Source organism: Wyeomyia smithii, chromosome 2, assembly GCF_029784165.1.
Source record: "Wyeomyia smithii strain HCP4-BCI-WySm-NY-G18 chromosome 2, ASM2978416v1, whole genome shotgun sequence".
In the NCBI taxonomy this organism is placed as follows: domain Eukaryota; kingdom Metazoa; phylum Arthropoda; class Insecta; order Diptera; family Culicidae; genus Wyeomyia; species Wyeomyia smithii.
This window is the reverse complement of record NC_073695.1, coordinates 123,905,598-124,042,666: the sequence shown is the minus strand read 5'-3', so window position 1 is coordinate 124,042,666 and position 137,069 is coordinate 123,905,598. Positions and strand designations below refer to the sequence as shown.

Sequence of the window (137,069 nt, the reverse complement as noted above, 5' to 3'; positions counted from 1 at the left end):
ATATATATATATATATATATATATATATATATATATATATATATATATATTAGGGTGGGTCGATTTAAAAATCGCTTAGGCACATATGATTTTCGGATTTTAGGGATCAAAATAAGATACTTTTCTCAAGAAACCATACCTCTAAAATGAATTCTGATGTCCCTTGTTCTAACGTGTAGGTACCCGAAAGGTCAAATTTCAAAAAATCCTGTTTTGACCCATTTAGAGTGACCCAATCGAGTCCAAATGTATGACCGACCCGCACTAACTTTAGAGGGCTGACCCACCCATGCTAGTGTTACCTCCCTGGGACCCCGCTAGGGGGTCTCCCATACAAAAATATAAAAAAATATCGAAAAATCACCATTTTTGGCACTTTATATGACAAAAATCAGTGAAATGGCTATTATTTTTCCGCACAAATGAAGTTTCTAGGAAAAAAATGTTTATTTTTGTTTTTGGATTTTTGTTTTCTCTTTAAAAATTTATTCGATCAAAACATAGGAAAGAAACTAAAAAATTATTGTTTGAAGTCTTTTTTGGTTTCAACACTGGGCAATTTCGCACGGCTCTCTAATGTCGCCTCCATAACAGCCTCTATATATATATATATATATATATATATATATATATATATATATATATATATATATATATATATATATATATATATATATATATATATATATATATATATATATATATATATATATATATATATATATATATATATATATATATATATATATATAATGGTATATATATATATATATATATATATATATATATATATATATATATATATATATATATATATATATATATATATATATATATATATATATATATATATATATATATATATATATATATATATATATATATATATAGAATGGTGGTTATTTTAGGTGGTTTTTTCATTGTCACATATAATCGTAATAATCTAGCGGCCTTGGTGAGCCAGCGAGAATGTACAATTTTCCCTGGTTTTATGTTAGCCAGATCCACAGAAACCACGCCATTAGAAATTGCATGTGCCATGTCGTATAAGTACTGCGAATCGGTGGAATATTCGTGCTGTTCTGCTACAGGAGGCATATTTTCCAACGCAATTCTCTGAAAGTCGCTCACCACCTAAAAATATATAATAATTAAATAAATTTATTATGATTTCACCATTCAAAATGTTAGAAAATTGTAATAAATGAGTGATAGCAATGACTTACCGGAAGAGCTTCAGAATTTTCAATTTGCTTGCTTAGTTTCCCGGTTGTTGATGTTGGTCCAGTGGTGGATGATTTATCCAAAACCCCAAACAAATGTCGAAACGGAAGTTCGTTGAAGTGTAGAAGGCAAACAAACCAATGCAATGATCTTTTTAGCAGCAATTCGAATCTTCGTATAATTTCACCGTGTGTGCCAGTGTTTGTTGGCTCACCGTCAGTGCATATGCCAATCAATGCATCCAGAGATATGTTTTTATCGTTGAAAAATTCATTCAATTTTGTTGTTTTGTATTCAGCACTTTCCTCTACCAGTCTTGCGTAACCAATCAATCGAGAATTCGGTTCTCTCAAAACAACAAGGTGAGGTTCTTTTACCATCCTACTATGATACTTACCATCAATTTTCTCTCTCGTATAAGTATCATCTTTTCTGCCGTCGAATGAAAACGCTATTAAACTGGCATCATCAAACCTTTTGCGGAGCACTATTCGTTTGCATTTCTCTCTTTCTCTACGAACTTTCGATTTATCCATGATGAGAGGTTCGCCATGCTGATCTTTCATTTCAAAATCTTTGAAAAGACTGGTTGCCAATGCTGACGCTACTCTATCAGACACACCAAATCTGTCACACATCAAGGCAAAGTTAAAACAATCGTATCTTTCTGTGTATTGTGAACTTGTGCTTCTATTCATAACATCTTCATCAACCGTCATCGGTACGTTTACGTATGTTGTATCATCGGGATCTTCGTATGTTGGCATTGTTGGTATTGATGACGATGTCCCTTGCTCTTCAATTTCCATCAGAAATGCATCAATTATTAGTCTTCTCTGTTAATGTTGATCGTGCATAAACTCTTTGAGGCGTTCTGGAACCAAACCGCAGTTACATTGAGCTGCCGTCAAATCGCATTTACATGCTCCAATATAAAAAATTTCGTTCAGAGTACCGGTAAACACTAAAAGGTCTCTATTCGTCTTCTTAATTTCGGCTTGGTATTTGTCAACCAATCTATTCAATTTAACAGCAACATATTTTTTTGAAATAATTTCCATACCAAGATTTTCCCAAATTCCAACCAACCTATCTGTTACGTGATTAGAGAATTGTTTATAAGAAAACTTTTTTTGTTCTGTTTTTGCACGTTCGCTTAAGTGAAAATAATATCTCAAGATATCCAGATCGGTTGGTAAATTAATATCATTCAAATCAGAAGACACACCAAAAACAGCAACATCATGCTTGGGTATATGACTCATTCGGTTTTCGATAGCTGATGATGTTGTTGCTATTCCATCTTGCGGGTTCATTGTAAACTAAAAAAAATATATTTTGACTTTAACAATTTTCACTTTCACTTTCAGGTTTTTATTTTAGGTGTTGACTCTTTGGCGGACGATGTAGAATGATTTATGTTGACGTTTCTATCCTATACGAAACCTACACTAGTTCTACACAGAGTGAATAGATAGAGTGACGCAGAGAGAAATTCAGTCAAAACAGCAACACGGTTTTTTTATGTATCCACCAAAATATTTTTCTGGCAGCCCCTTTTTGCTAAAGTTCCAGTTGACTTCAACGGAGTGTTGTTGTTGTCAGAGTGAGAAGATAGTTATTGTATTTAAATTTAAAACAAGTTCGTTTGATAAAGTTTGATAGAGATAGATAAAATGAAGTGCGTTTTGTGTAATAACAAAAAAACAGTAAGGAATGTGAGTGTTTTTCGGTTCCCGAAGGATCCGATTGTGAGGAAACAGTGGATGGATTTTTGTTGCCTCCCAGCAGACTATTTCATTGACGAAAACACCCGACTTTGCAGTGTTCGTTTGGTTTTTCTGGTTTCAGACTCTGCGTCACTCTATTTATTCACTCTGGTTCTACAGTGTGCGTGGGAACAGTGGAAACGGAACGTCCGTGCGTGGTAGCCGTTGTGGTAGAATACCAGCGGTGCTCGCCTGACTGGTCGAAATAAAAATATTACATATGATGTAACAGAGTGATATACGATTTAATGTTCAAAAGGACGCCAACTGCAAACGCCATCTGCAATGAGAATGGCTCAGAAATATGTGTAATTGTGTATGTATGCGCTGAAGACTCAGGACCGAATCCCATGCGAAGCAGGAGAAAACAAAAATCCAAAAACAAAAAAAAAAACATTTTTTTCCTAGAAACTTCATTTGTGCGGAAAAATAATAGCCATTTCACTGATTTTTGTCATATAAAGTGCCAAAAATGGTGATTTTTTGATATTTAACACTAGTAACACTAGCATGGGTGGGTCGGCCCTCCAATGTTAGTGCAGGTCGGTCATACATTTGGACTCGATTGGGGCACTCTAAATGGGTCAAAACAGGATTTTTCGAAATTTGACCTTTTGGGTACCTACACGTTAGTACAAGGGACATCAGAATTCATTTTAGAGGTATGGTTTTTTGAGCAAAGTATCTTATTTTGATCCCTAGAATCCGAAAATCATATGTGCCTAAGCGATTTTTTGATCCCCTACAAATCGAACCGCCCTAATATATATATATATATATATATATATATATATATATATATATATATATATATATATATATATATATATATATATATATATATATATATATATATATATATATATGTATATTTGTATATATATATATATATATATATATATATATATATATATATATATATATATATATATATATATATATATATATATGTATATTTGTACGCTTTTTTCTATTTTATTTAATGTTATAAGCTTTCGCAGTTAAGTTATTGTAATTGTAGGAAAATTATTAAACCTACTTGTCAAGAGAAAAAAAAAAGGAATAAAACGAAACTTAAAATAAACTTAAAACTATCTTACTGACTATAGAGTGAGCTAATCGTTTCAATTGAGGATTGCAACGATTTTTGTCGGAATTTGTTGATAATTTGGCTTGACATATTTTCTAATGTTTCTACATTAGTGAACCTATGTAGCTCATTCGTGCTAAACCAAGGAGGACGCTTCAAAATCATTTTCAAAAGTTTATTCTGAATCCTTTGAAGTGTCTTTTTTCCTGGTTGCACAACAGCTTGTCCAGATGGGAACTGCATATAACATTGCTGGCCTAAAAATTTGTTTGTAAATTAACAGTTTATTCTTGAGACAAAGTCTAGAATTCCTGTTGATAGGAGGATATAAACATTTGATATACTTATTGCACTTTGACTGGATATTTTCAATGTGCTCCTTGAAAGTAAGATTCTTATCATAAATAAGCCCTAAATATTTAACTTGATCAGACCAATTTAAGACCACACCGTTCATCTTAATAACGTGGTTATTGGTGGGTTTGAGAAATGAAACTCTTGGCTTATGAGGAAAAATAATTAACTGTGTTTTAGAAGCATTAGGGGAAATCTTCCATTTCTGCAAGTATGAAGAAAATATATCTAAACTTTTTTGTAGCCGACTGCATATAACACGAAGGCTTTTTCCTTTTGCGGAAATGCTTGTATCGTCACAAAACAGAGATTTTTCACAACCTGGTGGTAAATCAGGAAGATCAGAAGTAAAAATGTTATATAAGATTGGGCCCAAGATACTCCTTCGAGGCACACCTGCTCTAACAGGCAATCTATTAGATTTACCATTTAGATAGTTAACCTGAAGAGTGCGGTCAGTTAAATAACTTTGTATCATTTTTGTGAGGTAAAGCGAAAAACTGAAATTTGCCATTTCAGCTATTAAACCTTCATGCCAAACACTGTCGAATGCCTTTTCTATGTCTAGAAAAGCAGCTCCAGTCGAATAGCCTTCAGATTTATTAGTTCGAATCATATTTGTTACTCTAAGTAACTGATGAGTAGTGGAATGCCCATGGCGAAAACCAAACTGTTCATTTGCAAAAATTGAGTTCTCATTAATATGTGTTATCATTCTATTAAGAATTATTCTTTCAAAAAGTTTGCTAATAGAGGAAAGTAAACTAATTGGTCGATAACTTGATGCCTCAGCTGGATTCTTTCCGGGTTTTAAAATTGGAGTGACTTTGGCATTTTTCCATTTCATAGGAAAATGTGCTAGTGCAAAGCATCTGTTAAAAATTTTTACCAAGAAATTTAAAGAGTTTTCGGGAAGTCTTTTGATGAGGATATAGAAAATCCCATCATCTCCTGGTGCTTTCATGTTTTTGAATTTTTTGAGAATAGTTCGCACCTCATTCAAGTTTGTTTCCAATACCTCTTCGGAAAGAAATTCTTGGGTGGTGATCTGATCATACTTTTGGTTTACTTCTTTTTTAATAGGACTTACTACGTTCAAATTGGAGTTATGAACACTCTCAAACTGCTGAGCAAGTTTTTGAGATTTTTGTTCATTCGTTAGAAAAATGCAATCACCATCTTTAAGGACTGGAATGGGCTTCGAAGGTTTCTTAAAAACCTTCGAAAGTTTCCAGAAAGGTTTTGAATAAGGTTTTAGTTGTTCAACTTCTCTCATGAAATTCTCATTTCGCAAGAGAGTGAATCTATGTTTAATTTCCTTTTGTAATTCTTGAAAAATAATTTTCAAAGCAGGATAACGAGATCTTTGGTATTGACGTCTCCGTATGTTCTTCAAACGTATAAGAAGTTGAAGTTCACTGTCAATAATTGATGCATTAAATTTCACTCGAGCCTTAGGAACTGATAATTCCGGGCATTGAGAATTAAGCTACTAAAGTTATCTAATGCTCTGTCAATGTCAGCACTATTTTGTGAAATAATATCATTATTCAAATTTTCTTCGATCGTAGAACGATATCTATCCCAATTAGTCTTGTGATAATTTAACACAGATCTGGTGGATTTTAAAATAGTTCCATGAGAAATAGAAAATGTTATGGGAAGATGATCAGAATCAAAGTCAGCATGAGTTAATAAATCACTGCATAAATGACTTTGGTTTGTTAGTACCAAATCAATTGTAGATGTATTCCTAATATAAGAATAACATGTAGGACCATTTGGAAATAAAACTGAATGAAATCCAGCCGAGCAATCATTAAACAATATTTTTCCATTGGAATTGCTTTGAGCATTATTCCAAGATCGATGTTTCGCATTAAAATCACCCATGATTAAAAATTTAGATTTATTTCTTGTGAGTTTTTGCAAATCTCCCTTGAAATAATTTTTTCGCTCACCAGTGCATTGAAAAGGCAAATACACTGCGGCTATAAATAAAATGCCAATACTTGTTTCAATTTCAATTCCCAAATTCTCGATAACTTTGGTTTCAAGATGGGGTAAAACACGATGTTTTATTCGACGGTGGATAACTATTGCAACTCCACCACCGGCAACATCGATTCTATCAAACCTATGAACTATATAATTTGGGTTCTTTTTTAGTTTAATATTTGGTTTTAAAAGCGTTTCAGTCACAACTGCAATATGCACATCGTGGACTGTTAAAAAATTGAAAAATTCATCCTCTTTCGCTTTTAAAGAGCGAGCATTCCAATTTAGAAAATTTACAGCATTACTTAAAATCATTGCCGAATTTCAATTTCATAACAATATTAGTTGTAAATTTTATATTTTCTTGAACAGCCTCGTACATCGAGTTACAGTTCAACAAAACGGACATTAGCTGCAGCATGGATTGTTGTAGGTATTCAATCTTTTGGAGTTGGACTACCTAAATCAATACTGGCTGACTTTTCAGCACCAAACACGAATGGTTTGTTACTGTTTGAATTCGAAATATTACCTGTAAGGACACTGGCATATGAACAGCCTGGTGTTGCCTGAACAGGATTTTTTGTCTGAAATTTGTTAGCTGAATTTAAATTATTACCTACAGACACACCTGCTAATGAAAGTGCTGGTGATGCCTGAACAGTATTGAATGTCTTTTGTATACCCACATTGACAATAGGTTGCTTAGAATTCCTACGTTGTCTGGAAGCAATAATTTTTGACCTTACAGGACAATTAAAGAAATTAGATTTGTGATTTCCCCCACAATTTACACATTTGAAAGTATAAGTGGTCTCTTTCACGGGGCAGATATCTTTCGTGTGACTAGTGTCACCACAAATCATACATTTTGCTGCCATACGGCAGTTTCGAGTTCCATGACCATAGGCTTGACAATTCCGACATTGCGTAAGATTATGGATTCCTCCATGTCTCTTGAATTTTCCCACTTTATTCGCACGTTGAATAAAACACGTGCTTTTTCCAAACATTTTAAATTATGTACTTTGGTACGTTCAAAATGTACTAAGTAATTTTCCTGGTGTGTTCCAGTTTGAAAAATTTTGGCATTTGCCTTTCGTTTCATCAAAATTACTTGGTTGGAGGCAAAACCAAGTGATTCTGACAAACATTCTTTAATTTCCTCAATAGTTTGGTCATTTGAAAAACCTTTCAAAACAGCCTTAAACGGTCTCTCGTTTTTGGCATCAAAAGAATGAAATTTATACATCTTTTCAGTCAAATACTGTAAAAGATGTTTATGGCCATCAAAAGATTCGGCCAAAACACGAATTTCGCCTTGGCGGCCAATTTGAAATTTAACTTTCACATCCGACAGAAATGATGAAAGTTCTGAACGAAATTTTAAATTTGCTACAAATACGACAATAGGTGGAACTTTAATCTTCTTCATAACGGCTTTATGCTCAGTATGAGAAGTTTGAACTTCTTGATCCCCAACGGAAGAAAGAATATCATACCTGTTAGTCGAAATTTCAGTGTCACTTGGAGGAGATGCCTCACGTTTCCTTGAAGCCGCATCAAAGCGGGCTTTTTTATTTTTTCCAGGCATAACTGGAAAACTTCACTACACTTTCACTTCACTATAGAATTTAATTAGAAATATCTCAAACCAAATTTACTCACTCATCACTCGTCAACGTTAAAAACAAATCTATTATTTTGCGTTTCAACAGGTAGTCTTTTAAAAAGATTGCCTGTTGGAAGCGAAAAACTAAATTTTAAAATCTCTCGGTAGTCTAAAGCCTGTAGTACACTCTTTGACCGAGCGTAAAATATTTGTCACTTTTTGACAGATAAAAATTTGGTCAAAGATAATTATTTGTCACTCTCCAATTTTTACATGGGGCAAACACGGGCAAACAACAACCATGATGTCAAATAAATTTGATCATTATGTCAGAAGGTCAAATATTTGACCATTAGACAAAGAGTGTACTACAGGCTTAAGACTTAGCCTCGAGCTGTTGGTAAAATGCGACCGTACTGTAGGACAGTTCAAGTCGATCTCGATTTTACTCGTCTTGATTTCTTTCGCCCTGAGTGGTTCCAAAGGGAACAAGAAAAGAATATTTACACCCCATACAAAAGCCTGTTTGCCCCACTGTGCGACGTCTTGATCGACATAGACCTGCGCGCCGACCATATCATCGGCGGCGGCGGCGTGGAAAACATTTTACCTCGGCGGCGATCGGTGCGCCGGCGTGACGCCGTTGGCTTTTATCGGCGGCGGCGGCGTGTATCGGCGTGACACTAATTACCGACCACTTATAAAATATTGCGCATAATGTGTGCTTTTTCACTCTCACGTTCGGATTTTTGTTTAATTCAACGTTCATAAATAAAAATGTATGCGTCAGGGTTGAAATAATGTCAAAAATAAAAATAAAAATGGTAAAATATCAAGTAAAGAAACAATTGGACAACCAGAAAATAATAAACCAACCAGATAAAATACAAACAAGTGTAAATCCCAAAATATCAACGAGCCCACAGTAAAAAATTACAAGGAACACTGTTCCCAGAGAAGTTTAGTTCAGGAAAAAAAGATAGTTTTTGATATGTTCATTTTGATTAACCGTAGACCTACTTTGGGAAAGTTTGGTAAATCTTACGTTAGAGAGTCGTTTTTAACTTTCATATATTTTGCCCATGGAAACCCATGGAAAAACTGGAAAAGGGGAAACTCTTTTCATTCGAATAGAGTTCTTCGTTAAACACCACAGATTCTTCATTTTCTATTGCGACTTTTGGAATAAAACTGACCAGAGGTGAAGCATTAAGTTCTCTTCAGGAAATTGTGATTGTGACGCGGTGTTGGTAGGATTAACGAGGTTTCGTTAAGACTTCTTCCTCTTGACAAAATAAGTCTTTCTTATAATGAAACTGATCTCAGGAATATTTATCCTCTCCAGGTAATTGTAATTGGCGATATTGGCACGGGGAGCGGGGTTTCAATAAGGCTCCTTCATCTTAACACAATAAGTCCCTCTTAGAATTAACCTGGCCAGAGAGGAACGTTAGGTGTAGACTCACTCTAGGGAAATCTCACTCTGCCAAATTACAGGCAATATTGGTAGGATAGAAAGAGGCTCGGTATAATAGGTAGAGCAGTAAGCTTGAAACAAAAGAGTAAACTCTAATAACCGTATCACTTACTTCAATAGTGATACCAATAATATGAAGTGCGGAGTACAAAAAACACTTGGGCAATATCAAAATAGATCAAATGTCTCTGGTCGCAGTGATGAGTCCGCATAGAGAAAAAAAAATAACGAGCAATCAGTCGTGTTTGAAAATGTTCTTTTTGATAATTTTGATTGGTATGAAATTCATCGTGAATTTTGGCAAAAAGTTTATAATCGATGTTGACAAAAAAAACTATCTACAAAAAATGTCTGTTTCAGAGCAACATGATCAACTATTTAATTTGCGCAAAATTTTCAGTGAATTCCCGCATATTTATCTTAAAAAAATTAGTAATCTAAAGAAAACTTGTCTTTACCAAAAGATTAAAAACCACTGGTCATTTTTCATACATTTTTTTAACATTTTCGGACTGCTCATACGTTTGCTTAAAAATAAAAAAATAAAGATAAACATATAAACTTATGTTATGATGACTGAAACAATATTCTCGAAGCAAACTGGCCTCGTACAAATCATTGATAATGGCATTGATATTTTTCATTTTATTCAATAAAATAGACTAAGTCAAAATATTTATTGTCAAATATTGAATGCAATTTCCACAAATTAAAATAATTTACACTTAGCGAACATTCGTAAATACTCGCTCAGGGGAGGGGAGGTACTTAACGAAGTGTTACACTGCGTGAGGCCACCATGCAAAATTGTGTTACGTAGGGGTGAAGTGGTATTGAGAATTTCCAAATTCCGCATTACTTAATATACGAGTGTTCCCTTATCGGCTGTGATTTGTGGTATTTCTATAACCAGGAATAAATACAGCGTACACAATCACTATCGGCGCCGTAAAAATTTTGTCGGCGACGCGCTAAAAGTTTCCCCGGCGGCGCGCCGAGTCCAAATCATCGGCGGCGGCGGCGGCGGCGTGCTTAAAAGTGTCGGTGGCGGCGGCACGGCGTGGCGGCGCATAGGACTAGATCGACAGGTAAAATATTGCGGAAGATTGTAATATAATAATTAATTAATTAATATTAATGAAACTCGTACATATTCAACCACTCAGAAGCTTCGAGTTTGATGTTTTTCAAGCCTGTACCCGATCCGAACCCGTTTTTTCGGTTAAAACCCGAACCCGATCAGAACCCGGAATTCTAAAACCCGAAACCGAGATTTTATAGTCAAACCTAAGCCATAGCTGAACTCGGCATTTTTAAACCGACACTTTCAGAAATTTTAAATCCCGAGCCCGACCTGAACCCGACGAGGTAAATTCAGACACAGTTCGATTTTGACAACACGCCAGAATATAAACGAGCTAACCAGTATATATGGCGATGTGTCGCTTGGTTTAGGCTTGATAATCTGGGAGTATCCGTGAGATAACGGAGACAGGTCCGCATGTGGCCTATAACGACCTAGTCACTTGATATCCCGAGTAATTAGAGGTACGGTTCTAAATATTGCTTTGATCATGACCATTATATTACCGGAACATGTTCCAGTCATATCTCCGGATACGTTTTACTGATTCCGTTCATCCGCTTCGGAAACTTAAAGACCCAGAATACATTTTCTTTGGCGTTCGTTTAGCTTGAATTGGTTAAAAGAAAGACAAGAAAAAATATGGCTAAACATAACTGTTCGTTTTTGAAATATGTGTGCCAAAGTCGAAACGTGCCAAAATTGAATTGTGCCCAAAGTGAAACGTACTCAAATCTAATTCAAAATGATATTTGAAACTATCGTTGTTCTACGTCAACCATGCGGTCGTGTCTTGCATACTACCTTCCTACTTTTTTATATCACGTTTTGTTTTTAGAATCAATTTTCTCCGGTGCAGGATTTAAATTTTTTTCCATATTTTCAAATAGACATTCAGACAATTCCTCAAAAAAGAAACGTGAAAAATACTGCACATGAAAAATGTTTTTTTAGATAAACTGATTTTCCTTCTAGAGTGCTCATTTTATAATGTTAAGAAGAGGTTTGGGTAACTCCATTGTCTATCTAAAAACTTTGATTTGAAAAAAAATTGAGAAGACCGTTTTATATATTACTGTTTCAGAATTTGTGCTGATTCGTCCAAGGGTCCGTTATTCAAAAACAATGTTCAAATAGACCACGAGTTGGTCTTTCCGAAGTTCAATTTATTGTTCAGTATGACTGACCACGATAAACGAAAGGCGAGATTTCGTAGTTGCAAAATGTATGTATTTTATCTTAGAGCGTTTAATTGCGACTGACTCTATACCCTACTCCTATAACTTCCTTCTACTCCATAGCTGCTGAACGTAGCGCAAGGAGAGATCTAGGAGGAGAAAGACAAAAATCGATGTTGAAAAAGTCAAGGTGCTCAACCCTAAATTGAAAGATAATTTTATTTATAGCATTTTTGTAGAACATTTCGACTTTCTAAAATATTGTTTTCAGGTTGCCCAAACGTGATTTATGAAAATACGACTTTTTTCAGCTACTAACTCACTCTTTTGTACATTTTTGTGATTCTGTTCGATTCCTATTTTTTTCCATATATTTTTTTATTTTTGTGGGGTTGTTTTTGAATATTTTGCATGGTTTGGTTCAGCATCGCATTCAATTATTTGAGTCACAGAGCCCATTGAACATCACAAAAAAGTGAATTTTGCTCATAATTTTCAAAACACATATAAAAAATTTTGTTGATCATGAACTGGAATTTTTACTGCAAAGCGGGATTCAAGACGAAAATTTACATGAAAAAAAGATCCTTGATATCTTATTGGCGTTTTTACATCGATAAACGCCGTTTGAAGTCCGAACATCAACCACTCTCACGTGGCCGTCTCGCCCACGAAATGTCTGATCGACGTGCGAGATTCCATCGCATAGGAGGAACGGAGTCCTTTTTCAGCAAGACGAGTGTTCCTACCTTGATGTCTGGTTGCACCATAGGCCAACGTTGTCTGTTTTGAAGCTGTCCAATGTAGTCACGAGACCAAACCTTCCAAAACTGTTGAACCTTTTGTTGCATCTTCTGGAAAGAATTTAAGCTATTAAGTGAAATGTCGCTCAAATCTGATCTTGGAGTTGAGTATAAGGGTTCTCCCACAATAAAGTGTCCTGGAGTCAATGCGACGACGTCAGCAGGATCCGAAGATAACGGTATGAGGGGCCGCGAATTCATCATTCCTTCGATTTGTGTCGTAAGGGTGTTGAAATCGTCGATGGTTAATTGCGTATCCCTCAAAATGCGGTACAAGTGATGTTTGTAGATTTTGATAGCCCCACAATCCCCCGAAGTGGGGCGATTGGGCTGGGTTGAAGTGAAATCATATGCCAGTCTCGCTGCAGAAGCTGGCCGTGGGATGTGAAGAATGCATTTCGTCAAATTGTTTTTTATGCTCCTGAAGAAGCCGGTTAGCTCCGACAAACGTGCGAGCATTATCGCAGTACAAATCTAGTACTCGCCGCTGTCCATTATGTAGTTTCAAGAAGCGGATTTCAGCGGCAAAACATTCCTCTTGCGCTTGCTTGACAAGTAAATTCAGAGAGTTATCCAACTCAGCTGCCGAAAGGGGACCTTGTGATGCGTTCTAATTTTGTATGTACCCGCGTAAAAAAACTTCTTTTTTGAGTTGCGAATATAATGAAGGAATTCGTCCTAAAATGTTTGAACCTCGTTTGAATATGATAGTAGTCAATCTAGAGATCAAAATGCAATATTTTAAATTTTGAGTATTTACACCAAACATTGTGATTTTTTCGAAAACTGATATATGGTCACTCGTGGCCTAAAACGGAAAACGTGATTGGAATGATATCGATATCTTGTACCGCTTTTGAGTAATGAAATAAAGCAATCCGGGTAGAAAAACGCGTATAAAATTACCTTACTGTACTTCAAAGTTTCAACCGGTGTTGGTAGAGTCATGATGATTTGTACTGGTATTGGTAATGCTCTTTAAAAGGCTGCTATCGTTGAAGCAGTGCAACCAACAACAAGTACTGATGATTTTGGTCATGAATGAATTGATGGAAATATCAACTGATCGTTTCACTTTCATGAGTCCGGTCATTTAAAAACATCATCGAATCAATCACAAACAAAAAGACATTGGGTTTGTTCGAAACATTTTGAATTTAACCATGACTCTGGTTTTAGTCATATGCCTTCGGTTCCACATTACTGGCACCAGCGTCAGTAAATATTGTTGCATGAAGGCTCGCTATTGGCTGTTTCGTTCGCTGACAGTAATTAGGAATGCACTAGCTTTTGATACGCACCGGCTCGCGAAAGTAAGCAACGGTTTTTTCAACCCGAAGCCGAAGTTTACCGAAACATCACGATTTTGTGTTTATGATACATATTCTGATTCCGATCTCTGTCCATGTACTCATTGTACAATAGCGTTATGCACACTTAAAATTGGATCTCGAGCTCGGCTGAAAAAAAATCCGAGTTCACTCGGCAACTTGGGATTCAACCGATATTTCAGTAAAAAGCCGGTAACCGAAAGTCGTCAGATTATTCTACCGAGACTTCGCCAAAAAAACTAAGCTTGACGAATCTCGTCTGAGCTTTTTGCCGAATTTATCGTTAAACACTGTTGATACCGAGGTCAGCAAAAACATTACTGATATCTCGGCATGAGTTTTGCTTGTTGCTGAGTTTCGGCAACACAGCTGTCATTCTCAAGAACGAGTTGGCCGCCATTTTTCTGTGTACAAATTAGTGCAATTGTGTTACGTACGAACACACAGGAAGCAGATAATAGTTTTGCTAAAATTTGTGCAAACAATAGACCTTTTTACGTACGAATGTATTAGTGCACCTAGTTAAGGAAAGTATTTACAAATCGCCTTTTTGTTTGCTATGGTATGTTTTTGGCAGCTGGACAAATTTTCAGTTGAATACTTATTATAAGCTCTAAACTCGTTTCTGAATGAATTTTCAATTCGTGATCATGAATCGGGGGAAGCTGCTAAACATTATCGACCAAAAATGGTAAAAAGTGATAAAAAGTCGGAGCAACGAGATGCGATGATTTACAGTTTGGAGGAAACAAAAGCAACTTAACATGAGTTTACTCGTTCATTAGTGTGCGTAGGTGAAAAGTCACTTATCTCTATAGATGATCACAAACTGGAAGTCGAAAAGAGTGTAGGACAGATTCGTGCGAACTGGCAGAAGTGTAACTGTCAAACTCGTGTAACGCCTCAGGTGCGAGAGCACCAAGCGAAAGAAAGCACCTCAAAATAAAATGGACGCAGTTCAACAGTAACTGCAAGGGGAGAACGTGAATATTCCGTAAACATTTAATCTTCAGAATGAATAAATTTACTTATTTACCAAAACTCATCTTATATTTTTATCTTTTGAAAGAAAACTACTGAATTCTCTCGAAATTATTCTCTGCGGTTGGATTCCGCTGGAAAATCGCCTCTATACTGTGCCGAAACATTCAGCTCATATAACCGAAAGGTCGTTAGACTAGTTTGCCGTCTCTTGGTTAGATTTCCCGAGAGCACAGTCAAATGCGTACCGAGACTCTCGGCATAAAATTACATCTGTCAAACTCTGGTTTCCCGAAATTCTCGGCAAAATAGATTCAGCCTAGATGGTTGCCGAACAATCGGCTGTCCGAATCTCGGCACAAATAATGCCGAGATTCGGCGATTTTTTTTAAGTTAGTGCATTTCACACATTTTTGTGCGAAATCAAAGCAATCATTGTGCGTTTTGAAAGGACACATTGGATGAATAAAGCTTGAACTTTTGCGCGCGTGGACTGTGCAGCTTCAAGAGACAATTTACGCCACGGTGACCTGTTTACCAGCTTTGTGCGACTGTGTATTTTATATTGTTTTTATAGATGACACTAAATACTTTAGAAGCATTATTTTCGGTTATTCTGTCCCAACCAGGAAGCTGCCCGCCGATTTCCATAGCTTCCGTTTTCCTCATGTTTAGCTTCCTTTCCATCAGCCGCCAAACCAAAGTCTTCAAAGTGTTGTAGAATTTGTGGTATATGCCACTACACATTCTCCAGGAGTATTGCATATTTCGTAACCCACACCGTTTTTTCGAGTACGTACGATCACACCACATCCATAAGACATACGTAACACTGGCATTTTTTTCTGGTTCCCGTTACCCCATAGTACTTCGTATCCCGTCCTGTCCAACTATTCGACAAATAATGAACAAAATGAATTTTCTTAGTCTCGGCTTTATCGAGCCCTAAGAAAAATCCCACAAGAAACTATCAGAAAGTTCTTAACAAAATAAATGCAATATTTTTCGAGTGGAAACGAGACAAATGCAGGGCTGCACAGCTACATTACCTTCATAAACTACTCAACCCAAATTATGTTTTCTCGACGCTGAAAATTTTCTAGCATGTAAAAATGAATTGTCTTACTTGTTACTTAGCCGTTTTTTAATATCTGAACTTTTCAACGTTTTATTTTTTAAATAGTGATTTGTTATGAAAAAAAAAACTAATATTTCACTAAAATGGCCGCCAGTTGGGCAATTTCTGGAATTTTCAAAAACGGCTATGTAACAAGTTAGATAACCTATTCTTACACGCTAGAAATAATTTTCAGCCGAATCGGTTCAGTGGATACCGTGTAAAACTTATCATCAGTTGGGTTCTGATTTAGTGAGAGCATTCACGTTCCCAGCTGCCAACAACGTAATACCGCAGAATAATACTCTCCATATGTGCATCCACGACATGCAAAATAAATCTTCAGATACACCTTAATCAATAGCTGTAATAACCGAAAACTTCACTTTACTCTAAACATCCGAAGAAAATCGCGGAAATTTATTATTTTCGACCTTCCAGAGTAGAGTCCCCCGTTAAATAAAACAAATACGATCCTTTCATGACCTTTTTTTAACATATATTTTTGTAAGCCATATTTAAATTTTGATAACTGAAAAGATGCTCCTCAAGTTGCTTGGCCCCGGGCCTCCACAACCGGTCCTACAAATTGTCTATCTCAAATCTTTGCATGGGCAAGAGGTATACTTACTTACTTTACTTTGTTGCTTAACCGACTATTCGCCGGTTTAGGGCCGAACGAATTAGAGATGTCCCGCTTCTTCTGTCTTGGGCAGCCGTTCTCCAGTCTCCTCATACACCAGCAGATCGTGCATCGTGCAAACGCATAACCTCAGCAAAGTTAGATCAATTTTTGAAATACTATTTTTTTACACTGAATATTTTGGATGCATTTGGATTACACAATTCCTAGGTGTAATAATTGGTTAATAAATAATACCATACCATCAAAAAATGAATAAATCACTCGTTCCTATTTTAGAATCCGCCCTTCCGTTTATCTGACATTGCTTGCGCAACCAACAGTTTATACAGGGCAATTGTGGGTTGCTGCTACGGCCCTACTGATTGCATTAGTTTTTCGCAGTCTAGTTTCCAAGATAATAATATTGTTTAGACAAGCATCAAGATTAACTTATATCGTGGAAGTTATTGTTGTTTTTTGTGGAAAAAAAACTGTATATACTATAATATATTGTAATATTTCTGTAGCATCCTAATTTCTTCTACCGGTGTCGATTGAAATCTGACAGTATGCAAGAAATATTTATATACCATTATGCAATTCTTGAGATGAAATTGAATTTTGCGTACTGCGCATATAAGAGAAGGAAAATGACGAATGTACTTTTTCAGCGTCGTCGAATGAAAATGAAATGTCAGGTATAATACTTTAACATTGATTGGAGAAAGCTCAGCGTGTTGAACTAGTCAGATAAATTTTAAAATATTCGATTCATCAAGTCATTATTACAAAGGGTTAAATAGTACGAATTGATTGCTAACTGGATTGATAACACATATATGATCGATTTGCTGTAACTTTAATAACCCGTAAGTGGCAATAGTAAATAAACAAAATATTGTGTTTATTTACCTTATCGTCACATATATATTCCGCATAGATATTTACTATCATTTTTCGTCTTGTGAATTTGATATGCTGGTGCTCAGTTTAGCTGAAATTCGCATTATAGCAACGGGGCGCGTAGAACACGAAGTTTTCCCCTGATTCACGAAAATTGCCGAAGTACAAGCGTCGCAACAGCGGAAAATGAAGCGTTACCATGACAGCACGACGCAGACACCATCGCTTGGAAAAAGATTCCCGGTAGTACAACATGGTAGCCTTCGTTGTAACTTTGTCTTGTTACGATAAATTCGGATTCGCGATTTGAACTTCCAAGAGGCAGCATCGTTCTCAACATATACCGTTGTCCTACTACAGTTTCTCGGTTTATTGTGTTTATGTCTATTAAAGTGCTATTAGCTTAGTAGTGAACTTTTACACTCTCCTGTCTATTCGAACTCTGGCATGCACCTCTTCCTTTTGTAATTTAAACATGTAAACGTAAGGTTAATTGATAGTGAACACCACCAGAACGGCATTTGATTTTGTTTGCAAGTGGATTGAAGTCGAGACAAGTGGCAATAAAAGTGAAGCCTTGGCAGAAAAGTAAGTTCTGGTATCAGATATCAGTAGCTTGACTCAAGTAGCACGTTTCCGCTGCTCTAGTAAAGATGATATCAACATAAGTTGCCAAAAAGGTATTTACGCACGCAAATCTTAATGGGAATATTCATTCTACTAAACGAAGTGTGTCAATTTTTTCATACATTGAAGTGAAAATAATTGGGGTTTATGCGTCTCAGCCATTATGTGAGTCAGAAGTGATAAAAATTATGATAGTGAAAATGCATTTTATTTCCTTAAAAAGATAATTCAGAATAAGAAAAGTATGAAATCTGTAATATAATTAAAAAATGCATGCTCTTTCTCTCTCATCGTCTATGTGCTTTATCCAATGGATGTATCGGCCCGTTTACATAACTGCAGATGAAAAAGGAGTATTGAACTTTATAAAGGGTTGCTCTCTGCAGTGCTTTGTACTTCCGCAGTGAATGAATTTTCTTTTGTTTTTCGAGGATCTAGAAGTGTTACTGTGAAATAACGTGATTTTGTGTTAATCAGTTTTCCTCTATGTTGAAAAATATAAAAATCGCTGAAAACTTGGGAAAATAAGTTTAAGTTGCCTTTAATAATGAGATTAGAACAACGAGCCGTAATTATTTAAAAATATTTTGAATTGACATGAGACAACTAAGCATTATCTTAGCCAAAGAAATCATATTGTTTTGATTTGTTTCAATGAAAGAATGAACTTAAGCTGAATAAGCTGTTACACAACAAAATTGTTTGTTGGGTTGTGCAGTTTATTTCATTGATGTCTACAGGTAAGTGTCTATAAATGTATGTTAAGTTCAGTTGCATTTAATATTATTTTTGGAATACATTAAAATTGATATTGGAAATCGGGCATTTAACAGAAAAGTCGTTTTTTACGCGGTCTGTTTTTAAAGGTCATTTTTAAATCGTTTATTTAGAGCAGCGGTTCTTAACCTTGGGTACGCATACCCCTGGGGGTACTCGAAAGCCTTCAGGGGTACGCGAAAGAAAAATCAGTAATGGCGGACAAAGTAATTTTTCTTTATAATTCTTTACTTTCTATTCAATGTTGCTCCTAAAACATGACTGTAGCAATCAAACAAACCAAGTTGATCTAGACCTTTACAACATGATCTACCACTACCACTCTCCCACTCTGCGAGAACATTCCAAGCCAGGGGGTACAATTGATATGAAAAATATCGCCAAGGGGTACGCCAAGTGACAAAGAAAGGTTGGGAACCGCTGATTTCGAGTGTTAGATGGGTTTACTTAATCCAATTACTGAATATTCACTGATTTGGCCTAACTCTGCGGCCTAACCTTTGTATATATTATCGTGATTTTCAACTTGATTTGCAGGCGGAAAAAACACTGCTATTAATTCTTTTCCGAAAGCATTCAGCAGAAATGATTAAAAACCTTCAGCAAATGAAGTTTTTTTACGCGGATTTCGGAATTTGAGCAGTTTTTTAAGTTGTACGCAAATATTTGCACGCGCTACGTATCCCTCGCGTGAAAAAGACTAGATGTATATAACATATTTTTTAAATCAGTCAAGAAAAAGAAAAGAAAAGAAGATGTTTAACCTGGCAATTTGCCATAAATCAGCCATAACAGAAAATTCCCAGCAAATCCGAAGTCATATAAGGATGTTAAATCTAAATCGCTCAAATGTGCATATCAAGTTGAAATAACATAAGATGCCACATTAAATTCGTTTAAATCGTATAAAGTTTAAATCCTTTAACGAAATAATAGGTTATAATTAAATCAATTTAACCCGTAATATAAAATTGTAAAATGCGCAATTTCTCTAAGTCGTATAGATCTTTTAATTCTTTTTTTTTGTAAGGACCGTGGACGCGTACCCCAGGTTTAGAACCACTGCAATAACCGATTCGCCATACATTTGTTTTGACTATAAACAAATAAAATTCTTTAAATTGAAAATGACTGGGACGATGCATAGTGCAGCGCCCCGTAGACAAAATAGAAAAATTATAGTTCTATATTTCACCAGTGCTTATTTACGCAGTGCTTTTCATTTATGTTTGAAATATACTACCTGTGTACAGGTAGCCTCGTGAGATCACTGATATTGTCAAAAGACGTTTGAGGGCAGATCTCTGAGATTTATTGTGATATGTACGAAAGAAACTTCATATCAGTAGGCGTTTTTAGTGTTTCATAAAAAGGTGTTCAAGATTCAATTGGACATTCCAAAAAAATATATCAAAATACCTCTCTGATTTTCTCACCACTCATCATATATATATATATATATATATATATATATATATATATATATATATATATATATATATATATATATATATATATATATATATATATATATATATATATATATATATATATATATATATATATATATATATATATATATATATATATATATATATATATATATATTGGGTGCAGCAGCGGAAACCGAAAGTCGCCATATTGGATTTCAAAATGGCATTTTGGAACAATTTCCGGCCTCCGTGCGTCAGTCTGGCTAAAGAAACGCTCATATTGAATGGTATTTGATCATTTTCGACTGTTTTCCAAACACCGGAAGTCGCCATATTACAATTCAAAATGTTGTCTGACGTCAATTTGTGGCTTCAGTGCGTCATAACAATTCCAGAAATACCCATATTGGGTGGTATTTGGTCATTTGCCGCTGTTTTTCAGAAACAGGAAGTCGCCATCTTGGAATTAAAAAAAAACATTTGTAAACAATTTCTGGCTTCTGAGAGTCAACCTGGTTAAAGAAACACCTATATTGGGTGGTATTTGGTCATTTTAGGCTGTTTTCCAGACACCGGAAGTCGCCATCTTACGATTCAAAATGTTGTCTGGGGTCGACTTGTGGCTTCAGTGCGTCATAACAATTCCGGAAATACCCATATTAGGTGGTATTTGGTCATTTACCGCTGTTTTTCGGAAACCGGAAGTCGCCATCTTGGATTTCAAAATGGCATTTGGGAACAATTTCTGGCCTCCACGCATCAATCTGAGTAAAGAAACGCCATCTTGGATTTCGAAATGGTATTTGGAGACATGCCAGAAGAAGAAAGGGTGTCGAAACATTATGGACATGTTTGTTACACCCAAAAACATTCACCTGCCAAATTTGGTTGTATTTGGTTGATTGGTTATCGAGCTGTGCGAAATTTGTGTTTCATTCGTATGGGACCCTCCCTTGTAGAAGAGGGAGGGGTGTCAAACCATTATGGATATATTTGTTACCTCTAAAAACAATCACCTGCCAAATTTGGTTCCATTTAGTTGGTTAGTTCTCGAGATAAGCAGAAATTTATGTTTCTTTTGTTATGAACCCCTCCCTCACAGAAGAGGGAGGGAATCGAACCACTATGGACATACTTGTTACCTCTTAAAACTTTCACATACCAAATTTGGTTGTATTTGGTTGATTGGCTCTCGAGCTGTGCAAAATTCGTATTTAATTTGTATGGGACCCCTCCCTTGTAGAAGAGGGAGGGGTGTCGAACCATTATGGATATATTTGTTACCCCTAAAAACGTCTACCTACCAAATTTGGTTCTATTTACTTGGTTAGTTCTCGAGATGTGCAGAAATTTGTGTCCCATTTGTATGGGACCCCTCCCTTCCAGAGGAGGGAAGGGTGTCGAGCTAACATGGACATATTTGTTACTCCTAAAAACATCCACTCGCCAAATTTGGTTCTATTTGCTTGGTCAGTTTTCGAGATGTGCAGAAAATTGTGCTTCATTTGTATGGGACCCCTCCCTTGCAGAAGAGGGAGGGGTCTCGAACTATCTTAGTCACCTTTCCCGGCCCCCAAAGCCCCTATATACAAAATTTCACGCCGATCGGTTCGGTAGTTTTCAAGCCTATATGAATCAGACAGACAGACAGACAGACAGAGCTGCATTTTTATATGTTTAGATTTCATTATAATGGCATTTTAGTCACTTTAGGAATTATGTAAAAGTGAATAATATATATAAACCTCAGAATTCATTACTATGGACAACTTTTACAGAAAAACGAACGGTTTCTGGTATTGGATTAGAAGTTGGCGTTGGCGTTTGGGACACTTTTGCCATTCAGTTCTTATAACACTTTTATGCAATTAGTAACTCGAAAGCTAGTGAACAACTTTCCCTATTACATCAATGTGATTATTCGACAGAATAATGTAGTTTTGATTATTGTCCCGTCTTACCATACACTCAACGCACTGTGCGATGTTTGCCAGGTCAGCTAGTAAATATGTAATTATTTATGTCTTATGTACTATGAATGCTTCAAAAATGGATTTGCAAGCCTACCAGCTGATCTCGAAGCACGATGTTGGCCTAGCAAGCTAATTGTCGTGTGTTCGAATACCGGCTCGGGAGAGACTGATAGTGTCACTAGGATCATAGCGCCACGAAAAAGCCTGTGTAAAAAACCATCTTAATAAAGAAATAAAAAAAGATACATATTATATTAATTAAATTAGTCAATTATTATATGAAGCGGATAAATATTAAAGCGTTTCATGGTAGTTGATTTTGCTTACGTTTTTTTGTTAGCAAAAATGATTGGGGTGTCGGTCTTGTGTCCCCTCCCCCCCTCTATCCTTACAGAACAATTTCGGGGCTGACGCTGCGATTTTACTGGCATACTAACTCTCCCGAGCCGAGATTCGTACATACGATGATTGGTTTGTTAGAATAATTCTGAAAATATGAATGTGAGACCGGAATTGTCCAATAAACTCAGACGACCATTTTTGGCATTTGAAAGCATTTCATACAGTCATGGAGAAAATAATAAATACACTTGCAGTTTTGGTTAATTTTCCATATTTGGGCACTGATTTTAGTTGTAATATGATGTTATGTTACGTCATTACGATCTGCAGACAATCTCTTTCAAAAAGGAACGGAGCAATAACTGGATTTTTTCTGTGTCGGTGATTCCGAAAGTTTTTTTGCGTGAGCGAGTGTTTTTAAGGTGGCGAAAAAAATAAATACACTATTGAAATATATATACAAAACATTCCATATAAGCTTTGTTTTTCTACATAACGTTTGCGGTACAAAAATGAACTTTTTTCAGATGGTGATGAAACAAAAACTAAAACAGATAAGTGAGTTGGATAAATTTCCCATTAATGGTAATTATATTATCTTATTTGCAAAATATTCTACGCCCTTGCGAGCGGCCTTCCGGCAGTTAACCGGAACATTCGCCATGGCGGACGAAAACATGCGTGTAGGCATGTTTTTAGGCTCTTTCTTCGTTTTTTTTTCATTAATTCCTCCTCCGTTTTCGCGACAAAATTGTTGGAATAGATCTTGCGCTTCTAGTTTGCCCAGAAATTCTCGATGGGACGCAACTGGGGGACGTTGGGCGGATTCGCCGACTTCGGTACCACATCGATATTCACCCAACCCATCTCCTCCAACGATCACTTCGAGCAGTGGGCCGACGCCAAATCTAGCCAGAACACCGTGTCTTCGCTTTTATGGTATTTTTGATGAACGACGCAACTTCTGGCAGGCACGTACTATAAATTTCCCCGTTCACGGCCAGCCCGTAGCGAAAGAAGAGCAACTTTGACATCCCTTTTTCGCTGATTGTCAGCCACAGCCGCACCTTCTTGGGGAATTTGGTCTGTGAAATAAACCTCACCTCGGTACTCACTTCCTTCGTGGAGTTGCCATCCAGGGTGAGATAGGTCTCGTCGTCCATCACCACTGCCACGTCGCGATTCGCCGGGAAAATTGACTTGACCATCTTATTCAACCTCTGTCGCTGCGTCATTGCTTGCAGCTCCGAGACCAGTGGACGGAATTGCCGCTTCCTGACATGTATGTCCATGTTCTCCAGATACTTTTTCACTGTTTTATCGCATGCACCAACCTCCGCCAAGTGCAGCAGCGATTTAGCCACTTTTCCCTCAGTCTTCCTCTTTAGCATCCTTTGAAGCTTCTTGTCGCTCAGGGTCGTTGGCCGTCCGGAACCGGGCTTTCTTTCGATGCTCTGATCGTTTCGATGCTTCGGCGCCCACAAAGTGCTGCACGATGTCCGTTTTTGACGCGGTGGGGTATCGTTCTATGAACGCGCACACTTCTGAGCGGAGTTGCTTAACTTTTTCCGCCATCACAGTTGACTGATAGAGCTGTCAATTTTTTTTGCTAACTGATGGGTTACTATGATTGATGATGCACGAGTAGTTTCGTCAGTGCGATTAAAGGTAAACCCATGAAAAATTGGCAATTTTTGTCCATTTTTTTACCGCAAACGTTATCGTTAGCAAAGTGACCTTTTACGTTACAAAACTCACTTTCAATATTTCGTGGGCTTTCTTTTGTTTTGTGAAACCATATTTATTCTTCGTGGTATGTTTACCACCAAGTTTTCACGAGTAGAAGCTGGGCTAGCATTTCACGCTGCATTTACGACGTTTCATAAGTCTGTTTCATTCTTTAGATGATGCTTTGCAACGTAGGACACAACAATCTTCCATAAATTTTTGATACGGTTTAAGTTAGGAGACTATGCTGGCCAATCCATCAATTTTATATTTTCCTCTGAAAATCATCTTCAAGTTTTCAATGCTGTATGTTTAGGATCGTTACCCTCCAACGACATGTTTTCTTTGGCATACGAAAGCATCACGCTACGTAAAATATCTACATAGTCGTTAGTATTCAAAGTCTATGTTATAAAATGAATGGATTCCACACCAGCATCAGAAAACAGCACCACCCCATTTTGTGGTAACTTCCAAATTTCACTATTTTCTTGGTTAATTGTGCGTTGAAGGCAGTATTTTTTACCACAATACATCTAACTAATGGTAGCAGTGGTCATAAGCTCCTACACGGGAATGCAGTATTCACCAGTCTTCTCATCAGTTGGTGACCGTTTGGACCAAGAAGGTTAAATTTCGACTCATCCGACCAAAACACGATGTGCCATTTTGCTGCACCCTAGAACTGGAACTTTTTAGAAAATTCAGTTCTTGTCAAAATGTGTCACTTTTTAAGTAGAATAAAGTTTCCTGTGTACCACACGAAGATGATTTTTAAACGAAAATATAAACTTATTAGTGTGGCTAGCGTAGTCTCCTAATTTAAATCCTCTAGAAATTTTATGGAAGATTGTGAGAGTTGCGAAGCATTATCCAAAGAATAAAACAGACTTATGTCTCGCCGTGCATGCAGCGTAAAATGCAAGTCCAGCTTCTACTCGTGAATACCTGGTACGACGAAGATTAAATATGGTTTTACAAAACAAAGGAGAAGCCACAAAATATTGAAGTGAGTTTCGTAACGTGAAGGTCATTTTGCTAACGGTATGTAGAGAAATAAAGCTTATTTGGAATGTTTTGTACATATATTTCAATAGTGTATATTTTTTTTTCGCCATCTTAAAAACACTAACTCACGAAAAAAACTTCCGGAATCACTGACACAGAAATATTCCAGTTATCTCTCCGTTTCTCTTTGAAGGAGAGTGTCTGCAGATCGTAATGACGTAACATAACACCATATAACAACTTAAATCAGTGCGCAAATATGGGAAATTAACCAAAACTGCAAGTGTATTTATTATTTTTTCCATGACTGCATGTACCGTAAAACGGGGTATCATTGACCAGCAGTAACATTGATCAGTTTTACCCTTCTCGTGAATAATTGAAATAAAACTGCTCCGTGATTACTTTTGCTAAACTTGAGTATAACATCTTAGTCTTATGTCATTCAAGGTCTGAACAATATTGCATTGGTTTAATTTTTTATTGTTTTAATGACCAAATTTTAAAACTAATTTGATTGTTTTATTTCTTACCTTCAGTAAGTGCCAAAAAAGCACTTTGTACTAGTCAAATATTGAACATTTCGTATTCATTGACATGTTTTCTAAATCCGTTATTTAATTTACAGTTAATTAATTTATATTCGGTAAGAAAGTCCAGTTTAATGCTCTAGCCAAGACAACATCCTGGCCTACGCCTACGGATGTTGTCTTGGCTAGAGCATAGAACGTAAGAGGCTAGAGCTGGCCTATTGATACTTCCGTTGTTGTAAAGGCCTCGCATATATAATCAACATACGTTTTCTGAACACAAACATTTTACAACGATTGCTGACTTACAAAATGCACATTTCACATTTCGCGACCAATGTTTACGTTTTAAAAATGACTCGCAGTACATACCGCGGCTAGGTGCAAGGTCCTCCGCAGTAAGAGCAGTCAAGGACAACGTGATGTCAATCCGGGAAGCGTCTATAAACATGTTATCAAAGCATTGTCTAACATTTTTAGTTCAAAAAGGTTTCAAAACTATTCAAAATTAAAACTGATCAAAGTTACCCCAAATAAGGAAAATTAAAACAACGACAAAAACAAATGTTTTTGATGTTTAAGATTTTCGAAGGGCTTTAAAAACTAAATTCTCAAGTTCTAAGGATGCCAGTACTGGTTCTAAAAATATGAATCCTGTAATTTCAGTTGTAAAATATATAAATACTCACGAAAAAGTGAAAAAAACAATCGATGTTACCCCGTTTTACGGTACCTAGGAGCAGCAAGCTATTCCTAAAAACTTAGCACTTAGCAGTCAAAACAATGCGCCATGTTTAAAAACCTTGGAACAGTTTTTTTATCCTATACCAGCATTTTTGTAGATACAGCTTGATATTCATTTATCGCATGGAATAAGTTCACCTGTTTTAATTTATCAGTTATGATATAGAGTTTTTTGACAGCTCAGTTACGCACACTAAATTCGGGTTGTTTACCTCATAAATGACTTTGCTTTACTCTACCGGGGTATAGCAAATCGAAAAATATATCCGTTAACAAATCACACAATCCGCGTAAGAAAAATTAACTTTCAAGTCAACGAAAGATTATGAAAATTTTGCGATTAATGCAGGCATTTTGGAAGTACTTTGTTTGCCTTATTTTCCATCCGACTTACATGGTGTAAAGTGCACCAACACATGCACTATTGGAGAGGTCTGTGGTTGCTTAGTTACAGGTCTTATCGATAAAGATTATTGCTACAGAATCATTGGGAAATTTTTCTCTTTTGACGCGGGACTACGTCTTTGTTTACTATTGTCGAAGCGCATTGTCCCGGCTTCGAGTGGGAATAGGAAAACGATCGCACAGTGACCATCTGAGCGTGGGAGAAAAACTTAACTCATTTCATGCCTTGAAAAAGGCGGATTGGATCCCTATCGTCCGGTCAACTGTGCCTTTCAAGTGGACTGTATAAACTTCAGCAGTTGCCCATCGGTGGCAATTCTCCTACTGGCTCTCCGTTGCTCGGCAAGAATGTTGAGAGAAAAAAAAAACTTTAGCTACAACTCTCCATAATTTAACTTTATTCACCGGATATCAAAATAAAACTGAATGCTTAAAGCTAGAATCGTACGCCTTATATAGAAAATTCAAACACATCCCTTCTACTGCTGCTATAAAGAATGGTTACGTGAGCATGCGCAAGGTGTTTTCTTCTTCCTGTTGGCTTCTGGTGCGCTGCTGGTAGGGTGGAAGGGTGTGCGTGCTCGATGCAGTATACTGTTGTGATTGAACGAAAAGTCCTGATGAATGGTGACCAATCCTGAACAAGGATGATGAAATTCCTTTGCGGTATGTCGTAACCTGAATATTGAATGCTAGGGACGCTTGCTGCTAGAATGTTCCGGACGCGTATTAGAAGCTAACGCGTGATGATGAAATGTCACTGCGCATTGCATTTTTCCGCTGTATGCGCAGACAACTGGGACGCATTCTGTAAAATTGGAAATGAAACTGGCAAATGTTGCGTCAGATTTCAAACGTTAATAACAGCATAACCTCATGATGGATAACAATAACCAATATGTTGTTGGATAGATAAAATGTAGAACAATTTTGTAATATGCTAGTTATCCTTATAATTTCATTGCTGAGCGGTAAAATTGATAAAAAAGTAGGAGGGTGGTATTCAAGACACGACCGCATGACGTTGGACTACGGTATTCTTATATTCCATTAAAACAAATAATAGAGAGAATTGCAACTCTAGTATTTGCTGCAATTTTATCTAACAGTGCATTTCTGGATGCTGAGACGTTAAAACGTTATAAATAATAATATATACTAAAAGAATGGATATCTTTTATTTAATCGCTGTCATTTCATACATATTCGAATCAACCCTTTGTTTGCTGCACTACCAAGACAATCATTTAATTGAGCGAATTGGTAAAATTTTCCTATCTAAGCAAAAAGCAAACTTTACGAAACTATCTGAAATTGGAGCCCAGAACGATTCAACCGAAAATTTTAAATTTGAAAATTGTTTGACATTTAATCGATAAAACTTATGCTAGGTTAGTTCCAGCCCAGCATATAACTTCATGTATTTGAAAAAAAAAAACGTTTGGTTCAATAACTCAATATAGCAAGAGCTCAATCACACGTTTTTCGGTAGTTGTTATCAAGGTTTGGGCGAGTGACAGGAAAATATCTTAACTTCTTCAGTTGTGATTTAGAGCATTTCTAATTGTTTTGTTATTTTTCACGATAGCGACAAGTTTGTTTCTTTCTCTGTGTGCGAGAAACAAAATCAAAACCGCGCACCGAGAAACAAAAACGAAAATTTAATGAATGCTCATTGAGAAAACTTGCAACTCTTTTTACCAATAATTTATGATACTCAAAAGAACCCGTTTTGATCTAAATCAAATTTCTAGTAAATAAGTGTTGATCATTCATAGGTAGTAATTTTTCCTCGATGAATAAAGACTGGCTGAAGAAGTTAAAATCGCTGCTGTAAAATCAAATTCACAACTGTGTTCGTTAAGACGTTTTAATATTTTCAATGATAATAATAATCTTCGATAAACTCCCGCTATAGTTATTCACACACATGCTATAACTATCTAAACACACGTTAAAACTATTCATACACACGCTGTAGCTATAGCTATCCATACACACGCTATTCCTTTCCATACATTCGATACAACTATCTATACACACGCATAAGCTATCCAACCATGTGCTATTACTATTCATACATACGCTATAACTAATCATTACACACGCAGCAGCTATCCACACAATCTATAACTATCCGTACACACGCTGAAGATATACACGCAATAGCCATAATATGCTACACATGCTGTGTCTTACACACGCTATAGCTAGCCATACACACGCAACAGCGCCATCCCTATCATCGCAAATGTCATAGCAATACAGATGCACATACGCTATATGTGCACACTGCACACACACTAAATGGCGGTAGCTTTCCTAGTGGCGGTGCTGGCTCGTGCAGTTTCTGGCTGTTTTCACCAACGATATCTGAATTGGATTACCGCTGGTGGGGTCCAACTCAGATCGAAGGAGAACCGAACTGAATGAAGAAATGCAGCTTCCCACTACCTCCGCCGCTGCTGCCTGATACCACCGCTCTGGTTCTGCTGCAGCTCAGTTTGGCCGCTGGAATCAGCCACCGCTGCTGATTATACAAGACCGGCCTGATGGCCTTTCACTTGTTAACTGACGACTGCTATGAGACGACACAGGCTATTATATAGCCCAAAGCAAAAATCCATCCGCGAGCAAACAAGAAGCGAGCTTGTGATTGGTTGAATGTGCACGACTTTTAACACAACTTTTAACTAGTTTAGTATCGAAAACATATTTAAATTATTATATGTCAATCTTGCGCAATATTTCCCCTATCAATCAAGCCATTGGGGTTTAGAATCTGTTCAGTGGTAATGATAAAAGAAGCATTTTAAAACGGTGTTGAAACACCTGTTGCAGCTACCGAAAGCGAGCTCGTTATTGGTTGAAAGCTGGGAGACTGTTTACAAAGTCAGATCGGTTGTATCCGTTTGTGTCGACTGTGCTTGTGAAGAGAGGTGGTGATTGGTTGCTCGGTATGATTTGGACAATCGATGTGATTTATCAATTTATCAATAGTGTATCTCGAACAATAGGTTATTTTTGTTACATAAATTCAACCGTAAAAGAATTTCTGATCGGTTGATGCCAAAACCTCGAAATTCTGAAAAGAAATGACTGATGTATAAGCGCTCAAAACCTGACCACTTTTCCCTGGTTTTCCCCGGTTGAATTACTAGATTTTCAAATTCAGGTGCCTAACTTCGATATAGACGTTAGTCCAACGTCAAAATTTCAATGACAAATTTACGCGAACAATGAACCAATTACATGCGAGCATTCCTAGCTTAGACGACGTGAATGGACACCATCCGTTCCCTGTGATATTCTCTGTATCAATACCGAAATTAAAAATTGACAGAGTCTCCCCGTCCCTATAAGTCATTTTATGTTTGCTTCCATGAGCATAGACTAATATGATGTCTCGAAGTTAAAAGTTTTCCGCATAGTTTGAAACAAACTTCATTCTTGAACAATTCCTAAACCTGCTTTCAGAACCTAATAAAAACTGATGTCTTGAAAGGAAACATGCAGGTTAAAGCAACAGTACCAGTGAAGTAAAGAACCGCAGGTCTCTTGTCGTCTATGATTGCAGCGGTACTCTTCTATTCGTACATTTCAGCGGTATACTACTATTCATACTGCAGCGGTACTATTCGTATTGCACTGGTACACTTTTGTTGTACATTTCTATTCGTGTGCAAGCGAGGTAAAACTGCAATGCTGTTGCTGATGGTGATTGAAACTTTATCTCATGATTACCATAAATTACTCAACAAGAATTGTAAATTTTTGCAACGGATATTTATTTAATTTTATCTTCAATATTCACTTAATAATCGTGACCGGATAGTATCGAAAGAGTGAATTCCCAAATATACACATTTATAGAAGACTCTTTTTACATTTCAAAATTGTTAGATGATATATTATTATTCTACGCTTTACCATAATAGACGTATATATGCTGTCTTCGTAATACAGCGAATGTAGTTGTAGGCAACTGAAAAAAATTGTCAAGCAAAAAACAAAAATGGAATTGTTGATTGCTACGATTTTTTGCTGGAACTTGTTATTAATTTTATTTAACATATCTTCTTATGTTTGCCAATTACTGAACCTTTGTGAGGGCTTCCATATTATTTTGAAAGTGAGATCCATAATAAAGATTTGATTTAATCAGAGTTAAATAAGACAAAACCATTCATTATGATAACATAAGTATTATTGGATTTGATTTTTGAGGATATAGTGTTAATTCTGATTTTGACGCATTACGAGAAATTCTTAGTGCTTCTTCAACAAGCACGATATGTTTGTGCCTTGTCAAATACATGTTGTTTGCACAAAAAAATACTACAGGCATAACATCGCCAAATATAAACGATATTCTCTCGAGTGTTGTTGAATATATTTCAAAAATTGATTTCCAGGGGAGGCTGAAAGTGAAAATTCGTACAGCCGCTGAGCAAACACATTCATTCTGTCTGCAGACTCTGTATATTTTGTAACAAAAAATCCCCTAATTACAGTGTTTAGTCCCACGTCACCATTTCATACAACCCTAAGGCTGTATACCTTGTAGTATTTTGCGAACGAAAAAAAACCGACTTTGTTTTCAGTTCAAAAGTTTAATGCACCGATTTTCGTTTGTTTTCAGTTCAAAAGTTTAATGCACCGATTTTTCGTATTGATAGTCAAGAATAGGTCGATGCAGAGCTGCCAGATTTTTATTTGAAAAACATGCACCCATTTTATTTGAAAAACATGCACCCGTGAAAAAATCTGTATTTTTCTGTATTTGGTTCGTGTGCCTACAAGTACTCGGGGCTGGGGTAACTGGGCTTGGAATCCTACTCTAAACCTCGCCTGAAACCGTAAAAAGGTTAGGTAAAACTCCTGACAGTAATAACTAACGTACGAGCAGTGAAACGTCACTCGTGTATTTCCTTATGCGAATCGGCCAGTTTGGCGGCCCTGTAGGAACCTGCATAGTCAATAAACATAAATCGTGCCTAGCAACTAGTTTGGGGTATAGTCCCGACTGTATGAAGTGTCGTGAAACCATATGGATTATCATCCGTTTATGGTTATTGATCATGCAAGAAACGCATTAGGAAAACTGAAAACTGATTACTGAAATTCTGTACATTCATTTATTTATTTATTTATTTATTTTCGTCAAACAAAAGTAGACTACATATGTTTAAAACTAACTTACATGCTATATGCTATTTATACTAGTGGAAGCAACAAAAAAAGAGTTTATACATAATTGAAAAATAATTTCTCTACTTGACGGATTATTACAATAAATGTTTTCTATCGATTTAAATTGCGCGTTGAATTGAAATATTGTTTTAATTTAGTTCTCGACATAGAAAAGTCAATTGCTTCACCGTGTTGGTTATACACTAACATCATTTGATTAATAGGCCCATATTTAGCATTCGTTGATGATATAAGAAAACAAATTCCGAGTTCGTAAATTTCTAGAAGGTACATAAAAATTGAGTTTTACTAATATTTCGGGTGAATCGACACGTTGAGATACGATATCGTTAACAAATGACATCATTGCGAATTCACGACGGGCTTTTAATGATTGGATGGTAGGGGAAATGACGTCCATCGTAGATTACGAAGTGCATATAATAGGAATTGTTTTTGCACTGATTCTATTCTGTTTACATGTGTTGCAGAAAACGGAGACCATACAATGCTACAGTATTCTAAAAGTGATCTGACATAGGAATTATAAAGTGTTTTTATTGTGTATGGATCTTGGAAATTATAGCAGAAACGTTTTATAAAACTGAGCATGTTACTAGCCTTATTAATAATTGTATTGTAGTGATCAGTGAATGTTAATTTTGAGTCGAGTATGACTCCTAAGTCCCTAACTCGTTCACATTTCTCTATTACCTGATCTCCTAAGGAAATAATATTGCTTGGCATGTTTCTTTTTCTGCCAAAAGCCATCGAACAACATTTTTTTACGTTTAGCTGAAGAAGGCTCTTTTTACACCAAATGTAAAAACATTTTATCTCGTTACGAAAAATGTTTACATCATCAGCGTTCTTAATTTCAATAAAAAGTTTTATATCGTCGGCATAAATAAGAGTTTTTACATGTTTTAGAATAAAGGAAATGTCGTTTACAAATAATAAAAATAGTAGAGGGCCCAGGTGAGATCCTTGAGGAACTCCTGAGGTTACGTGAAAAGGTTTCGATAGTCTACCTTTAAATTTGACTGTTTGTTGACGATCTGTCAAATACGATTCAATCCATTTGAGGAATTGTGGATGAATTCCAATTTTTCGTAACTTAAAGAGAAGCAGGGGTATATCAATGCGATCGAAAGCTTTACTGAAGTCAGTATATAAGGTTTCAACATAATTATCTTTATCCATTGCGTTCAAAGAGAAGTTAATAAACTCGAGTAAGTTAGTTGTTGTTGAGCGCCCTGTATTAAAAATAAAAATTCTGTATGAATTCTGTATCATCTCTGTATCGTGGTCAGAAAATTTGTATAATACAGAAAAATTTGTACACTTGGCAGCCCTGGGTCGATGATATGGAAAAACTCTTCTACGCAAATGCCCTACCGTTACTCTACTCAGAGTTAAGGCCCAAGCACAATGGATACGTTTGCGTTGCGTTGACGTTAATTTGACAGAAAATGTATGGGCTGACTGTCAAATTGCCGCAAACGCAGCCGCAACGTATCAATTGTGTTTAGACCTTTATTCAACCTTTAAGTTTCTTAAGGGGTAATATCCATCAACAAATTTTTTATTCTTGTCTTTTTTTTTATTGGCTTAAATCATGCTAAATCTACACCGCCTAAGTACTGATCTAAACTCAAAATTCGTTTAAACCAATTTTTATCGAACAACTTTTATGCTCCAAAATTACATTTTTCGTTTGTTTTGGTGATGCTCGTTTTTGTTTTTGATTTAGAGGCTTTGTACTCTAGTAGAAGTTACCTATGATCGATATCGTACAGCGTCTCTACACCACGTGTTTACTCACAATTTCGATTTGTTCAGTCGATCAGCCGTTCTCGTTGTGTACGTTCTTTGTTTGAGTTTTTCTATACTTTTTAACTGTGAGTTATATTCAAAAGTAATTAAATATGAGTGACAAGTTTGAGTTTTGCGTGGGATCGGACGCCAACCGCGTCAAAGTCGCTGAGCATCACATGTCTGATATCTTGAAAGATGGTAGGCGCAGCCTTACATCAGATTAAAAAAAAAAGAAAAAGAGTAAAATAAAGCCCAGGAAGGACAACTTTACGGCGCAGGGATAGCTGACCGAAGGTAAAAAATATATTAGGGGCTTTATTATTGCGATTGTTGAGATTTATAGCATTTTCAAACTTTAAACGCGGTTTTCTCAAAATCATGTTTTCAAAATCGGCGAGCAGTAGAACTGAAACAGTTTACATCCGATTGACTTGAAATTTTAACTGTAGCTTTTTCATTAGATTATCTAGTGAAGTATACACGATTTAAGCGATTGATTAATATAATGTACTTCACTAGCGATATTCATGTAGATAATGAAAAAATTTTTGTTTTGGTTATAGGTGGAGTTGGGCAAGACTTCTACTGCTCGCCGCGGAAGAACTTAACAAAAGGTTTACGGCAATCGCTGCACAGCCGCCATTTCGTAAAAAAGTAGCAATAATTTTTATTTTCTATTCTCCAAGAGTTGCTTAATCCAACGATATATTATTTATATACCTTACATCTCAAATGTCCTTCAGGAAAAATCATGAAAAAAGCCTTTACCCCTTAGATACTCTTCCGCGAAGTGACTATAACTTTAAATGTATACCACTTAAAGCTCTACTCTACCTACTTTACCGGCTTAGGCTGTGATACTCCATGTAACATAAATGAAGTTTTTATTTCCGTGAAAGAAATTAACCAATTTGTTACGATAGATATTTATTACAGTCTTTTTTATTTCTCGAATAAGAGGGGTTTTATAGCATTTTAGATAATAAAATCAAGAATACCGAAATGAGCTTAAACATCATTTTACTTCCTCAATTTCATCAATACAAACCCAAGCCAACAAACGAAAGCAAATATCAATGTCGAAAGCGAGATGCCAAATAAACGTACAGCCGATAAAAAGAATGATCTCAACAAAGTTTTTTTTTAAACAAAGGTAGGGTAGGAAACATATTCTAAGCGGCTTTAGGAGCCGCCTGTGTATTGAGACGAAGCAATTGAAATCTGTAAGGTGAAATACAAACATAAGTATATTAATTTGTTCTCTTTCTTTTTCTTTGTCAGCACTTGTTTTCAGATTTTAAAATCGATTTAGCAAACTTTAACAATAATCAATTAATGTTTTATATCGAGGGGTACTATTCCAATCACCCTGAACCTTTTAAACAGTTTGCATCTGTTTTGCAGGGGATTTTCTTCAGCACTCAAATAACGCTTGAATAGCTGCAACTTTTTTCGTTTGTTGTTTTTTCAAAGATTTTTCTGTGTTGAACGGAATTTTATGTATTCGTAAGCTAGTTAATCAAAGTTTTCGTTCTCATTATTGAAATTGTCGATATAGCATAGCATAGCATAGCAACTAGTTAATCAGAGTTTTCGTTCTCATTATTGAAATTGTCGATATAGCATAGCATAGCATAGCAAAAGGGATTGCACACATCGTAGGTGGCTATACAATGATCCGCTTAGGATAAATATAGTGATAATAATAATAACTTCACAAACACATCATCTGTTGTCACAGGAAAGAAACTTGGGACTAGTATTCTTCTTACAGATAAGATACCTGGCTACGTCCTTACAATCGCCGGGAAAAGGAAAAAAGAATGTAAGTTCAACGTCTACTTAACAAGGTGCAGGGAACGTTAGACGTTACAGGAATCAAGGTGTTGTGTTAGTAGGAAAGGTAATATGCCAAGGATCTCTATTTTGACAAGATAGAGTGATGTGAACATGTTTAAGAATATTTTGATATATGGAAACTACGGTAACTTACCGTCGTGATCACCTTCGTCTACTTTCACACATCCTTTCATACTCTCGATTGGCGCAATAAATGTATTCTCTCGTCTCACACACACTCATTATCACTCACTGTGACGATGACGATGTATGTGAGCGCGACGGGTATTCTTGTATTGGTGTTGTCGTACTCGCTTCAGTAAAATTTCTCTGTTGGCACTGGTCAAGTGGGGCGCCTCTCGTGCCCCTCTGTACGACACCACTCTCACTGCTGAGCAATTTACCGCACAGCCGTGTCTGCCGTACACAGCAATTGGGATGATAGAACATATAAGCGGAACTCCATGAAGCCGCTCACCATTTACGGAACCTTACATTCGTCATCAATCCTTCATTCCCCAGACAGCAGCAATCCAACGATGCACCGGAAGCAAACTCTCTCTACGACCTATTGAAATTGTCGACATTGATCAAACATCAGAAGATTGAGGCCCGTTTATTTTGACTGGTTCAAATAGGCGCCAATGCTAAAGCCGCTACTTACCCTATATGTCTGGAAAATCGTTAACAATCTTCAATGGGTTTTTATTTGTCCTTAATTACAACTAACAGCGGTGAAATATAGAGGCAAGACAATTTAATTTTAACAAAAATATTTATAATATTCGGCGTCGTACACAAACTACGTAACGCTAAAAATCTTGATTTCAGGCTCCCTCCTCCCTATGTAACAACTAGTAACGTTCGATTTGACTCTTCCCTCTCCTAAATTCACGTATCGCTGAACAACCTGACCCCCCTCCAAATTTACAATTTTGAGCAAACATCACAGTTATGTAACGGTCTCAACTATACCCCCTCCCCCCTATGTAACTATTAATAACGCACACTCAACCCCCTCACCCCCTTCATTCGTTACGTAATTTGTGTACGACTCCTTAGTAGTATTTTTAGATATTTATCGTTTATCTGTTGCTTTGTTATTACGTCCTTACGGTGTTATAAATGTCCTTGATACTTCTCAATGCCTTGGACCCGAGTTTGGAATCATTTTTATAGTGATTACTATGCCTTTTAGGGGAAAAAAGAAAACCCGCTTTAAAATGTATGTTGATCCATAGGCGTAGCCAGGGGACCTTTGCCGAAATCCGGAAACTATTAAATCTAAGACTACCCGCGTAATCAATAACCATAAACGGATGATAATCCATATGGTTCAACGATACCCCATACAGTCGGGACTATATCCCGAACTAGTTGTTAGGCACGTTTTATGGTTATTGATTATGCGGGTAGAAGAGTGCTAACAAGCGGAAACTGTATTATTTCTATCTAGAGACAAAAGAATTTGAGATTAGGAAAGCTTTCAAAAAATAATAAAAATCAAAGTGATATTTTTAATATCAAAATTCTGATGAAATTACAAAAACACTCAAAATAAAAAAATGCTTACGAAGACCTATACATAAAAACAGTTATTGTCTTTCAATCCTGATGAAGCTCAGCCGTTATTAATTGTAACAAGTTGCAATTGAACTTTTAGTTTTTCATAAACCTTTTATAAGAAAAATAAGTATTTTGTTAATATTTTGTATTTGAAATTTTCCTCCATTTTTAAAAAAAAGGTTGCATTTTGGATTTACGGCGTGCTTGCTAAAATACAAAAAGAATCAATATGACGTTTTCCAAGCACTTGTATCGATAATAGTATCTCACGATAAATCTTCATAAATAAATTAAGGTAGAAGCAGACAGACAAAAAAATCTGCAGAGAAATTCCAGAACTAATTCACCCAAGCTGTTTGATGATTTTTTCTTTTGATTACATTTTCATTCAGCATTTTAACACATGAATCCGAGTGGTCTTATTCCACGCCGTTATAAGTGTTGCTTGACAGGTTTTTGTACAATAATCCCGGAGTATCCGGGACATAACCGGAATATGTCCCCATATGGCTTATGACGACCTAGACACTTTATATGACCATCGAAATAATTAGTGGTATGGTACGGTTCTAAGCACTGCTTTGATCGTGGCCATTTTATTACCGTAACATGTTCCGGCTATATATACGGTTCGATTTCGGTCTCGGAATGAAAGACTATAATACCTTCCTTTTGGCGGTTATTGGACTTAAATTTGTTGAAGGAATACGAATAAAAAAAAGGTTTCGTTTTTTGGCATTTGTGCTTCGAACAGAGCTAAAATAGAACCGTACTAAAAGTGAAACGTGCCAAAATCGAACAGGGTCTGTATTTTTTCGAGTATACGCATTGCTCAGATTCGAGATCCTCAGAGAGAGAGAGAGAAGCGATCAGAGGTGCCAGATTTCTTCTCAAACGCATGGTTGACTAACTTTTTTAGACTCTTATTTTCAGTGGTGTCGATGGAAGTCCTGAGGAATAATAAAGTGCATCAGAAAAACCGTGAAGGTTATGTTTATGTTTAATATTATTCACTTTCACCATAATTGATTATTATTTTGTGAACCACACACAAGGTTTGTGAACCTCCGGTAAAAAATCACAGTAGTCTTGCTTAGTTACAATCACAAAGCAGACCTGTTTCGATGATTTACTTTCATAAATACAACCTTGTATCCCAAACGTTTTAATGCTTCTTTTGAAAGTAATTCAAAAAAACTGCACATAATCGACCTACATGGCTTTCTGAAATGCTTTCGCAAAATTCCAAAGTTGCCCTGAGAAGGCTATAGCTATTCAACTATTCCGGTGAATTTTGGCTCCTAGTAAATGTAGAAATACGTCAAAAAGCCGTAGAGTAATTGCTCGCCGGGTTCTCCTACGTTTGCTTACGGGAAAGCTCATTTAAGTCTCTGAAAAAGGTATATTTGGTAGGGGCACCAACATTTGCAGGCATTGTCGGAATGCGATAACTTTTAATTTTTTTCCAGTTAGAGCTCTAAACCAAACTTGTGTTTACCTAAGAGAAGAGTGGCCATGATGATACCTCGGCTTGCTCCAGGTTTTTTGCTCCAAACGTGATTGGCTGATTTTGACAGCACGCGTGTGTGACAATATTCAAAAGGGGTTCAGCTTGCCGTGTTGCTAAACAGCTGGTGTTCGACCCAATCATTGAGTATAAGTAAAAGTGAAATATTGTGGACACAATTTTGTTTTCGTTGCGACAAAAAAGCAAAAAAGAATTTGAATGAAGTGCCAAGAGTTTGGTCGTAAAATTTTATCGATTTCCCAAGGATGCAGAACCTTATCGACAGTGGCTAAAAATATGCGAAAAATCTGAAAATGATATTCCAAATTTTAAAATCTCACGCAATAGTCGAAAATGCAGTGAAGGTATTTCTTTTTATTATTATGTTGTTTATTCAGTTATTCGTGGTAACGTGAAATCAAGCTTTTCTTGAAAGCAAGCAATTTCCCCCTTGATTTGCAACAGGAATTAAGTGTTTTGCCGAATATTTTTCATTCTGCTCAGGCTTGTAAACGGTCACCATTTTCATTTGATCTCGCTTGCTTAGCGTGCGTCACAGTCGGCTTTCGTTCGTAAATGTAAAACAACCAAACCATCGCCGCTCAGCTCACAGAAAGAAAAGGATAGTCAAACGACACTCGCGCATCGAAGAGATGCACACTGTCAATCGTTTAGCGATGTTATTTTGGCCTTTTTCTGTCTACTTCGTTCATTTACGTTGAGAAATATTAATTCAAGATCAATGATATAAATAAATTCCTGAATACACGCACTCAACGTGCGTAATTCTCATTCCTAGAAAAAATGTCAAAATACGTTTGAGGAAAATAACGTCGTGATGGCGATACTCATTTGATATTTTTGTTTAAGAATGTATTCAGACAGCGAGCCTTGGTAGCGTCAGAGGAAGAAGAAGACGATTATCGCAGTGAAAAGTGGTTCTACCGTGACCATTTCGAAGCCTGATTCTGCTCTCTATAAAAAGTCCGGAGAAGTCAGAAAAACAAAAAAAAAAGTTTGGCAGTGGTAGTATGATGATATAAATATGGACGAAGTTTTGTTGTTTTGTTTTATATGTTGTTTGTAATCTAATTTTCATTGTTGTGTTTTTTGTTAAATAAACATATCAAATAAATAAATTTTTCTGGTTGCACTGGATTTTGCGTAAGGCAGACGAAAATAATGTTCAACCGGGGATAGGTTTCATAGCAAAGAAGAAGAGAAAGAAGCCACTTGGCCACTCTTCTCTTAGGTGTTTACCAGTGTAATCATTACCGCTGTTGTACTTCTCTTCTCGACTGTAGTGATATTTGCCATGTAAATATACTACTTATTGTAAAATTGTTTTAGGTAATTTTTGTAAACCACCACAGAAATTGACACGGATGAAACAGCATTCGAAAGGCGCGTGAAAAATATCCTTAGCGGTGCACCGACTCAAAATCATCGCCGGCGACGACGCACAACCAGTGCTTCTATAAAGACGCTTGAACGTTTTCTCGGTCAGTTACAAGCTTTCCTTTTTGTGCGATCCTTCGCTCAATTTCAACTTGTACCTGCAGCACGTTCAATTTCAACGAACGGTTGAAAGCAGAGCGAATAAGGCTAATGACATACTGAGGCGTCAAAGGAAGCGAAGCGTTGAGCGTTTGAGAAGCAGAATAAACAGAAGCGTTGGGTGAAGCTTCCTATGACATACTGGAGCGAGCGTCGCAAATGCGTTGTATTGTCATATTCCTAGATTTCAGTAGCGGTTTTGTTTGAAGGAAATATGAATTCGTCCAATGGAGATTTTTTTGCTTCTTCAAGCACGGTAAATTACGTTTTTAGTAAACACAGAGATTTTTTTATGAAATAAAATAATATTACTGAAGTAAGTTGCGCTACAGACGTAGTAAAAAATATAAGATATTATTCTGAATTTTAAACCCGTTGACCCCGAGCAACATTCAACTAGTTTACAATATCTATTAGGATTTAAAAAACCCATGTGAGCACAGCTAGTTACTCAGCGGCTTGCATTTTCGCGACCAAAGAAGTTCAGCATGCTAGATTCCTGACCATTCGAATCAATACTCAACATCAATCAAAAATACCAGTGTTGTTTTTCCGACGGCCTGAAAACTTTTCTCGGTAGTATTTCCTATCCTACTTTTTTTCTTTTTTAAGATTTAATACCGAAATAAAGCAAATATAAAGCACCTGGCGATATCAGGTTTAGTCTGAACATGGTATTACTACACTAACATTTTCTAAACATTTTGTAAACGAAAATGTATTTTATTTGCTTTTTTTCAATTACCAAACCAAAACAAAGCAAATATTAAGCACCTGGCGATGAAAAATTTAGTCTGAATATGGTAGTACCGCGTACGTATACGCGCGTCAAAACACTACTCGTTCTGTTTCGCCGCCTCTACCGACGCGTCTTTGCCGCTCCAGTATGACCGGTTTGAGCGTTTCATATAGACGTTCGAAGAAGTAGCTCAGACGCCTTTACGACGCTTTTTGCTTCGCTTCGTTTGACGCCTCAGTATGTCAGTAGCCTAAGAAACGAGCTGCGTGCAACGTTGCTTTCCGCAAGAGGACCGCCGCTTCGGCGTTCAAGTCCGCCGTACAATCTTCTGTCGGCAGTCACGTACCATTTTTCGTTTGCGTTCATGATCGACCGAAAAAACAGTCAATCAGTTTGAAGCATTCTTACGTTTGAGGCTCATGTGCTGGTGGTATACTGTTGCACCTACAGTGCCAATTTTTACTAACCGGGACCTCATTCGTAATGAATTAACCAACGCTTACTTCAATCAACTGCGTCGAATATCGCTTAGCAGTAGAGTTTGTGAGTGATATTCAATATAGTCATCATTCAAGCCACGTGGTAATGGCTTTATGAGTAAGATAGTTTTTCTCACAACATCGGCGGGGAAGAAGATAGGGTAGAACAGGGCTAGTTGGTTACGGGGTTAGTTGGTCAATGAGGATTACATCAAACCAACGCATCGAAAAAACTGTGTTTTATTTTCACATATCATTTATATAAAAAAATTGTGTTACATATATGGGTGATATAATCAGATAAGCAAAGGAACTAAATGACAAAACAAAGTCGGTTTATAAATAAAGAATAATAAACACCCGTTTTCAAATGACAATTCGCTCATTAACAGATGAGCAAGAATTCAATTAAAAATACGAAGGACAACGATAAAAATTTCTCAAAAACCACGTTTTGCTCAGAAAATTACTCTCTTTCAGCTGATCTATAACAATCAGAAAACCATAAAAACTTTAGAATTGCGGAATTCGGTTCGAGTTTTCAATTTAACACGTGTTTTCTTTGATCAAGTGTCCATTCAAACCATCAATGTAATTTCAACGTATACACCAAAGTCGTTTTTTACGCGGGGGATACGTGCCGCGTAAAAGGAAACCGCGTAAAAAATAATCGCGTAAATTCCTGAATCTACGTGAAAAAACGCGTAAATTCCGGATTCCGAAATGAAAAAATACGGAATCCGCGTAAGAAAAAAACACCGCGTAAATTCCGGAATCTTCGTAAAAAACCGCGTAATTTCCGGAATCCGCGTAAAAATGACCACATAAAAAAACCTGCGTAAAAAATTGTAAAAAAGGCGACCTTAGTGAACTTTTCGTCAAGCAAGGGAGAGTAACACTTTTTCATCCAATAATGAGTAGCTTTTGCGAACGTCTAAGCGAAAAACTGAAAACGATTTGACTTCCGCCTAAATGCTACAGACTGCCGTTAATGCATTGATGGAGGAAAACTGAATTGTCCTTTCGAAATAAAAGTTGTCACTTTACCCCACTCGCTGATCAACTTCTACCCTACCTGAGGAGCTAATTGGCCAATCTGTCAACCGCTCAAAAAAGATAAAATACACTGAAGCCTTTTAACGCGTATTACGGAATTTTTCGCAGATTTCAGAACTTACGCTGTTTTTTATGCACATTTCAGAATTTACGCGTTTTTAACGCGGATTTCGGAATTTACACGTTTTTTTTACCCCAGTTTACGATTTCAGAGTTTTCACGGTTCTTTTACCCGAATTTCGGTATTAATCCACGCGGTTTTTTACTCGGATTTTGGAATTTACGCAGTTTTCAGAAATTTCTCGTTTTTTACGCGAATTTTGGAAATCACCAGTTTATTTACTCAGACTTCGGAATTCACGTGAAGTCTTACGCAGATCTTACAATTAACGCCATTTTTTACCCGGATTTTGGAACTTACGCGTTTTTCAAGCGGATTTTTTTCCGCGCTACGTGTCTCCTCGTAAAAAAAAAACTTTAGTGTATCCGCAAAATTGCGAACTGTTTAATTTAGTTCATATTTTCGCATAATACAGCCATACCTCGGTAGAAGGCAACCTCGATTCAACGTAACTCGGTATAACGTAACTTTTACCTCGATATAACGTAACTTTTTAAGATGTATTGATATTGAATATAAATGATATAGCAACTGATTTTGGGGTATAAATTGCTTCGAAAATATGTAGTAAGTTTTGAAACCAATGCGAAAGTCCCAAATGGGCATAAGAAAGGTTTTGAAATACTAATGGGTGATGGGATTAGGTTTCCACGCATCCTTCAGTAACAATTCACAGTCTTGCATCAACTATTTTTTTTTGTTGAAACTTTCTCTAAAGAAAAGCATATGCAAATTTGCGTAACTTTGCAGAAAAATGGCTCATTCATCATTCGAAAGCTGTTCGACTGCAGATAGTATACCTAACTTAAAAGGGTTGTCCCAAACTTTACTCAGACTGAAACTTTGAAAATGTGGTAAAATTCAAATAATTTCTGATTGAGTTGTTGATGAAATACGCATATACAGAGTAATTAGGGGTAAAAGTTCGCACCTAATAGTTTTCGCAACAAAACTCTTCTGCCGCGCATAACAAATTTATATCTTCTATTTCGTAGATAAGTGTGTCTTGAACTGTCCTACAGATCAGACGTGTTTTCGGTTGCTTGTGGACTAATCTTTGACTGCCTATAGCTTCAAAGTTTGTGTTTTGTCAGTGCGTCTTTTAAAGACTGCCTGAAACTTATTTCAAATCAGTCTTTATCAAGACTATACATACTTTTAAATTTAACTTTTTTGGGGGGGACAGGGGGGAAAAGAAACCGCGCATCACTACGAGGAGAAAGAGAGAGCATTCTCTCTCGGACAATTCGAGTGTCTGCAGGGAAAATCCCTTTGATATTTTGCCTGAGCATGAAGCTGGTGAAATGGAAGTTGTTACTAATGAAACTATACAAAATGTAAATTCTTTTAAAAAGGAGAAAGTTCCACCTATTGTGGTAACTATTTCTTCTGAATTCATTATTTTCAAAAAGGAACTTTCATTGTTTGTTTCTGACATTCAAGTTACCTATCAAATTGGTCGTAGAGGCGAATGCCGCTTATTAGCCAACTCTATTAAGGGTCGTAATCGTCTTATTCAGCATTTAACTGAAAAGATGCATAAATTTTTTACATATGATACGAAGAGCGCCAAGCCGTTCAAGGTCGCATTGAAAGGTCTCACCAACGATCAAACCGTTGATGAGATCAAACTTACTTTAACAGAATTACTTGGCATAGCCCCTACCCAAGTAATTCTAATGAAACAAAAATCACGAGGCAAAAACAGTCAGCGAACTGGAATTTCCCTTGTTAATTATTTAATTCATTTTAACCGCAGTGAGGTTAATAACTTAATTTTTTTTGAAAAAGCACATTAACGTGCGTGTAAAGTGGGAAGATTATAGGAAGTTTGGCGGAGGTGAAAAGCATATCTCCCAATGCCGTATTTGCCAACGTTATGGCCATGGTTCAAAGTTCTGTAATATGGACCAAAAATGCCTCATTTGTGGAGACTCTTTTCACAAAAAGGACACATGTCCTGTTGTAACGGCCCCCACGCGTCCCGTATATGCCTACAGGGTTCCGTCACATTAGGTGACATACTTAGAACCCCGAAAAGAGGCCGGTTTCGTACCGCATTCTTTTCGACGTTGGCGCAGCCTTCAGCTGTGCGCGAAAGTAGGTCAGAGCTTGCTTACTGTTGAAGCCAAGTCCGCTTGACTTGGGTGACGAAAACCGACACCCGTAAGCAAATTATATTAAAACAAACCAAAGTCCGAGGTTGGTTACTTGATGGGTCGGTAACTCATCGTCGCGCGAGAAGTGAGTTACCGAAAATGTTTGTAAACAAGGTAGAGTGACGAGCGCACGGCGCCCCACTCTCAGTAGAATTGAAATTAAGTGTTCTAAAATAGAGACAGGCCGAGAAAAGGCCATTAGGGTAATAAGGATAGGTAGTGATTTCGCGAGGGGAAATTGTCTCTCGCGAAATACACTCTAGGGTTAGCTGTAAGTTCTCATGTAAGCCACAAATCAATCGTTAAGTATAAGAGATTCCGCACGGTCGTGTGACCGTGCGTACAGGAATTGCGCGTCGGTTTATCTTGTAAAGATATCACAATTCCTGGTAGGGTAACCCGGGGGTTGCCCTACACTGTGAAAGAGAGTAAAAATTTTCGCTGTGCGAATTGTAACGGCAACCATATGTCAAATTTTTACCAATGCCCAGTCCGTTTAGCAATTGTTAAGGCAAGGCAAGGTAAACAAATACACGCGAATTGTTTTGATTCGCTTTTTTTTTTTTGAACGGGATATTTTTACAATAACGCGGATTATTTTTACTCGATTCGGAAGGTTACGTGTAGGCGATATCAAATAACTTTAGTATAAATATATCTAATCTAATCTTGTAAATACGGTTAAACCAACCGCGTAAAAAGCGACCCCAGTGTATCAATTTCCCAATCAAAACAAACTTCACAACAAAATTCTCCAAGCGTACCAATACCACCCACTTCTTCTACTCCTTTGCATACTCGTTCAACATATGCACAGGTTACAGGTAGTTCGAACATTCTACCGCCTAATGTTGGTTGTTCGAAAATGACCGTTAATATGGGAGGTAAGCAAAACACGTTGGAAAACAAATGTACACCTATTACCCCAGCTAATATTGCTACCGAAAATATTTTTTCTAATGTCAACTGCCTGGGGCCTATTGCGGCAAGTAAACTTTCTTTCCTTCAACAGGCAATGTTCGATCTCATGAACGCCATGTTGCAGGCAAAATCAATGTTTGAAGCCATTCAAATAGGTACAAATTCTACAATTAAAATTGTTTCTAATTTAAAATTTAGCAATGATTTTAAATAAACCGATCAAAATTATAAATTGGAATGCTCGCTCATTGAAGGCCAATGAGAATGAACTTTTTAATTTTTCAACAGTAAATAATGTGCATATTGCAATTATTACTGAAACATTTTTGAAACCAAACATCAAATTAAAATATGATCCCAATCACGTGGTTCATAGATATGATAGGATTCAGGGTTCCGGCGGTGGAGTTGCAATTGTTTTTCATCGCCGAATCAAATATCGTTCTCTTCCCCATCTTGAGACGAAAGTTATTGAAACTTTGGAAATTGAAGTTCAAACTGAACTTGGGATTTCATTTATTGCCGCAGCATATTTACCATTCCAATGTACACGCGAGCATAAAAATTATTTCAAAGGTGATTTACAAAAACTCACCAGAAATCGTTCGAAATTTTTTGTAATCGGCGATTTTAATGCTAAACATCGATCATAAAATAATTCTCAAAGTAATTCCAATGGCAAAATTTTATCCAATGATTGTTCTTCAGGATACTATTCTATTTTGTCTCCGAATAGTCCTACATGCTTTTCTTCTGTAAGAAACCCATCAACAATTGATTCAACAGATCAAAGTCATGTATGTCAAAGATCAAAGAGCTAACAGATCAAAGTCATGTATGTAGTGATTTGATCACACATGCTGACTTTGATTCTGACCATCTTACAATAACTTTTTCTTTATCACATGAATCAGTTTTAAACCGAAGGGGGAGCTGGCTGCACTGCCCACAACAAGCACGCTGTTCATTCTTGCTCTACGTTTATTTTCATTTATTTAGTGGTATTATTAAAGCATAAACCATACAAGTTCTTAGAAAAAGTAAATTTGTGCGTGTTGTACACGTAAGTGATAAAAGCAAGTCAGTTAAAGTGCATCTTTTAGTGAAAAATCAATAAAAACGCATATTGAGAATGTTCATACAAATTGTGTCTAAAGTGTTAGTGTGAGCAGGATAACACAATTCCGTTCGTAGTAAAAGCATGCGAAGAGCGCTTTATTCTGGCTCGACACGAACGACGTTGCTAGCGAGAGGAAGAAGGAAACGCGAAAGAGACAACACAAGCTAAGTATCTCTGCTCTTTTTCGCATTAAATGTATTACATGCTGTCGTACACTTGCGAGAGCGCAAGCATAGAGCTTTCTGATAAATCAGTCACGCACACTTAATGCAGTTTTTACTTCTGCTGCTTTATCGGTAGACAAGTGATGGAATCTGCTTATGTTGCACCGTAATGTGAATCATATATACCTACTTGTGTTCGGATTCATAAACATAATCCGTGGAGAGGCCTACAAATTCAGTCCAGTCCAGTCTATTTTCAATTCAATTCAAAATTATGTAACATAACAAGTACAATTTGAGGGCTTTTTGACCTTCATGGACGCAAATTTATAACCTGAGCTTTACGTCGATGAAAGCTTCGTTTAAATGACTGATTTCATTATTTCCAATAGGAATTTAGAAACTTGTTGCCATGGTCACGTGTGCAGCACCACTAATACTGTGGCGGGATTCGTGTGAGGGGTATTGCATAGGTTTATATGTTTCTTTTATAAAAATTACCAGCTGACAGTGTTCTATTGAGCATTTGCTCTAGACATTCCTATGCATTTAACTGTGTTCAAGGGCGCGAGATTGAGAACTTTTCACATGTGTTGTTGCAAACAGCAACCGCTTACTGGATGTGTGGACTGTGGTTACGTCTGCAATACGCAAACTACACAAGTGCGTGTAGAGATTTCTGTCAGGTTTTGGGCATTTTGTTTTCATTTCATTTTATGATTTTCCTAGCTTTTGAAAAATAAACTTGAAAAATTATGGAATTGGGCAAATATTGTAATATATTAACATTTTTCAATTGATATTGTTTAAATCTTGGAAGTAGACATAGCACGAGCTCATGTCTTTTATATTCAGATTTTGATTGGTTTGGCCTTTTGTAAGTAAATTCTGTTTGTACTTTGTTTAATATGCATATTTGCATTTTCTTCAAATTTTATGCTTTGAACGCATGGAACTCTGCCAGTTTTTATATTCAATAGGTGTATTAGGTTACTCCCAACCCCCCTACTATTAGGTGGACCCAACAGTACCTTTACTGTTGGTTTAAATCGGTTTCAAATCGTTGAGTTTTACACACTTTTGAAAATTACTTGGCAAACCATACATTCGTGCGCGGCTCCAACATTATTTGTTGGTTTAACTCGGTTCCATTTTTTAAAGTATAATAACTTTTGTATTTCTTTCAAGCAAACCACAGACTCTTTTATGGGTGGTTATTGTTAATGTGTGGGTTAAATCGAATACGCGTCTTGTGGTATAATATGTTGCATTACACTGGGTTATACCCCACATAGTGCCTGGCTCCCATAGCATTTTATATTTAGTTTAAATCGGTCTCAAATCAGATAGTCTTTTAACAACATACAACCAGTATACGGGAAACATCGTTAGTAGATCTGCTAGGCATAGAATCAAATGTCCCGGTGACATAATATTTGGAGACTCCGCGTTGACACCATCGCATTTCCTACAGATAGATTATCAAGGCGTCATAGGTTTCGGTGTCAGGTTACTTTACGAGAAAGCGATATGAGTGGCGAAGCGTTAAATATCAATACAATCTTCGTAGCTTTCGTAACAGTTGTTTAAAATAAATCAATGGGAGCTACGCTTCGACTTCATAAGGCAGTATCCGGGGTTTTGAATATGCTCAAATTTAGTTATAGGTCCGATTTGGATCACGTTATGATTTTCGCCGTGAATATAATGAACTCGTAGGCGCGATATTTGTTATGATAAACCCGCACACCGAGCTAAGCGCATCGTTTACCAAAATGAAACCTGCTGCAAACCCTGCCCTTTTCTCCAACATCCCAGTAATTTCTCGTGGAAGTGCAGAGGTGTTCTAGGCTTCCAATAAAGCGAGTATCACGTCAACATATTCCTATACATACTCCTTCTTTGACCTGCATTCGGATGCGGCCGGCGCTGGTATTGCCTTATATAAAGATTAAGGTCACCAGTTTTTACACATTGAGGATGCATGTTAGTCCCAAGCATCATCCGTTGGTTCTCTGTGTAATTACAGCTGATCTGGCAATAACGGAGTAGCAACCGCGGGCGGTCAATCATGCTCATGCTCATGCTCATCACATGAATCAGTTTTAAACCCTATGAGCTCTGTTTTTAATTATAACAAGGCTAATCGGGGAAGATACAAAATTCATATTGAGAGAAATTGCAATAATGAGCTTGATTTGCAAAACAAAGTAAATATTGATTCCGCTTTGGAAGCATTAAAATGTGCAATTATTGATGCCAGGGGTTATTCTGTTCCAAAGGCTCAAGTGAAATTTGATTCACCATCAATTGACGAAAATATTCAACTTCTAATTCGTTTGAAAAATGTCCGCAAACGTCAATATTAACGTTCTCGTGACCCTGTTATTAAAACTATTTATAAAAATTTGCAGAAAGAGATTAAACATAGATTTACTTTTCTGAGAAAACAAAATTTTGAGACTAAAGTTGAAAAATTGAAACCATATTCTAAACCCTTTTTGAAGCTGTCGAAGATTCTTAAGAAACCTTCAAAGCCTATTCCATTTTCAAAAGATGGTGAACGTCTTCTTGTATCCAATGAACAAAAGGCTTAAAGACTTGCTCAGCAGCTTGAAAGCGTTCATAATTCAAATTTGAGTTTTGTGAGTCCAATTGAAAATGAAGTCACACGTCAATTTGATTTAATTTCTTCCCAAAATTTTTTTACCTGCAGAAATAATGGAAACTAACTTGAATGAGATTAAATCAGTTATGAAAAATTCCAAAATATGAAAGCACCTGGTGACGATGGAATCTTCAACATATTAATCAAACATCTTCTTGAGAGCACAATAGAAATCAACAAAAATTGACAACGGGGAGAAAGTAATCTCCAGCTCACTCTCTTCGACGCGTGCGATATAACGTACGAGAATTTTAACCAGTTGGACATGGGATCTCGTCCTGTCGATGGGCAATATGTAGCCCGAAACCGGTAGACGAAAGGTAATTATTATATTATCCTTTTATAACTGTAAGAGCAATAAGTTTCCATCGCTTTTCAAAATTGCATATTTGCCCAAATTATGGAAAAATGCAAAAATTACTCCAATTTTTAAGCCGGATAAGAATCCAGCTGAGGTTTCAAGTTATCGACCAATCAGTATGCTTTCTTCAATAAGTAAACTGTTTGAGAGAATTATTCTTAACAGGATGATGTCACACATCAATAAAAATTCAATTTTTGCAGATAAACAGTTTGGTTTTCGCCATGAGCATTCCACTACTTATCAATTGCTCAGAGTTACTAATATGATACAGGCTAACAAATCTGAAGGTAATTCCACTGGAGCTGCCCTTTTAGGCATACAAAAAGCATTCGACAGTGTTTGGAATAAAGGTTTGGTTGCGAAATTGCAAACTTTTAATTTTTCAATTTTCCTAATCAAAATTTAAAAAAATTATCTTGCTGATCGAACTCTGCAGGTCTTCAAAATCTGATAGATTTCCTGTCAGAGCAGGTGTGCCTCAAGGTTAAAGTCTTGGGTCCAGTCCTATACAACATTTTTACTTCAGATCTTCCTGATTTGCCTCCAGGAAAAAGTCTGTTTCATGTGCAGTCGATTGCAGAAGAGTTTAGATAATTTTTCTTCCCACTTGCGAAAGTGGAAAATTTCTCCGAATGCTTCTAAAACTCAAATGATAATTTTTTTCCCATAAGACTAGGGCTTCTTTCCTCAAACTAAGCAATAATCACGTTGTCAAGATGAATGGGGTTATTTTAAGTTGGTCTGACAAGGTTAAGTACTTGGGACTAATTAACGATAAAAAAACTTATTTTCAAAGAGCACTCTCAATACAAGCAAAGTGCATAAAATATACGAGATGTTTATATCCTCTCATCAATCGAAATTCCAAACTTTGCTTAAAGAGTAAACTTTTGATTTACAAACAAATTTTTAGACCAACAATGCTTTATGCTGTACCGATCTGGTAAAGTTGTTGTTTCACAATGAAGAAAACGCTCAAAGGATTCAGAAGAAAATTCTGAAAATTATTTTTAAACGTCCTCCTTGATTTGGTACACTCGAATTACATAGACTTACTGGTGTTGAAACATTAGAAGCTATGTCAAATACAATTATTAAAAATTTTTCGACAAAAATCGTTGCAATCCTCAATTGCTACGATAAGCTCTCTTTATAGCCAATAAGTTAGCAATTAAGTTAGTTGTAAGTTTACTTCCCCTTTTTTGACAAACAGGTTTAAATCCCTACGAATGATAAGTCCTAACTGCGAAAGCAAACAAATCTTAACAATTAAAATTACAAATTTCTCACAGTGTTGTGAAGTCACTATTTGTAATTGAACACACATACTCATTATTCTACGAATATTTATCATGAATACTTGAGCTACTAACAACCCCCCACCCTCCTTTAAAAGAAAATCTCTGTTTCGTATTGTTTTATATTAATAACCATTAGGACTAGTTATTTTATGTCTGTTGGTAGTTGCAAATAAATACAAACAAGTACGTCCCATAGAGCGGGGGCCTAGTGTGGTTGGTAACGTCTCCGCCAACCACGCTCGAAGCCTGGGTTCGAATCCCACCGCCGACATAGGTGTCGATGGTTGTGAGGTGGCGTGATCCACTCACAACCAACCCAACTGGTCTAGATTCAATCCTAGCCGACACCGGGAGATTTTCTGAGGCGAAAAATCTCTGGGATCACGCCTTCCATCGCATGAGGAAGTAAAGCCGTTGGCGCCGGTCCGTTAATAAACGGGTCGTGAGTTAGGGTCCTGGGTGTGGAGTCGCCTCCCTGGGCGTCGGTGATTGGCCACAACAGTGACGGAACAAGACCGACGGAAAATAAGCGAGAATAAAAAAAAAAAAAGTACGTCCCATTTGCGTTTAGCAAAATTAGTTTCTAAGCAGAAATAGTAGCTAAACATGTAGGTATGGCAATGAAAATCCATTTCGCGCATTTCGGTTAGAAGTAGGGCACGAAAGTTTCGTCTTCTCGAAAAAAATCTCCATGCAAAATTTCGGCTCCATCGGACTACGAGAACACGTACCTCAAAGCGGTTAAAGTTTCACTTTTTCAACTAATAAAGAAAAGCACAGGAGTAATTCGTAAAATCGTCGATATCGAAATTTGTTTTTGATGTCTACTGTCATAGAATATCATAGAAATCCATGAAACGTCGAGATCTGATCTAATTTTTCTGGTGTTTTTATAATCTTTGGGTTTTTCAGTCCCGATGTTTGGACCACTTTGGTGAACTTTTTCAAGGAAAGCTGTTTGTACAGCTTTCCTTGTTAATTAATAATAATAATAGTAGAATATTTAATAGAGTAATGATTTTGATCAAGAAAAGCCACCTACATGTATATTTATATATTTTATTATCATATCCACTTTTTTACATGTAAAACATTTTGTTATGGTTAATGAAGATTAATATGAAGTTTTTTCTCTATCAAAATCAAACAATTTTGCAATGTTGCAATCAAATCGGATCAATGCGTGAAGTTGCCTCATGTATAAAAACCATATGTTGAAAATGTTATATGTTATGTGTCAAATTCATACGTTTACATCAAATTTTCATCGTGTACGTACCCCTGATCGTTATACAAGCAAAGTAAAACTCGGAACATGGGATGTGTGATATCGATACTTTGACCACAGCTGTTGTGGCATGGCCTGCTTATGGGAATATTTTATCAGACTGTGCAGAAAGCGTGAATGGTAAACCAGGTTTATATATTCTTCCTATGCTACCTTCAGTCTGCTTATCAGTAATGAGTGCAGTGCAATGAGCTTTGCACACTAGCCATTTAGTATTAAACAGCAAAGGTACAAGCTACAGGTACAGGGTTTTATCGTTCATTATAACCTGTGGGTGAGGAAACATGTCTGGTTCTGCCTGTATTGCTCACGCGTCTTAATTTGTACGACTCTACGAGTCGAGGCGAGAGAACAGCGAAAGGTTCTATTTGCGTGACCCGTTGAAGCTCTGTTTCTATATGGGTCACGGAGCCGGTTGTAATATCGTATATTCGTGTTTTACCTCACACAAATACGAATCAACGATTTTTTCTTCATCCATATGAATCAACGATTGACTGAACAATTTTCCAGTCGCACGCTTGTTAAGAATTGTGGTAGTCAATGTTGGCGTTAATATTGGGCCTGGAATGCAGTCAAACGATAAAGTTAAAGAAATGAAAATTATCGCTGGTATACCATATTTAAAGTGACCAGATAGTTAGAGCTCCAACGTGGGACACCTAATAAATTGTTTGGTGTGGAGAAAGTGAGGGAGGGTGAAGAAAAGTTTAAAAAGCCGATTCGAATTTACTTGTTTCTTCAAAATAATGATTCCATATGTTAAAAATAATTTAAGCAATGTATACTTTGTGTAGACAAAGTTCGTGTTTGTAAAACACTTCAATTTTTTAAAATAGCTTTTTATTCAAATTGAAAATTTTGAAATTTTTGCAATGATTTATTATCTGCTTATTAAAACTTTTGCATGAAAAATTGATAAAAAATTTACTTTTCACACATAAACCTATATGTGGTTTCTCTGTCGAGTGGTCGTTTTCCCACTGGATGGTTTTCTTACGCACTTACGTCCCTTTGGTTTGTCTGTTATAGACGTAAAGAGGCTCATTAATGAGTAGAATGATATGTGTCAGAGAGACACGATGTCCCAGTGACAAAATGCGACATCCGTTGGTTCAATTTTATTCAACCAACGAGACATTTCAAAGGCGTGAGGTATACTTTTGATGAACGCGGGACGTTTTTCTAAGCGAGACATTTTGTTGGAACGCAGGACTATCCCGTGAAACGCGGGGCGTCTGGTCACTTTACCCATATCATAAATGTTAGTAATAGCAATACATACATTTTTTTTCATTTATTGTATTTCAAAGAGGTAGTTACAGAATATCTATCCCGCTGTCCCGCCTTTTTTGTCATCATGTTTAGTTTAAACACGCAAATCGTTATGAGTTGTGATAACTACACCTCTTTAGTTCGTAGATTCAATGTTGAGTTGAAACATTTTAGTTATTTTTACAGTTTTAGAATGTTAAGTTTGTATTGTGGAAAAAATTGTCGTATTTAAATAATTTCGTCATTTTTTAAGAATTGGAAATTCTTCTATTGACCTGCATCACTTGTTGCTGAAACAGATTTTGTGTCAATTGGGTCTTAAAGTTTTACACGGTTTTCTGATCTTTATCAGTTGAAAGAGTGTAATTTTCTGAGCATAACGAGATTTTCAAAAAATGTTCAGTCAGTTGTCCTTCGATTTTTAAATGAAGAATAAAAAACTGCTAGAGATGCACTTTACACTTTTTATTCACTTTCACTATTTAATTCTATCACTTTTCACTTGCATATACGTATTTCAACACTTACATAGTGCCTTCGTCAGTGCTTATTTGGACTGTGGAGAAAATAGCGAAACCTCAAGAATTTTATACCTAAGTAGGTAAACGAATGGGGCAAATTTTAACTCAGAGAACGTAAACAACTGCTAGAGATTCTTAAATGACAGTTCGTCCATATACCGTGAATGGGCAAACTGTGATTTAAGGTATTTCGAGCAGTTTTTTACTCTTTGTTAAATAGTAGGAGGGTGGTATCCAAGACACGACCGCATAGTTGACTAGGACTACAATAGTTTTATATTTCCCTTTGAGGCTCTGTTTGATTTGGGCTCGGTTTACTTTTGGCAAGGTTCGATTTTGGCACACAAGTGCCAAAAACGAGCGATTATGTCTAATCACATTTCTTAGTTTTCTTGTTTATTTCAACCAATTTAAGCTTAACATCCTCCAAAAGAAGGGTATTTTGGTTCTTTATGTTGCCAAAGCGGATGATTGGAATCGGTAAAACGGTTCCTGGAATATGAGTGGAATAATACCGGCACATAGGTAATATAATGATCATGATCTAAGCAGTACTAAGCCTCTAATTACTCGGGTAGTAATATCAAGTATCTAGGTCGTCAGCCTCAATTCATCAAGCGACACCTCAAACGACTTGGAACTAAAACTAGTTCATTGGTGGAAATATCTACGAAAAAAAGTCATGAAAAGAGAACCGTTCATTTTTGGCATGGTTCAATCTTGGCAACAAGAGAATTCTGCCGTGTCGTGTTTGGCAAAATCGAACGGGGTCTGTATTTGATTATTTATTTGCAGCACTCTATTTTAGAAGAAAATATATTCTCTTTAACATTGATTAATATCTTTCATTCTAATACAGCCATTTTTTTTCCATACGCGAAAACGTAAGCATCTATACAGACCTAAATTGAGTACGATTTAGTAGAAATTAAACAATATTTATTTGTCTTGTGAACGATGGCTCACTCTCCGATCACCAAGCGACAAAGATGTCACATAATAAAATTTTCCTGCAGTTACAAGTTCGTGGAAAAAATAGCGATAAAGAATTACAGTTTTTAAACAAAAAAGTATATTCACAGAAAATTTAAAAAGGACATGAGAGTGAAGAGCTCAAAAATAAACAACGCATTTTATCTGTACAATGAACCTAATTTATGTACCCTGCTATCTGCCTCTACCGACACGTACAGAATTTTGTTGTCCCCGGTGGCGCAGTGTATGTGATTGGTACATTGTTCGTGAAAATTCGACCTTGAAAGTTTTATGAAATTTATACTGTTTAGCAATCAAATGATAATGATAACTGAGGAATCACAAAATTGTCCATCATTTTATCAATCCAACGACATTTCGATTATTGTAATCCATCATGTGGTTACATCAGTATTACCGTTTGAAACTTATAACTTAAACATTAAAACTTATGTTGTATCGAAAAATGAATCTGTTTGTTGATATTATTATCTCACAATTGGAGAATGGAAGAAAACATGATCGCTGGTGATCATGAGTATGGAAAAATCAAAAAAATGTTACGCGAACGCAAAAATATAAAAAAACGGCTTTTTTGAGTTGAAAATAATTTCTTTTCGTGGATTCTTTAATATACTAGCATTTCGGAAATATTTGTGAGTTCAGTTTAAACATGAATGTTGCGCTAAATTTCTGTTGATATCACTTAACTTGTGCAATATTTTTCAACGTTTCCTATAGACCATTTTACTGACTGACAGGTGTCACGGATCCTGCTGATATTGATGTTGCTTTTACGTGCGTTATGTCCACGGTTTCAAGCTTTTTATCAAAATTTTATTCATGAATTAAAAATACCAAATTCCGCGTTACGTAATATACGGAGTAATTTTAAGCTTGACGGACCGCACATTCGTAGTTGCCTCAACGAGAGGGATCTAAGCTGGTGCCAGAAAACCGCCGTAAGATGGCTAATTTGGGATTATTTTCCATCTTCAATTCAGTAACTTCTGTTTTGTATAGATCGATTACGTCAGGTTGGGGAAGGAAACAGGAATTATAATAATCGTCGTTGCCAAAGACTAAGGCCGATGACATATGAAGGCAGAGCTGAATGCCACCACGGGTCGGTAATTGGCGATTACCGAAGGCCACGGAAGTGCTCACTGCTAGCAAGCAGTCCCGGACCATCAGCGGGAGCTAGCCTAGGTCGTGGCGAGATTCAGGCACTGGGCCGCTGAATTCTCGCAAAAGCCACACTGGCCGGGAGCAGCTCCGACGGAGCGAGTAGTGCCGTTCCCACCACCCAAATGCACTATACCGCCCATTGGGACTGATGCCAGTAATGTTCCCAATTACGGCAACTGGTCGCATCACTATAGGATAAGAGTCGGATCTCGTTTTCGTACCATGATTTTGGGCTGGCACCTGCGCCGAGCTCCCTTAGTAATGTCGTGTGATAACGGCTTGAAACGGCGAGATTACAACCGGTGCAGGGGTCTCCGTCCCGTAAAACCTGGCAGGCCTTCCAGTACGTTCCGAGTCCATTGCCGGGTGGGAACCCGGCAGGAGTAGGATCAGATGTCTTTTCCTGACTTGCGCCGGTCGGGGGTGTCATAGTTGCCCATAAGGCGCTATGGCAGCCGCCCCTAGCCATGGCCTCACTGCTCCGGCATAGACTACCTTGGGACCATTTGGGCGACTACTCCATTATGGATAAGGATAGCGGCTGGTAGGGGGACCCAATAAACAAAAATGTTGAGCTCAAAAACAAAAGAGACGGGTGCGGAGGGGTTACCAAATCCCTTCGCACGAGGTGGCATCCAGCGGTCTCCGCAGAAGAAGGCGGAGACGGATGCGGCGAAGTCTGGAGGAGGAAAAATGGCGAATCCGTCGGTGTCAACACCAGACATCTCGGTAGACGGTCCCTTGCTAGTCAAGGCCGTCGAAAGGTGTATGGACACGCGGCCAAGAGTGGCGGCGCTGTCTGAACAACTCGATGCCATAATCGAGTTCTTGGCGAACAGGCGAAACATCGCTGGCGACCTGAAGCAGAGCCTCCTCCTGCTTCGGAGCACCATTGATGAAGCCAGAAAGGAGCACGAAGAACTCGTAGCTCGGGTGAAGGCGGCCGAGAAAGCGGCCAGGACCGGGAGGGCGACTGCATCTAAAGAGGTGCAGACAGACGCCCCCTCGTTCGCGTCGGTCTGCTCCACGGGGCAGGTCGTTAAGCGAACGAGGCAGTCCCCGGGGGAAACGGCCCCCGGGAACACCAAGAAACGATTGGTCGTGCTACTCCCACGGGAACACACGCCAACCGGTTCAAGGTCCACCGCGGAAAAGGCACAGGTGGAGGCTACGGGCAACATTTGGACTACCGTAGAGGGTAGGAAGCGTCGGGAAGGTGCGACGCGACATGATGGCGGAGCGGCCAGAGGACCAAAAAAGGTCAAAAAGGCGCGGAGTAGGGGTGATGCCCTCATACTCAAGACGGATGGGTCGAAGTACTCAGAAGTCTTGAAGAAGATGAGGAGGGAAACCCAGCTCAAGGATCTGGGAGCGGATGTGCGGAGTATCCGCCGATCTCGCACTGGCGAGATGATACTTGAGCTCCGGAAGGACGCCAAGAACAAGGGGGCTACCTACAAAACGGTAGCTGAAAAGGTCCTAGGGAAGGAGGTGCAAGTGCGGGCACTCACCTCAGAAGTGACTCTCCAGCTTAAAAACCTGGACGAAATCACTGAGGGGTGCGACATTGCACAAGCCCTAAAAGCGAAGTGCGGGGTGGAGGTGGCTAAGGAGTCAATCCGCCTCCGCAAAGGTCCGGCGGGGACCCAGATAGCTACCTTCCGACTACCGTCGGCGGACGCTAACCTGGCCCTGAAAGAGGGCAAGTTGAAGGTCGGCTGGACTGTATGTCCTCTGGGCATACTACAGCAACCAGACATTTGCTTCCGGTGCTTTGAGGGCGGACATAAGTCCTGGACCTGCAAGGGGCCCGATAGGAGCCAGCTGTGCAGGCGATGTGGAGGTGCAGGCCATAAAGCAAAGGACTGTGTGGAGTCTCCCAAGTGCATGGTATGTTCCGGGAAACGGGACGCCAAACACTTTATGGGAGGCCCCAGGTGCCCAGCCGGTAAGCCGGCTGCGAAACCACGGGCGTAAGGGTGACGCAACTGAACCTGAACCATTGCTTCGCGGCTCAGCAGCTGCTACACCAAGCAGCCACTGAGTCGTTGTCGGACATCGCCGTCATATCGGATCCCTACCGCATCCCTCCCGGAAACGGTAACTGGGTTGCGGATAAGTCCAGTTTGGCGGCCATATGTACGACGAGCAAGTTCCCGGTTCAGGAGGTTGTATCAACCTCAAAAGAAGGGTACGTAGTTGCTAAGGTAAACGGAGTGTTCTACTGCAGTTGCTATGCTCCGCCACGTTGGTCTACCGAAAGGTTCACCCAGATGGTCGACCTCCTATCCATGGAGCTAACGGGCCTAACGCCGTTGGTGGTGGCGGGCGACTTCAACGCTTGGGCTGTTGTGTGGGGAAGTCGCTTCACGAACCAGAGGGGCCAGATCCTGTTGGGGGCTTTTGCAAAGCTCAACCTAGATCTGGCCAACGTTGGGAACAAAAGTACATTTAGCAGAAATGGTGCGGAGTCGATCATCGACGTGACGTTCTCCAGCCCAGGACTGATCAAGAACTGGAGGGTAGACGATGGCTACACTAATAGCGACCACCAGGCGGTCTGTTATAGTGTAGACAACAACGAGAGGCGGCAAGCGACGGGTAGAGCCAACACTCCGACCGTTCGCGGGTGGAAGACATCGCACTTTGATGCCGAGGTATTCGAAGAGGCAATGAGAAGGGAGCGCGAGGGGGGCAGTTGGCTCCGCCCGACTGCTGACCAACTAGTTGCTATGCTATCGCGGGCGTGCGACGCTACCATGCCTAGGACTCGCCAACCTAGGAATGGAAAGCCACCGGTTTCCTGGTGGACGGACGCGATAGCCGACCTTCGCAGTGCGTGCCTCCGTGCAAGACGGAGGATGCAGCGTGCGCGAAACGAAGAAGAGAGGACAGAGCGCCGTGCAGCATTCAGTTCGGCAAGATCGATGCTAAAGAGTGCGATAAAGGCCAGCAAGAGGGCCTGCTTCGATAGGCTATGTGCGAGTGCCAATACGAATCCGTGGGGTGACGCCTACAGGATCGTAATGGCCAAGACTAAAGGCGCGCTGGCGCCTGCAGAGCGATCACCAGCGATGCTGGAGCGTATCATCGAGGGACTCTTTTCACGCCACGAGCCAAGTCCTTGGCCTCCGGCAGTCGAGTCTCACGTCCGACGTTCCAGTATCTCAGACATAGACCAGAGATGGTCGGCCAACCTGCCGAGCATCCAATCCGTGAGCGACGACAGCCGTGTCGAGGCAGGGGAGGAGGCAAGGGTTACGAATGAGGAACTCATCGTGATCGCCAAATCCCTAAAGGTGAGCAAGGCACCGGGACCGGATGGTATCCCTAACCTGGCGATCAGGCTGGCGATAAAAACGGCCCCCGGGCTGTTCAGGGCAGTCATGCAGAGGTGCCTGGATGACTGTCTCTTTCCGGACAGGTGGAAGCGGCAGAGACTGGTCTTATTGCCGAAGGCTGGGAAACCGCCAGGGGACCCATCGGCATATAGGCCTATCTGCCTGCTGGACACCGCGGGCAAGGTGCCTGAGAGGATCATCCTCAACAGACTGGTGAGGTACACGGAGGGTGTACACGGTCTGGCAAGTAACCAGTTCGGCTTCCGGAAGGGCAGGTCCACGCTGGACGCAATCTCTTCCGTCATCAAGACGGCGGAGGTAGCAATCCAGCGCAAGAGAAGGGGAATACGCTACTGCGCAATCGTCACGCTCGACGTGAAGAATGCGTTCAATAGTGCCAGTTGGGACTCCATAGCGCTCGCGCTCAGGAGCATCCATGTACCGGTGTCGCTGTACAAGATTCTGGAAAATTATTTCCAGAATCGAGTACTTGTTTACGACACGGAGGAGGGTCAGAAGTGCGTCCCAATTACCGCAGGAGTTCCGCAAGGTTCTATCCTGGGCCCGGTGTTGTGGAATGTCATGTATGACGGAGTGTTGAAACTCAAGTTCCCTGTAGGGGTTGTGATCGTCGGCTTTGCAGACGACATAACGCTGGAGGTTTACGGCGAGTCCATCGAGGAGGTCGAGTTGACGGCCGCGCACTGTATACGCAAGGTCGAGGACTGGATGCGCTCCAGGAAACTGGAGCTCGCGCATCATAAGACGGAGGTCACGGTTGTGAACAACCGTAAATCGGAGCAACAGGCGGTGGTCAGAGTCGGAGACGGCACCATCACCTCGAAGCGATCCCTGAAGCTCTTGGGGGTTATGGTGGACGACAAACTCACGTTCGGGAGTCACGTCGACTATGCCTGTAAGAGGGCCTCATCGGCTATTGCAGCACTATCTCGTATGATGTCCAATAGCTCAGCGGTTTATGGCAGCAAGCGAAGACTTCTTGCCAGCGTGGTTTCGTCCATACTTAGGTATGGTGGGCCAGTGTGGTCCAGAGCGCTAGGTACTAACAGTTACCGTGGTAAACTGGAAAGTACCTACAGGCTCATGTGCTGAGAGTTGCGAGTGCGTATCGTACGGTGTCATACGATGCAATCTGTGTCTTGTCCGGCATGATGCCTATCAGCATCGCCATCAAGGAGGACAGAGAGTGTTTCGACCAACGTGACACAAGGGGCATACGAGGTACCAGAAGGTCATTCTCGATGCTCCGCTGGCAGCGGGAATGGTCCAACTCCACAAAGGGCAGATGGACGCACCGACTCATACCGGAGATATCCGGCTGGGTCGGGAGACGACATGGTGAAGTGAACTTCCACCTGACACAAATCCTGTCAGGCCATGGTTGTTTCAGGCAATATCTGCACAGGTGCGGACACGCGGTGTCCCCCATGTGTCCCGAGTGCGTGGAGAAGGAGGAGACTGCTGAGCATGTCTTCTTCGTATGCCCCCGTTTCGCAAGAGCGAGGAGCAACATGATGGCTGTGAGCGGGCCTGGCACTACTCCGGACAATCTAGTCCGGAGGATGTGCGACGACCCGGACATCTGGAACGCGGTCTGTGCGGCCGCCTCTCAGATTGTTCTGGAGCTGCAACGTGTGTGGCGGGTCAACCACCAACACGCCAGTGGTAGCTAATTACCGGTCTCCAGGTAGTTAGCTAGGAGGTTATAAGAGTAAAGAGGGTGCATCACGCACAAAAGCCACTCCCCGACGTAATACTTAACCGTCGTTCCGGGAAGACCAGGGCTGGAGACTGGAGGGGTTTTAGTGGGTCGGGACAGGGATCAGTAGGTGTCTGGGCGAGTGTAACTACCCCAGCATCTCTCCCCTAGTCTCATCCCCACACCCTGAGTTCTCTTCTCAGGTGTCTGTTTGCAGATTTCCCCGCCACCTTTAAAAAAAAAAAAAAAGGCCGATGACATACAGTGCCTCCACAGTTATGGGTCAGCTACAATTGTAGACTGTTCCGAAAGTTATAAATACATCTTATTTCTTGAATAAAACAAAAAATACAGGATTTTTCGGGTCATTTTATTCTGAAATATAGATAATAAGTGTTTTCTTTCCAGTTTCAATTCAAGTTGGGATTATTTTTCGTAGGATACGCGAGTTCTCTAACTTTTCTCTTAACACTACTCATAAGCTTTTGCACAGTGTGTTCTCCGACCATTTTTACCACTTTAAGCCAAATTTTTTAAATTTTTCAACATTGTCCGCTGGTTTGACATATTTCCTCAGCTTTGCCTTGGTCAAAGCCCAAAAAAATTCAATAGGGCGAATTTCAGGGCAGTTTGGAAGATTCATCTCCTTCGGGACACATGTGACATTATTTGTTTTATACCACCCTAGTGCATCCTTAGAGTAATGGCAGGAAGCAAGATCGGGCCAAAAGATTGGAGGATTGTTATGCTGCTTAACCATGGGTAACAACCTTTTCTGCAAACACTCTTTCACGTAAATTTTACCATTCATTGTGTCATTCGTAATGAATGGACGAGATATTTTCCCACATTCACAAATGGCCTGCCAAACCATTACTTCTTGCCGAATTTTTCGGTGTAAATGGCTTTCAATGGTCCAGGGACATCCTTTCCCTTCGGTGATGTATGAAATTGCGGTCCTGGCAGAGTCTTATAGTCCAGTTGTATGTAGGTTTCGTCATTCATGATAACACACCCCATTTTTCTGGTCAGAAGATTGTCATAAAGTTTCCGAGCTCTCGCTTTCACAGATTCAGCTTGTTTTGGATTTCGTTTTGGCTGCTTCTGCTTCCGACGGGTCTGCAGACCCATTCTTCCCTTGGCACGCATAACGTTACTCGCCGAGGTTCCAAGCTTTCTCGCCAAATCTCGTACTGATACTGAAGGATGCCGCTTGTAGTATTCCTTAACCTTTTTGTCCATTGTGGGATCAACAGGCCCGGGTTTTCTACCACGTCTTGGGGCATCAGTAAATGTGCACTCTTTACAATACTTCCGCAATGCGGTTTGAACTGCTCCGACACTTATCCCTTCTTCTCTGGCTAATTTTCTTATAGAAAGACCACTCACGGTGCGCCATTTGTGCACAATTCGCTTTCTTTGCTCGGGAAAAAGGCCACGCATTTTCAAAATTTCGCACTAAATGTTAGAAAAAATGACAGCATCTGTTTCTTTTGGATGTAAACAACAGGACGCAGCCAACGTTTGGTTGAATACTGCACGTTATTTGAAATGACGGATGATCGTAAGTGTATTTATAATTATCGGAACGGTCTATATGGGTCACTTTTACGCAAATACGTCTGTTCTCACGAAACAGAACAATTTTCATCAGCAGTGGTATTTTTTTGTAATTCACTTGTAACCTCATTTATACGATTAAAATGATTTAAAGTTAAAAATGTCACTAAAAACATAAGATGCTGCTCAGTGCAATAATTGAAGTGACCCATAATTGTAGTAATGTTACCTTTTGCGGTGCACAATTGTGGATCAGTCCATATTTTGGCTATTTTTATTAGGTTTACATGATAATGCATCAAGACTGAATGAAATAACTTAATATCGAGCTTTTACAACATTGAGATAACTTGCGTTATGTATTTTGACAATTTTATTGACTAAATGATTTTGAATGCCGAAAGTTACCCACAATTGTGTCTTTTGCTATGTAAGTGATATTTGTCTTCCCAACCGATTTACACGCATCAACTGCAGTGAAACTAATTGTTGATCGAAGTACAAATCAGAACACAGAGATTTTCGTAGTTGAATTTTTTTCCGATTTTATATCCATTTTTGGACATTCCGACAACACGTTGACTGACCCATAATTGTAGAACGATTGTAGTAAACGAGAAAAAATCCTATCAGCTCTATTTCCGGCTGTACATTTAACCACGGCAACAAGAATCGCTTCGCGACGCTAATCGCGCTTACTATGTCATCATCCTGATTTCAAATCTTCATCTCTAATGACTATTACGGAAAAGAAAAGAACTTCTTTGTCACCGTGGTAAGTGCCGGGTTTTTATGCTTCTACCCTTTCCCTGACGCTTATATAAATCTACTGCTCTTCTTGATCGAGCCTGGTTTGTTACTCTGCCATGTATCGGCGATTACTTTATTCATGTGTCTGACTTTTTTTAACTAAGCAAGAGGGAGGATTGAAAGGGGGGGGGGGGGTATACGGAGAGCCTGAGAATAAACCCATGCGTAAAAGTCTCTCTGATACCAAAGATGACTAGTACAAGATACCTGACTCTTGCAGTATGCAGTGGAAACGAATGTCGCTGTGCGTGAACAAAAGTCGAACCAGTTTGAATACTGCTAATTTGATGATGACAGAGATGGTAAAAGGGTAAAGTAATTTTTTTCAATATCATTGTATGGTCCCGCCATCTTATTTTCAATATCCTTGCACGGTGCGGCCGTCTAATCTTAAATATCCTTAAACGGTGCTGCCATCTAGTTTTCTTTTTCATCTGGCGGATTATGTTAGATAAATTGATTTTGCTAATAACCACAGTTTTATGTACATTTAAGTCATTAGATGGTGTAGCGGTGTTGTGGGCAAAATGTATGAAGAAACTGAATGTCAGGTGTCTTGTTCTAGTTATCTTGGCTGACACCGAACTGTTCACATTACTGGGAAGTGTAGAAGAATGTTTAATATAAAGCGGCTGGCGGTATTACCGATAAATATCGATAACTTTCCCATCACTTATGAACACCCGACGTCACTTTGCCCAAGCAAAAAATCACCTGAATCAACTAAATCCAACGTATAAAATCATAGGAACCATTTGAAACCGACCAAAGATAACTAGAACAAGATACCTAACTTCCAGATTTTACATACATTTTGAACACGACCACTTTCCAATGGTTAGTGCTGCCATCTGATGACTTAAATTCTTATAAAATTGACACTATGAGCAAAACCGATTTACCATGCATAGTCCGTCATCGATTGTTGAGCTGTTAAAGATTGTATATGAAAAAGGTGTAGCAGTTTGGTCAGCTCGTCAGAATGGGGTTTATATTGAGGGGTTATATTTATTTTCAGGTCTCGTTTATAATTCTCGAGTGTCTTCATATATCACAGAAAATGCCCTTGGGAAATTGTAATTTAAAGCAGTGTAGATGATACTTACGAAAGTAGCGAGGACATAAATTATGTACAACACTCTCGTCAACCTTATTTTGTCATATATAAACATATCATTTTCTCACATTTTCGGTTGTTGTTAAAAAGAACAGAATATACAAACCCGGTAAATATTCATATAAATATGAAGCAAATGTTATGGTTTGTGTAAAGTAGCACAATAAACTTCAGCTAATCTGGTTGCTGTAAAGCAATGATAAATTAAATTGAATTTATTGTTTCTAGTAGCAGAGCGCAATGACTTGATGTCGCTCTTAAAGAAGTAATGTCATCTGCCAATAGAATATGAGACGATTTCCAAGTGCTTCTATAGCGGTTTTATTGTTATTATTATGATTTCCATATCAGCCTAGAAAACTCGCGTTTGGTTTTTGGGGGAAATATTTGTAGAAGCTTTATCGTTAATTATTAACTTTATTAACCTCGGCAAGAGTGGAAAACTTGGCTGTAGAGTGTGCTGACAGCGGTTATCAGGAACTTCCGATAGTACGCTTAATTTTAAATGATGCGCCGATACTTGATTCTGCTGGAAAGTTTCATGTTTGGGAACTAAACATTCGTACACATTATTATCATTTTTAAATGGAAGCACCGTATAGTCGCCCACATGGATACCAAAAAAAATATTTCACCTTTCAGCAGTCATGTCTTGGCCTTGTCGTCAGTTGATTTTGACGTCAAGTCTACATCAAATTAACAGTGTATAAATTAGTTCGACTTTTGCTCTCGCGCAACGACAATCATGTCCGATGAATTCTGCAAGAGTCAGGTATCTTGTTCTAGTCATCTTTGAACCGACTCAATGGGACACCCGAAACAATGTTAAATTCTAAGAGATGGCGTTCTAGTAGTAGTGGTAGTAAAATCGAAATTTCTACGAGCATTTTCCTCATTGACCGAAAAAACTGCTATAAGTTACCTTGTTTTTATATTTTTCTAGCTTTCTAGTAGTTAATTTTACTATATGCAATCTATTTTTATCAAAAAACTTGATTTTCCGTTGACTCAATATAGCAAAATCAAGTTTTTTGATAAAAATAGATTGAATATAGTAAAAGCACAGACTAACAGACATAACACGTCGAACAAATTTTCAAGAAAATCATCTTTTGGATGATTCCAGTATTTTACGTTAGTAACACTAGCACCATCTGCTGTCGTGTTCGCGCTGCGTCATGTATTTCGACATCAGCGCCAGCGTTACTGCATGTGTCAAATGGGGAACTACAAAATATGTATGAGATTGCATGACAGCGCCCCAGACGACGATTTCGCGCGATGACTGTTATTCGATTGAAAATTTGAAATGAACGTTTTTTGTGGCAATGGAGCTAGGTTCCAGTGTTACGTCTGTTAGTCTGTGGTAAAAGTAAGTACTAGAAAGTTAGAATAATATAAAAACAGAGTAACTAATAGCAGTTTTTCTGGTCATTAAGCAAAATGCTCGTTGAAATTTCGATTTTACTACCACTACCACTGCAGCGCCATCTCTTAGAATTGAACATTGTTTCGGGTGTCCCATTTTTTTGATTTTTTTTCTTAAATTATAAGTAAGTTAGGTATTGAAAACTATCGTTATAATACGTACCGAAAGTGACAACTCTCCTCGAAAACAATCCAACCGCAACCAGAAAAACTTAATTTTATATAGCTTTTGGAGTACCTATAATTTGAATATCTACCCGATTCTGACCTTTACGGTATCTTCACAGAAACAGTAGTACAAGCTTGAGGTGTTGCCGAATGTATTTCTCAGACCTCTGAAATGAATTTGACCGAATCGAACCTGGCTTCGAGGTGTTTTTTTCACCTCCGTACATTCCTCAGCGGTTACAAATTGAACATTTTTTCTACGATTCTAAGACAATGTTCATCGATTTTCTGAAGCATCAACTTTTAAAGTTGAATAAAATCATTTTCGTTTCACGCTATAAGAATCGACTTAATAAGATTAACTTTGGTGTATCACCATAACGATTTTTAAATTTCTACTGAATGGGTTCTGTGTCATGGCCCGCGGTAAAAGTCTAAGTGAGGCATTCATATTTTTTTGAAACGTTTAACTTTGTGTATCAAAAAACGATCGTTCAACGACCGGGGAATTTGATAACGAACATTGAAAATAGGGTGAAGAAAATCCGCTCAGTAGTTTTACGGCAATTGTAAACACGGCAAAGTCGTTTTCTGAGAAACACCATTCCGAGATAAACTCGTGAATAGTTTCAAGTTTTATCTGGCCGTGCGTGCTTCAAATCGCTCTTACTTTCTCCCTATTGCTCAGATCTTTATGAAAATTTGGGAAAATGTTTTCAAGAAGTTGTACTTAAAGTTAATGCAATTTTTTTCGATTTTTCGTAAACTTAAAAGGTATATAACCCCTTGAGCCCAAGTTTCTCCAAAAGAAAGGTATTTTGGTTCCTTATGTTGCCGAAGCGGATAACCGAAATCGGAGAAACGTTCCGGAGATATGACCGGAACATGTTCCGGTAATGTAATGATCATGATCAAAGCAGTACTAAGAACCGTACGACCGTACGTTACTTCTCATTACTCGGGTGGTCATATCAAGTATTTAGGTCGTCATACACAGGACATGCGGACCAGTCCCCGTTGAGTTTTGGATACTCCCTCATTATTGAGTCTAAATTCATCAAACGACACCTCTAAATGATAGTATTACCATTTTTTTTGCAGTTTTGACACTTTTTCGATATACTTGGTCGCGTAGCGTGTCTGTTTCTGTGACACAATACATTATAATTGACTGCCTCGTGTTAAAGTGATTTCGATCATCATTTATAACGCTGTTTTTTTTTATTTTCATCTACTTCTAGCTCAACGTTTTGGAAACAAGGATTGAATATGGTGCCCATTGAGACTGGAGCCTTAAATTAGATAGTATTTAATACAGCTCTTTGCATATGATCAGTCTGAACTCTACGCGAAGTACTCTAAGTCTTCTAGATCAGCTATTTCTGATTACTAGTTTGCTGAAACTGCAATAATAATGTCTGACTTCGAACGCATACGACTTGTTATTCTTGGAGGAGCTGGTGTTGGGAAAAGCTGCATTATTAAACGATTTCTTTTTAAAACTTATTCAGACAAGTATAGGCCAACTGTAGAAGATCTGTATAATCGCGAATATGACCTGGGTGCTGTCACGCTTAAGGTAGGCAAATTACAGTCAGGTTTTTTACACGAAGGTTACGTTCCAAATTTGTAAGAACCGCGTCAACCGGACTTAATTGATTTGAAAGAATAATGTAGAAAATTTTCCCAAAATGTTCGTCCTTATGATAGTGGTCAGCTAAAGGCCAAAATGCCAGATGTTCAAATTTTCAGTATTTACACAAAAAATGGTATTTTTTTGGAAACTGATGTATAAATACTTTTGTCTTTAAACGGAAAAGGTGATTGAAATGAGATCGATATCTTGTACCGTTTAAAAAAAAAACAACCCGCGTAAAAAAAACCTGGCGGTATATCTACAGTGTAAACACAATATCTGGAAAAATGACTGCTGGATCGAGATAGCTCATGTACTAACATATTTTTTTATGTTCGTATATCATACTAAAAGACCGGGCTTCTTATAATATTTTGTCATATTACAGTATTTCCTCTTTTTGCACAAGAGAAAATACTGTAATATGACAAAATATTATTTTTCTCATAATATTTTGTCATATTATAGCATTTCCTCTTTTTTGCACATTAAAGGTTGACATTCTCGACACATCTGGTGAAATGCAATTTCCGGCAATGCGACGATTATCCATTGCCACCGCCCATGCCTTTTTACTAGTTTACGCATCGACATCCGGACCAAGCCTTGGCTGTATTAAGCAATGCTTCGAAGAGATACGTGAGCAACGAGCCGATTTTCAGGATATTCCGATGGTGATTGTTGGCAACAAAAGTGATGTAAGTGGTACGCATCGAGAAGTTCTCATCGAAGATGTTTCGGAGTGGGTGTTCTGTGAGCTGCCCAAGCTAAAGTAAGTATGATTCATACTTTTAAACGCATAAAAATATTCCAGTGTCTTATTTATAAACATTTAGTTTTATGCTTTGGTTTATGCAAAGGTTGTTTGAAGAGTGCTTTATGACTGTTGGTTGATTAGTGCGTACGTACTCAACGTATAAAAATGCCAAATATTATTTGAATTTCGAATTGTTTACAAAAGCTGAGTGACGTTTTAGCTCAACTTGTTGATTCGAAATGAAAAGCTTCAAGTGCATGAAATAGAAACATTAAACTTATCATACAAGAGAGCAACCAATTGTCAATAGACAAGGTTTCAAATTCTATCTCTACATGTTGAGAACTTTCACGAGTTAAGAACACATATTTATGTATTAAGGCTCTAGTGTGATGATGATTCCACTTTAGTATGGAAGTTTCAACTTCTATTTTAATATTGAAAACGGAACTTCCATTGAGGTTGTTATGAGAAAGAAAACTCGATAGATCATACCATATTTAGATGTTCAGATGTATGTGCAATCGTTTCAATCAACTCGGTAATAGTATTGAACATTAAAACTAAATAGAATGGAATGCTGCGTACAGTATTGATGCTTTGTAGTTGATTTCAATAAGTGGTTTCCTTTTTCAGCTGTAGCGACCACTTTATAGAATCACATAACGAGCGCCCGTTAGGCATTATTAATTAAATCGAAATTTAATTAGGACTCCCGTTAGACGCTTTGATGCCGTTTAAATTTCTTATGACAACATCCGTGCCGTGCTACCTCGGTATGATCCGAATATGCAATTATATTTTGTTTATTGTGTATGCAACATATTGATTTTTCGGGCTATTGTGTGAAATTATCGTTTTATTCAATGCAAGACATTCAGTCATATTTTCAATCTGATAAAGGATGGAAAAAGATAAGAAAATAAATATCAAAACGATACTCGTTGTTTTGTATCGCGGTTTCAGTATTTCAGCTCTCAGAAAGTTTGCTGTTATACCGTATACCATTATTTGACCGTGAATTCTATCTATCTTCTATATCTATAAATGTGAATGTCTGTTAGTTTGTCTGTGTGACTCAAAAACCACAAAAAATCAAACTGATTATTGCGAAAATTTGTTAAACAAGGTTTTCGAGTAGGGGGCTGTCAAAGACTTTTTACTTATGCTATATCTTATATGCGTGGGTTTGTGATTTTTATATTTTATTATTATACCAAAATGATTTGTTGCTGAGATTTCGACTGTTGGAATGTTATATGTGTTGGGTGTATTTTTTACACTGTCTGAGAGCGTGTCGAAGCAGGTGTATAGTAAACAGGGACATATTACAAAAGTTCACATCGTTGGACAACGTAATAACAAAAAAAAACAGTTTTAAGAAGTTGATCAGTCACGAACTGTCGGACAATAAAAAACAAAGTTTTTCTCTTTGATTGAGACAGCTAAAAAACAATATACACCATTACCAACAAAACTTACCTCCAATAGAATGTATGAATTTCAAGGGTGATCAATTCCACTCCGATTTTTCTCATAGTACCTTATAGAATTATCAAATTTATTTCATAAAGTGTACGATAGAAATTTCACCAAGAGCCATAGGGTTTCAAATATATTTTTTTATGCCTGAAGGGCATTGGGCAAAAATGCTACTGCGAGAGAAATGTTTGTCTTTGAGGGCTTAATTCAAATATATACTTTTTCGGGAGCAATCTACATGGAGCGAGTTAATTGAAAAATGTTAATAAATTTGATCATTTTCATTCCGTTACATGGTATTTGCAAAAATTGAGGATTGATGAAAGTTTTTTCGAAATAATAATTATCGTGACATTTTTCTTGGCAGTTTGTTCGAGTACTCATTAATTGGTTTTGATTATAAAAAGTCACCATCTTAAAAGATTTTAATTACTAGTTTCTCAGCTAAAAATTGGTAAATTTTTTACTGGTCGTTGAGCTCAAGCTGTAGCTCAAACTCAAATTGATAATAAAGTAGTTAGTAATAAAGCGACGAGGAGTCGTGAAACGCAGTTGAAACATTCCTAGCTCTTCTACGCTAACGCCAAGACATCAAAATTTCAAACTGCATATTTAATCCAGAACTGTTGTATGTGTGAAAAAGGATATACTACATTCTGTGCCGAACACGCATCAGTACTGGACGTGTTTGGTGATCGGTCCGATAGAGTATAAAACAAAAGACGTGTGAACAAGTGTTGGCATTGTTTGCCTGGTCGAGTGAAATAAATCCGGGTTCAAGGTCGTTCCTTTGTGCAACTGTTTCGCATCGTGACTGCCAGCTGGTGCGTAAGCCGATTTGGCTGCTGGCTGGATTGTGCTACAGCAGTGGACGAGACACAAACGAGGAAAAAGAAGAAGCCATCAGTGTCAGCGAGTCGTATCGCTGTGTGGAGTGATCTCACACCTGGCTCGCTGCTGGTGGCTGTTTGGTGCTGCTGTATTGGTGCTGCGGGCTGTAACGGCTGCTACTTCGAACGATCGGACAACCAACCTTACTGGAAGGGAGAAATAAAAAGGTACGTGTTCTTGTCAGCGCTAGTGCGCTAAACATAGCGCGATGGATGTAGATCCCTCGCCTCCCGCGCCACCATCCCCGAACCCCTCTGACCCTGACCCTTCTGTTACCCCCTCCCCTGTTCATTCTTCAGTCCCCCCTCGCCCCAGGCTTTACCCAGACGGAGCCCAGGGCAGCTATACTGTTTATTTTCGGCCAAAGGCAGGACCGAAATCGAAAAAGTTGAACCTCTTGCAGATTTCTAAAGACCTGACGAAGGAGTACAAGGGCGTGACCGAAATTTCCAAGGTCCGGCCTAACAAGCTCCGTGTCGTGGTCGGTAACCTGAAAGAGGCCAACGATATAGCTTGCTCTGAGCTCTTCACACGCGAGTATCGCGTTTACATACCCGCACGAGACGTGGAGATCGACGGTGTCATAACCGATTCGAGTCTGTCCGTCGAGTGTATACTGCAAAGTGCCAAAGGGTGCTTTAAGAACAAAACGTGTCCCGAAGTAAAGGTGCTCGACTGCAAGCAATTGCGGTCAGCATCGATCATCGGTGGCAAAACAGTATACACTCCGTCAGACTCGTTTCGAGTTACGTTCGCCGGGTCTGCACTACCAAGCCACGTCTCGATCCACCGGGTTCGTCTCCCTGTGAGGCTCTACGTGCCCCGCGTCATGAACTGCCTGAATTGCAAGCAGTTAGGCCATACAGCCGCCTACTGCTGCAATAAGGCACGTTGTGGCAAGTGTGGGGAGTCTCATGCGGAAGATTCTTGCAGTGTTAACGCTGAAAAGTGTATTCACTGCGGAGAAAATCTGCATGAGCTCTCGACATGTGCGGTGTACATGCAGCGCAGGGATAAAATAAAACGGTCTCTCAAAGAGCGTTCAAAGCGTTCCTACGCTGACATGCTGAAGAAGACCGTTACCACTTCTCCCGTTACTTCGAACCCCTTCGATCTGTTGCCCTCTGAGGAAACCGATTCTGACGATTCACCAGCGGGAGCATCTTACGCCAATCCTGGGGAGTCTAGAAAGAGGAAAAGTGTTTCCTCTCCTAAACTTCCCAGAAAAGGTCCTAAGATTTCTCAAAGTGAAATGAAGGTTACAAACAAACCAAACAGTGCTGCGGAAAAACCGAAGCAAACTCCTCCTGGGCTGGCAAATTTAAAGTCCCAGAAGGAGTTCCCAGCACTGCCAGGAACATCTAAAACCCCAGTTGCTCCTTTTACACTCCCAGTTGATGAAACAAACTCTGGATTAGTGAAATTTTCTGACATTGTGGACTGGATTTTTGAAACTTTCAATGTACCCGATCCAATTAAAATTTTTCTTACAGCATTCCTCCCAACAGTTAGATCATTTTTGAAGCAGTTGACTGCCCAATGGCCTCTCCTTGCAGCGATTGTATCCTTCGATGCCTAGTTCAACTGCGTATATGAAGGATTCTATCTCTGTCTTACAGTGGAATTGTAGAAGTATTTTACCAAAAATTGATTCGTTTAAAGTTTTGATAAATAAAAACAAATGCGATGCATTTTCCCTTTGTGAAACTTGGCTTACTTCAAATATTGATCTCAACTTCCATGATTTTAATATTATTCGCCTTGATCGAGACACCCCATATGGAGGAGTACTTTTAGGGATTAAAAAGTGCTATTCTTTCTATCGTATTAACCTCCCCTCGATTCCAGGCATCGAAGTTGTCGCATGTCAAATGACAATACAAGGTAAAGAGCTTTGTATTGCCTCAATATATATTCCCCCCAGAGCACAGGTTGGGCAACGGCTGCTCTTTGATTTAATAGAACTTCTTCCCTCGCCACGTTTGATTTTGGGAGACTTCAACTCTCATGGCGTGGCTTGGGGTTCCCCATACAATGATAACCGCTCCTCTTTAATCTATAACCTTTGCGATGACTTCGACATGACTATTTTAAACAACGGTGAAATGACACGTATCCCGAAACCTCCAGCGCGCCCAAGCGCTTTGGATCTATCCTTATGTTCGACGTCGCTACGGTTGGATTGCACATGGAAGGTAATCCTCGATCCTCACGGTAGCGACCATCTGCCTATTCTTATTTCAATTACTAACGGATCAACTCGCATGCGACCAATTGACATTCCGTATGACCTCACACGAAATGTCGATTGGAAGTTATACGAGGAAATGATTTCAAAAGCGGTCGAGTCGATTCAACATCATTCACCACTTGAAGAATACAACCTCCTCGCGGGCTTGATTCTCGACGCCGCGTTGCAAGCCCAAACGAAGAAATATCCCGGCGTAACGATCAAAGAACGGCCTCCCACTCCGTGGTGGGACCAAGAGTGCTCCGATGTCTACACGCAAAGATCCGACGCGTTTAAGGCCTACCAGACGGGAGGTATACCTGGCGACTATTTACGGTATTCGGAGCTTGATACCAAGCTTAAAAGCTTGGCTAAAGCAAAGAAACGTGGATATTGGCGTCGGTTCGTGAACGAGACGTCGAGGGAGACATCGATGAGCACTCTTTGGAACACAGCCCGAAGAATGCGGAATCGCGTAACGGTCAACGAAAGCGAGGAGTCTTCAAGTAGGTGGATATTTGATTTTGCCAGGAAAGTATGTCCGGACTCTGTTCCTGAGCAAAATATTGTTCGCGATGCGTCTCCGGGCCACGACGCGATAGAATCACCTTTTACGATGGCAGAACTTTCAGTTGCCCTCCTGTCCTGTAACAATAACGCGCCTGGATTAGATAGAATCAAATTCAACTTGTTGAAGAATCTACCCGGCAATGCCAAGAGGCGCTTGTTGAACTTGTTCAATAAGTTCCTGGAGCAAAACATTGTACCGCAGGATTGGAGGCAAGTGAAGGTGATCGCCATCCAAAAACCAGGGAAACCAGCTTCTAATCACAACTCTTATAGGCCGATTGCAATGCTATCCTGTATCCGGAAATTGATGGAAAAAATGATACTCCGTCGTTTAGACCACTGGGTCGAATCAAATGGTCTACTATCAGAAACTCAATTTGGCTTCCGCCGTGCCAAAGGGACGAATGATTGTCTTGCGTTGCTTTCAACAGATATTCAGCTGGCGTATGCTCGTAAAGAACAAATGGCGTCTGCGTTCTTGGACATTAAGGGGGCTTTTGATTCCGTTTCTATTGACATTCTTTCGGGTAAACTTCACCGACAAGGATTTTCTCCAATTTTGAACAATTTTTTGCACAATTTGTTGTCCGAAAAGCACATGCATTTTACGCATGGCGATTTGGCAACTTTTCGCATTAGCTACATGGGTCTTCCCCAGGGCTCATGTTTAAGCCCCCTTCTTTACAACTTTTATGTAAATGACATCGACGAATGTCTGGCAAATTCATGCACGATAAGACAACTTGCAGACGACAGTGTAATCTCTGTTACAGGAGCCAAAGCTGCCGATTTGCAAGGACCATTGCAAGATACCTTGGACAATTTGTCTGCTTGGGCTTTACAGCTAGGTATCGAATTCTCTCCGGAGAAGACTGAGATAGTAGTTTTTTCTAGGAAGCATGAACCTGCTCAGCTTCAAACACAATTATTGGGTAAAACGATTTCTCAGGTTTTGGTACACAAATATCTTGGTGTCTGGTTCGACTCTAAAGGCACCTGGGGTTGTCACGTGAGGTATCTGATGAAAAAATGTCAACAAAGAGTGAATTTTCTTCGTACAATAACCGGACAATGGTGGGGAGCCCATCCAGGAGACCTTATAAGGCTTTACCAAACAACGATATTGTCTGTTATTGAATACGGGTGTTTCTGCTTCCGCTCCGCAGCAAACACACATTTGATCAAACTGGAGCGAATACAATATCGTTGTTTGCGTATCGCCTTAGGTTGCATGCAGTCGACCCATACGATGAGTTTGGAGGTTTTAGCTGGAGTACTACCATTGAAAAACCGCTTCTGGAGCCTGTCTTCTCGTATTCTAATCAAATGTGAGGTCTTGAACCGTCCCGTGATTGAAAATTTTGAAAGGTTAATCGAACTTAATTCTCAAACCCGTTTTATGACATTGTATTTCAATCACATGTCCCAAAATATTAACCCTTCTTCGAATATTCCAAATCGTGTCGACTTATCAAATACTTCTGATTCTTCTGTGTTTTTCGATACATCCATGATAGAAGAAACTCGTGGAATCCCGGATCATTTACGCGTGCAGCAGATCCCTAAAATTTTTTCCAATAAATATCGAAACATCAACTGCGACAATATGTACTACACTGACGGATCACTTCTTGATGGGTCCACTGGCTTCGGTATCTTCAATAACAATTTAACCGTCTCCCATAAGCTCGATAATCCTGCTTCTGTTTACGTCGCAGAATTAGCTGCAATTCAGTACACCCTAGGGATTATCGAAAAAATGCCCACGGACCATTATTTCATCTTTACGGACAGTCTCAGTTCCATTGAGGCTCTCCGATCGATGAAAGATGTTAAGCACTCTCCGTATTTCCTGGGGAAAATACGGGAACATCTGAGTGCTTTATCCGAAAAATCTACTCAGATTACCTTAGCGTGGGTCCCTTCTCACTGCTCGATACCGGGTAATGAGAAAGCGGACTCTTTGGCTAAGGTGGGCGCAACAAACGGTGATATTTATGAAAGACCAATTGCCTTTAATGAATTTTTCGCACTTGTACGTCAGAATACGATCATCAGTTGGCAAAATGCTTGGACCAGAGGGGAATTGGGAAGGTGGTTACATTCCATAATCCCCAAAGTATCGACGAACCCGTGGTTCAAGGGGTTGGATGTAGGTCGGGATTTCATTTGCGTGATGTCCCGGCTTATGTCCAATCACTATAGATTTGACGCGCTCCTCCGTCGTGTTGGGCTCGGGGAAAGTGGTATCTGTGCCTGTGGTGAAGGTTATCACGACATAGAGCATGTGGTTTGGTCATGCCCTGTACACCGTGACGCCAGGTCTAAATTAATAGCTTCCCTGCAGGCCGAGGGTAGACAGCCGGCTGTTCCTGTTCGTGATGTCTTGGCGAGCCGTGACCTATCCTACATGTCCCTTATATACGTTTTCCTGAAATCCATCCACGCCCCAGTCTAGTCCCGTTCCCCTCCGTCTACACCCAACAAAACGACAAGAACACGTTTGAACCTTAAGCACAAAACCAGCAACCAGACCCCGCACAACAGAACCAGGACCCAAGGACTACGAGCCTCTGTCCCAACTCACGACATCGTGGCTCAGCAGAACGAATCCATACATGCCATTCGACGATTATCAGACGACCATTGAACAACAAAACACTGATTGGAAATCCCATGCTAGTTTTAAGTTAGACTTAATTTCAGCTCGTAGTCGGCAGCGAGGATAAAAAATTTGCTTTAGTTTTTAAGTCATCAGATATAATTGGCGCCGTTAAACATTAAATTGTATTTGTGCCGTGTCAAATAAATGTTATGTGAAGAAAAAAAAAAGGATATACTGAACTTCACGGAAAATGTTTGTTTTATTTGAATTTATATGCAACACTTGATTAAATTATTGAATAAAAACACTTATAAGGCATTGATACATCTATATTTCGACACTATGTTCAAAAACTATGCTTAGTACCATTTATTTTGAAGCTATGGGCAAGTGATACTTCAGAAAGTAAAGGGTTTTTATGCACATCATGGCCATAAATAGCCCAAACGCAGTTATTACTGCTGTTTAGTAGATTTAATTGGTAGGTCATTGAAAAGCAGTCTTGATTGTTTTTTTCGTTTTGTGCAAATGTTACACACTGTAGAAAAGTAGTAGTCAGGATTTTTTTAATCTTCTATAAGACCTTTCTTAGCATATGTTGGTATGTGAAATTGGTGCATTCTAGTCAAAATCATGGTGTCGCGTTACAAAAAATTTTCGTGTTTTTACAAAGTTACCGAAAATAGGCGGCGGCCTAGCTTAGTTGGTAACGTCTCCGCCAACCCTGATGGTTGCCTGGGTTAGAATCTCAATGCCGACAGGTGACGATGGTTGTGGGGTGGCGTGATCCACTCACAACTAGCAATACTCAGAGGGAGAGATATGCGAAGAAAATGTTGTGAGCCAAACGAACAAGAAAGCTAACACATTGAGAGGTATTGTTTTTTTAACCCTAATATTTATTTAGCCTCAACCGCTAAGCATAATGGGGCCGAATGTCTTTTGGAGTAGGGAAAAGCCAGCTTGAGTCTGCTCCTCATCGAACTGGTATAAAAACTCTCTTATCTTTTCTTTTTAAAAATACAATCCAAAAATACAAAATTAATGTGACTTAAAACTAATATGTACATCTTTCTATATGACTAATAACATTGAGGGATGATGAATCCTTGTCTCTTGGAAATCAAAACCTGGGATGAAAAATAGAGAATAGAGAGTTTCTGGAAAACAATGATAAGTATTGTTCATGAAGATCTTGATAGGAAGAAAGCGACATAGAGAAAGATAGAGAGTTCAGATATGATAATTTATTTCTTCAATGAATTCGTATATAGGGATAAGGAAATTGGCATTATGGCTAGCAAGTGCATCACGGACTTGCAGCGATGCCAACCTTTTTTCAAGAAAAACTGAAAGAATTCAAAATAAAAAACTGGAGAAAACTGGATATAAAAATTTGAAGCTTCTGCAGAAATTTGTTTGATTTTCGATTCAAAAATGTTGCGTAAATAACAATCATATACATATATTGCACCGTATTGTTTCATGAAAACAAAAAAGAATAAAAAGACAATGCATTACCATTTTGATTTTTTACCGATGAAGATTATAGTCACTAGGTATAAAGTCTCGCGTACTCGAAATTTTAAAGATGCGACTGGAATTCGATATAAACCAGAAAACTGAAGGGTATGAATGCACGAAATATTGAAAAGACCATACATTTAAGGGTAATGTATTTAATAAATCAGGTAAACGAATAGAAAACTGGGTAAAACTGGAACAATTTTTTAAAAACTGGAGATATTCAACCTTTAGCTGTTTCGCTGGCGTGCCCAAAAAAAACTGGAGATATCCAGGGAAAACTGGAGGGTTGGTAACGCTGCGGACTTGCCTTGTAGGTGGTGCATTCCGTTTCTGGAGGGAATCCAACAGTTTTTTATTTGCTCTGTTGTAGGGCATACGAAGACAATGTGTTCGATATCCTCGTATCCTCCACATTCGCAAAGATTGCTATCGATCAATCCAATTCGATATAGGTGGGTGTTCAGAGTATTCATTAGCCTCATTGTTGTCAGACCTATTGCGCATTTTTCGAGCTGTATTCCAGAGATCATAGAGTTCATAGAAGCATCTCTGGGTAACGTGCCTATAAAATTTTGCTAGTATGATCTTTTTTTCAGTTTGTGCAATTTAGACTGTTTTAGTTCCAGCTCTCTAAACTTCTCAGCAAACAAATTGGTTCATATAACTTGCACTCAACTCTGTTAAGTGAATTCTTATTTGGTAAAAATGGCCATATAAGATGCATGAAATGCGCCTATGTGTACAAATCTGGAGGCCATATACGTGCATTGTAAAAACAAAAGTCTTACGATTTTGTATAACTTCGCAGGCTATTTGAAATGGCCTCATTTGAAATTTCAAATTGCATTCTATACGACTTAGAGGAATGACGCGTTTTACAATTTTATATGACACGATAAATTGCTTCATATATAACCTGAAATTGCGTCTTATAGGTTTTAAATTTTATACGATATAAACAAATTTTATGCTGCATCTTAAGTAATTTTAAACTTGGCATGCACATTTGAGCGACTTAGAATTAACATCCTTATACGAATTCTGGTTTGCTGGGTCATCATAAAGCTCAATGGAACCACTATTCCTGAATGGTAAGCATGATGCTTTTAGAGCTTTTTTCATCTCGGTGCAATCTTTGACCCACTATTGTTTGTTGGGACGAATTTTTAACTTGTTCTCAGGGGCGGGCCTCGTCTGAGATTGCAACGCATTATCTAGCTCTAATGCTGCAAGGAAGTTGTATTCGTCAGATGGGGAAAGCTCTTCGGTTGTTTCGAGACCATTGGATATTATGTTCGAGAATTTTTCCAATCAATATTTCGGGTAAGATAATATAATCTACAAAAATGCGAGGTTTAGCAGAACGAACAAAATCTTAGAACATCTTGAATTGTATCGACGATTACAGGAAAACTTATGGACAAAAAACTCATTTTGAGAGGTGTTTTCCTTTCATTCAGTACTCGGTTGGATACAACTTGAAACAGCTGAACTCTTTTGAGTAATGCAGTTCTTTTGACAAACTTTCAAATGCATACAGTCTGGTTTGCTACTATCTGCAACCTTCAGAGAAATATGGACTCAAAATATGGCTATTTTCAGGAAAAAACTAGAAATATCTTTAGAACAAATGAAAATATCAAACCAATATATTCCACAAAAATGCGAGGTTTAGCATAATGAACGAAATCTTAGAACATCTTGAACTGTTTTGACGTTTACAGAAAAAGTTATGGACAAAAAAATAATTTTGAGGACTGTTCCTCGTAAAACTCTATTTCGTCATATCAGTCGTACAGATAGAAGATTACAGTGTTCAGCAATTCTTTTTCTTATAGATTTTCCTACAACTTTGCTGAAGAAAGCAATCGGGTATTTTGAAAATTAGAAAAAATAATTTTTTTATCTAACTACTAGGGGGATTGATCAAAAAACCGAAAACGCCAAAAGAAAGGCCTTGTTACATAGAATAAACTTGCTGAAGACACTGGGTACATGAAATCAATATTTCACAGTCAAATCTAAAACGATCACCATTTTTCGAGTTTAGACCACTGTGCTGTGGTAGAAAAATGGAGCCTGCTCATAATCGAAACATTTATTGGCAAATGGTCACTACCGTGGGGATCTTGAATAATTTCCCATTTGCAGTCCAAAGCTATTGAGGAGGAGCACATTGACAATCGTATTGGAGGCCTTGCTATTCTCGTATGTTCAATATGGTCATATCGAAGTCGTCTAATAGACTTTCAATGAGAAGAGCACGGCTGTCATCCCCGAATGCTCCTCACGCCATACCATGAGCGTTGAAATCTCCCAGGATAAGGCGTGGAGTCGAAAGCAGTTCAGTTATTTGTGTCAGCTGCAACCGGTTAATAGTAGCTCTAGGCGGAATGAAGACTGATGCAAGAGGAATTGGTATCAGGTACTATAAGAGATATATTTATTTTCACATGTTTTTCATGTTCTTTTGCTAAACAATGAATTGAGAATGCTCCAATAATGCTTCATCACAGCGATTTTCAACTGGTGGTTCACTAACCTTTTATTTTTGGCCATACAATAACGATTAATAATGGTAAAAAATAAAAAGTAAAACATTAACATGAAATTTAACACCTATACGATTATTGTGATGCACTTTCTTATTCCCGAGTCGAATGAAAAAGTTAGTCAACATTGTGCTTTGAGAAAAGATCTGGCACCTCTGACATGTAAAACCTAGTTGCCAAATTGGCGGTTTTTCTATCGCTCATCTCTCTCTCTGAGTATCTCACAACCAACCCAACTGGTCTAGATATTAGACTGTGTTATAATTTCAAAGGTAATGTAAAACAATGCATTTGACTATTTTTAACTCACACTCGATTAATGAAATCTTGTTGACATTTTCGACGATTCTTCACACAACATCTAGGTACAGTATAAACTAATAATATTCCTTACGAACTCACTCAATACCTGACGGTTACGACACACCGACATCTAATATTCCAACCCATGAAAACCCCAAAAACGGATTTATTCATGTTTTTATCACATCTATTCTTACTTCATGTAGGGTAGCGAACGGCTTCGGCAGTGGTTTTCTTCAGCATGTTTTCTGCAGCAATCTTATGCAGAAACTTACCGAAGAACACCACCGCTGAAGCCCTTTGCTACCCTACATTTTGATATTTTTCTTGAAAGCCTCAACAAATACCTGCATTTTTTGCTTAAAGATTTGAAATCGGTGTTAAATTTTTTTAAATATTCATTTTGGTAAAAAAGTTGATTTTTTTGCGCTACGTCAATTTAGGAATGGCATTTGGGTGGTCATACAACAAACAATATGGGTCTAATTTTTCTGGACCGAGACCAATTCGTGCAATTTTGTGTAGGGTTGTAGCGAAAAAACCCATGTATTTCAAACGAGAGGAGTTGCTAGTCGAGGCTTCTGTAAAAAGGCCCAATATTTCATATAGATACAGCTATTTTTGTTTACCAGTAGAAAAGTGGATACGGGTTAAAGTAATATAAACTCATTGGTATTAGCCTAAACAACACCTTTGTCAAAGATAGTATGACTAAAAACTAATCAGGATACCCACATTTACAAAGTTCGCATTTTTGTAACACGACACCATTTGCAAGAGACTGTTTTGCGTCATGCGACACCATCGACATAACGAAATGTTTTTGGGAGCATTTCGCTAAAAATTTAGTATTTTCTATGTTGTAATATGTCATTTTGTTGAATTTGGTCTACGGAACAAATGCACAGAAGAAACCAGGGTCCGGAAACTTACGGCAGAGCTGATATTTGAACGTATGTCATCAAAGGTTGAAAAAGCGAAATTCAGCGATGGAGTCGCGTTACAAAATGTATCGGGTTTCAACACATGATACAACTATATAAATTGCCATACCAACCCGTCATTTAGGACCTGTTGAATCATATGCTCTTTAAGCCAATTTTCAATATCCAGGCGAAAATGTACGCCAAAGTCGGTTCCTCATGGTGTCGCGTTATACTGGAATGTGTCAGTTTAGTGTGCAACGTTATAATAAGTGTGGAGGTAATGTAGCAGTTTATTTGCCGGACCCTGTATAGTTTTTAGTTGCATACAAAAGAAAGATATAATATAAACATAATCATAGAATGCAGAACTAAATATGAACGTAACATTAATAGCCATCATTGTTTTTCATTTTTGTTTTTGGATATGAAAATTCGATGCAATGGTAATAAATAATGCATGTCATTATCATATCTTTGTTGAAGTATCCAAATACAGCAAACAGGAATAATATTTTACAGCTTTTTATTTTTAAAAGAATTGTGCGTGTGCTCGCATTCTGTACTTATACTGTTTCAAAGCATTGGTTAGCTGCTGATTACGTTGTTTTTTTTCCAATGTAGGGTAAAAGTAATGGAATGCTCTGCCAAGGATGACGTGAATATAATTGATATATTCAAAACCTTCGTAACATTATCCCGTATAATTCCTGCCAACGGTAACAGTGATTCATCGTCAGGACTAAAAAGACGATCATCTGCTTATGTTAGTGCTAGTAGTAAAGGTAAGGCAGCTGGTTTTTATTTTTAATCTTAAAATACATAAACTGATTTCTTAACAGCAAAATCAAGAATTGGAAGTCCGTCCATTGGTTGTGAAAAGTTGAAGGAAACGGCATACCTGGCTGCCGGGAGTAGTGAACCTTCAACTAGTGATTCAAAGTCTAAACCACGCTCCAGGTATGCATGATGATATGGAAATAGTTTCGATTCACTCTTATTTTCAAATCATTGCAGATCCTTGATCAGGAGATCATCCAGAAAAACCAAACAGCAGATACAGAATGCATCCGGCACCGACGACTGTAACATACAGTAATCTGTTATGCATGACAAAATGCTGTTCAGTTATATACCCCTGCAATTGGAAATAGTTACATTATGGTTTGTTTGGAATTCTTACATTTTCAGTATTAATATAACATAAACAATAATAGTATAGCATGAAGATTACTGATTTCGTCAGTAATCGTTTCAAAGTGAATTGTGATCCTTATGATAAATTATATTAATTACGAATAACAAATCCGGAAAAGGATTGGCCAACCAACTAACTTATGAATACAAAAAGTTAAGAGCATAAATACAAAATAGCTTCAAATGACATGAAGAAATATAAATGAAATAGAAAACAGTTAATGTAACGGTTGTTTTCAGCCAACATATTACAAATCAAAATAACGAAACAATTTTTACTCGTTAGGAGTCCATCAGTATTACATTACCGCAGTGCGTAAAATTGTGTTTGTGAAATGTTATTGGAGACCAAGTATTAAATTGAATGTTTGGTAAATCCATGCAAAGAGTAGAACAAGTTGTTCCCAAATTGACTGCTTTTGGAATAATTAAGATGGAAGATAATTACTTTTGAATACGTCAGTGAATGAAAGCAATTGTCTTGATTAGTTCTGATTGAAGAGAAAACACGATTCGAAGATTTCTATCATAAGGTTTTGAAATATTAAGTTTCGTGGACTTGATGAACCAACTATAAGAAATAAGCATGTTCTGGAGGACAGACGAAAGCAAAATGGAACAATTTTAGATAGGAATTTGTTGTTAAAAGTAGTAGTTGTTGGTTAGCAGTTAATGTACATGGCTCAAACTTCGAATTGGGTATTACTATATACACTGTTTTAATAATTCAAATATTCCTAGTGGAATTGATGAATGGATTGTGTAATTTTTAAGAAGATAAATGGCTTTCCCACTACTTCCTGAATGACATCTATGTATCTTAAGCTTCACGCTATGGGACTTATTTATATTATCATGAGAGGCATCTTCAGCGGTGGTCCAAATCGTTGTTTGGTTCTATTTCATGAAATAAACACAAATTCATTGCTGCACAGGTTTTTGTAAATTTCATTTGATACCAAATCTGAACTGTAGAATTTTATAACTGATATACGTTTTGATTCATTTATGGCCCCTATTACAGAAGACGAGGCGAGCAATTCGCTCCGCCTACAGTCAATGACAGGGTGAGCGAAATGTTGTATTAGGGAACGCGAGTGTAACTTGGCTGGTAACAGCTAAGTCACGAACTAGTCGAGCATATTTGCAGACGAGCTACTCGTCCAAAATTCAGCCGACTCGCCATCTGTTATACCAAAACTGGTCAGGCAAGTAACTCGTCGCTCGTCTCGTCTTCTGTAATAGGCCTCACTTTTTAGAACTGGAAAAATATCGTTCAAAAACCATTTGCACGCCATATTTACACCAGTGTGGTATTTTACAAATGAATTGTACCCCTCATTCTTTTAGTTACGTGATTTCCCATATAATGATTTGTGTAAAAAATTAAAGTAATCTGTTATAGAATAGTTTTAACATAAAATATGTTTTCGAACATTTTTATTTCGAACATTGTGTAAAAACATAACAAAACAAAATGTTATAGTTTTCTTGGTGTTTGTGTGATTCTTGAGCTTGTTTTTGCGGAACTAGTTCTTGAAAACAGGTTCAAAAAGTTAAAATAAATTCGCAAATCATGGGTAGTATTGAGTTTCGATACAACTTTTTGATATCTGTGTATGAAGAAAATAATTTTTATACCTGCTCAGTACTGGTAAAAGGTAGAAGGTATTTGATTGCTCTTCGAGATAAATTCGCAAACTCGTTTTTGTGATCCAAAACGTAGTTAACGATTTTTCCTTAAATTCTTATTTTAGTTATTTTAGTGGATCATGTTGTGGTAGTCTTATTCAGGTTTAAAGTTCAGGTTCGGGTTTTAAACTATGGTTTGATTAATTGTTACAGTCATCTTTTAAAGCAAGATTGAAAACACAGAATTGAAGTATCATAAAAACACGAGGTTAAAAACCGCTAAAATAAAACATAAAAAACAATCATTTTATAAACAACAAGCAATACCATATCAGTGCGAAGATTGCAACGTTGGTCTATATTAGACGGCTCTATCCAGGTTTTGTTGGGGTAAATATAGTTTAAAGCTGTCTCAAAAACTGACCACCGCTGAAGATGCCATCAGCGATAAAAATCTCATTGAAAATAATACCAAATGGTTGATATGTAAAGTAACTTAAGAAGTTTGTATTTAATTAAGATAAAGATGACACACAAAAAAATGTTCAGTGGATTTTTTTATCAATAACATAATTTTCATGTTTATTTACTGCAACACCAATAGTTGTGAATTATTACTATCCACTGGTCGACAAAAGCGAAAATTAGTTGTTCTGAAAACATTATAGCTTTTTAACCATTCTTGTGACTTTGTGAACTCATTTAAGTCTCTGAAAAAGCTATCTTTGCTAGGGGCACCAAAGTTCACAGGAATGGTTAAAAAGTTGTAATTTTTCCCAGTTTGAGCTTTAAGGTAAAATCTGTGTTTAGCAGTGTAATTTGCAAAATACAAGGTGCCGCCGAAAACCTATTTTAACTGTCAAATTCCTTTTAGTAGGCAAGTTCCATTATATAGCTTCGAGTGTAGTAAATTGAGTTACTTATCGTTGTGAAAATGATTTTTAAATCAGTTCTGCACGTGAAACGTATTATACTTTAGAAAGTTTTTGCTCCAAACGACGAATGTGTGGAAATATTCCGATACATCCTGTTGCGGAATAGTTAGTGTTTTATCTAACCAAGTGAATCAAAGCAAGTAATAATTAAAAAGTAAAACAATATTGACACCATTTTTGCACAAACAAGAAATTAACTTTTGATTTTTGAACAGGTTTAGATTTGTGCCGAATATTTTTCGTTGCGTTTCTCATCATAAGATTGTTTTGTTTCCATCATGGTTTAAAGAAGCACGAACAATAAGAAAAAGAAGTACGACATTATAAGTATAATGATATAGCAATTGTATAGTTGTTCGAGTTGTTGTTATATTTCCCGCTGAACACCTTTTACTGTTTTATTGTTATATTGAATGAAAAAATAATTCAAAAAATTAAGTTAAGTCGGCACGGTACTGTGCCTGTGGATTCAATTTTTTCCACTAGACGCTTAATTGTTGATCTGGCAGAATGATTATGACGACCATAAATTGCACGTAGTGCTATTAAAGTTTAGGCCACTAACTCCGAATTCCAGTAGTAAATTTTGATAATATGAAAAGCTATGAACCACTAAAAAATAAAAAAACGTAGAACGCATATTTTATCTCACCGTTCTACAAGCGAACCTTCTGCGCTTGACACTTTCCTCCCATTTTTATATAACATGTACCATGGAACGGGGTGAAATTGATCAATTTTTATAATATTTTTCAATTAACTAGATTCATGAACATTTTTCCCAAAAAAGTATATATTTGAAACAAGTACTGGTATGTGCTCTAGAAAACCACTATGGCTCTTGGTGAAATTTCTATCGTCTACTTCATGAAATAAATTCGAGAATTCTATAAGGTACTATGAGTTAAATCGGGGTGAAATTGATCAACCTTGAAATCCATACACTCTGTAGGAAATGTACTTTTTTTCGATAATTTCATGATAAATGATGATTTCTGAACTGAAAAATATCAATCACAGCTAGTTTGAAAACAAAAATATCGATATCTCTGGTTAAAATCTATTCATTTTGGTTCACGAGCTGCAGTTTGCTAAATTTGCTCTCATTTAATCATCGTTAGATCGATTTCAATTCGATTGGTTGCAAAAGCTCAAAAACTAGCTCTGAAATTGGAATCTTTGTGGTTTCCTGCGAATTCATCAGTAATTCTTTGATGGTATGGAATAATCATTGTTGAAAATTATATTTTTTAAGCTTTTATCAAACTTCACTCACTTCTCCAAATTTAACGCAATTAACCCCTAATCAAGATTACTTTAAGTAAACTCAATACTTTTTTTTGTTATTTGGAAACTTGTTTGATCAAATTTGACTGAGTTTTGACTGAGTTAGAAGAATTTTTCGAAAATATGTAAAATTGCACCGGGCATGCAATGGTTAACTTTGACAAGTACGTGAATCTTGCAAAAGTTGCCTTTTAGGACACGTTAACTTTTCCTAGTGTTGTAAGATCGATATCTTTTGATAAGTATTTTTTATCACGAATTTTGAAGTGATCAATTTCACCTCACTGATTAATTCCACCCCATTCCACGGTAGCTATTTTCGCTTCTATTCGTTCTAACGACTGTTCTATGCCACTAAGCCCATCGCATCCACATGCTTTTGTTATGCGAAAATGCACGATAGTTAAACAAATTCAAATACTTTTAGGAAAAAATAGAAGACTGTGTCTGAAATACAGACGCACTATTGCCACAGGACAGCACCAATTGTTATTCATCGAACTCTTCAGTGTTTTTGGTGGTGGTTTCGAAAAGGATAACCACAGTCAATGACAAATACTGTACATTCCACAAAAGCTTGTTTGGGATTCACAAAAACGCCAGTTGCAAAAACACCGCAGCTCTTTCCAACAAATTCCTTAAATGGGTTCTAAACTCAACTTGTTAACAACTTGGTTTCTTCAACGCTTATTTTCACCTACTTTCTCCTGAATTGTTTATTTTTCATTTTTGTTAGTGTTAAACAAAATCTACGATATCCAGCTTTCCACGAGCAGTAATGGCGGATAGATCCGATATTTTATGGAGGTTGTAAAACTTCTAGTTCAATGGAAATATCCGGTGTATCTATAGACACTATTTGCAGCTCTTTCCAACAAATTCCTTAAATGGGTTCTAAACTCAACTTGTTAACAACTTGGTTTCTTCAACGCTTATTTTCACCTACTTTCTCCTGAATTGTTTATTTTTCATTTTTGTTAGTGTTAAACGAAATCTACGATATCCAGCTTTCCACGAGCAGTAATGGCGGATAGATCCGATATTTTATGGAGGTTGTAAAACTTCTAGTTCAATGGAAATATCCGGTGTATCTATAGACACTAAAGTTGTATCATAGATCATTGCAAATAAAGAAAAACCTTATTTTTTTACAGTTCGGGGAGGTTCACAAGGTGTGAGATTTTTTCTTCGGTTTATCGTTTAATGGGTTATGTGTTGAGAATAATAACAGTTAATATGAAAACGAAGCAGAGCGGAGAACTCTCCACCTACGCGAATTATTTATCACTAAAATCTTCTTCTTCTTCTCTTTTGTTTTGCTGAACAGGCTATATCAACCATACGTCTATCGAATATCACTAAAATCAATAAGAAGCGTTATAATGAAAAAATCCGAACTCTTTTTTTTGTGGAAAATTTGGACCACTGCGACTATCTCTTGTGGTAATCTGAAAACTTTACATGTTCCTACGAACAAACCTTCCAGAACTGTCAAATATTTTTTTGTGACGTCATCGTGCAATGATCTATCCAGCTTTCCACGAGCGGTCATGGCGGACATAGCACGCAGCCCATTTTGACCTTTTCTGTAGTTCGGGTAGTTTTCAATCGCAGTAACGGAGTGAAAACATCAAAATTTTGCAACGCATAGCAACTTCAATAAACAGTTTTGTTTATTTTGATCCGCGCATGCGCACGACGAAGTTTAAATAAAAAAGTCCATTGTTTGTTGAAGTTGCTATGCTACGTTACGACGTTATTAAATTTTCTACTCCGTTACCTCCGTTCCCTGATCTACATAAAACCTCAAAATGGGCTGCGTGCACTGCCCGTCATTACCGCTCGTGAAACACTGGATAGAGGAGGCATTCCATGGAAAATAGGTAAAACAAATTATTTCTTAGCATGTCATTTCCGATTCCGCTGAAACTTTTCACAGTTGTTCCTTTTTGATAACACAGTGCAACAAAAATTGACTTTTTTTCTGCCTTGGCTTCTATATATATATTTTTTTGTGTATTTTTATGCAAAACTAAATTTCCTTGAGTTTGAACATATTTCAACTTAAGGGGCAACAATGGCGCCATTTTGAATTTATGAGTAACCGGTAATTTTTGTGGTTTTTTCAACGCCATTTTGTTTTGAGGCCAAATATCAAAATTCTAAGAGTTTGTCCACATATTAGCATCTTTTTACCCATCTTTTGAGAAAAAAAAACAGATTTTAAATCGGACAAAAACTGAGCTCAAAACGGTGATTCTACGAAACCGGGTTTGGCATAGTTTTAGTCAGTGCAGTGAAATTCCCAGTCACTCATTTGAAAATGATAAACATAAACGCATCGATAAAACCTAGCAACCATCCTTTCAGCGTGATGTTTGCTTATAGAAGACTTGATTTGACAGGCTAAATTAATTCACTCGCAACCCGGCAACATACCTTCACCTGCTCACTCATTTGAGTGACCACATATTCTTTCGAGACATGGCACAATCTCAGTAACAATGCAGTTACCTGTAGATTGAAACAAGCATCATTTCATTTGAGTCAGTCATTTGTGTTTCAACTGGTTCTCGCGAGTGAAATACGCTGGACTAAATTTATTCCAGAATGGACCTAAGCTATTTTAAACGGAGAACTGACAAAACTGATATCGTTTGTTTGCTGCCGTATGCAATATACAGCTCGCCGTTTGAAATAGGTTGGACAATAAAAAACACCGCGAAGCTTTCTTATTCCATTTACTATTTTGCAATGCGTGATTCTTTCATGCCATTTTTCTCGCTGGGTCTTTCGAAGGCTCTTGCTGGGCTTTCCGAAGGCTCCTCTACCATCCAGATAATATTCTGATGAATTCTCTTTCTGGTGCACAGGAACTGGCAAATATTTTGTCCTATAATGAAGATACCATATCTTTTCCTACAGAACCACTAGTGATATATTACTTACTGAATCAGAACTGCAAAATGGTGATAGGAATATGAAAGCTTCAGGGTTATTCGACGCGATTTGTTAAATAGATGTTTCAAATAACTACTGTGAACAGTCTTGTCAGTTAAATTTTTCTTGCGGTTATATTTATTTAATTTCAAGTTGAACATTCACGCGACAGAAATCGTGATCAAAGAACAAACTAACTAAAATATAAGACCTAAATAAAAAACTACAGGCACATAGTATCTTCCTCTGATGACACTGCGCTGCTATTCCCATCCAGATAATATTCTGATGAATCTCTCTCTGATGCAAAGGAACTGGCAAATATTTTGTCTTATAATAAAGATACCATACCTTTTCCTACAGAACCACTAGGTTTGTAGGAAAAGGTATGGTTTTAATTTAATTTGAACGTGCTCAGGAGTCGCATGTTTAAATTTCTAGCGCATTTATCAATCTGCAATCTCCCTCGCCTTTAAATAACCGCCAGATCCACCAGTCTTCACAATGGTCAACGGCAGAACGTATAAACTGCACTGGTGACTACTTTTTGAAATGTTCGACGTTTCTCATTTCGTCGCGCATAACGAGAGAGACTAAAATGTCACAACAACAATATCGCACGCAAGCCTGGGGGGCTTATGCGGTCTCGATCAACTAGATTAGTTGAGAGAATTCGTTATCGATATTGTTTTTTGGCACATTTTGCATGTGTAGGGTAAGTATAACGATACACCGTGCCCCAGTGCTGAGTCGAGAAAATTTCCAGCTCGAAAAGATCCTCGACCTGATCGGGAATCGAACCCGATGTCACAACCGTGTGGGAGAGCTAGCCGACGTTACGTTGATCAGACACCTACCATTCGATTTCTGAGACTTTTTTTTACTCAAAATAAGATATAATTTGACTACCACTTTAAGATCTTAGCGTATTACCATTGATACTCAGAAATAATCGATATTATTTTGCTTTGTGAAATATACTAAAACTATGCCAAAACCGGTTGCGTAGAATCACCGTTTTGAGCTCAGTTTTTGTCCGATTTAAGATTTGTTTTTTCTCAAAAGATGGGTAAAAGGATGCTAATATGTGAACAAACTCTTAGAATTTTGATATTTGGTCTTAAAACAAAATGGCGTCGAAAAAACCTAAAAAATTTCCAGTTCCTCAAAAATTCAAAATGGCGCCATTGTTGCTACTTAAGATGAAATATGTTCAATCTCAGGGAAATTTATTTTCGCATCAAACTTCATCAAAAAATCATACATAGGAGCCAAAGCAAAAAAATTGTTGCACTGTGTAATAAGGTCATTTTATGATATCAGTTCTTCATGTAGACTCGCGACTGCTGTACCAAAAAAGCTTATCCAAACTGGTGACTGATGGATAAATATTCTATGTCAGAATAACGGCTTAACTGATTGAAATTGTGTCTTTAGAAAAGTTGTAGGTAATAAAATTGCGGTTGTTAAAACAATTTCCAAATTATCACAAACTATTGAATATCTCAAAAAAACTCCTTTTTCAAAAATGTTATTTTTTTACACATTGAGGATGACAACATGTACTACGATCTGTCAAAATTAGTGATGATAGAATGAAAAACAACAAGTTATGAACGTTTGAGTATTTAAACATTTTTATTCTGAAACCTTTTTTGAGTGATTTTTTTTTCTAGCTACACTTTACAATGTTATCAGAAGGCTGTGAAAATAAGACGAACACACAAACTAACCAATTTAAGTACGTGTTTATATCAAGTAAATCCAGATGTAGATAACCGGGAGCTGAGAGGTTGAGCAGAGACAGGTTTCGCTATTAAGCATGCTCCTGATGCACAGAGGTTCTGTTTCCTGAGAAGGGCGGTCATAAATAATTTTTTTCTATGTCTTGAGTTCAAAATGTCAATCTAAGTGTACTTTTCGATGCTGAATTCAAAAATCACATCTATTTTGATGTATTTTCTATAGGTTCGTGGTCAAGGGTCATCTGAAAGTACTAGTAAATTTTACCAACTTTTTCTTTACTACTTTTTTCAACTATGCAATTTCTCAATCTTCCATTGTTCGTTGCCAGAAATTTCATAAGAAATGTGTTACTCGAAGAGTATTTGAAAATTATGGAAATGTTTTATTCACAACTTGTATTTTGTATGGCACAATACATATTAAGGAAATTACAATAAACACAATTATATAATTCACAAAATATCATAAAAATTGATGGAATCAAAATCTTTCTGCGTCCTTCTTATACATACCACGAAAAGAAACTGTTCTCTCCTTGGTGGTGTTATCATAGTTCGATAATAAAATATCGATCTGCTCTACCTCATTCAACCATGTGACATATCTTTTTATTCTTTTTATTCTTCACTGCGAACTGATAATCGGGTGCAAATGTAATGTATTGGAGCTCACTATTCATCTAGTTTCAAGCTATAATAATCCTAAAGCGATGAGTGTATGGATTCTAAAACATTTTGTATCTTCTCATGAAAACTACCAAATTTTCGAGCCGAAATTTTAAAGATATTCATTTTGGGAAAGGTACATCTAAGCAATGAACCTAGGAAAATGTTGACGTCAAACGGTATTCGTCGAAAAGGGGTTGCAAAACATTATCGCAGAAGAAAACACCCATAAACAAAACAAAAACGAAGAAGACATCCCAAAAATGACCAATTTGTATTCACTTCTGAGTAAAATCATTTCAAATGACCTGGTAATACGCGAAAATTTAATCGACCATTTTTGATTTGAATGAAACTTTGCACACGTATTTGGCTTAGCAAACTGAATATTTTCCACAGATGGAAAGATTTTTTACACCCATGAGTTATATTCTAAAAGGGCGTAGGATTTTTGGCATAGGTTTTATTCGAAGCATTGTAGTGATGAACCGTTGGTTGTATAGACAGTTAGTACAGTTCTTGATGTAGACTCACAATAACTGCTGTTTCAAAAGGGCCTATCCAAAAATGTGACTGATGAGTATAATATTTATTTCTGCGCCGAACGTCTAATGATGATTAATCGGTCTAATGTCTTCGGAAAAATTGTAGATAATAATTTTATCCCTGCAAAAAAAAAACATAAATTGTAAAACCAATTCGAGAAAAAAAATCAAAAAAAGACCGGTCGATTAGCATTAATTTCGGAAGTAGCGTAGATTTCCTCAGGCGCAAAACTAATAGCGAAACCTGCCTCTGCTCAATCTATCAGCTTCCAGTTCTCTAAATCTGGATTTACTTGATATAAACACGTACTGTATAATTTGTGTGTTTATCTTATTTCTACAACCTTCTGATAACAGGGTTCACCGGTGAGTTACGCATATTCAATTTCAATAGGGCCAGTATAAAAAAGAACGATTATGAGCTTGAGCTTGATTGAGCCTGATTGATCACCACCGGTTGCCACTTCGTTACAGAGCAGGATCGACAGGAATTGCACATCGAGTTTATCAATTAATGCTTGGGATTTAGCTTTTCGATGTGCATCTCCAATGATCCCTGCATGCTGATCAGTACCGACGCCTGCTGGTCCAGAACGTAGATCAAAGGAAGGAAGGAAAGGAAAGTTAGTCCGATACTAGTTGCTTCTAGAGAGCCGGATATACTCCTGCACACTCCACAAGCACCACGGGTATGGAGGAGATTTGTGTTAGTGTGTTTGTCGCATTCCTTTTCGAAATTTCACCGTATGTAGTACCGCGATTCTAATTCTATCGATTGCGAGAGTGCGACGACCCAACCCAACCCCAGAGACGAACTAATGTTATTTCATTACGAAAACCGGGGCATGTGTGTATCGCGGTTCTATCGATGCAAGAGCAATGTTTTTCAGAAGCATATAAATGTTCTCTACCTCTAGGTCATTTGGACCAAGTGAGGGGGTGATGGTGGTGATGATGAGGAGCCTGATGGCCTGCTTCTAACAAGATTCGAACTCACGACCATCTGCTTATCAAGGCGGACTCTGTAACCTTGTGGCTACCAGCTTTCCTAGTATAAATAAGAACGTTTATGTCACAACAACAGCGCGTTGGATTCGTATCACGCTCTTAGGCGTCGTACACAAACTACATAACACTAAAAATCAAGATTTCAGACCCCCTCCCCGCCCCCCCCTTTGTAACGATAAATAACGTTCGACATGACTCCCCCTCTAAAATTACGTAACGCTGATCAGCCTGACTGCCCTCCGAAATTTTCAATTTCGAGCAAACATCACAGTTACGTAACTCTCTACTACACCCCCTCTCCCCTACGTAACAATAAGTAACGCAGACTAAAACCCCCTCCCTCCTTCATGCGTAACGTAATTTGTGTACGACGCCTTTGTGAAAAGTTTTTAACACTGTAATGTGTTGATAGAAATATACACTCAAAAAAAGTTCAGAGTGAAAATGTCAATATACTCAAACGTTCATAACTTTTCTGTTTTTCATTTTACCATCACCAAATTTTGATAGAGAGTAGTGCATATTGTCATCTTCGATGTGTAAATCATTTTACATCATTTTTCGAAATTGACATCATTTTTTATAAGCACTCCAAATTTTATTTCATTGAATATTAAGCAAATTGAACATATTTTCAACTCCTCACACGTTTTAAGCTAAAAATTTTGTTTACGTACCATAAAAACTTAAAGAATACAATGTTCTTTATGTTTAAACAATACAGATTTTTTTTACAGATATTTTTGTTCCAGATACAGATGCTCAGATTTTTTCAAGGGAAAATACAGATTTAAATGTGGCAACCCTGGTTGTGAGTCAACATGAACACCGGATATCATAAAATGGCCTTATTATCAAAAAGGAAAAATAGAGGTTTCCCGTCAAAAAATTTTATTCGCCCGAACGATATCTTTTAATTTTTTCAACCGATCCTCATTCAAATTTTTTTTCTCTGGTGCTTGTAACTATTGAAAAAAATTAAAAAACCAAAAATACACATTTTACCCCATTTTGCCGAATGGTTTTTTTGCGTTTTACCCTTTTTTCTCTTAGACCATCACCATTTTTGAAACTGGGAGTGGTGGGTTTAGTCCAACGACCCAAATTCAGGTGATGAGGTAACGTGAGATGAGTCTAAGGATGCGAGTATTCGAAAGTAGTGTTTATACAGACAATAATAAGCCAAACAGAATCAAGCGTGATCTCACACTCGAAAAACGAACAGTGTTGTTCGATCCACGTTATTTTGAGCTTGACCTTGATGAGGATTTGCTGTCTTATACTGACGAACTTTTCACTTTTCCGTACCTTCATATGTTTTGTTGCGCTTTTTTGCTATCGCTTTTCTGATTTGGTTTTGGTGTCAAATCTCGACCAGCTTCAGAAAAAAATAAAAACGAAATCTTTGAAGAAACCTGAAAAACCTATAAAGAATGCCTCGAATGCGTTTAATTCAACCGGCGGCAAAGAATGTAACCGCAAAAATATTCGAAGTGGAAAATATTGTAAGTGTTTAATGACTTCGCATAAAACATTCTCTTAAAGTTTTGGTTTTATTCTCTTTCATTTAGAAAATTGGACGTCTTGTTTTCAAAACAAAATAGCAGTGCAAAGTGTATGGAAAGAATGAAAAGGTAGCAGTGTACAGTGGAAGTTACCATGTTCAGTAACATATAAATAACGGCCGATGACGAAACTTCGGTCGGCTTTTCAACTCCATCTGACACCAGAGAAGCACTCAAAATGAGAGGAGTTGGCCTGCAAGTCTCCGACGGATCCCGGTTGTAGTAAATAGGTTGGATGGTCACGCATTCTGCTGGGATCGTATGTGGGGACCTGCAATTCTTGCGAAACCTTCTTTTCCTATGTATACTTATGTTTATGTTCTTTATATGTATTATATTTTTGGTGGTCCCCGTGGTTCTGTGGTTAGCGATGTCGGTCGGCTAGCTCTCCCACACGGTTGTGATATCGGGTTCCATTCCCGATCAGGTCGAGGATCTTTTCGAGCTGGAAGTTTTCTCGACTCAGCACTGGGGCACGGTGTATCGTTGTACTTATCCTACACATGCAAAATGTGCCAAAAACAATATCGATAACGAATTCTCTCAACTAATCTAGTTGATCGAGACCACATAAGCCCCCCAGGCTTGCGTGCGATATTGTTTTTTTATGTATTATATTTTAGTGAGCTAAAAATACAACTGCTACGAATAGTAATGTGCTGTGTATGACTGTTTTTATCAGAAGTTATGTTTCCCGTTGCATGCTTTGTAAATGTTGTTTTTTTTTTCCACTTGCACTACTCAACGACAATTTTTTGAAATGCGAACCGAAAGGAGCATGTATGAATAGGATGATTAAAGGACAAGAGCAGTCGTTTATAAATACATCCGACTTCAGCAGAACAATGAACACAAAGGTAACAATGAAGTATGAAAAATTCTCAGGACATGCAGGCTTTCGGTTATTACAAACTTGAGTGAAAACATTTTTTAACAAATTGTTATTATCAACCGAATCGTGTTCTATTAACCACAGTTATTCTTCTCGCGGTGGCACCTCCCATGGTTGGTTTTTTGAGTTTTTTTCTGTCGCACATCAGTACCGACTCACCTAGTATGTCACATTCCTGGTTTTTTGGATGTTGCAAATTGCCTCATCAAAACTATGAATCCTCCGGGTGCTGTATGATTATCAAAAAATCCGTCAATACGGATCCCCGTCGAGGAAATGATTTCCTGAAGAAAAAAAAAAGGATAAAAAATAGTTGTTTTGTAAGAATGCAATAAATTTACTTGAAGGTAGAACATCTACTCCCGAGCCACTTCCAGTAAGGGTAATATGGCTGCTTTGGTCCCACGCTTTACAACGGTTTTGGACACTTGAAACTCGCTGAAGATCGTTTGACCGCCGGAAGTAGGCGCGCTGTTTACCAGATTGACCGATTCCAGAATTACTGTTGCACTTGTAGGACAATTCGTTCGCCACTGGAACATATTCGTAACCCTGCTCCGGGCTTAGGCTTACCTATAGGCATCTGGCGGAGATTTTTCGATTTATCTAATGACGGCAGTGCCGCGAAACCAGGTTATTCGAATAGATTTTGGAGCAGAAAAGCTGCCTTTGAGAGCTTATTAACACTTTACTTAGATATCAACTCAATCATTGATCCACAGTTTTTGTTTAACTCTATTATACCATCACAACCAATATCAGTTTAAAACAGTTCTCGGATATATAGCTGCATCCTATTGAGTCTGATTTATTTCGACGAAGGACTTTTCCGGACCGCGAACGCAACTACCTGCTGATAACATTCAGCCGTTACCGGACACTTTTGTGGCGTGATTCGCCTGCTCCAGCTCCAGTAGACATGTTTTATTTTTTCCAAGAATTTATAGTCTCAAATATGTCAAAAAAGACAAAGTTGCCAAAAATTTGGGGTGAATTATGTTTCGCAGTGCTGCAAGACCGTTATTCTGGAAATTCAACATTCATGCAAGGTGAAAAAAATATTCAACATGCATTTTTCAAATTTTCCAAAATAATAGTAAATTTAATATCCAAAGAAAAAATCCGATTTAAACACTATTAATCTTTGAATACAAAGTACTTTCAAGAAAAAATATAAAAATAGGGGGTATGGTCCGACGGGTAACCTCTATTGTGAAAAATTTCAGCGAAATCGGAAATGGGCGATCAGGATCAATTAGCGAAGTACCTTGGAATGACTCAGATGTAAGTGACTTTTCACCTACACACACTAGTAAACGTGTAAAGCTGTGTAAAGTTGCTTTTGCCTCCTCTAAATTGTGAATCATCGCATCTGTTGTTTCGACTTGTCGTGAATATTTGTCCAGCTGCTGAAAACGTAGCATAGGTCTATTCGCGTTGACGGTGTTGCTGATATTTGTTTGGTTTAGTTTTAAATGAGACATTGATTTTAGGCACACTCTCATCATTAAGTAAATAAAATGTGTAATAACATAGTACATAGAATACTATTACGTTCGCCACGAAACTAGTAGAATGAGAAAATTACATTACAAAGATCACGTATATTTAGAAGGTTTTAGTGAATATAGTTTGAACGAATCGATCCTGTGGCTTTGAAACCACTATGCGTATGTGCGCAGTAATGCTGTAGCAAGTGCATAAAACCGTAGCAATATACGAAAATTACGAAATTCAAATCTGATGACTATCGAGATAACCGATATTCTGCGGAAAATGTCGAATGGTGAGACTTGTTTTAGCAGACTCCAAAACCATGTCATTACGGGCTCTTCAATCTGACGGCTACACCTCATCACGGTGCTCCCACAGACCGTTATTAGCAAACTAAAAATACCATAAAAACGGTGAACGCCAGTTTGTTCGTTATAACATTCTTTATCTTTGGGTAAAATTTAAAAAAAAATGTTGGTAGCATTTTTGAGTTATGTCCATTTTATGTTGAAATGGCCGATATTCTTGGGAAATTCATACATACTGGACCAGTAATTGGTTTCAGTCTCTCTGATTTCAATGGTACTTTGTAGGCATAGATATTTTGCCTACCTATAAATAATTTGCATAACAAAGAAACAAGCCTAAGCTTTGAAAAGGGCGTACCTATTCATCTTAAAAAAACTTAGGGGCCATCCACATACCACGTGGACAGATTTTTAACGATTTTGACCCCCCCTCCCCCTCCGTGGACAACTGTCCATATAAATTCTAAAAAAGTTGTATGGACCGTGGACATTACCCAACCCCCCCCCCCCCCCCCAAAGCTGTCCACGTGGTATGTGGATGGCTCCTTATATAATCAAGCAATCAAAAGTTAACTTTAAGTTATGTTGTGATTACTGAAGAAAGCCCTTAAACCTAGGCACTGAAAATTGACAGAAATGTCAAAAATTTACGTTGAAAAAATTGAATCATAGAAGGCACCGTTGTTTGTCTGTCTATCTCTCTGCCTGGACTCAGAAACTACTGAATCGATTACTGTGAAAATTTGCACTCAGGGGTTACCAAGTATACAAAGTACAACAAATGTATTAGTTTTGCACTATTTCATTAGCGTGGGTAAAGGGGGGGGGGGCATTTATACTCTGTAAACTTGAAAACGTCCTTCACGATAGCTAGGCAAATTTTGTATGCGACATTACTGTGTCATCTGGCACGTTGCTTTATCTCAGTGGCGTAGTAAAGTGGAAGAAAGAGAGGAGTATTAGTGATGTCATCATTTATTAATTAATAATTTGATAATTTTATTCGGTACATAGAGATTCTAAAGCAGCAGATTTTGTCTATCTTATTAGCGTGGGCAGGCAGGGGGTGCAGCAAGGGTGAATTTGTTCTTTGTGAACTTGGATAACACCGAACTCGATCATGATGCCAATTTGTAAACGTTGATTCTTAAATTCGAGGTATATTTCCGTAAAATAATTTACCTGTATCCCAGTGGCGTAGGTGAAGGTTACATTTTTTGTTGATGGCTTTATTTCAACTTTATCTTCGGTACAAGTAGTCGAGTCCTGCAACCGTAAAACTGAGTTGAAAAGGATTTTTCTATCTATCGTTTATTGTTTATGTGTTTCTTGAGTTTAATTTGGTTGAGCGACCAATATAATTTATATTGAAATGAAGAAGTTACGCCCTATTCAAAGCTTAGGCTTGTTTCTTGGTTTTGTAAACTATTTATAGGTAGGCAGATACCTGTACCTACAAAGTACCATTGAAATCTGAGTGACTAAATCCAATGACTGATCCAGTGTGCATGAATATACCAAGAATATCGGCCATTTTAAGCATAAAATGGACATAACTCAAAAATGCTACCAACGATTTTTTAAAAAATGTACCCAGGGATGAAGAACATCGTCACAAACAAACTGGCATTCACCGTTTCGGTGGTATTTTTTGTTTGATAATAACGGTCTGTGGGAGCACCGTGCTCATGGCTATCAACATGAAATGATTTCTCGCCAAACATGTGAAAAGGGCCCATGTGCCATATGTAAACAAGCCAAATTTTCTCGTTTTTTGATTAATACAAGCGAAATCTGCGCTTACCAATAAGCTTTATTGATAAAAGAATTTACTCTTAATCAAACAATCTTATTTGTACGGGTAGATTAAACTTGTATTTATTGATAAACGTGAAATTGTGGCTTGTTTACATATGGCACATGGGCCCTTTTCACATGTTTGGCGAGATTTTAGTTCTTCTTACAATAGCATTAGTGTTGCATTACGAAGTAGTAGCGATTTTTAGTGCCGCGTTTCTTAGAGCGCTCCGGGTCTGTCCTTTCGTACCGGCTGCCAACCGCATGCTGCCGAAAGTGAGTCAGAGAATGCAAGATCGTGAATGGTTGAACCACAGACAAACGGACCTGCTTCTTCGAACAAAAGACCAGAAAAATTTTCGTAAGCGGCATTAATGATGGTTTTTGTCTTTGATAATGTGCACGCTTGCTTATAGCGACACTAGCGGCATTATTGCCCACTAAGCAAAATTTCCAGATTATCGTCTGTTTGTCTGTGGTTAAACTATACTAAACTTTTTGAATTTTAGCTCGTGAATGTTGAATTTCATCTCATGAAATGATCGGTTCTCCTTCACGTAAGATGTAACCCTTCGTCAACGGGAACGACCTTGGATGAGAATGAATACATGGCTGAATGGTTCTTTGAATACTGTTTACTGAACGACTGATGTTGCAGATTGATGCATTACAAAATTCATGTTTTACTAACATTATTGTTTTTTATTGTTTATTCCACTATTGAAAACTCAAATTCACGCATATAATCGCGCAGATTAACAGATACGAGCAATAATGAGAAATACTAATGTGGATTAGATACACCTTTTTGGTATCATATTCTCGGTAAGAAAACAAACTCAATGATACTTTATCGGCTATATTTGATATATTCTGATTCTATTCTCTAGGCGGCGTAGTTTTGATCTGTAAAAGTGATGAATAGGCTTCATTTATGACTCAATTCTAAGAGTAACTATGTATGCACAACTATATGTATAACTACACTGTAACACGTTAATACTGCTGTATCAATTTTCACAGTAATACACTCATACATGTATATGATCTATCTCACAAAACAAACACAAAACAATGAGCAAACATCGTCAAAATTAATATAATTATTATAAACCTAAATATCATTGAAATTTACAAGTTTGAATCAGATATGCATGTTGGTTTATTACATGTATAATTTGATATTATTGATTCCACATTTTTTCACCTTTTACCTCTTCATCTTGAAACTGACAAAATGTCTACTGCAAAAGTTTACATTTAAGCTAGTCGATTGTTGACACAAGCATTCCGATTTAACCGCCAACTTATCTATAAGCTAAATTCACAACAAGCGTCCTTAGCCCTAAATAAAACCAAAATGATCACCCTCAAATATGACCAACCAAAAGATGACGAAAATAATGAGACTCTGCTGAAAGTAATAAGACATATGATATTGATAATACATTGAACTTTAAAAATAAACTTTCGAGAATCTTCGTAGTAATATTCCTGATATTTTCTAAAGAAATATTTTGTGCGTTATATTAATGTACGAGTGCGAAGGAAAGATACCCAATTTGGATGGTTATACAACGTAACAACCTGAGAGTATTATTGAGCTGTATGATTAAGAACCTATTATCATGATCATCAATTAAAAATATACTTGAGAATTGTTGAAACTCCTAACTAAGCAAAAATTATTAACACGAATCTTCGAAAACTCTCTTGTAGTGTTAAGAATCAGAGCCTTGATATTGAACATAGAAATTGTTGTTTGTATATAAACTTGTTTCCTCCAGACTGTGAATCGTCGCATCTCGTTGTTCCGAGTTTTCATCATATTTGACATTTTTTGCCGATTACGTTCAGCTGCTTCTCACAACTAGTTCACAAGCTTGCATTAAAAATAAATACTTTTAGGAATGTTTTCATAAAAATTCAATTATTATCGAAAAAGTAGAACCAAAGTTGTTATAATTTCAAGCGTATTGCAGTTTACAAAAGTTCTTGGTGTGCCGAAAATTCAATCTAGACCTTGAGCTTGTTCTTCAAAATACTCATGTAGCTTGTACGATAACTGGGACTCCATTCTAGGGTAAAAAGACTGACTTTCACTTGTGTCGTAAAGAGAGGAACTCTAGACAATTAAGACAATTGAACATTGTTTGAATGAAACATACGTTACAAACGTAACTTTCGTAGTAAAGTATGTTCATCTTCGAAGCAATTTACGTACGCCATCAGTAATTCACATTTTTGAAGTAGAATACTTCTCTCAGGAAGTTCGGCTACATAGGGATGTGAAATGAAAATCTAAAACCGAAAAAAGTGAAAAATATGTCCAATTTCAAATGCTAATAAATCGGTTAGTATTCGATGGATTTCCTTCGTTCTTTGGCAATAGATTGGAAAATCTTCTAAGATTCTTCCCAAAAGAAGATAATTGTAATTTTAATATTCACACTATTATACTTTTGAAAATAGTCAAGCCTAGTCAAAACGAAAAATTCGACCTCTGATTGGTCGTTTTATGATTGCTTCCCAAGCACGGTCAACAGTATCATATACCTTGCAATTGAAAACATGCTATTTGGCCTATATAAGAGCCTGTTTCAGCCGAAGCCGCTCATAATAGTTATAGACAGCGACAACAGCAGTCGTCCTTTCTTAGCAGCAGCACTAGCCCTGTGGTTGGTCACCACGTCTCAGGAGTAGCGCGGTTCTTCTCAGCGTGTGTCGCCAGAGTGCCATTATTCCTCCCGTGTTGGGGCAGCATGAAGATTGCCATCAGGAAATCCAATTTTGAAAATCAAAATGCCTTTTTCAAGGCAAATAAACAAGTCAACAAGTCAAGAAAGTTAATAATTTTTGACAACGCAAGCAAGCATTCTGTGTTGGATCCTAGCAATTTAAATCTGTCGCACCCGTCTAATTTACTGAATGCGAAAAAGCTTCCACAGTGCATGTTGTCCGTGTATCTTAATTCCCCCACTGTTAGGGCAGCTCATTTTGAACCGCAAAATGCCTTTTTTCAAAGCAAATAAACAAATAATTGAAGGGTAATAATTTTCTGGCATCAACACAAGCAGACATTCTGTGCGGGATGCAATCAAATTCTGTTGTAGTTGTCTAATTTTTATCTTATTTAGTAAACCCCCCACTGTAGGGGCAGCGCAAAGGCTGCGATCAGCATAACCGACTTTGAATAACAAACTGCCTTGTTAGAACGCATTCACAAAGACAGTTAGTTCGACTATGCAGAGCTAATATGAAGTCAATTCAATCAATCAGCATGAACAGAATATCGTCGTCTCCCAGCTGCCATGTTGCAACACGATGCAACACGCAACAGCGAGCAAACGAAATCGCTTGATGTTACAAACCGCAATAACATACGGGTTAGAACCGTTGCCTGTGTGAGAGCACCATCGGTGTTTATTCGCTGTTTCATTCAAATGCGAATTGTGGAATAATTCGTCTAAAGAACATTAGAAAATGGTAAAACTGAACAGAAAGGCGTGGCCTATTACGTAGCACCCTTCGGCTATAAAAGAGTGTTTCTGGGAAAACTAGCTACATTCATTAGTCGGAAGGTGAGCTGGATGGACCGTCCACAACGTTGACAGCAGTAGCAGCAGATATCAGCACTCAGCAGTAACAGAATATAGCAGCGGGTTGCGCCTGTGGCTGCCTTCAAATTAAACAAATCACTTGCCCTGCGGTTGGTCACCACGTCTCAGGCCTCTGCCAGGCTGAACGCCAACGCGAGCGATCGGGCGAGATTTTGCCGTACATCAGCCGGCACTTCCTCTAATGGAAAAGTTGGATCATTTTGTTCAGAAGAATATTACTGTCGGTAATATTACAGAGATGCGATTGCATCATATCCGATATGGAATTGAACAATTGTTCTTTTGAGGACAAATAAAACACTTAATTTGAAGAAATAATATTTTTGGGTACCAGTTGCAGTATGGTAACAGCCTCAGCGGTAGATGCAGCCGGTGCTTCCCTGAGGCCGATGTTATAAGGAAGTAAATGGAAGCGACACGGCGAAACAGTTCGGGTGTGCTTAGACGTGCGTCATTTTTCGTTGTTGATATTATTCCCCACATGAAACGACGCGCTTTCGTACGATAGCGGCGGTATTAGCGATAGATGCATTTGCCAACACTTACTCCAGTAAAGCCGTGTCTAATTTTCAATGTGAAAACACCTTTCTATTGTGTTGGCCGTGCGCATTAGGCCTCTGCCAGGCGCCCGGCCGTAGGTTAATGTACAGCCGTAAGTAGAGCTGTGTAAAAGTTTTTTTTTTTGTTAGGGAATTAGGATTACGTTGTCCACTGATGTGAACTTTTGTAATATATCCCAGTCAATTGCTATACGTGTCCCTTTGCAAAATTCAATGACCACTATTGTTGTGAGTGATCAGGTACCTGCACCGACACGCTCCCAGTCAGGTAAAATATGGTTTATGAAGCCAATCACCTTTCCAGGATTCAAAGACCAGATCTCTTTGGGCTGTAAGAAGCCACTGCCAAGAAGCCTTGATCTGCGTTTAAATAATGCACCACAACTGCAAAGCAGATGTTCCGAAGTCTCGCGTTCCGTATTACAAAAGCGACAGATATCATCCTGAACCCGGCCAATGTTCTTTAAATGATATCTAGTCGGACAGTGCCCCGTTATTAGGCCGACATATGTACAAAGAGCTCTTTTGTTGAGCTCTAGGAGCTTTCTTGAATGGTTTTCGTTTGGTGTTATAAATCTTTTAGATTGGGAACACTTTTTGACATCCAACCAATTGGCTGTCACTTTTTGTTTCTCCCAGCGTTTAAGCTCCATTTTCACTGCACAGTTTGATATACCACAGAAAGGTTCTGGGCCGATAAACTGTGAGTTAGATCCTTGTTCTGCAAGTTCGTCTGCCCTTTCATTCCCACCAATGCCACAATGTCCTGGAACCCAATACAAATTTACTGAGTTTGTTTGACACAGCTGTCGCAATGTGAGAATACATTCCCAGACAATCTTCGATGTGCATTTATAAGCATCAAGTGCTTTCAGCGCTGCTTGACTGTCAGAAAAAATACAAATATTTGCATGTTTGTATTTTCTAGTCAGACAAACATACGCACATTCAAGGATTGCAAAAATCTCTGCTTGAAACACTGTTGGCCAGTGTCCCATTGCCACTGAAATATTAATTCCAGGGCCAAAGATTCCTGCACCAGTTTTTGTACATATTTTTGGGCCATCTGTGAAAAATATCGTTGAACCGGGACGGACATCAGGAACTCCGACTTCCCAGTCTGTACGCGACGTTTCGCATACCTTGTAGGGAATATCATGGTTATCCTGGATGCCATCCAGTCTCCATTCATACTCATCACTGGCCCTCCTTTGAAAAAGTCCAGTATAGTCAGGTGACCCACAAGATCACCTGACAAGATAGTTTTTGTTCGTTTGAGCCTCAATGCACTCTTTTCTGCTTCAAGTTGCACGTATTCGTACAATGGCAACAGATGAAGAATTGCATCAAGAGCTTTTGATGGGGTGCTGCTCATTGCTACTGTTATAGAAATGCACGCAAGTCGTTGAACTTTATCTAGCTTTGTTCTGGCGGTGGATTCTTTGGTTTTCGGCCACCATACTAACGAAGCGAAGTGATTGAGTTAGGTTAGTTGAAAAATTGACGATATTTTATGACGCATTCCAAAAATTCGGTAGTATGCAGGAGGAAGCCATCGGCCATCCCATGGTTGGGTTCCATCCCGTTTCACGTTAAGAGCAAGATTGAGCAACAAATGGAGTAATAAAAAAATTTGCTTTGTCCGCCATTACTGATTTTTCTTTCGCGTACCCCCTAAGGGCTTTTGAGTACCCCCAGGGGTACGCGTACCCCAGGTTGAGATTCGCTGAACTAGATGATTAGTTGAGAGAATTCGTTATCGATATTGTTTTTGGCACATTTTGCATGTGTAGGATAAGTACAACGATACGCCGTACCCCAGAGTCGACAAAATTTCCAGCTCGAAAGGATCCTCAGCTCGATCGGGAATCGAATCCTGGGAGAGCTAGCCGACCGACATCGATAACGGGTACCACAGTTAACAAAAACAGTTAATTCAAATTGTAAATGTAATTTGTTTTTGTAAATTTTGTAAAGTCGTCCTATTGCTATCTTTTCTGTAAATTTGGAAAAAACTAGAAAATTACGTCAATTAGACATTTGTTGAATCTGAAAACCAATAAATAGCTGTTTTGTCATTGTTGTTGTTGGGTTTTCAAATGTCAAGATAGAAAAATTGGTCAACATTTTGTTTTAGAATTTCCAAAAGTTCTCTGCATCTTCTGAGCTGCAAAAACATGTCATTATGTTTGTAAAAGCCAGCTTTATCCTGTTATTTTTTTAAAATAAATTTCTAATTTTTATTTCATTCCCGTTTTATTGGTTACATTATAATTTTACTGCTAGGTGAAAGAATGCTTTCAATCATATGATGTAATCTTCCTCTGATTGTATGGCACGGTCAATCAGGCTGGACAGCAAGCCAGCGCAACCGAAGTCGTTGGTGGAAACATGACGGATGACAAAATCGTAGTTGAGTAACATCAACCAACGCCTATTATTGAAGTCGATTAGCGCTATGCATTGGAATACCCCTTTTAGATTCGTTCGATTGACTGCAATGGCTTGTGATCAGTGGGAAGAGTGAACCGTCGATCCAAGAAGTATAAATACTTCTTTTTTTGTGAAACTTGATTACGCCATAGCTGAGCGCAAGTGCTTCTTTTTCGGGATATCCATAAGCTTACTCTACATGGGTGAGGGATCTTGATGCCTTGCCTAAATTGCCTTCAAGTGTCCATTGGGGAATTCGTGAAAGACAACTGCGCCGATGCCCGTGCTGGAAGCGTCTGTCCGATGATTGGTAACTTCGAATCGTATTGAGTCAGCAATAATTCGGAAATGAAAACTTGGAGCTTTTCTGGATCGGGATAGATGCCATTGCTGTCGATAATGTGCTCCAAGCATATAATTTCGGGTTGGAAAAAGTAGCATTTCTTCAGCTTGACATAAAAACGAACGTAGTCCAGAAACGTCTGCAATTATTTTATCCACCAGTCTTTGGAAAGGAGCCATCCACATACCACGTGGACAGATTTTTAACGATTTTGACCTCCCCCACCTCCCCCTCCGTGGACAACTGCCCATAGAAATTCTAAAAAAATGTATGGACCGTGGACATTAGCCAACCCCCCCCCCCCCAAAGCTGTCCACGTGGTATGTGGATGGCCCCAAAGCCACAGGCGCTGATCTTACCCCTGGTTCTAGACGGTTGAATTTGTGTATTTATGGTGAGAAATTTCAGTATCTACTTACAGCTAAAAGTACGCATCGGAGAGGTCTGTGATACTGAAGACGGCACTTCCGTTGAGCTGCGCGAAAATTTCTCCTAGAATTAGTTTAGGGTGGTGATTGACCTTCAGTGTACCATTGAGGCCAATTCACACGAAAACGAACGAACAACCGGCCTGCGTACTGCGACAATTGGAGCGGCCCGAAGAGAAATCGATTGGTGACAACCGAACACTGATTCGGTGTGATGATTTTCTGCGACTGAAGTGGTGTCAATTTGTCATCGACCAGCAAAATGCGCAAAATGGTGTTGAACAGAACTGGTCGCTTGGAACAAAAACTGGTTTGGCGGTAGGCTTGATAAATAGCTTATTTTTTGTCTTGATGCAGTGTCCCAGTAAATAAGGTTCTCGGATAGTGTTTCATAAATGTAATCGTAAACTGAATCAAATCAAAGGTAAAGTTGCTGGTCGAGCAAAAATCAGCCCGGAAATTGTGGATTCAGACTTCAAGTAACCAATAAGCAACTAACTGTGACAATTCTGGCCTATCAGCACCAGGGAAGAGGAAGAAAATTGTGTATGTTATGTAATGGTGTCGAGTTTAGTGCGCTGGACGAGGGTGCTTTTTGGTGCGGCCTCAATTTCAGCTGCAGCCAGGAGCCAGCTCAATTCAAGTGTTTGTTAAAAGTTGAGATCGGTTGTGAAACTTCCGCCTAATCAACCACAGTGTCGGTTAAATATTGTGTGAGAAAAAGTAACGACAGGCAACAGCCTAAACTTATTCCCAATCTGATCCGGATGACATAGGTGAGAGCGTTCCTTTTATATTTTATTATATTCTTCTTTAAATGCTGGAGCGAGTAAAGGCGCTATATCCTTGGTTTCGAAACCGAGCATAAGGAGGAAATGCCTATGTTCCATCCCAGGAGATTGGTCAACAAAGGAGTGTAATTTTTTAGCTTTGTCACTCCCAAAGAATTATTTTACTTCTTACATATGGAGCGGTTGGTACGGATTATCCCCGTTCTTAGATTATATTGTATTATATTGCGCTACACAGTAGGCCTTGCCGTTGACAAGAAAAATGTATGGAAATCATTTTTAAAAAATGATGTATATCATTTTCCAGGATCCTTCCATGTACTGGCTGTGTTAGTGTAGACTAGACTAGACTAGACTAGATGCAGTGTCCCAGTAAATTATTGACAACTGGGGGATGGTTAGCTTGAAGTTCCTATTTTTTTAATTGTTGCGACTTAATGCAAAGCGTATTAAATGTAACTGATTGTGACTTGAACATATCGATCCAATCGATTCTGAGCACATCTGATGATAATGTCACGAAATACTGACCACGCTAGACCATGCGATTGATGGAAACTTCACAATGGAATTCGCCTATAAAGGCGAGGAGTTCACTGGATGCGTTGGATGCTTCAATAGATGATAGTGTATGCTTCGGAAGTCGCTTCCGCAGTAGTTTTCTTCATGACCAGTTCGATTGCATTAATGGTCCGCAATGGGCAGTCGTGAACATAGAGCAATTGCCTGCACTGCAAGCAGGGAGTACGAGGGATAAACTTACCTTTTATTTCTGGTGGACGTTGTTGATTACCGGGTTTCTCTTCAGGGATACTGTAGACCGAATTCTTTAAACTTGAGAGTTGCTCGATCATTGTTGTGTCCGAATTGAGATTGGTGAGCCGCTGGAACTCGTCGATCAGATTTTCAATAGTCACCGGTGCTTCTGCTGTCTCACCTTCGATGCAAAAAATCGCAGAAGCACCGGAGTTTTGCTCGGATATTCGCGTAGCGTTTTGCCTTCAGACCGTAAACGAACATCAAGCATTAAATTGCTCGATTCTCAAATCTTTGAACTCGAGCTCTTTACACACCTTGTTGACCTTGCACCGCAAGTGATGATATCATCCGCCTTTGATTTCCCAAGTTGTAGGCATTGATTACGCTTGTCGTTGATCGGCATCGGCCGTTTTGATCAATTAGCGGTGTTACCTAGTATTGAGCTACAACATCGCCGCCATACAATTTTCAAAATCGATTTACTATAACAATGAACAAATATGCTTAAAACCAGTGGTGGGCACCATTCCGCTAATTCGCTAATTCGCTAATTAGCGACGCTAAAATTCAGTTAGCGATTTAGCGATTTCGCTAATTTTTGAGCTGGTTAGCGAAACTGTTATCGTCGCTAAAATTTTGGCCTTCGAAACGCTAATCGCTAATTCGCTAAATTTTGTAGAGAAACGACAATAGAAATTTTAAGAAAAACTGTGAATTGCTGATGGCGTACGTGAATTGATTCGAAAGATGAACATACTTTACTGCGGAAGTTACTTTCGTCAGTTTTTTACCCTAGAATGGAGTTCCAGTTATCGTACAAGCCACAGAAGCATTTTGAAAAACAAGCACAAGGTCTAGATTAAATTTTCGGCACACCAAGAACTTTGGTAAATTGCAATGCGCTTGAAATTATGATAACTTTGGTTCTACTTTTTCGATTCAGATAATAATTGAATTTTTATGAAAACATTCCTAAGAGTATCTATTTTCAATGCTAGCTAAATAACTTTTGTTATTCTTGTTTTTACAAAATCAAATATGAATACCGTTTCGTGAACCTCTTACTGTAAATACTTAGCTTTAAAAAGTAATTGTTTTCGTTTGTTTAACCAAAAAAGATCAAAGTGGTCCAAATCTTACAAAACACGAGCAATAAATATAGCGATATGACTATTTTCATATTAAAAAGTTAGCGATTAGCGATAAGCGAAAGTTCCGCTAATGTGGATTTAGCGTTTAGCGTTTAGCGATTATCGAGCTAAATTTTCCGGTTAGCGGCTTAGCGATTAGCGTCGCTAAATTTTCGATTAGCGGTGCCCACCACTGCTTAAAACTAATTTAACTGGTCTTGAATTTCGATTTTAAATTTCGATCTAACATAATTTGCTGCAGCTGTGATTCGTTCTGAAGTATTCGGTAATCTGCAAAACACGCAAACATACAAAAATACGCTTTCAAAACAGCAGCTCTTCTGTGTACTGTTTCAAATATGACTAGGTGAATAGGTGTAATTCGATGCAACGAAAGTTGTCTTATCTGTTGGGATATAGGTTGTGGTTCGGCTCGAGTGCATCGATAGCAGCTTCGGATGACGCTGCAAAGAAGCCTTCTGCTGTGCAAAGATTACTTATTTTTCACGCATAGCAGTAAGGGTAAGACGGCTGACTACGTGAATAAGCACATAAGACTTGGCAATGAGATTCGATAGAGGATGATTATAGGGCAGGAATGCAGGATGCATTGAAAAAATGGCTGGTCTGATAGAGTATAGAACGCTTTGTAGCTAGACCATTTGTCGTTGAATTCCGAAATCAAGGTGAAACTGATCTGATTACCAAGTGCCTGGACCGTTTCGTTAGTATCAAACTTTATCGATGACTGGGGGCCAATTTCTTCTGACGACAACCTAGCCAACAATTTGGTCTGTATATTTCCATTGATGTTGAGATATAAGCACCTTTGTACAATCTGATCAAGCTGTATATAACTTTCTATATGAGCTTATAAATTCCAAAGTGTAGCTGATAAAGAAAGAGAGAAAGAGAGAGAGAGAGAGAGAGAGAGAGAGAGAGAGAGAGAGAGAGAGAGAGATAAGCAATGAAAAAACACCGCTAATTTGGCAACTTGGTTTTCATATCAGAGATGCCAGATCTCTTCTCAAAGCGCAATGTTGACTAACCTTTTTGTTCGACTCGTATAACTGATGGTGACGGTGGAAGTCCTGGGGAATAATAAAGTGCATCACAAAAACCGTGAAGGTGTTAAGTTTTGTGTTTATGTTTAATTTTATATACTTTCATCATTATTTTGTAGACCATACAAAGAGTTTGTGAACCACCAGTTAAAATCACTGTGATGGAGCAACTTTGGAGCATTCTCAATTCATCGTTTAGCAATACAACATGGAAAACAAGTAAAAATAAACATATTTTTTATTGAACCTTATTGCAATACCTCTCAATGTGTCATCTTTCTTGTTCGTTTGGCTCGGATTTTGACATGTTCGTTTGGCACACAACACTCTCTTCGCATATCTCTCCCTCTGAGCATTGCTAATGTGAACCTACAACAGCAAATAAAAATTTGTAATTACACTAATATATCCGAATGTAGTTTCATTTTAAGGAGAAGGATATATATGTCGCCTTATATAAAGGTAAAATTCTGCGACGATGGACTGCAGTTTCGGTGTACGAGTTCGTACTTTAGCTTGTAGATTTGAAGATTGACTATTCAGATACAAAAAAAACAAGAGCAATACCTTTTTAGGTGTAGAGCTTAATCTAGACTCCGAAGTTCCAGTTAGATGTTCTAATTTCAATGAACATCAAGCAGTATGTGCTAAAACAAAACGATCATACTCTAGGTATTAGCTATTGAATCTTTTTCTATGTATTATCAAAAACAACTTTTGTCTTAGTCGCATCAATGTTCTGAATCAGTAAGTATTAGACCTTAAAAAACGCTGCAAAGGCCTTGAAGGCATAGTGAAACAACAAGAGAAAAAAATTGAAAAGCAAAACACGATTCCGGATCTGGCTTTCGAAGCACTGAACGAAACGTTTAATTCCGATCAAGTTGTTATATTATTGAAAAAGGAACGGTTTCCGAAACAGTGGAGTGACAAAACTATCACAGAGAGCTTGAGAACAAAGTTTGTTTGTGGAACGAAAGGATACGAACATCTGCGAAAAACATACCCGCTTCCATCTGAACGAACCCTCCAACGAAAAGTAGAAGACTTAGACTTCAGCACTGGTATACTAACCAATACACCAGATCTGTTACAGCCAAGGGGCGAGACAGCTTTTATCTGAGTTACTCTTATGCTTGGGAGTAACTCTAATTTACTCAATATCACTCTGAAATATCCAGATGATTCACATCTTCGATTACCTTGAGAACAAGAAAAATATATAAGCGGTGAGACCGAGTAACATTCATATTTATATTCGCGATGGGGAAAAGGTTTAAGGATAGATATTCAGAGACACGAGAGATACTCAGATTTATCTTTATTTTTCACGTTTTCTCAGAAAAACTCAAATTTCCTCACTTTCATCTGAGTTACTCTTATGCTTGGTATTTTTACCCGATACCCGTACCCGACCCGTACCTGAGGGGTTCTGGTCGGGTTTCGGGTAACCCAAAAAAATATTTTTCGGGTTAGGGTCGGGTACGGGTAATTTAAAAATCAGGGCTTCGGGTTTGGGTCGGGTACGGGTTTGAAAAATTCTCAACTGGTCGGGTACGGGTAGTTCGATTTTCGTGCATTATGAGAATCAGGGTTGCTATTTGTTGACACTCTTGAGCAGCGTTGCCAACCCTCCAGTTTTTCCTGGATATCTCCAGTTTTTTTTGGGCACGCCAGTGAAACAGCTAAAGGAATTTACACCATAATGTAATCTTACACCTACCTTACTGACTATAAAGTGAGCTAATCGTTGTAATTGAGGATTGCAACGATTTTTGTCAGAACTTATTGATGATTTGGTTTGACATATTTTCTAATGTTTCCACATTAGTAAGCTGGTTTAGTTCATTCGTGCTAAACCAGCGAGGACGCTTCAATATCATTTTCAGAAGTTTGTTCTGAATCCTTTGAAGCATCTTCTTTCTGGTTGTACAACAACTTGTCCAGGTGGGGACGGCATATAACATTACTGGTCTGCATATTCGTTTGTAAATTAACAGTTTATTCTTGAGACAAAGTCTAGAATTTCTGTTGATAAGAGGATACATACATTTTATATATTTATTGCACTTTGTTTGGATGTTCTCAATGTGATCCTTGAAGGTAAGATTTTTATCATATTTAGGGCTAATATTTAACTTGGTCAGACCAATTTAAGATTGCACCGTTCATTTTAACAACATGATTATTGGTGGGTTTGAGAAAAGAAACTCTTGGTTTATGGGGAAAAATAATTAATTGTGTTTTTGATGCATTAGGAGAAACTTTCCATTGCTGCAAATATGAAGAAAATATATCTAGACTTCAAAAAAAGCATCCAAACGTTATTTTTTACAATCCTTTCAGAGCTCTTCCTTCACGCTTTTTGCATGGAAGTGAACTGTCAAAACACCTCATTATATTTCATGCGATAGAAACAAGACAGCAAAATCAGGTTATTTCTTTTTACTATGCCTATGAATTATTTCACTTCCAAGCAAGGTTTATATACTCTTTTTTCGTTCTTTCGTTATTCGTTAACGAAGATTGTCAAGTCAACGGTCAGTGTCAGTGAAAAAGCGTTTCGGTGAGGTTCATTTTGGCTGAGTGGAACGAAATAGTGATCGACGACAACAATGGACAAAAATATTACGCCACAAGAAACTGGGTCCGGAAGATCCACATAGATGTTTCTATAGGCAAAAGATGCCATTTTGTGCTATTGGTTGAATTTTTTGGAACACGAGAAGCTATTGAAAAATGCTATTTTGGAGAGGCATTGATGATTACAAATATTTGTATGGCCAAAACGGTCTTCGGTGTAAATCGGTGTGATGTTTTGGCAAAGTTGTAGATAATAAGTTTATCGTTCTGAAAAAATTTACACTCTGAAAAAATCTAATTTATTTTTTTAAAAAGGGTCAAAGAAAAATTGAACATGATTTTCCGAAAAAGCTCATTTGTTAATTATTTATATTTATTTATAAAAACTGCAAAAAATTACCCTAACAATGCAACCGATCCGATCATGGAGAATTAAGGAAAAAAGATATGATATTTAAAAAAAAAATTAATTATTTTTTCACAGGGTAATTTTTTATGGAAGGACAAAATTATTATCTACAACTTTGCTAAACACACTATGTCCTAGGTTGAGCTGCTTGACGGTTTTGTGATTATTTATTTATTTATTTATTTATTTCACAATCTATATTCATCTGACAATGATGAGTCTTAATGAATTATTAAATTAAAAATATAGTCAGGTTGTTCGTAAAACATCAATAACTCGCTGACGAAAAGCGTTGATCGGCATATTGAAGGCAAATAACTCATAAAACTCATTAAAGCGGCGGGATATGGCGCGAATCGGATCGTGGGAACCATAAAGTCGACTGCGCGGTTCCAAATAAAAAAAGGTTCTGTTACGCAGTGGTCTTTCAGGAGCGTATAGATTGAGCTGGGTCAAAATACTTGGGCAGTCGATGTGGCCAGTCAATAGTTTTGCAGCAAAGACGGCCTGTGCGATTTGTCGTCGATGTTCTAATGGTTGAATACCAAGAAGTCGGCAGCGGTTTTCGTATGGTGGTAGGTTCTGTGGATCCTGCCAAGGGAGAAAGCGGAGAGCATAGCGGATGAATTTTTTCTGCACCATTTCCATTCTGTGTGACCAATTTGCATGGAAAGGACTCCATACCACAGAACTGGTCTCTAGGATTGATCTTACGAGGGAACAGTACAATGATTTGAAGCATAACGGATCACGAAATTCATCAGCAATCTTGAATATAAACCCAAGTTGTCGGTTTGCCTTAGCGATAATGCTGCCATAATGGGTTTTAAATGTCAGTTCGCGGTCCAAAATTACTCCGAGGTCTTTTACACACTCCACACGGAGAAGATGTTGATTTTCAATAGAGCATGAGCATGATTGACCGCCCGCGGTTGCTACTCCGTTATTGCCAGATCAGCTGTAATTACACAGAGAACCAATGGATGATGCTTGGGATTAACAGTCATCCTCAATGTGTAACAACTGGTGACCTTAATCTTTATATTAGGCAATACCAGCGCCGGCCGCATCCGAATGCAGGTCAAAGAAGGAGTGTGTATAGGAATATGTTGACGTGATACTCGCTTTATTGGAAGCCGAGAACACCTCTGCACTTCCACGAGAAATCACTGGGATGTTGGAGAAAAGGGTAAGATTTGCAGCAGGTTTCGTTTTGGTTAACGATGCGCTGAGTTCTAGTACCGGGTTCATAATAACAAATATCGCGCGTACGAGTTCATTATATCTTTTACGGAAATCATAACGCGATCCGAACTTATTCCTGTTGATGATGTAACACCGCAAAAATAAAGCGCACGCGAGGATACCGAACCTATGACTCAATCAAGACAGATTCAAATATTCGAACATCTGTTTATGAAGTCATTATGCAACTACCGAAACGTATCTCTCATTGATTTATCTCAGCTGACTACACAATGTTACGAAAGCTACGAGAGTTGAGCCTACGTTAACGCCTCGCTACTCCTATCACTTCTTCGTGAAGTGACCCTCTGTATACCAAAAATTATAACACGGTTATAACCAGTCTGTAGAAAATACAACCTCATGAAAGGTATCGACGCGAAGTCTCTAGATATTCGGTGACCCGGACATCTGGCTTTGAGCTTAACAGGTCGACTAACGACGTTTCTTGTAAATTGTTCGTCTGTTCTTGAAAAGCGATTTCTTGCTTTGAGACCGATTTAAAGCAGAAATAAACAATAGAGTATTATTAGAGCCACGCACATGTGTGTGTGTGTGTGTGGTATATTACACTACATTTCGAAAACATATATATGAGCAGAACTCTCCCGGGCCGGAGACGCGTTTACACCGAAGCATTATGCACGACCGCTCAATCCACGCCTACCGACGGAGACGCTCGGGAGTACGATATTTCACGCCGATTCTCTATTAGCTGTTGATGCGAGTGTTGCCTATCAAATAGAAAAATTGGCAAAGTTTCATGCATCCAAAGCCCCAATAGTTTAAAAAATGCAGATATGCAAATTGACCAAAATATATATCTTAAGTTTGTCGACAAAATGCCAAACTAGTCATCATTGGGACATAGTATACAAAATCTCTGCTCAAAAGCTAGAAAAATCGAAAAAATTAAATCATAAGATTTCAGAAAAACTGGCGAATCTTCATGCATACAAAGCCGTGTCACCTTGAGACAAGAATTGGTCATAATCAATAATCGATCAAAAGCTAGACAAATCGAAAAAATAGAAACCGGTTAGTAGAAAACCTTATACTGGAATTTTTTTCTTATTACGCCAATACTCTATGGATGAGATTGCGAACAGCCTTTGTAATTATACTACATGTAAAGCCATATCGCGTTCTACGCATTCAAAATCGTAAGAACATGAAAATGCACATATACAAACTAACCAAAAGTCTAAGGCCTCTACCAGGCCAAACGCGAAAAAACGCGAAAAGCAGCGCGAACCGATTCACCCGGCCGTAGGCCAATGTACAGCTCTACTTACGGCTATACACTAACCCACGGCCCGGCGAACCGGTCCGCGCCGCCCCCCGCACCCAGCCTGGTAGAGGCCTAACACGTATTGACAAAGTATCAAACCAATCATGGTGCAACTGTTGCAAAATTATAACACGTTATCTGAACACTTATCAAAACGCCAATGACGATGACGAACAGTCTGCACATATACACACCGCCAGCAGAAAAACAGTATATAGATCTCAACCCTTCCCTCCAGTCCCTAGAAAAACCTGCCAATCTCCAGTTCTATTTTTCTACATAACCAAAATAAAAATAAAATGTCCAAAAAAATCCCAGATGTAGTGCGCGATGCGCACTGCATGAACACGCTCACTGTCAATGTCAACGAGCTGCGTGCCGAAGGCACAGAAACACACATTCAATATATTCCTTTCTTCATTCACCACCACTCCACTGGCATACAGCCCCAGCGTCAACACACATACCACCGCCGAGCAATCGAACGACAAAACGGCAACAGTTCGCACTACACACGCAAACAAATTAATCTTGTCTCACTCAACCGGTACACAACCGATGCATACAAACGCATTAAAAACTGCGTTCTTTCTGGCTTTCAGGCTGACCAGCTCTTTCCTATTCAATACAATGATGATATCAATTATTTATTTGTTAATCTGGTACTTATCTGAATGACCGTATATTTTCCAAGTGATGCTGATGGTTTTCCCTGATCGCAGTATTGTAACACCGAGATGCTGGTGTATTCACATCTACTCCTTTACTCTTTTGCACACCTACTCCTACCACATCAACTGATCAGCCATATCCATAGTTGATCACAGCAACTGTAGAATTTGATTCCCTTTTTCTCACCGCCCTTTTGTAGAAACTATTAAAACACTCATTCACCAAGCATTCTGATATCCTATCTTTCGATCACTACGTTTCTGAACATTTTACTCACTGTTTTCAAGCATAAATTAATCGAAAATCACGGAGCGATATATCACGCGTCATTTTTTCTCGCATTCACACACACCATCTTCGAGAAGATGTTGATTTTCAATAGAATATGTAAATTCGATTTGCGTACGCTTCCTATTAAAAGAGATCGTGTTGCATTTATCTATGCTCAGCGTTAAGCAGTTCGTTCCACACCAACTCACAAACGTGTCCAGGTAGTTCTGTAGCTCCATACAATCACGCAAACACTTAATTTTTTTTAAACAGTTTCATCTCGTCAGCATAAAACAGCCGGCAGCCTGGTGGCAGCAGAAGAGCAGCATCGTTGATGAAGATAGAGAAGAGTAGCGGACCCAAGTTACTACCTTGAGGAACTCCTGACATATTGGAAAAGCGGTCTGAAACAACAGATCCTACTTTCACACAAACTCTACGCTCAGTCAAATACGACTCAAACCAGCGTACGGAATCCGATGTTATACCGAGCCTATGCATTTTACCAAGCAGTATCCCGTGGTCCACTTTATCGAACGCAGTCTTCAAGTCCAGATAAATTGCATCAGTTTGAAAACCACAATCCATGGTTTGTACACAGCGAGACACGAACTGCATTTGTGGTTACTGACCGTTTAAGAAAAAATCCGTGCTGCTCGGTGTCAATATAATGTTTACAACTAGCGAATAAAGCGTCGTTAATAATTATCTCGAACAACTTAGAGCAAGCGCACAAGGATGTGATGCCACGATAGTTAGAGATGTTGCGTTTATCACCTTTCTTGTGAATTGGAAACAAATACGAGAAATTCCAACGGTCAGGAAATTTACATTGCTGCACAGATAAATTAAATAGCTAAGCGATTAAAGGTGGGCAATCCGCTCACGAACTGATCTAAAGAGCTGGTTCTTCAAAGTGAGTGAGCGATCTATCGCTCTTTTTTTAAGAGCGGTAACTCACCCCTTACTGCAAGCAAAAAGCTGAAGTTGATTTTGTTGATCAGACACCGCAAGCGAGAGCCATATGAATGTTTTACACCCCAAACGCAAAGCAGCGTGCGACACTGCAATAGAACTCCCAGAAAATAGCTGCCGCCGGCTGCCTGCTCTTCTATGCATAACCATCCACCAGCCGCGGGAATAAAAAATAAAATCTACTTGCCACAGTGCACACGGGCTGGCTAACGCCGGGACGCACACGAAAAGTGGAAAGAAAAGAGCGAAAGAACTGATTCACTGATCTTTTGAATCTAGGCAGACAATCCGCTCGCGAGCTGATCAGAAAATCAGTTCTTTAAAAGATCGAAATCTTCTGATCGCGAGCGGATTGCCTGCGAGCTGAACAAAAGAGCCATCGGACGAACCAGTTCTTCTGAGAGTGAAAGATTTCACTCTTTCAAAGAACTGATTCTTTTGATCACCCAGTGAGCGTATTGCCAGAAGATCAGTGAATCAGTTCTTTCGTTCTTTTCGTTCCACATCCATTCGTGTGCGTACTCGGCGTTAGTCAATCCGTGTACCTGTGTATGGACTGTTGCAAGTTGTTTTTTTGCATGCTCTTGCGGCAGGCGATGGCTGGGTGATGGGAAATGCAGGAAAAGAGCGAGTGAGCTGTTAATAAGAACTAGTCCATTTTAGTGAGCGGAACCGCTCTGATCCGCTCACTATAGTGAACCATTTTTCCCACCTCTATTAGCGATTGGCGAACAGAGAACTTCTCCACATTGCTTGAGAACCGCTGAAGGAATACCATCAGGTCCAGCGGTATACGAAGCTTTCAGCTTACTCAGGGCAATGACAACATCCTCTGTATTAATAAGCGGCAGTCGAAATGAAAACATGTCTCGGGGAGCTGCATTGCTGGCTATACTGACTTGTTCGGGAGAGGCAACAAAACCGTTGAAAACTTGCTGGAACTGCTGGGCAAATAGATCGCATTTTTCACGTTCGTTATTAGCAACGGAATCGCCCAGAAACATGGAAGAGGGTAATCCGGCTTTCTTCCGTTTAGTATTCATGAACGACCAGAACTGTTTTGGGTGTGTGCGAAGATTATTTTGATTGCGTTTCACGTACCGGTTATACAAATATCGGTTGTAGTTGCGATACTGGCGGCTAGCGATGTTCAATCGATTTTTGTTGTATGACGAGCGATGTGAACAGTATTTCCGAAGCGCAGCAGACCGCAAGCGCTTGAGCGAACGGAGGTGCAGATTCGACCACACTGGTTTTCGAGATGGATCACAAGCTGGCACTGTCTGGTTGATTACGCCATCAATTGCACTGTTGAAAGAGTCAACCGCTTCGTCGATACAGGAAGACCGATCCAATAAAGCATCCCAGTTTACTTCCGACAGTGCTGCGCAAAGTGCAGAATAGTCAGCACGACGAAAATTTAAAGACCTGCTTTCGGAAGCTTGATCGAAAACCATTGGTTGAGAAAGGCTCACTGATATAACGACCGCAGGATGCACAGCTTCAAGATTTACCAGTGGCTCGTGGGGAACAGACACAGAACTATTTTGCATTGCTTGGTCGTTTGAAAATATGAGATCTAGCATGCGTTCGTCATCAATCAAAGCAGTGTTAATTTGGGTCAGTCCGTGTAGACAAAAACCATCAAGCAGAGAGCAGCAGCCAGTCGGCATGTGGGAACGCAGTGTGTTTACTAACGGTAGTCCATTAGGCGAAATAAACCATCGCAAACCAGACTGATTATAGTCGCCGAAAACTAATGCTTGAGCATTAGGCTTTAAACGTGACAGAAACATTTCTATCGAATCGATATGTTGCTGAATTAGCTGTGAATCCGATTTTCGGTCAGGGGGCAAATACACAACACCCACGCTGACGTCACTGCAAGATGTTTCCACAATTACCCACACTTGCTCAAGAGTATCATGAATAGGTACAGCATCAATACGGCAGCTCAGTCTCACCGAAACAGCTATCAGCACACCTCCGCCGCGCGTCTTTTTGCTATTCAAATCAGAACGGTCGGTCCGGAACACAGTATAGCGATTTCCAAACAATTGTGTTGAGAGAATGCGATCGTCGAGCCATGTTTCAGTAAGAACAATGATATCGTAATCACCTTCGGAGACTGCCAAAAAGAATGAATCTATTTTGGTGCGCAACCCACGCACATTTTGGTAGTAAATCCGCAACTGGTGTGAATACGAAACGTATCCATGCGCCAAAACACTGGAACGGGGGAAAGCATGAGGTGCCGAAAGGTCGGAAATACATTTATACATGCCTGACGATGCAGGCTGGAAGACCCCGTCCCCATCTCCGAACACAGGACCGGGACGATGAGGAAGGCGGATGTCAGCAGGTAGCACGACTGTGTCGGAGGGGTCAGGGGCTTCCATAGTGCCTGTTAAAGGGTGTCCCGGATCCGAAAAATCAGCAGTGGCAAATGTAGATGAAATCAAGTCATCAGAAACGCAGTTTCCATCGTCTGTGTTACAATGTGGAGTGATCAGGTGTGAACAGCAGGGCTGCAAACGTACTTTTCGTGGGCTGAGCTCGGCCCGCGACTGGCGTTTCTGGCCAAGTAGAGGGCATCAGCGCTTGATGTTTTAGGTCAGGAGAGAGGCCTACTTTGTAGGACACAAATGTCAGCGTACCAATATCCTTGCCTTTGGGAACCAATCAGTGGCGTAGCTATGGTTTGGTGGGTCTGGTGCGGTAACAAAAATGTGGGCCCCCAATGGAAATGACTGGGCAGTTTTTTCTTCCATAAAAGGAATTGAGACAAACAAAAAACTTAGATTTTTTACTTATTTATTTCGTTGTCCGCAAAATCAATAATTAGGTATTTAGATACTCACTTTCCGAGCCGTTTGGTTGACAAAATCAGAAATTACAGATTCAAAATCAATGGAATCAGTGATTTCAGGTTCGATTGATAAAATGGCAAGGTTTGTTAATCTCAAGTTACTAGAAAGAGAGTAGAGTAGAGAGTAGAGAAACTTGATCAACTTTAACTTAGAGCCAACTGTTTTCGAGTGTATATGGTCTCGCGTGAACGCAGATTATTTCCCTCACTCTGGTTCATGTTTTCGTTAGCCACACAGCAACACAGATAGACAACGTTTTCAGACTTGGTAAAAGCTGCGCTCCGAGCCGCTCGGTGACATCGCCAAATTATAGACACCAAGCACCACGAGCGTATTATCGTCTTATGTGACATTCGTAGCAAGCACCAGCTCGGCGCAAGAGCTAAAAAAGCTACGAATGTAATGTGTTCGTCACCTGTAGGCACGTTGAGCGTTTTTTCTTTTTCGTTTTGTTTTGATCCGTGAAGAGATATTTGCTGTGTAATGCTTTTCTTAATTTGTTGCGCACCAAGCTGGAGACCAAAGCACCTAGCCCGAGTGCGTGTGGGCTATAGAGCTAGAGCTACAATCAAGCTCTGCTTGAGATGCTGTGCGTACTTTATCAAGTTTGATTAGGAATTTTGTAATATTTTTTTGAATATAAACTCGTTTTTTTAATTAAGATTGATGATTATGCTTCCTGAAACAAAGAAAAGTATCAAAATTGTGTCTTGATTGTATTACACTGTATTTTCTGGCTGAAGGCTCAAAAATATAAAGCAATTTAAACCTCATATTACAGGAAATATTTACCGAAACGCATGCTTTTTTTAACGAAGCAAACAAATCCAAGTAATTGCAACTGCTGCAGGTAAAAAATTTTCACGGCATGCTCTTTTGAAACTATTAAACAGAACATTGTTGTGCTGCTTTATCACATTAAATTTCATTCCATTGAATTCACGACATTCAATTTCAAAAACAACACAAACAAATAGTCACCCACTCACCCGCATACGTCGTCAGCGCTCACCCTCTGCACTAGCTGTAATGTGTAATATACATAGCAAAGAGAATCAAAGTACAAGAAGACGGAGATGCCACGAAGCAAAAAAGTAAGCAAAATGATTTGGGGCTACACCATGCGCTCTATGTAACTTTAGAAAAGCACCAACGAAGAGATATCCGCTCTGTGGTGCTGGTGGTATTCTTCATTCTCCGCGTGCCGAATCAGCGACCGAAGCACCCAGCTCAAGTGCGTGATACCTAGCAAGCAAGAGCTCAATTTTTGTTCCACTTCTTGTGCGGTGCGTGCTTTACTAAGTCTGGTTTTCAGGATTGCAAAAAATCGCTCCTTCGTTGCGTGTTTCCACGTTGCATCGAATGTTTTTCGCGGTCGTAAAACATTCAACTTCGGCGTCAGTCGAATCACGAATCATGGTAACAATGAACACCGGTATCACGTATACTTTGTCCGTGTGGATCACGAGAGCAGAGTGGCGAGTACAAATACATGAGGTTAAGTTCAGATGGGCAGTTAGACCGGTTCGGTGTTCGCAAGATTTTGGGACCCCCTTGAGTGGCGGGCCTGGTGCGGACCGCACCAACCGCACCCCCCTAGCTACGCTGCTGGAACCAATCTGACAACATCTACTGGGTTATCATCTTCTAAACAGCGAGCAACAATCTGGCAAACATCGTCGTTTGTAACAAGTGGTTGAAATCCCGAAAGGTATAACCAAAACTTAGGAGCAGGTGCAGCAGGAATAATAAATGGGACTGATAGGCCACTTAAATCGACTGCTTTCGTTCCACGATCAGTAGTGGTAGTACGTAGTGGCGTTCCGTTAATACCTCGTCTTCTTTTAACACCTAGGCTTGGCCAAATTGTATTACTTATTGGCCGCGAAGTAATATTTTGTTCCGGTTGGGTACGGTCCAATGCCAAACTGTCAACTTTGCGGCTCAAACATTCGACAAACTTGTGTAGCTCATGAATTTGTGATGAGATGTTACCAGTATCAATATCAGTTGGTGCAGCAGTACTCGGTTCGATTTTATCAGCCAAATATGAACGAATGCTTCTGCCTTGCAATTCGTCTCTGCATTCTAAACACAAAAACATAGCTTGGCCAGCGGCAAACAGTTCCTTATGTGCGCGATTATTAAATCCACAGCACTTTTGGCTGATGTGGAAATAAGTTTCACAAAAGCCGCAGCGAACTGGTTCCAAATCGTTCACCAGCAGCTGACATGCACCACACTGCTTCGTATCCATCACTGCTATAGTCTATTGTTTGCGAGATGAACTGATGAATCGAACACAACCGACGGTAGCGTGTAGCGGCAAAATAAAAATCGCAGCGAAAGAACTATTACACTTCGAAATATGTACAAACTTTAATGTTCAGTGGTACTACGCGCAGAGTAGAATGACCAGTAATAAAATTTACAAAAAAAAAAAAAAACCACGGAAAATTCACTAAATAAATAGAAATTAAACGGAGCTAAAAAACCAAAACAACTGCTTGTCGTGATTACACACACACACATTAGTAATAACTGGTTTAAATTCGCGAACACTCGTTTCGTTTATGTATTATACAAGATATATCCAGTCTAATAAGATGCTAGTTGCAAAACACCTCAAACGTTCTTTGAAGAGGCTTTGTTGGGCTTTTCGATAGTAATCAAAATAAGGAAGCAATAAAACTTAACCTAATAAAATACGGCATGACCATTGTAAAATGATTTTAAAAGTCTATAAAGTTCATTAGATTCTTTCATTGCAACGGCCGTAATAAGACGAAGTTGAATGTTAATGACAATGATTGGGTGGAATGTTTGAGTCATTTAACATTTGATGAAAGGTCAGAATGATTGATATCGTCTTTTACGGATTAAGCCGTTTTAATTGACTATTGTGACAACTAAGACATGCTTTCTACTGAGGTGCCGAGAGGGCTCAGTAAAGGAATTTGGCATAGTAATCAAAAGATTGTGTTGCCAACTTTCTCAAAGCCAACACTCAACCAGTAATTAGATATGATTAGATGCGCGGTTGGAATTCAAACTTATTTACATCAATTTTCATTGTTCCAATCAAATTATTAATCCAATTCTTTCCTTTTTTTCAAATGCGAGAAAAATCAAGAATTAGAACAAACGAAGAATCAAGCAATTACCTTGAGGAATACAATCAAACAAAGGTCAATGAAAAAAATAATAAAGTTAACAAACAGGGTAAGTAAAAGATTGAAGCACAGCAGGAAAGTAAAAAGCAAATAGGTTAATTATTGTTATTATTATTTATCAAATGTTTCATCTGACAAGTGTTTTAATGAATAAAATTATTTAAATATATTTGCGGTTGGGAGGGGCTGCCTTAAGAGGCCCTGGGCGCAGACCTGCATACGTGACAAATATTACATAGCTAACATATATTACAAATGGACGAAATTTCTTAACATAAACCACAGATACATCTATTTTTATTTTTTCTTCTTTTCACGCGCCTTTCTGCAAGTACTATCACTGTTCCCTTCGACTATCCCCTATTTTCAACCTTGTCTTACTATACGGCATTCCAACGCAGGATTTATTTGACCTCTCGGGTTACTATGCTGCGATGGCAAATCTAAATCTCTCGCCTGGTACAGCATGGAAAGTGTTTAAACACTTGAGACTTGGCCCTGCGGCCCCCTTCTGCACCCAAAAAAATGAAAACTTTGCTAAACACACTATGCCAATCAAACAAACAGACTGTAATTGTTTTTAATTCCCCTTAGATGGCTCCATTGGAAATTGAAAATATTTCTACAGCCAAAACGGGTTGAATAATTGGCATAGTGTCTTCGGCAAAGCTGTAGATAGCATTTTTTTTCCTTAAAAAATTTTTTTTTCAACGAAAAAAAAATTTCTTCCAAAAAATCATAAATTTTTTCTCGGATTATTCCATGATCGGACCGATTGCATTGTTTAGGTAATATTTTGTAGTTTTTATAAAAATAAATAAGACTTAAAAAAATTAGCTTTTTCAGATACTTATTTTTTAATTTTTCTTTTCACTTTTTTTCAAAAATTAAATATTTTTTTAAGAGTGTACTTTTTTTCGGAAAGATAAAATTATTATCTACAACTTTTCCGAAGACGTCACACGATCAAACAAACCGTTTTGGCCCCTAAGATATTTGTTATCATCAATGTCTTCCCGAAATAGTATTTTTCATTAGCTTCTCAAAAATGAGTCGTGTTCCAAAAATTCAACCAATAGCACGAAATGGCATCTTTTGCCTATAGAAACGTCTATGCAAAGTTTCAGACAAATAAAAAATGGTTGATTAAATTGGTTGCCCGTTTTTTTGTGGAACTGCTCTGCAGATATTTTGCGTCACAGCAATTGTATCATCCATATTAAAAACGACGTGCCACCAGCAACCACCGCTTCTCCCGGTTTGGCGCAATCTCAATCTGCAATTTTCGAAAATAAGGGAATAAAATAACACAGCCGTAACCAGAACCCTTACAGGCTTGCAATCACACAGTTTTCCTTCATGCTAAGCAAAAACAAACCGGCAACGAACACTTGTGTTAAATGGGGATGTATTTTGATCACTGTTCTCTTGGATTCACTGTTGCTTGGATCAATTTTGACGTTTCGTCTTAATAACGCTTGCTGTTTGTTTTTCGTTTTTACTTTGACGAAGGAACAGTGAAGATCAGTTGATGGATTCGTCGTTGAGGTCATTTGGTTGGATTGAACGATGCCCGCGAAATATTTTAACTGAGCAAGGTTGCTGATTCTCATAACGACTCAAAGTTCACTCCGTCTTGCACTCACCTTTGAATCAGCAGTGTCGCTAGCAGCGGCCTTTTATTCGTATGTGAGGGTATACCATAACGATGTGTATTGGAATTATTTTGTTGTGCCCTTCTTCTGCATTTTCTTGTCCTTCGGTGAGTTGCTGTTCCCAGCGAACCGAACTAACATTGCTCATCCATTTGATCGTTCCTGCCCGAGTGCGTTCAGAGTTATCTTCGGCTGATGCTAGTGAATACTCACAAAGAAGGCAAATTTTCGATCACCGTGAGCGTTCAGGGCGATTTGTTACGTCGAGCAAAATGCTTGAGTGGGAATGCCACTGGTTGATACTCAGGCAAATAACTTTTAATTTTTCATCAATCACACCGGCCGGCATTAGGATTAGTGTTCAACATCGGACCGGGTAGAGTTTGGAAAAATTGAATACAAAATTGCCGTGATTGCAGCATATACTATTGTATTTTTTTATCATTTGCATTCATTTATTTTTAGGATGTAAAAATGGATTATCTAACTTGTTATATACAGAAGTTCACAGTGCATATTATTTTGCAGAAACAAAATTGTGATCTACAAGCTTGTCGAAAACACTATATCGATCGAATCGAATGTTTAGACACAGAATTTTTCTCATCATTAATACATTATGTTTTACATATGATGATAGATCTTCCATTAGAAATACAGTTTGAGTAATCGTGCATATGGGTAGCTGAGATGGCGGTGTTTAAATTGAGTTTTTTGAGACATAAATTGATTTCATCCCGCGAAAATGAATTGAAGAAGGAGCTCATGTTTACATAACTTCTAAAAAAGTTTCGTGATTTCGTTCATGTATTACGATTTTTGCGCCTCTCTCTTATGAGTTTCTTAATTTAAGCGATTGTTTCACATGTATCATGAACGTTGCGATCCTTAATTATGCTCATTAGAATCCCAATGCATAGTGGGGCATGCTTGGGTGAAATACGACCTTAAAAGGCTATATTTAATAGTTTGGTAATAAAGTTCCTTCTTTGATTTCGACAGAAAAACTTCTTAGATAGTTGTGGCTGAAGTTTTTTAAATTTTCTCAACTCTTGACTATTTTGAATGATAAGAAACATTAAAGATAAATCAGTATTGCGTGACAATTGAAACCTTAATTGCTTAAGTGGAGCTTGAATTCGACAATAAGTTTTGGTAAAACGAATCTAATATCCCGGAAATATGAGCAAGAAACTTTTTTCGAACGACAATATAGATTACAGCGAATCAATAAAAAAAAAACTGTGCGCTAGCAAAAATTGAAAAAGTATGGTTTAATAGAGAAACAATATATTTTTCATAGCAGCAAATGTTGAAGTGACGCTTAAAATTATTTGCATTAAAAGTTCGGTGCTCATACATGCATTTTCTGTCCGCATCAATCGGTAATAACCTCCACCACATACCAAGTTGAAATTAATATTAAACTTGCGCTTTCTGGATTTACGATCCAAGCTGGCTTTCTTTTGAAACTTTAGGAATTTCTTAACCAACTTCTGTTTTATGTAGCGACAATTTTGTAGTTGCGTCATCAGTGATTTCTGTGGAAGAATGTGTAACCACCGGTTCCAAATAAAATTGTCTTGGGTCTCTAACCCAAGAGATTGGTCAAATTTACTTAGAACAGCCAGTCGTTCTCCTACGATCGGCTTGAAGATCATGCTGACAGTTAGAATCGAGCAGCAACAGAATCACAGGCAAACATACGTACCACTGCATACAAAATTCTAAGAAAATTGTGATTTCGACTAACTTGTGCGACACCTACTAGACATATTTCGCAAAAGATAAACTTTCAGCTTTTCTGTTGATTTTGGCAGCACGGTGCTCGAATACTGTCAACTGAGTTCAAAGGAAAAGACACATCAGCGCCACCACCGCTGCGGCGGAAATATTCCGCTTAACTGAAACTTATTTGAAATGACCGTTATTTTGATCCACGGAAATAAATCTCGTGGTACGTCTGTTTATCTGTGACAGAACTACTATCAAGACCAATTGATTGGTGTCGGTGTACATCTGAGGCTGCGTACCAACTGTCATACGACCAGCCTCAACTGCATGATGTGAACATACCCCGAAACATATTCGGTGATATTCACTAACCGCCTCCTCCGGAACCCGGTTTACATAAGCCGTTTTAGCCGATGTGAGCTATCACCTAATAATTATTAGCTTCTTTAGCTTGGTCTTTTGGGAGATGTCGTTCGTCTGATCCTGACCTCCAACACGAATAGAAGTGCGCGACGGAAACTTAAGAAATATTGCACAAAAATTTATATAAACTGAAAAGTGGAGTGTTGGGCTTAAGACAGAAGAAAATAAGACAGAATAAATCGACGAGACAGGAAAAGTTAGTAGAATGTTAGTGAAAGTAAAGGTTAGTTATAATACCAAAGTTAAACGCCCCAAAAATTAACAAAAAACAACGGAAAAAGGTTTTGTTAAAATCGTCAAACTTAGTATTGTTAAAATTGTTAAAACTTTGTCTTAAAAAAATTGTTGTTGAAAAAGAAAGTGTTCCGATTAGTGAAGTAATAAAATTCGAAAGGTCTGATATGGCCTTTTTCCGTTTCTTGGAAACAATCCTCCGAGTTTTTACTTCGCAGGAAACCTAACCTCTGAGTAATTCGCCTTCTTGACTACAGGCTTTGGGGTCTGGTCGATTCAGTCCGCGTGTAGGTCTTTATATTGTCAGAGACGATCAGGAGTCACGAAACTACGAGGCCTTCCACGGGCGGGGAAGAAAAACGGAAGGGCCGTTTGAGCGATTGGTGCCTTTTGAGAGGCACGAACGACTTCCAGATTGCTGTAGCCTCGAGGCAGCTGAGTCGATTCCTCCACGGAGAGAGAGGAACCAGAACAAGACAGCTTCCCGTTGTCGAGTATTCCTGACATTGGTATCGTGGCACAAGGGAGGAGACGTCGCCTGCTTGGTAAAGAGAGAGAGACACACTCCCGTGCCGGTCCTCCGGACAACCCGGAAGGTAGTTGCACCGATAACTGAACTCTGAGTCATAAATAGATTAAGTTAAGTCTATCAGATAAAATGAAACCTAAATTGTCAATAGGTAGTCCATACACTTTTTTTTGCCGCAAATTAGATTACGTGAATTTCCGAACTTACCGGTGGTTACCAACCCTCGCGTGTCTGAGGTCGATTAAAACATTGACATCTCCAGGCTTTTGAGCACACCTTTTTTATTAGAATTCGCTTGTGTAGGCGGGCTACAGTTGATCGCTAGTGGGTGTCACTGAGCCGCAAATAGTTCTCGTTCGGAGCGGGTAAGCGGGGACACGCGATATTAAAATTGCACAGTTTGGGTTTTCCAGCCGTAGTAGTAGAACGACCCCGAGATCGTTCTCACTCGTATTTAACCCGTGAGCGTAGTGAGGGAGGAATATAGAGTTACTAATGAGTGCATTTTTCTTGACCGTGGACTTATTCGAAAAATACCTATTATGATGAAGCTACAAGTTTTGAAAGTTTACCGATTTTTAAAGGCATTTTTGTTGTTTAAACGTGTAAGCAATATTTGCGAATATACTCTTTTCGGAATACCTCCTACGTTATTATTACTCGGGTATAAAAAAAGTCGTTTGATAACAATTTCAAACTATACACTTCATCACGGTTGAATGTTGATTTTTGTTTCGCGCCGATTGTTTGTTTTCTTCCTGCTTCGGAAAATTTCCTGATTTAATTGCGGTAAAACTCTGTCAAAGAAAATTAACTTTGTTCATCTGTCTTGCTGCTGTAGTAAAAATTTTATGCATTTGGTCAATACTTTTTCATGCAAAAATTCCAACGAGAAGCAAAATGATATAGCGCAAGCACATCACTCTGCTTCTTGCCTAAAAAATGGAGGATCGCTACGCTGGATATTTCCTGTGAAGGCGTTGAAGAAATAAAAGAACAAACAACCGAACAGTAAAACTCTAAATTACACACAAAATGTTGTAAATTTATAACATGTACTTTTCAAATTACGCGATTGATTATGCCAGAGATGATCTGCTTGAAGTGTCCAGTTAATAGCGCTGAGAAACAAACTTATTAGTGCTGAATGGATTAAGCGTTATAACTACACATGTTTACAATTTTTTTACAACCATAAATAATATAATTTTATTTTAGTAATATTATTTTCACTTTTCGGACCCCTGAAATGCATTTGAATGACGTTGAATTCTGACATTAGAGTGCTTTTTAGTTGGGTGACAGCCCAACTAGCGAACACCCAACTAACGAACCTCCAACTAATGAACATCCAACGAGCGAACCATCACTGTATATATATTAAGAGATTTGCCCAAAACTGAACGCGGTCTAATCCAAACACCGCGCTGGAATCAAAGGCCGTGCTGAGTTGCCAGATGTATGCTGTTTTTATTTGCATCAACCTTCATTGGTAAAGAATCGGGAAAATCCTTGAAAAAATCACTGCTGGAGACAGTGGAGACTAAAAAGGAATACTAATCACCAGAGGAAAATTTATTGGATCATATACTCACTTCGTGGTTTCTGTTTAAAGCATTATGATATCAATCTATATTAGAGTAATCTGTAAACCTGGCACCCCTGACGCCGCCTTCAGTGTGCTGCCAGAATCGAAGTTTGTTTTGATTTTGGAAAGGGTTGCCAAGGCAGGTAGATTTAATCTTGGCTGTTGCTTACAGTGTCCCGGGGAAAATAAAATCGATTCGGCAACCAAGAAGGGCATTTGGTTTCAGAATTTCGGTTTATAGCGCGGCGAATAAGTTTCAGTGAAACTCACAATACTTGACTTGAAAAATCTGTGTTTTACAGACAAATTTGCACACACGGAGAAAAATAAATAGCCAAAGCAATCGGGGTCGAATCAACTATGATTTTGCATTGATTTGTGTATAACCCATGGTCATGATGCAATACTTGTCGTTAGTAGAGGTGGGAAAAATGGTTCACTATAGTGAGCGGATCAGAGCGGTTCCGCTCACTAAAATGAGCTAGTTCTTATTAACAGCTCACTCGCTCTTTTCCTGCATTTCCCATCACCCAGCCATCGCCTGCCGCAAGAGCATGCAAAAAAACAACTTGCAACAGTCCATACACAGGTACACGGATTGACTAACGCCGAGTACGCACACGAATGGATGTGGAACGAAAAGAACGAAAGAACTGATTCACTGATCTTCTGGCAATACGCTCACTGGGTGATCAAAAGAATCAGTTCTTTGAAAGAGTGAAATCTTTCACTCTCAGAAGAACTGGTTCGTCCGATGGCTCTTTTGTTCAGCTCGCAGGCAATCCGCTCGCGATCAGAAGATTTCGATCTTTTAAAGAACTGATGTTCTGATCAGCTCGCGAGCGGATTGAAAAGATCAGTGAATCAGTTCTTTCGCTCTTTTCTTTTCACTTTTCGTGTGCGTCCCGGCGTTAGCCAGTCCGTGTGCACTGTAGCAAGTAGATTTTATTTTTTATTCCCGCGGCTGGTGGATGGTTATGCATAGAAGAGCAGGCAGCCGGCGGCAGCTATTTTCTGGGAGTTCTATTGCAGTGTCGCACGCTGCTTTGCGTTTGGGGTGTAAAACATTCATATGGCTCTCGCTTGCGGTGTCTGATCAACAAAATCAGCTTCAGCTTTTTGCTTGAAGTAAGGGGTGAGTTACCGCTCTTAAAAAAAGAGCGATAGATCTCTCACTCACTTTGAAGAACCAGCTCTTTAGATCAGTTCGTGAGCGGATTGCCCACCTCTAGTCGTTAGTTATATGGTTGAAACAACTATACTTTGTCATTTAAATTTGACAGTTCGTCGAATCAGGTTTGGTAAATTCAACTACAATTATCTTTGAATCAACTGATGCAAAAAGGTTGATTCAAACACAATGCTTATTCAATCAACAGATTCAAAAAGTTGGTTCAACCATTTTATATTGTTATTTCTATTTATATATTTTTCTTACATATATTATTTATTAAACCATATTTATATATATTGTAAATAATTTTTATATTTGGAGGATCAGAGTTATTTATTTGGCGAATTTGTGTCAGCCAACAAATGTGGCTGCAACACAGGTTATATTTTTTCTCGTACGATTATTTTCAGAGATCACATCGTCAGTTGAATTTAATACTAGCACTACTCAAAATTCAAAGTTTTGAGAAAAACGCGTTTGAAAATTTGCGTCAAAAATTTCTTTTTTTATTTTCGTGAAAAAATCCAATTTTAAGATTTCCCATATTTACTGAACTTGTTTGAGTCTATTATGTGCATGTAATAAGCAAGTTATAAGAATTATAACCTCATTTTCCTGTCTTTTTAGGGATATTTTAGCTTTGTGCAATAAAGGCACATCTACTTATATTTCTGGAAATATTGTGAATTTTGGAACGGGTCTTTGTGAGATGAAACTTCATAGTATTTGGCATCGTTTGCCATCAATAACTCAAAACTGCAAAATTTTGAGTTGTGTCAGTTTTGAATTCAACTGACGACATGTCATAGCCGCTGGCTGAAGAAAACAAACATTCATTACCATAATTAATTGGGATGATACTTACCCTGAATCTTACATAGAGTGGTATCAATAATACCATTATTCCTCTGTCTACCACATAGTCCGCAAAGATCTCCTCTTTTGCCTCTTTTGACGCCATGATGAAACGAATGACACCAGAAGTTTGTTGTTCTTGGTTTGATTTTATTCATGGTTGTTTCAACTATACACATTGGTTGAATGATTACGCAATTTTGTTTTAATGGAACATATGACAGATTTGGGACACTGAAGGTAATTTCAACTATGCAAAAGTATTGTTACAATTGAGAGATTTTATTACAACAAATAATTTTGGGGTTGAGTTAACAATTATTAAGTTCAACTATAAAACCTAAATTATTCCACCTAGCGGTCAGACTCAGCCTTTCTCGTTCAAACTTGTTATTTGTAAAAATAGTTTTACATGAATGCTTAAATCCAATAAAGGTACATTCACTCTTTGGGGTCTAAAATATTGATGCTGTAATTGAAGTATAAGATATGAAATTTGACGTATTTTTTTTTTTCTTGTAAGATTTGGACCACTGCGACCATTGTTTTGATCTTTTGTGGTATACCTCTTCTTTTGTCTAGGTACTCGTGGCAGACATATCACTATTGATGGAAGTGATCGTCGTTGTCATATCGCACCCTTTCTCCCAATTAGGCACTAAATTTCGTATTAAATGTATTACCTCATTAGGATTCGCAGACCAGACCTCAAAAGGCTCCAAAGTTCCTTTTCCAAAGGCTCCAAAGTTCCTTTTCCAAAGGCTCTTATTCTGCGCTGTATAAGTGCACTGCAGTGGCAGAGCAAATGTTCTGCGGTTCGAACCCGCAGAGACGACAAATTTCGTCATCTGACTGACCAATTTGTTTCAGGTGATGCTTACTTGGACAGTGTCCTGTAAACAGTCCGGTAATTGTTCTTAGTTCCTTTTTATTTAAACTAAGCAATTGCTGGCTATTCTTGACGCTTGGTTTTATAAAGCGTTTAGACTGGCGTAGCCCTACTGAGCATATCCAGTTCTCTTGTATAGTCCTATGTTCCCAGGTTTTCAATTCTGCTTTCAAGGCGCTTGATGACACCCCACAGAACGGTTCTGGGCCAATGAAATCGGTACATGACCCTTGTCTAGCTAACGTATCGGCTTTTTCATTGCCTTCCACTCCGCAGTGACCAGGAACCCAGTATAACCATACTTGGTTCCTTTCTGCCACTTGTTTCAGTGAAAGGATGCACTCCCATACTAGCTTAGAGGTAAATGTGAAGGCTTTCAGTGCTTTAAGTGCTGCTTGGCTATCAGAAAAAATGCATATGTTAGCATGCCTATATTTCCTAGCCAAACAGACTTGTGCACATTCATAAATTGCAAATATTTCGACCTGGAACAGTGTAGGCCAACGGCCCATTGGTATCGAGATACTTATCCCAGGACCATTTATACCTGCTCCGGTTGAATCATTCATTTTTGAGCCATCTGTGTAAAAGACGACAGAGCCTTGTCGAATATTCGGGCCACCTTGTTCCCAAACTTCCCGTTCGGTCTCTATGATTTTGAAAGGTATTTCGAAGTTTGCTTCTGTATTCATCCAGTCTTCGATACCTGGTATATGTTTGCTCAGCTGAAAATGTTTGAGGATTGCCAGCTGGCCTGTCTGATCTCCATCAGGTACTTTTTTAAGGCGTGTTAGTTTCAATGCACTTTTTTCCGCCTCTAGTTGTACTACCTGGTGGAGTGGTAAAAGATGCAGAATTGCATCTAAGGCTTTTGACGGAGCACTTTTCATTACTCCTGTAATTGGATTACAAATTAGCCTTTGCAACTTGCCAAGCTTGTTCTGCGTTGACCTTTCTTTTGTTTTAGGCCACCACACTAGCGAGGCATACGTTATTCTTGGTCTTATTATTGCCTGGTACAACCATGAATCATACTTGGCCTTAGACCCCATGTTCTGCCAATAGCTTTGCTACATGCCCAGAGGGCACTTGTAGCTTTACCGATGACATATTCAATATGTGCATTCCAGCTGAGTTTCTGATCCAAAACCCCTCCAAGGTGTTTGGTCTCAATGGAAAGCATAAGTGTGGTTTCACCCAATTTCAGGCTATCTATGTTATACCTTCTCTTCCGAGTGAAGGGAATAATGGTTGTTTTTGATGGTCAGCCCCTCTCGTTTACACCATTCTAAAGGGCAGTTCAAAGCTAACTGCATTCTTTCCGATACTATACTGTCAATTTGACGTAATGTTAGCGCTTAAGAAATAGCGGAATAAAAGAAATTACTCTTAATTTCGAACAATTTGATCACGAGCGATACTGGGAACGTTCAAATAGTACGATACCACATTTAAATCATGTTGAGGCCAAATATATTGATCAAAGCAGGTATAGTTTTGAATATTCTTTGAATTTTTTTTCTTTCCATAACTTCTGAAGCCATCTCTGAGAAAAGTGAGTGAGTCCAAGTAGTCTTCGGAATATGTTCCTTCTCATAGTTGGATTTTACATTTTTAAACATAACAGGCAAAGTAATAGTCTGATTGCAAAACAAATCAATAGGGTCTTATGGGGCAACTAGACCTTCCATTTGATACTTATTTTATAAATATCGGTCCAGCCATCTCTGTGATACATGAACAAGTTTCTTATATAACTTTTGAACCACATATTCAATCTTCATAAAATTTAAAAGTAAGGGTTTTTAGGCAGCCCGTTCATTTGAAATTAATTTTGTTCAAATCGGTTGTGTAGTTCCTGAGGTATTGATGTTTCGTGATTTTTACATTTTGATACATAACCTCTAAACTAGAAATCCGATTGAGCATGAGCATGAGCATGATTGACCGCCCGCGGTTGCTACTCCGTTATTGCCAGATCAGCTGTAATTACACAGAGAACCAATAGATGATGCTTGGGATTAACATTCATCCTCAATGTGTAAAAACTGGTGACCTTAATCTTTATATTAGGCAATACCAGCGCCGGCCGCATCCGAATGCAGGTCAAAGAAGGAGTGTGTATAGGAATATGTTGACATGATACTCGCTTTATTGGAAGCCGAGAACACCTCTGCACTTCCACGAGAAATCACTGGGATGTTGGAGAAAAGGGTAAGGTTTGCAGCAGATTTCGTTTTGGTAAACGATGCGCTGAGTTATAATACCGGGTTCATAATACCAAATATCGCGCGTACGAGTTCATTATATCTTTTACGGAAATCATAACGCGATCCGAACTCATTCCGGTTGATGATGTAACACCGCAAAAATAAAGCGCACGCAAGGATACCGGACCTATAACCTAATCAAGACAGACTCAAATATTCGAAAATCTGTTTATGAAGTCATTATGCAACTACCGAAACGTATCTCTCATTGATTTATCTCAGCTGACTACACAATGTTACGAAGCAACCAGATATGCATTAACCGAAAACAAGAAAAAAAATTAAATATATAGGCCCTCAACACATACTGCAAGCGGTCAGCAAGAGAACTTCAAAAACGGCCTATTTGCTTGGCCATCGCCGTTTGAAACGAACGAAAAAAAAAAAAGGAGGATGTGTGCGTTGACAGACGAGTCGCGTATAATCCTGATATTAATTGCAAATAATTGCGATATTTGGTGGCGATTAATTACGATGTTTTGTTTCGATTAATTATTTACGATATTTATCGAACGAACGGAACCTACTCCGAATCACTG

The 137,069-nt window shown here is 38.4% G+C and overlaps 1 protein-coding gene and 1 long non-coding RNA gene across 2 annotated transcripts; one reads left to right on the top strand and one right to left on the bottom strand.

Moving 5' to 3' along the window:
* Positions 1 to 16,494: 16,494 nt before the first annotated feature.
* LOC129723771 (uncharacterized) lies at positions 16,495 to 17,427 on the bottom strand. Its single transcript, XR_008727816.1, has 3 exons — positions 16,926 to 17,427; positions 16,654 to 16,867; positions 16,495 to 16,600 (listed from the first exon to the last, which is right to left on the bottom strand). It is a non-coding gene; the product is annotated as an uncharacterized LOC129723771 (long non-coding RNA).
* Positions 17,428 to 17,767: 340 nt separating this feature from the next.
* LOC129723769 (GTP-binding protein Di-Ras2) lies at positions 17,768 to 102,251 on the top strand. Its single transcript, XM_055678183.1, has 7 exons — positions 17,768 to 18,913; positions 68,318 to 68,655; positions 69,207 to 69,484; positions 83,177 to 83,337; positions 83,395 to 83,512; positions 83,570 to 89,046; positions 101,318 to 102,251. The coding sequence occupies exons 2-6, from the start codon at positions 68,491 to 68,493 to the stop codon at positions 83,649 to 83,651; spliced, it is 804 nt and encodes a 267-aa protein (XP_055534158.1). The 5' UTR covers positions 17,768 to 18,913; positions 68,318 to 68,490; the 3' UTR covers positions 83,652 to 89,046; positions 101,318 to 102,251.
* The last annotated feature ends 34,818 nt before the right edge of the window (positions 102,252 to 137,069 follow it).

Coding starts and splice junctions, on each gene's coding strand:
- LOC129723769 (XM_055678183.1), top strand. CDS start 68,491: ATGTCTGACTTCGAACGCATACGACTTGTTATTCTTGGAGGAGCTGGT. Junction 83,338..83,394: donor TGTTAGTGCTAGTAGTAAAG/GTAAGGCAGCTG, acceptor ATTTCTTAACAG/CAAAATCAAGAATTGGAAGT. Junction 83,513..83,569: donor AAGTCTAAACCACGCTCCAG/GTATGCATGATG, acceptor AAATCATTGCAG/ATCCTTGATCAGGAGATCAT.